Here is a 144,179-nt window from a genome sequence, read left to right on the forward strand (position 1 = left end):
AAAGAATCTACGCATGTCACATCAAGACCAATATATAAGCAAACTAAAGAACTATATGAATTGTTTAATATTACAAAACGTTCCTTAACTTCCACGTGCAACTCGTACCAACACTGGGCTCTTTGTAAACATCTTCGGAATAACGAATCGGGACAATGAGAAACAAGACGGGGGGCTGCTGTATTGCCGGGGAGACTGGCTATCCAGGTGTGTGACGCGTGCACGCTATGGGAGAGAAGCCTTCAATGATGATGAGTCCAGCTGTCCCTTCCCTTTCCTGGGTGCCTTCCCGTCTCAAAGCCTCCCTGCCCCGTGGAGCAGTGTCTGAGGGTGGCGGCAGAGGTGAGTGTCTTTGGTTTCACAGACACAGGACCAGAGACGTGGAGAGGTGTCTCCCTGGGCCTGAACAGTGTCGGTCATGAGAGCGGACGCTTAGTGCCATGTGCTGCACAATGCCACGGCTGAGTACCAGACACTGAGGGGCAGATCTGCTCATGATTTTTAATAAATGTTTTGTTTTACGTGTGTGTATTTTCTATTCGGAGCCACAAAAGTGAGGAGTTCAGGGGAGGGCTAACTCTGGCCAAGTCTAATGGTTAACTACAGGAGAGATTAAACAAGTAAACGAGCGAACGAACAAATGAATGAATGAACAACTCAAGTGGGATGATAAGGGGCTGCTGGCACTAGGGGGAGGAATCAGAGAGATGACAGGAAGTAGGAGAGACTGCGGTGGTCTGGGGACCCGAACTTAGTGTAAGAAAACGGTCACTATCGTGCCCTTAAACTATGACATGTAGGAAAGCGGACGCCACGTTGCTGGACTCTCTCATTTCTCAGAGAATGCCAAATTTGGGTTGTCATGTGAAAAAACTGATTTTGATAAATCATCCAAATTAAAAAAACTAAGCAGCACATTTGGAGGAGGGGGTCACATCCGTAGGCTAGATTGCTTCCCAAAGCCACTATGATCAGTCTTCTGGTCTACAGTGTTTTGTTATGTTTATGCTGATGTTCGAAGCATGCGTCGTTAGCATTCGCTAACTCCTCACGTCGAATAAATCCTAAAGCAATGATAGGGTCAAAAGTGTGTAAGAAGAAGAGGTACGTGATGCCGTTAGGAAAGAAAGTGAAAGTTACATTTGTGACGATGAGGACACAGGGGTTACATTCTGTCGCTTTGACTTGGCACGACGCGCACTCGGCAATTTCCCGTTTATGAGTAGAGTGGCCTCCATAACTGTACGCTAGCCTGTTTTTGGCTCTGCCACTAAGTTTAGATACGTTTTTAGAGATTTTCATTGCACTTCAACTTATTTTCGGCAACAGGAGACAGAAGGGTGAACAATGTGGGAATAGAGAGAGGATGAAGGTAGAGACCAGGACGTGTGATGATTCAGGACATGGTGGTACATCCGGTGGCCCCGGAAGGGCAAGCAGAGGACATGTGGCACGGGAGTGGGGAAGCGGGCAGGAAGAGGGGAAGGTAGCGAGTTCTGCTTCAGGCATTCTGGTGAGATGCCGACTGGGGGTGCTTAAGAGGTCAGACTGCCCCCGAGCGCAAAACCCAGTGTTAGTGCTTAGAAGGTGGAAAAGTTGCTTTTCCCTCTGAGCTTGTCTCCTCATTTCTAAGAGGGTGATAAGGGAGGCCTGCCTCAAAGGGCCGCGCTCAGCAGTAAGCGAGCTAACCGAAGTCAAGGTCTGGTATGGTCCTCAGAAAGTATTCAATACATCCTAGCTGTTATTAGTAGGAGAATGACTGGGGTTAGTGGTGGGAATTTGGGAATCGTCTACAGAAACGTGGGCAGCTGAAATCTGAAAAGAGCTCCTTGGAAGGCGGGGCACAAGTATTGGGGAGCATATGTACTTGCCAGAGAACAGTAGCGAGGAGGCAGAGAGAAAGAACAGTCAGGTAGGAGAAAGGCTGAGGCAGGCTTCATAAAAGGGCCCTGTGTGAAAATAGAGACCTTAATTTCAGAAGGGTACTAAGAGTGAAAGCGAATGAGAATGGCATTTTATGAGCCTTAAGGTACCGAGAATCACCTTGGAGAAGGGGGAGGGTAGATGTTTAAAATGCAGATTCCCAGAAAGTCTGAGTCTGTAGTTTTGGGCTTGGGGATCCCAACCGCAGATAGGCAACAAGCCACCCTTGGAGAACATGGTGTTAAGACTGAGCATGCAGCCGGGGGAAGGGACAGAGAAGGGACACCACCCTTTCAAGGTAGTTGGTTAGGGCTTACATGCATCTCGCCCTCCACTCCCCATGCATTGAAGAGATTATGTCTACAAGAGAAAATAAGTTGCTTTCAACAGGTTGCTCGGTGAGTCATAGAAGGGGTGGGGGCTGGTGCTGTTTATTTTTCCTGCATGTATATAATGGCCAAGGAGACTTAAAACATCTGTGACCCTGGGTTTAGATGGGTGAATTAAATCGGTTAATTTTCGGGTGTTAAACCAACTCTGCATTCCTAGAATAATGCAACTTGGTCGTGATGCGTAGTGAGAAAAAGACACATAGACCAGATCTCAGTCTCAGGCACCCCTTCCTCTTTCTAGGCTTCAGGACAAAGACAAGACTTTCCATCCAAACACTGCGAGAGTCCCATGAGACTTAGAAACAGGTAGCAGGTTTTCTAGAATGGTGATCTTCAAGCTGTTTTCGTCTTATACCCTCTAACGTAATTTTTAAAAAATGCACTCCCCTGCATGTTTTAAAATTGATATCTAAAATGTTTTCATTTATTTAAATAACTCAAAAGGATCCTGGGGTATAGCAATTATTTGTTACATCATTTGTTTACATGTATTCAAAGCAATCTGGATACTGTGTATTCTCGATCTCCACCGTCATCCATTTAAATACACAAATAACCTGATCTTTAACAGCTGAAAATTTATATCATTATTGAAGCAGATTTGCTCCTTAGGTTGGTCCTTTAATGCTAATTCCCCATGGAATTTTATATTCATGTAATAATTTGGGGGAGGCTTAGATGTCTTTTATTCATCGCCCTATCAAACTTCTTAGCAAGAAAATTTAAATGTAAGTGAAAAAGACTGTTTAACTTTCTTTGATCAGAACCGAGTCACTATGACAATTATTCTTTTTATGTCATTAGTGAAAACGAAGTAAATATACTACAAAATCAGAATGACGGAAGGTTGATAATTGTTGAAGCTGGGTCATGGACACGGAGAGGGTCATTATAATTCTCACTCCTGTGTATGTATTTGGAATTTTCCAGAACGAAAAGTTTAAAAACAAAATGAAGAAATTGGTAGGTCATAAATTCTGGTTAGAAATTCCTAGCAAACAAAAAAACCCCAAAAAAACAAAAAAAGTAAAATTCATTGGCGATAACCTTTTAAGAAGATGTGGCTTGAATGGTCCCTTTCTTTGATGCTGCTCAAGTAGCAACCCCTATTCTCCGATCTTTATGCATCTTTCCAGTGATTTTGGATGGATCTATGAACACTCATACTCTTTTTGATATACAAATGCCAGCACCTTGTGTGCACATTCTCTACCACACATTTTTGTGTATGTATCTTCACATATGACCATGCCCTGTTAATATATATGCATGCATACACATCCATACACTTGCTTTCTATTTCTAAAACGTCTTGAGAAAATTCCAAGCAATGAATGAGCTATCAGTTATTTGGTTTGATTCCTCCCTACTCGGGGGCACTGAAGTAGTTTCTAATTTTTTGCCTTTACAATTAGTGCTGCAATAAATAAACTTCACAAATATTGCTTTGCCCATCTCTGAGTTCATCTGGGAAAAAGCAACACGTGTTTTTAAGACCAGTTTTAATAGAAAATTGCCTCCTTTCAATCACTTAAGAAATGCCTTTCATAGACTCAAGAACTGATCAAAAGTGATTTTTTTTGTCTCACTCTCAGGTGGGAACTTTGTCCTTTTTCTGCTTTTCTAATTCAAATTGGCCGATCTCAACGACCTGATACAAATCTCATCTCTCCTTAATTATTTCCCAAATATTTATGTGCAGCCGATTGCTCCTTTTTCTGAAATGACAGAAAAGGGAAAGCCAGCCTTTACTGAGAATTTATGATGTGCAGGTACCACACTAGGAGCTGCGTTACATGACATGTTATCTCATGGAGACCTCACGACAACCTGATGAAGTGAACATTGTTTAAGAACAGAACACTGAGATTCTGAGAGGTTATGTCACTTGGCCAAAGTCACACAGCTGGTGAGTGGTGGGGACAGAGATTCGTTCTCAGATCTCATTTGAATTCAGGAATTCATTCATTGCTTTGGGACTCCTCCAATATATGTCCGACCATCTTTGCCAACAGAGTCCTGTGCCCTTTAAAAATACTTTTAGATTTTTGGAAATGTAGCAAAGGTAGCACTGAGAATTCTGTACGTGCTTCACCCAGCTTCTCTTAATGAACAAACTGAGACATTGACGTGGTACAACACTATTAACTAAACTAGAGATTTTACGTGTATTTCACCATTGTTTTCCTACTGATGTCCTTTCTTTGTGCTCTGGGATCCAATCCAAAATATCGCATTGCCTGTAGGATCTTCTATTACGTTTAGTTATTTCTTTCCAGTTATGTCTCATCTCTGCTACTTCATGAGAGCAGAAATATCACTGGACATTTCAAGTCTATCCTAGTGGCGTAGGGACAGTGCCAGGCCCACAACGTCAATCGTGTGACATGATTTATCTGGCTTGGCTGATTTATTAAGGCTCTGGCTGTAGAACAGTAGGTCCCAGGGCTCCAGAATATCAGGTGTGCTAATGAGCGTCCTGTAAAGCCAGGGAACACATCAGCTCCTTGTCACCTTGTCTGCCAGGCTCCAGAGGAAGTGGGAGATTTGTTCCTAACACCAGGTCATTTCCTCTCTTCCTGTCCTGACCTCCCAGCTCTTTCACCAACAGCCAGCAGAAAGCCATGGACAAGCCACTTAGTGACATCTTAAGGCGAGGCAAAGAACTGACTGAGCGTGACGGCTCTAAACTCAGAGGGGACCTGTCAAATGCAGAGTCCCCCTGCTTGGTGGGTTGCCACGCAGAAATAGGAGAAGTCTCGACATTGAATGGATATCAGAAAATACTTCATAAACAGAAAATTTTGCTACGCAATTTTACCTGATCCCCATGGTTATCTAGTACCTACTATCCATAATAAGGTTCTTTGAAATGTGTGAGGTTCATTCACTTACTTGCTTAATAAATATTGACTGAATAGCTACTATGTTCCAGGCTCTGTTTTAAAGGCTGGGTAAAAGCAATAAATGATAGAATCCTAACTCCTGCCCTAAAAGAGATTATATGGATACAGGAAACAAGTCGAGAATCAATCGGTACAGTGAACAGGCAAGTGAAATGTTTGCCAATTGTTTAGTAAGTGTTTTGAGCCAGGCATGGTGCCAAACTCTGGAGATGTGACAGGGAACAACACAGTCCCTTACCTTTGAGACTCCAAGAAAGATTCTAATAGGAGGGGAGGTGATTTTAAATAGGACGTGTCAGAGAAGGCCTCTGCAAGACAGTATCCTTTGTTCTGAGATCTAAGAGATAAAGAGTAAGTAAGCCTTGGGAAAGTGGCGGAAAGTGCCTTTTAAGCGAATGGGGCAGCATGTGCAAAGGTCCTGAGGTAGAAAAGAGGTTGGCAGGTTTGCAGATCTGAGACGGGAACCTCGTGGGGAGTGTAGAGCGAGCAAGGGGAGGAAAAGGCAGCCTTGGTAAGGAGTGAATTTTAGTCCGCCGTTAATGGAAGCCACTGGGCTAACCTGTCTGCTGCCATTTCCCAGAATCCCCTTCCCTGTGGGTTCCAGGTTAGAGACTGCTGAGTAGGGGGCACTAGTAAGAAAACTGGCAGGCAGAAGAAGAGAGGCTAGCTGGAGGCAGCTGCAGGCAGCAGGGCGCTGGAGGGTGGGGGTGAGCAATCTCTGCCTTGCAGGCCAAATCCAGCCCATCGCCTGTTTTTGTAAATAAAGCTGGACTGGAGTGTAGCCATGCTCATTTATCTGTATATTGTCTATGTCTGCTTCTGTGCCACAATGGCGGAGTTGAGTGGCCTGCAAAACTTAAAATAGTTTCTGGTCCTGCACGAGAAAAGTTCGCCAATACTGCACTAAGATGTGGCAGGTCAGGACTGTCAGAGGCTGGCCTTGACCCAGCTCCAATTCCCTCGTGCTCGAACCCACGAGTGAGTTCTGTTATCCTCATCTAACCCTGACACGCATTAAAGGTTTCATGCGAGGCAACAATATGGTCCAGTTAATGATTTAAGATTATTTTTTGTTGCTGCTTGAAGGATGGATTGGAGGAAGGTAAGACCAGAAGTAGGGGGACCCATAAAGAGGCAGTTAGCCAGACGAAACAGGATCCTGGTTTGCACCAGTGGGATGGCGGTGGCAATGGAGAGAGGAGGGAAGATGCAGGATGTGGTCTAGAGCCACCTAGTGTCCACACTGTGATTTCAGATACTATTCCCCAAGGAAAGGAACTGGGGCTCCTTTGAAAAATGGCCGGCTCCAGGGATGAGGCAGGAAATACATAGAATGTGCCCGGAACGTCTTGTGGTGCCAGAACGGAAGGAAGTGCTCAAAAAATTATGGGGGCATAACTTTTTAAGGGCACAGGAGCCAACCTGAAGAACAGCCCCATGGCCGAATCTGGAGCAGTTTGAGCAACCAAATAAGTAAAGAGAATTAAGAAATGATATGTCAATAACTGAACCAAAATGGAGGAGAAAGGAAAGTACTTCCTTATAGAAATTCTGTTTAGCAAATGAAATAATAGAAGGTGAAAAATCGCCATTTGGCACACAGCTCAGGATAACTGTTGCAGCCAAGAACCATCGATGGATGCTAAAACTGGTGGGCAGAAGAAGGGTGAGAAACGGGATATGTGCAGTCTCAAGGACTCTTCCCATAAGATACTTATTAAGGAGAAAGGGAAAAAGAGTAAGTTTACCATGGAAAAACCCCAAGGACACAGTCTTCACCACGTGACCACAGTCAGAAGCCTCAGTAATGAGATATACTGACTCCGGGTACCTGCCGCTATGATTCGATGCACTGAATAAAGCCATCGGTGGCACTCCTGAGAAAATGCATCATCTCAACCTACTCGAGGAACCACCGAAGGATACCAAATTGAGGAACATTCCACAAAATGACTCTTAAAAGTGTCACGGCCATGGAAGAAGACAAAGCAACCTCTGACTGAAGATCTGTCACAGAGGGGAGGAGATGAGGTCACGTAAATGCACGTGGGATTCTGAATCAATCCTAGACCAGGAAAGAGACCTGAGTAGGACAAGTGGCAGAAGACGAATATGGCCTGTAGAGCAGGTGACAGTATCACGGTATCGTAGCGAGGTTACTCTCTTTTGATCTGATCAACAGGATTATTGGTCAGCAGGTGTGTTGGGGAGGAAGAAAAGGGGGAAAATGTTACCCTCCGTTGCGCATTGTTATCAAGCAAGCTTAGATACAGACACATGTAGAAATGCTCTGAAGAAGATGAAATGCGTAATCATCCCTGAACAATCTGTGTAGCTCTGTCCACACAACCATTTACTTGTATATAGTAAAATCTATTTTATATGTCAAATATTATTGGGTATCATCTCATCCCTAAATTTTCAGAAGGGCTAAACATGGTAGAGAGCAGAAAAACCAGCCTTATTAATATACATCTTGATTTTGTCATCTGAAATTAGAACCTTTTGTGAATATTTGAGGCAAAATGCCAGAAGTGGCTAGTATTGATTTTGTGCCCATCATCGTAGGTACTGTCACAATTCATGAGGGATCAAATACAATGATCTTAATAAGAGCCATCATTAATCAAGCACCTACTATGTGTCAGGATTTGGACAAGGTGCAAAAGGTGACTTACCTTACTTAATCCTTCCTATGATCTGAGCCCACCATTTAGATGAGGATGCTGAACTTCCGGGAAATAAATGAACTTGCTCAAGATCTTACAGCAAGAGGATGATAGTGAAGGCATTTGGGGATACCTGCCCCGGGCCTCTCCGCTGGGCAGTGGCAGAGCTGGCCTGAGATGTGAGTCTACACGTCTAACCACAGTTGCGTAGCCTCTTTTTTGTCTTCTACTCTCCCCACAATTTGCAGAGGGTGGGACCACCCAGGAGTGCTTACTACAATGTTGAGTGTGCTTAAGACAGTACCAGAGCAAATCTGTATATTATGGAGACTGGACCTTCGTATTCCATATTTTATATTTTAGCCAACCTTGCCAACGCTTGATACCACCAACTGTGAAAAGTTTGCCAGTTTTACAGTTGGAAACTCTCTCACCTGTCTCAACAGGTCCATTTTCCCGGGTCAGGCTCAGTCTCGTCCCTTGCGTATGATACTAACCCCATGTCTGTCCTCTGTCGTCATCTGTCCACAGCCTTTGCCCACGTTTTCCCTTATTGGGTTGTCTTTTTCTTATTGAAGTTCTTGTGCATTCTGGATGTGAATCATTTCTTAATATAGGTGGCTAATATTTCGCCCAGCATCCTGCTTGTTTTTTAACTTTGCTATTGGTGCTTTGTTATTATTATTACTGGTGTTTTAAATCTGGAGCTGTCAAATCTCTTCTTTGATAATTTTTGCATCTTTTGAATAAAGTCATAAATGTATTTTTCCATATTGTTTTCCACAACTGTTAGTTTTTTTTTTTTACATTTAATCAATGGGATTTATTTTTTATAACTAGAGAACTTAAATTTACTTTTTTTCCAAGTCAATAGTCAATTTTCCCAGTCACACTGAGTTGTTGCCCATCTTCCTGCTTTTAAAATTATATGTTAACATTTAAATCTTTTATAAATAATCATGTATTACTTTTACAATAATAAAAGAAATACAATGACTTAAAAGAGATAAAATATATATTGATGTTTATCTCTCGTGTCTTGCACAATGCCAGGCATATAGTACGTGTTCAATAAATATTTCTGAACTGAAGGCATCAGCTATTCTTTTTCTACTTAACAGCATCACGGGCAATGCAATCTTCATGTTAGTTATGGCATCGTTACAGGCTTTTGGGGGTCAGGTAATACTAAAGGTTTCATTCTCTTAGTGCCAGTTTTTCAGTTAGAGTATGTAGAATCCCATTTTATGAATATAAAAACAGTAATGTTGGGTGCCAGGATTCTCTATTTTAAACATAAAATCAACCAACTGTATGTAACCTTCCAGCCCTCTTATGCCTTTTACCATTGCTAGATTATTCATATTATACGTTTTCACTTATTCTTAAACTAAGCTCCTTTGCAGCAACCCTGAATCTTTTCCTAAATAGTCAAGGAGGATAAAACAAAGACGGCACAATGAGTAGCCCTTAATAGCTTCTACGTAAGCATTTCTCTTTCTCTCCTTTTAAATATGTGAAGTTTTAAAGGAATCACTTCCTTCCACTTCCCTCCTGCCCCCGCCCTGGGTCCCATTCATCTTCTGACATAAGGAGCCTTGTCAACTGCTGCGCACTTCCACTTTTTAGGTTGCCCTCAGTTACTGAAAATCTGGCGAAGCTGTACATTAATTTTTTTGTGGCACTCACCCCCCCCGCCATACCATTTCCTTGATCGCTGCATTGTTCAACTATCAAGAATTACATTTAATTATAGGAGTAGAAGCGGTCTTTGAGGCTATTAGCGATGAAAGGTAATCAATTGGAAATCGTTTCCTGCTGGACAATTTTCAAGCAGAGTCATCACCAAAACCCAACCACGCTCACAGCTTTTGGTCATCCCGAACATCGATGTCCAATTAAAGTTGGAGCATTTGCTGAGTCCTGTGATTTTACATACAAGTGGCATTTAATATTGATTAAGCGCATCAAGGCATATGGGATAAATTCCCAACGTTCTTGGGGCAAAACTGCCAGGATTTTTAATAATTTTTGCTGGTTACTACGATACTTACGTGCTAAATAAAGTGGTGAAATTTCAAATGATTTTTTGTCTACATAGTGCTTACCATGCTGCTTGATTAAGGGGTCGGTAAATTTTATATTTGCATATTGATATCTGGTCATCAGGACACTCATAATCCTTGATTTTTTTTTTTTTGCCATTCTTTACTATACATCACTTAAAATATGCAAAAATATGACCTTGTATAGATTTTTAAAAGCTCCTCTACTAATGCCTTAAAAGTTACTAGTATAATAAAAAGCAACTGATCTAAATTAGTACGGTACTTAATTTTGGAGAAGCAGAAAGTAAACCTGGCCTTTCAGCATTGCTGATGAGTGTAAACTGGTACAACTTTTGTGCAAAGCAATGTGGCAATGTTTAGCAAGAGCCTTAAAAATGTTCATAACATTTGACCCAGTAATTCAATTTCTGGGAATCTATCTGAAGAAAATAATCCTACGTACGGAAAGAGCTGTATGCATTAAGATGACAAATGTAGTGTTATTTTTAATTATAAGTTAGAAAGAAACCCAAATGTCCACCAAGAGAGTAATGGTAACTAACTTATGTTTACAAGCAGCATATGACAATCTGCGGGAATGCCACACTAGGTTTCAAAAAAGGGAAAATAATTTCAAATTGTGCACACATTTTACATATACGTTAGACGATATAAAAATATACTCAGTAGAGCAAGACAAATAGAACCAAATATTAGCAACTGCTACCTATGGATTTGGGACTAGATAAGTAATTTTGTTTTTCTGTGTTATTTTGTATTTTCCAAATTTTCTACAAGCATGAATTTAACACATAATCAAAATGAGAGATTATCATGCAATAGCTTTTTGAAATTCAGTTAAGTATTTTCTTTTGGTGCGAAAATATCAATCATACGTTGTATTGTCCCCTAATACAATATTACCTGCCCTTAAGAGACGTGGTCGTGTTCTTTGGGAATATTTTATTAACAGAAAGCACAGGATTGGGAGGTAAGTTATAGATGGGCTGTGGGAATAGATCCGTTCCTATGACTTTATTTTTGGCAGAGATAAGGTCAGCTTCTGAAATGACTACTGCACTAATTGACTAAATTCCGATTTTTATCCCAAAGTCAGAATCTCAGAGAATGACAAAGAAACACACGAAAGCAATCGATTCTTCCAGGCTCCCATTTGGAAATAAGGTTCTGGGCAATTCACAAATTGCATTGTAAAGAACTTTCTATCCAGTTTGCTGTCCAAGTATTTTCCAGAGACTTGCAAAAATCGAGGTTAAAAGTGTCCAAAGGTGGAAGATAGTGAAACAGAGGGCAGAAGTGAAATGTGAGAAGGGAGATGTTCATAGAATTTTTAAATCCCCAGGATTTTATACATTAAGATTAACGTATTATATATATATTCGAAACATGGTTATCAAAGTGAATAGACAGGCGACGTGAATGAGAACCTGGCAGGTAAATTTAAAAGCGATTTTTATTATCTATTTAATACGTGCTTGTTGTGAAAAGCCAAACGGGGAGGTATTAAATAAAAGCTTCCCTCCCCTCCCAACACTGGCTCCACTTACCAGATGTAAACCACTCAGGTTATTTCATGTCCTTCGAGACGATATCCACGCATAGACCACCTTCTTTTTCAAAGCCGATGGGGACTGCATTGCAGAGTGCTCTGCAACTTGCTTTTTGTTCATTTAATAACTGACCTTCAATGACTCTCCATGTCAACACACATGGGTCAACTGAGCCTTTTGTGTTTTTCAAAAGATTTGTATGGTCACCCTCTATATTGGCTGTGTCATCATCTGAACAGCCCTGTACTCATGGAAATTTTGGTTTCGTCCTAACTGCTCTCAGACAATGCTGCTCTGAACATCCTTGTGTTCATTTACATCCATGGTCAAATTAATTCCATGGGAGAAATTTCTATAAATAGAATCACTGGGTCAAAGGGTATTTGCGTTTTGTATTTTGGTCCTATCGCTAAATTGCTCTCCAAAGAGTCTTCCCTCTAGCAAAACATAAGAGTTCTCTTCCCCAGTCCCTGGCTGTGGAATCAAATTTTGTTTATAATGAACAGATGATACCTATTCCATGGTGTTCACTTATTTCTATTATATCCATTTATTTTCAAAGTACACGCATTTTCACTTGACCAAAGAGGATAAAAGTTTGTCCTAAGATGTATGTAGGTCTGTCCTAATTGAAGTTTGAGCATCAGAAATTACTATTAACAAAGTAAATCCAATACAAAAATTATATAATTAATTCCATAGTCATGAATAAATTGACTTGGGGATTCAGGAAACTCCTGCACACCCTAGTTGGCACAGGCGATCGAGAATTGTTTGCAGTTATTAACTACTCACTTAAAAATACAAATTTGAATTAGCTAGCTCTTGGTCTGGGGCTTATTGTGTGCTGGGTGCTGTTTTAGCTTTTTACATAGATTATTTACTCTTCCTGATAATTCTGCAAGGTAGGCACTGTGATTATCTCCATTTTGTAGATTAGAAAAATGAGGCACAGAAGTCTTAAGAAATAGGACCAAAGCCACGTAGCAAATAAAATGATGGAGCCAGAATTAAACCAGGCATCCTGACTCTAGTCTTTGGGCTCTTAAGAACCCTGCTCCCTTCCAAGTTCATCTTCCGGAAATGCTGATGCCCACCACAGTTCCCCACAGAGCTGGTCACCGTAGCCTTCGTAACAGGGAAAAGTCCCTTACCTGCCCTTGGAGGTGCCCCCAAGCTCACGGTGTTGCAACGGCTTTTAATTTTTAATTTTTGTGTTGCTTTTCCTCCAGCGACGACATATTGCTTTTGTAATAAGAAAGCAAAGTTACTTTAAAATATTGACAGCTCTTAAGGACGAGAACATGGTGCATCTCCCAGATGTCTTATCCAACCTGCCAACTACCCATAGACACTATCAAGAGGGGTTCATTACTTCAAATCAAACACCATGTAGACACCGGAGGCAGTTTCAAAATTCCTGATCGTAACATCTATCACATTGGTGTCTCCCACAAATCTGGAAGAGACTGGGCCGTCCACAGAACTTAACACAGACTCGAGCATCACAGGGTGTGTGTCCTCAATGGAGTTCACCCCTGGAGGGGAGGGGCAAACCACAACAAAACGAACCTCACAGCGGAACTGAATGAGAGTTACTGTCTGCTTTGGGAAAGAAGAGAAAGTCGGTCTGGTGGACACACGGCAGGAGGTGGCATCTGAAACGGGCTTTTGTGGCCTTTCGAGAAATCTATCGCAGCGTGAGAGCGCGGTGCCCTCAGAACTTCAGAACTGCTTGGCAAACATACAATGTGTCTTCTATAGGCCAAAGTCCCTCAAACTAATGTGAGGACTGAGCCATTTTATGAGCAGTTTATCAGAAAAGGACCATACACAGGTATTACAAAGAGCTCTGTTTGGTGAATCCTTCCTAATTCAAGGTGTTTTTTTTGGTAGTGAGGGGTGGGGTAAGCTGGTGCTACTAGATCTGCTTATGATGGAATCAACTGCAAGTTCAAATTTTATCAAGAACACCAGACCCCAGACGTTCCTTTAGCATCGGAGGTGTTAACACTGGGTGAAGGGACCACGGATGGAATTTTGAGGCTCCAGGGACTTAGATGGGAAAGGAGATGGCTCTTATTTACTACTAGCTTCTGAAATCCAACACTTCTGTCGATTCTGGATGTGGGCATCAAACCACAGTACCCTTAGCAGCGTCTGTGATTTCGTCAACAAATTAGATATTTTCATATAACATAGGATTCTTGAAATACGATTTATGGTCATTGCTACTTTACAACAAGAGTAGTTACCCAGGTCTGCTGCTAGAGCTTGTTATTTACTGTGCAAATAAAATGCGTGTAATTAAAAAAACATTTTGATAACTACTTCAAAATAACTTTTCCTTTGCAAACCTATGCATTCCATTTTATTCTTTTAAACATCGCTTTGAGAAGTGACTCATAGACTTCATTAGGCTGACAAAGGTGTCTGTATGACTCAAAAACCAAGGAACTCTGGCCTTAAGACAGGTCTCTCACGCAGGGGGCATCGGGTCATTAGAAGGGGCTCCATCTGCAGGCCACAGACACGGGTTTGGATACGGACAAACTGCTTGACATGAGAGAGCTTTCTTCGCTTTCATTTTCTTCTGCATGAACACAGAAGCATCTCGAGGTGCACGTGGGGCGTAAACGAGATCCTGTCCTAAGTGTCTCCTGAAAGTGGCTGCACATAAACAAGCTCAGGTGGCCATTTCCACTCACGTGAGTTCAAGTGCAGTTGTCATAAAGATCGCTACTGAAGCAAAACTTTACTGTTTTGTAACCTGTGCTGGGGGCACGCAATGTTGGTCTTTTCTATAAGACACGCCCCAGCACGTGGCTGGGCAACCCAGGGGCATTTCCCCCATCATCTGACGATACCCCTATTTGAAGTGTTTTCCAATCTCACTACAGATCTCCCCATTCTTTCAAAAGACCCTGTCCTTTTTCTGCACCAACGCTTACAACTCAAAAGGCTCCACCCCTGATTCCCCGCCTCTGCCGGTGGGAGATGATCTAGACTAAGTAAGTGGACAGTCAACCCGCAAATAACACGCAGGCGCTGGAGTCCAGCACCCCACGCATTGGATTAACTGTACTAGCTGCGTTTAGCAAGTTAACCTTTCTAAGATCAGTGTTCCCTCGTAAGGATGAATGCGCGTGCCTTTCGTTGTGAGGTCTGAATGGAATCCCACAGGGAAATGCTTGAACGTTAGGGTTCAAGGTGCTGTCGCTTCCATCCAGAGCCCTGGCTGCCGAGTGCCGGCAAGGACTCCTGATTTCAGTGGTGGGCACCTTTTCTGCACCAGTGATGCAGACAGCCTTCTTTCTTAGCTGGGTTCTTTCCTTCACAGGACTGGCTACATAATTTTGCAGGGCCTGATGCAAAATGAAAACACAGAGCCCTTTATTCAAAACTTAAGAATTTCAAGATAGCGACAGCAGAGCATGCCACCAAGTGTGGGGCCCTTCGTGACGGCACGAGAGGTTCACGAAGACAGCCCTGCCCCTTCGACTGGAGCAGCTGATCCCACCTGGCTGCACATCAGTGTCATCTGCAGGACTTGAGAAAGTACCGATGCCCAGGCCTCTCACCCCAGAGATTCTAAAGAGCTAAGAGCTCTCCAGGTGACGGCAGCGCGTAGCCACATTTGAGACCCTTTGGACTAGAGTGACAGAGAACTTTGGAAGAGTGTTGTGGGCCAATATCCACAAAGAGCAGGCAGAAGCAGGCCCAACGCCTGCCAAAATAGGAACGCACGTGCACAGAACACCAGGGGCGTTCAGGACCTGTGCCAGGTGTTTCTCAGAAAAGTTACTCTCAACCTTTATGGGTCCATAGGGGCAGAGAACACTCCCGACCCAACATCTCCTTTTGGGTTTTAACTCCACACAGGCTGCTCCAGAAGCACCATTTCCCAGAGCCCTTTGCACTACCTATGACCAGCCAGGTAGCCGGGGGCAGCGACCAGTTTATATGCAATTTTCCGGTTCTGTTACGGGAGGGGACATGACCACCTTCTGTCTTGTTTAGAGCTTAAGCTGCCGCCACCTTGGACCACATGAAGATGTGGGGTGAGAGTTGGAAATAAGACAGAAGCCATGATCCCCAATGTCTTAAGGTCACAACAGTAGTTTCTGGTTATTTCCCACCCACCCTCTCCACAAACAAAACAAGAAATGAGAAAAGGCCATAGAGAAGCCAACACCACTTGATTTTATCATTAAGCCAAACACCTGAAACGGGACCATTCGACAGATGGGCAAACCGGGAATCTGAGGTGAGATCTCTGGCCAGATGTCACCAGACAGTATTTCCAGAGCCAGGGTTTTCTCAGCTCCTTCCTCCTCAGCCCCATTAGCTTATAACAAAAGGTGGCTTCTTTGGGACCGTTTCATCCACCGTGTTCAGATCGATTCATTACTCTAACAAAATATTTTTTCTTTATTAGACACCCAACCTAGCTCTGCAGTTAAAAAAGGTGGACTCTGGAGCTGCTCTGCCTGGGGCTGAAACCCAACGCCCATCCGGGAAGTTTCACCTTCATGTTTGTTTCTGGATCCAACGAGAGGAGGGTCTAGGGGAAGGGGAGTGAGGCAAGCCCCTCGGGGCGAATAGAAAGCGGTGCCAAAAGTCTCACGGACCAAGGTAGATAGTGTAATGCAATTTTCTAAAAACCAAACAGAATGCAAAAAAAAAAAAAATCCACAACGAAACATCAGAATTTTAAATAAAGATAGGATCCAACTCTGCCCTCACACACCCCTGCCCTAACTCCCAGGCCAAGTTCTAATACAACTTTATTTAGAAAAACAAAGTGGCTGACTTGTGGGTCATAGTTTTCCAATTAAAAAAAAATCCATTGGAATATTTTTTCGGTTACTGAGGTTTCGGTGCCCTGGGCGAGTAACTCACTTGCCTCACCCTAGTCCTAGGTCTGGGTGACACCTGAGAGAAACAGATGAGTGAACACAGGTAAAATTCTTAGTATAGGGCCTGGCTCAGAACAAGGACAAATGTCACCGATGGCAACAGAAATTAAGGCGCATCCTTTTTCTTTAAGAAATTAAATGCATGGACAAGTAATTCATGTTCTAGCAGGGGTCCCCAACCCCTGGTCCGTGGACTGGTACTGGTCCATGACCTGTTAGGAACCGGGCTGCACAGCAGGAGGTGAGCAGCGAAGCTTCATCTGTATTTGCAGCCGCTCCCCAGCGCTGGCATCACTGCCTGAGCTCCGCCTCAGTTCATCGGGCATTAGAATCTCTTAGGAGCACAGGTCCCTGGTGCCAAAAAGGCTGGGGACTGCTGTTCTACAGTATTTAGAAGGCAGCAAGAAATCTTAAAGAAAGGAAAGAGGATGTCACTTTGATTTTTGGACTCTTCGCTGGAGATTTTAAAGCTGATCTGGATAAAGATCCAAAGGAACCAGCTTTTCCCAGCACCCAGCCGGAACTCTGTTGCATGAAGCAGCACCTTCCTTGAAGGAATCCAAGGAAATTTAGTATTAGTAATTCTCCCCTGCATTTACCCATGACCAATTACCCTGCTACTTGCATTCAAATAGTCCAGCTCAGGAGTCAGTAAACCATGGCCCACCAAATCATGGCCTGCTTTTTTAAAGTTTTATTGCTACACAGCGGTGCCCATTTGCTTACTTACTACCTATGGCTGCTTTAGCTACAATGGCAGAGCTGAGTGATCCTGCTACAACTGTAGAGGTGAATGGCTGAGAGGTTTTGACGAGGGCCAGCAAAGCCCCAAATGCTTACTATCTGGCTCCTTACTGGAAAGTTCGCCCATCCCTGGTCCAAGTGAAGTCTAAGTTCAAACCTAATCATTAATCAATTTCCCCTTTCAGATCCACATTGACCTTGGACATGGATACAGAACGGACATGGATACAGAAACTTTGCCTTTCTGGTCTGTACCATGTCAGCGGTCCCTTAGCCATTACGGCTGTTTCCCAGTTTTATTTGGTGATAATCTGTATATTTTAAGTTTCACCCTAGCAGAGTTAGCCAGTTTGCTCTTCTGCTTCCTGAATTATTTGATAAAGCTTTATTGGAACACAGATACGTTCATTCACTTTCTGCTTCTGTGCGAAAATCATAGAGTTTGGGCACAAAAAAGACCTTGTGGCTCCACAATGCCTCAAATACTATCTGGTCGCCAAACGTTTTACTGACCTCTGCTCCGCTGGGAATCCAAATATGCTAAGCGATACCAGGGTAGGCCCGAGACCTCTGAAGTCCATACAGCTGTTAAAAAAAGCTTCCTAAAAAGGCTGCTGTCTTTCCTGTTTATCTTAAGAGGTATAACACAAGAAGTACGAGGAAAGTTTGTATGATTTTGATCTCTGGGTTCCCACTCGAAAGGTCAACAACCCTTCTGTTACTAGAGGAGAAACGTAGATAAGACTCATGACAAAGAGCAGAAAGGTGACAACGGAATCTGTACACTGCACCAGCACTCAGTAACCAAACGCTTTTCTGCACAATCGCAAACAATAGTCCCGGAGCAAAGCAACGATCGATTCCATCACGGGTCTCTCATTTTCATTTTTCCCCTTCCGACGAAGAGATTCAACAGCGCGTTATCACCGGCCCGAGGTCATACTTGAATCAGATCTGTTCCAACAAAATTCTTAAAATACACTACATACCTCTTGCTATTCCATCAGTGAAATATTCCCCTGTATACAATCTATAAAAACTGGTTTTCATGTCCTTTTGCCTAGTTTACCAAAAACAATGGATCGTTTTCATCTATTCTAAAAGCACAGATATTTAGCTTGATGAGGGCACACAAGAACTTATATTTGAGAGACTATATATGAGGATACCCAAATAGAACAAAGTAACTCTAGATCAATTCTATATCCACCGACGTCCCATAGTCTCCTAAGTAAAATGTCCATTTATGAGAGGTTTGGATTTTCACTTGTCTGTTGGCTTAGCAAACACCACGTGCTTACTGTGATGACAGATGCTAGTCTCAGGCTGTCCCCTGCATCATGTGTCCCAGAACCAAGCCCAGGGCCCAGTGGGCTCTTAGTCTTTTCTTTACGAATACAAGTACACAAATCTGGAATCTTACGAGACACCATGACAGGCTGAGCTAGAGTTAGCTTGATCTTTGCTGCCACCTACAGATCAAACTGCATTTCACATAGTGGCAGGGCTGACGCTGAGAAATCCTGGGTGCATTTATGATTACTGAATGGGGGGAGTGGGCAGGGAGAAACCCATAACATAACCTGTCTACAGAAGAAAAATGGCGTGTTTCTCTTACCTCATTCTGAGGATGAGTTTGCTTTTTATTATAAGACAACAGGTAAAAAGGAACCACACAAAAACATATAAGGCGGATACTCATAACCACCACCTGGGTTAAGAACTAGCCAGCTTCCCCAGACCTGCCACGTACCTATCCTCATCTTAACCTTCCCCACTATACAGATCAGGTTACTTTCAGTTTTCCATGTGGTCTAAAAGTTTAATGATTCCATCAGAGATGGATCAGTCTTGGAGTTGGAATCCATCGGGAAGGTATCCCTCTAGGATACAGCGATGCTCGTGCACCCCCACCTTGGAACGACCTTGAGAGTCAACTTGCTTCGCTGAGCCCTGGAGGAAAGAGCGCCGGGGAGAGGTGTCTGCACCGCACGGTGTCTGCCCTGGGACAGCCACCGCCTCTGAGGCCTATGGCGTTGGGAGCAGCCGTGCCGGGGCTGGTGACTGAAGTCTGGCTTGATGGCCTCCCTCAGGGGGCTGGGCTGCAGCATTCGCCTGGAGTTCTGGGCAGCTGACCGCCCTCTTTGCCTGAATTAGAGGCACAGGCTGGGCTCCAGGGGAGTCTCCAGCTGCCCCGAGGAGCCGCTTTCCGGCGGGAAGGTGACCAGGTCCGAGTCCTTGCTCTCGCTCTGCTCACTGTGCTGCTTCTTATGGCACCTCAGGGAGTCGTCCCTGACGAAGGCGGCACCGCAGGTCTCGCAGCGGAAGGCCCTCTGGGTCACTATTTTGGCCACGTGCTGGGAGCTGCCCTCTCGGGGCCCTTCCCTGCCTGGTGGGGCCCGGTTCTCTGTTTTGGCCTCGTCCCTGTGTACCTTGTCAATGTGCTTGGCCAGGCTGCTGGGCCGCTTAGTGTCAAAGCTGCAGAAGTCACACTTGAAGGGACGGTCCTTGCAGTGGACCCGGCTGTGCACGCGCAGGGCAGCCGCACTGGAGCAGGAGTAGCTGCACTCCGGGCACTTCTCGGGGTGGTCGGCCTGGTGCAGCCGGCTGTGCTCCAGGAGGTCAGCCCGGTCCCGGCCCTGGAAGGCGCAGTGCAGGCACTTGAAGGTGTGCTTGATGCGGATGTGCGACTTCAGGTTCGCCTTCATGGTGCAGCGGACGTCACAGAACTCGCACTTGAAAGGCTTCTCCCCCGAGTGCACGATCATGTGCCTTTTCAAGTCCGAGCTGATTTTGAACTTGGCGCTACAGAGCCAGCACTGGAAGGGAGTGTCCCCTAGCAACGGAAGGTGTGTTTCCATTAGAGCAGGCAGGCAACACAGAACTCCCCCCAAACATGCGTCAGAATACTTGGCCGCAAAGGGACAGTTGGGTCTTCTGAGCTCCAGCTACCTGTAGCCTCCTAATACCATTTACCATGTATATCGACTCACTTAATCCTCATGACAGTCCCGAGTGGGTACTATCTATCACGCCCATTTTCCAGATGGGGTAACTGAGGCTCAGCGAGGTCAAGTTCTCGATCTAAATAGTAGGGATTTGAACCCAGGCATCATGGCATCCAAGTCCACACTCTTTGTGAGAACACTTCAGTTTTGAATCTAAACTCTCACGTATCCTGGCATCCCAAAACTGAACATGGAAGAAGGAAGAGGTGCGTATAATATTACATACAACTGTTCCAAATCAAGCCAAGACTTATAACCATGCTGACTCTAGTGCTTAAGCTGCTTTATATCAGTTCATTGGCTTGCATTTACTAGTTAAAGTTTCAGTTTCACATCTACAGACCGAATTTTATGTATAAAAAAGTAACACATGAATATGGTGGCACGGGACAAGTAAGGGAAAAGCCTTAGCTGCTTCTGCACCCCTGGAGGTGCTGCTAAAGGTTTTTTCTTTTCTTGGAGGTCGTTACTTTTAAACATCATCATCTGTTGACTATAAGCAAAGAATCTCCCTTACCCTACACATGCCTCCTTTCCCACCAAAGTCCTGTGTTCTGATGGTTGTGATTTTTTACTTTTCCAGCGCTACCTTCTAAACTAATAGCTTTATTTGTACATTTATGTTCGATAACATTTACAGTCTGACCTGTGACTTCTCATGCTTTAACTAGTTGTTTTCAACTTTAGAGTAAGCTATACTAAGTCCTCACGTAACGTCGTCAATAGGTTCTGCAACTTTAAGCAAAATGACGTATAAAACCAATTTTATCATAGGCTAATTGATATAGTTACGGCATCTCATCGATGTTATAATGACGTTGAATGAAACAATGTTATTTGAGGACGTGCTATATCAGCAATTTATATTACGACTGGGCATGTGATATTCGTCAGAGCCAACTACGCCAGAATGACGTCCACCCCTTACAGGGCCACCGTCACACCTGGGCTAGTTGATATTGTTGCGAGCATTAAGGTCAAGTTGATCCTCTTTTCTTACATGCTTATTTTGGACCACATTGTATCATGCTTCTTGACTAGACTGTGTGTTTTTTGAGAAAAAAGAACCTCGCCATGGTCTCAAAGTCATCCAGTCTATTACGTAAACTTTTACATGGAATTTCTAATGGATTTTCTGAATTTCTGACTTACTGATTTTTTTTTCTCTTAACCTTCTATACAAGCATCACTTTGATATTTCCCTTTACTGCAACCCCTGTTAGCTATATTCAGATAGTCACATATCAAATATCTCATGTCAATTTTTTTTTTTTTCTCTTGTTTTGCTACAGTTTATCTTCTGTTACCTTCCACTAGGATGGTGACTGGGTATAAAGTCTGAGTCCTTGCATAGCTTTGTCTATTCTGCGTTCATTCTTGAGATAGTTTGGCTGGGTATAGAAGTCTATGTTCAAATTCATTCCCCAACTTTGAAGGCACTGTTTCACGGTCTCCTAGAAGCCACTATTACTGAGAAGTCTTTCTAGGTATGGATCACTGCAGCCGCTCCGCTGGCCCTGATTGACATCTTGGGAGCCCTTTCTTGGGAGCCATGTATCCTTAGAATCATGAAGTTCTTTTTCTCACTTGATTTTCTCAGTTCTATTTTCTTCCTAGACCTTGTCAGCAACCAGACTTCCAGCTTCTTATTCATTCTCAGTTCTCCAACTCAATTTCTTTTTCTAATCTTTGGGATTTTTCTTTAACTTTACGGCCAGCGGTCCTAGTTTTAATTTATACACCTCTTATGATCACTACCTTTTCACAGAACTCTTCTTGGATACAACATTCTTGCTATTGGGTAGATACTAACTAGAATTTTTAAAAGTCTTGTCTATTATTCAAGCACTCTGTTAACTTCAGGATTACTTATTTGTTAGACTTGGAGCATTTTACGCTGTCATTTTCCACAAATGACTCATAGTCCACAGTTGACACTTTATGTTTAGGAAGAATAAAGTGGTTTAAGGATTAGACATAGGTGCCATGGATTTTACTGTTTCTAGGTAGTTTGGGCCATTGTGCCAATAGGCTTGAGCTTCTCTGAGCCCTGTGGCCTTGGCCATCTACATGCCAGTTCCAAGCCCAGAACTCTCAGGGCAGCCAGACACTGGTGAGAACGAGTGGCTCCCAACTGTATGGCCACCTCCCACTCGTCTGTAGGGACAGGTTTCTCTACTCAGTTTTGGATGTTGGCATATTCCCGTCTGCTTGCCATCTTCCGTGAATTCATTGAAAATTCTCATTTTACTAACCTCTTTATGAGGCTTCCAGTCCCCATTTTTCTGTGCCATGATGGATTGGTTGGTTCAATTGATCGATCATTATTTCAATGGGGGTTTCACAAAGAAGGGAAGGAAAAGCTCTTTGCAAAGTCTAATTTCCAGAGCTAGAAGTCTGTGATTTGCAGTTAAACTCAACTAATTTTGCTACATGTTTTTGAATTAAGCTATACCATCGGAAGTTAATTTAAATGACTGAAACAGCTGGTTTATACATCGACTTTTATTTGAGATACAGCTTTACTTCTTGGCTGCTGTAGCGAGTACTCATCCCCAGCTGTGTTCTATGTAGTCAAGTGAGAAAACCCAGCTATCAGACGTTCATGGTTTACTAAAGCTATTGTCCTGGCGAACGAACAACCACAAGCTTCACAAATCGCCACAGAAATTCCAATTTTTTTTTTTTTACTTAGCCACCCAGTTATTTAAGTTGCTTGTGTTTCAGGTAAATGAAGGTTAAGACATAAGAGACCAAGTAAGGCACAGAGGTTTCCAGGCCAGGGACTTACCTGTGTGGGACCGGAGGTGGACAGTGAGCTGGCTGGAGTTGCGGCTGGCGTAGGGGCAGAGCTGGCATTTGTACGGCCGCTCGTCGGAGTGTATCCGCAGGTGCTTCTTGAGGCTGCTGCTGTCCACAGCGGCGTAGTCACACAGGTGACACTTGTGGGGCTTCACGCTGGTGTGGCACCGCATGTGCATGGTCAGGTTGTCCTTCCGGCTGAAGCACTTGTCACAGAACTCACACTTGTGTGGTTTGTCTCCTTCAAACACATAAAAAGAATCAAGGTTTTAAGGTTTTCCCTGTTAAGATGACTGCAAAAGGACTTGACTGACATGCTAGCCTGGGTATATGGGTCCACCTCTTCCTTCTGTCCAAATGCCCAGAGACAGAAACATACCAAAGTCTAGATAAGCACAATGAGAGATGAGAAGCTGTGCCATTTATTGATGGCTCAGAAATTTTAAAGACTCCTGCAGGCCAGATTAGATAAAATCAGATTGAAGGAGAAACTCATAGGCCAAACCGCATCTGGGAAAACGGGAGTGGTTATAGAAGTATTCAGGATCAGAGGTGGCAGGTGTAAGTGTCTTAGAATAGCGTTCTGGCTAACTGACAAACCACACAGAAGATGGTCGGGTAGACCACTTCCCCTACTTGTATCAAACAGCAAGCAGCAACAGTATCCACCTCCACCCCCGACTATTAGGGAGCGAGGGTACTTATACCAAAGAAATGATGCAAAGGCCCCAAGTAGCTAGAGAGACTCTGGAAAACAAAGAAGCCCATGCTCAGAACGTCTCCACCAACTAGAGCGTTCCTTTCCTTCCCTACAACCACTTCAGACTGATCATGTCCAGATAAAAATTAACCTGCCCATTAACCAAATGCTTGGAGAAGGCCAGAACCAGGAAGACACACCCGACTGAAGAACCTGAAGTTACAAAAGCAGTTTTCATTCCTATAATAATTTCCATTCTCTTATGATTGTCAGGATAAAACTTCCTGTAAGCAAGTTGAGTAGCAGAAGGGATGTCAAAAAATGACTAGAAGTAGAAGACAGAGCTAAAGAATCTCCCAGAAGACTGCCCAAAAGGACAACAGGGAAAGTATAAGAAGAGTTAAGACATGAAAACTAGTTCTAGATTGTCCAGGACAGAAGAGAGTAAATAATTATCTCTTAACACTAAAGACAGCCATGGGTCTTAAGATGCCCTAGCTATAGGCAGAGTGGCATAATTTCAGAAGCCCCAGAATGATGAGCTCTTAAAGCTTTCAGAAGGAAAAATGCTCAGATCAGCACACAACTCCTTAGGTGACACCGGAGGGTAGTGGAATGGGGATAATATCTGCAACATTCTATAGAAATTATTTAAATAGAATCCTATACTTGGATTAGCATTCAGTGGAAAGAGAAAATAAAGCCAGTTGACAGATGAGGGATGACTCAGGGTATCACACTTGAATGGTGTATACATCCTAAAGAAAGGAAGTGGAGATGTGGGATATGAGAAAGGAATGAAATGTAAAATATTGCTTCCAAACCACAAGAGAGAACTAACCATCAAAAAAGGCAAGAGCACACGAAATAAGGCAAAAATCGAACTAAATGTTGAGTACAACAAACAAATGGATTCAATTTCCCTGATAAAAATTTCAAAAAAAAAAAAAAGTCAGCTTAACATTCTTAAGATAAGTAAAATGAGAGTAGAAGAAAATAGTAGAAGAATAGTCTAGGAAAATGCTAAAGAAAAGCAGGACTATCCATTTTAATATTAGGCAAAATAGAAATCACGACGAATGCCACGAAAAGCTTCATATTAGAGCTAAAACTCACCAAGTAGATGTGAATCAAGCTTTTGTGAATCTAACGTGGTCTCCCAAAAGGTTTTTCTAAAAAGTCACCTTGAAAGTTGTAGAGTATATTTTAAAACAACTTTTTTGTTCAAGAATCCAAATCAGATTACAAACCTCCCAGACAGATGGGCGGCGAGAGCTTCCTGTATCAAAACCTACAGCCTATCGCTTTTCAGAAGAAAGACAAGTTCATTTTTAACGCCAAAAATGAAAGCAAGTGAACCATATGCAATTCAAGAAACTAGTCGAATGAATTTTAGAGCACTTGATGAAGAAAAACGAAAATTAGTTGCTAAAAAGGGAGATTTGCTCATAAAGAAATGATTCCACTAGACCAGAGTTTTCGGTCCTGGCGCTACTGCCATTTGGGACAGGTAATTCTTTGCTGCAGGCTGTCTTGTGTGTGATAGGATGTTTAGCAGCACCTCCCTCCCCATTGTGAGAGTTAAATGTTTTCAGCTATTGCCAGATGGCCCTTGTGGGGGGAGGGTGTAAAATTGTACCTGGCTGAGGACTATTCCAAGAGACACAGGAAAGAGAAAGGGTACTATGGACAGACGAAGTCATCTTTACCCTCAATATATTTAGAAGACTCAACAGAATGGATGACGGTCCAGGCAGACATAAAATTACAAAGTAAAACGGATCAATAATAATTTAAAAAATCGCTACATCAGAGGAAAGTTGTTTACTGTGTATTTGCTGTCCTTCTTCTCAGGAGAATTCTGCTTTCCTGTCTCGGTGACTGCAGGCTGGGGCATGTGACTTGCCCTGCCCATTGAAATATGACCAAATCAGATGAGTCAGTGTTAGTTAGGCAAATGCTTTTCCGAGCCAGTGGACAGTCTGCCACCACTCATTTCTCTTGCCCAAGACAACTTGTAATATTCCCGATTGGGGGTTCTTAATTTGGGGCTTGGAGATAAAATGTAGAGGATCCAAGACCTTGCATGGGAAACCATTACCTTCCTATTTCTACAGACTCTAACTGGAATCTGGTACTTCTGCCGGCTAAGAATGCAGTCCGGAGACCACTCTATGGATGGGACCTGAGACCTTCGGGAACAGACACGAGCCATGTTTGTATCACACCGCACTTTGCTGCGGTTCTCAGCATGACATTGACGTTCATCATGGCTTCAGTTAAGGTAGTTAGTTAGACCAGCCGTGAGATACCAATCTTAAGTGCAGACCTTCTTAGTGCCACAGTGCATACTGATCATAGTGGGTGGGAAAGGTATCATTAAAATAGACTTTTTTTTTTCAGATTTGAGATACAAGTGACATATAACACTGTGTAGGGTATACAATGATGATTTAATGTATTGAGGAATAATGAACAAATCTTATTGTGGTAATGCCTCTATCACTTCAGATAATTACCACTTTTGGGGGGAGGGGGTGAGAACATTTAAGATCTATTCTCTTAGCAAGCTTCAAGTATATAAAACCACATTGTTCACTACGGTCACCATGCTGTATGTTACATCCTCAGAACTTACTCATCTTATAACTGGAAGTGTGTACCCTTTGACAACCATCTTCCCAATTCCCAAGTCAAATTTACAGAAACAAAGTAAAATGCAGTTTCTCATTTAGTGGCTCTGGGTGGGGCTTGAGATTCTGCATTTCTAACAAGCTCCCAGGAGGGATGCTGACATTTCTGGTTTTTACCACCCTTTAGAGAGCAAGGGTTTAGTGTATTAACATACCACACACTTAACGCTTTGACAGCAAATGTACTGAAATACGGTTTTTAAATGTGACTTTGTTACATTTAAAAACATTATTCTGGGAAAGGCTCAAGATTGCCAGGAGTCCACAGCAAATAAAAGGTCAAGAATGCCTTTATCTGGTGAGTTCCAGACAGAGGCCGCTCTACCAGCTGGGTCCTGGAGAGAAGCCCACAAGCACAGAGCTGTGACTGACTTTGGGGACACTGGGATGAGCAGAGCAGTCTTCAGTTGCCACAGAGATTGATATTGTCATCCCATCCTAATCTACACCCCTTCTCCATTCTCTGGGAAAAAAAAAGTCATAAGCAGAGAAAGTATTGTGGGCATGTTCTATCAAATTATGTGAGTCTGCTCTATCAAATTATTTAGAAGCGTTTCCACATTCGATTAATAGCATAAAGATAAAAAATGCTGCAAGTCCCTTCATGATAGAGTAATTCAGATATCAATGGCGAATGAAGAAATACAAAGTAGGATTATAAAATACAAACATTATAAGTCAATGACCTTTATGAGGCTAGATAAATGCCACAGGACTATCTTGAAAAGGAGCAAAACATTTGAAATTCAACCATCATTCTCCATTTAATGCCCTCCCCCACCTCCACCCCTAAAAAACCAACCTCAGAAGGCTAGGAATAAGAAACTTCTTAAACATGATAAATAATCTCTAAGAGAAGTCTAGGGACTCAACCCACAAATGGTAACATCAAAGCACTCCTTTAGAGCAGGGGTCCCCAACCCTGGGGCCATGGACCATTACCGGCCCGTGGCCTGTCAGAAACAGGGCCTCACAGCAAGAGGTGAGTGGCGGGTGAGCAGGGGAAGCTTCATCTGTATTTGCAGCCGCTCCCCAGCGCTAGCATCACCGCCTCAGCTCCACCTCAGATCATCAGGCATTAGATTCTCATAGCAGCACCGGTCCCTGGTGCCGAAAAAGGTGGGGACCATTGCCTTAGAGGAAGGGAGGATAAGATATGGATGGTTTACTCTCACTGTTGTTACTCTGCCACTCTGACCTGCAGTCCCGGGCCAAGGCTCTCAAGATGAAGTAGAAAGACAGGAATGGAAAACATGTGCACACGATAGCCTACCTAGACAATCCAGAAGAATCAGCTTGAACTATCAGAATAAACGAGAGAACAGCAAGGGGCTTGGACAGAACACTCAACATTGATTTTTAAATAGCTTTGCTGCCATCAGCCCTCTATCCCATGGCCCTCTGCTCCCACATCCCCGATCCTAGTCCTGCCCCTAAAGATAACCACAGCCTCTCTGGATTGGGAGGCAGGGAAGAAGCGTGTGGTGATGGTTAAATTAAAGGCCAGGCAATATATGGGATTCTGAGAGTCAATATTTTAATACGGCACTTTCGGCTAGCCTAATGAAGAAAATGCAGAATATGTTTCATTTGTACTTTATGGCTTATTGGCTTTTCATGTGAATGTGGGTATCTATATTTCTTAGGGGGTTGCCTGTTTATATCCTTCTCCATTGGTTTATCTTTGATTTGTAGGAATCCCTGTGTGTCCTGAAGATTAATTCTGCCCTATGTTGCAAATTTCTTCTTGTGGGACATTTGTCTTTGTAGTGGTACCTTGTCATAAGTTTTAACTGTAGTCACATCGAATCCGATCTCTTTGTGGTCTCTGCTAATTGTTTGCCTGTCTACCCATACCATAAATTCGTCCTTGAACATTTTCTACTTATAGACTTTAATATTTAACTTAAGTTACTGTTATTTGGAATTTGTGAATGGTGAAGGGCTATCACCTTTGTTCTCAGAGACTGCTGATTGTCTTGGCCCCATATATCAGAGTTCACCCATCCCTCCGCTGACCTGAAATAGTGTTTATCAGGTGTTTAATCTGTATCTACACAAGTCTGTTTTTATACTCTGTTACATAGTTATTTATTCCAGTTCTAATATTCATACTATTTAAATCATAGCTTTATATTTTTAATTTCTGACAAAGCAAAATGCCTTGTGCAAAATTTTGGAGCTACTTTTGTGCCTTCTCTCTTCCAGATGAATTTTACTATCCAAAAAGCCGGTGGAATAGGGGTATGGAAGTAGAGGTGGCAAAAACAACAACAAACAAACCAACCAACCTCGTCCCGTCATTGTAAGCCTCTAAACAATACAGTTTATTCACCTTTTACTAGAATGATTAAAAAATTTGAAAATAAGAGCAAATATATATACATATACTCAATATATAAAATTCAGAAAATTGATGCTGTTTTTAAACCTATCCAGAAACGGTTACTGTTTACATTGATTTTTCTATCTTTTATTTTTGCTTAAGATTTTATATGGGGAAAAAATAAGAATAAAGCATTTTCTATCTCCCCTCTCCCCGCCACCCCACTTCGCACTGTTTCTATAGTGTGATTGAAAATTTAGTTTTTCTGTCCGAGGACAAACTTACATGTATGGGATATAGATATACATATACAAAAATCCTAACATAATTTTAGAACAAAGGTAATAAAAAGATTGAATCCAAGTTCAAGGCCTGACTTTCCAAGACTTCTCCAACGTGGTTACAGCCCAGCTTTCTAATTGACTTTCCCCAAACAAGCCCTTAGCAAGCCTGCATGCTAGGCACAGACACCTGTTCTTAGCCACACCTGTATTTACCTGTCCCATCCTCCCTCCGTGGTTCACAAAGTGCAGTCTGTGAGTGCCTGGGGGCCCATGAGACCCTCTAGTCAAATGTATTTTCGGACTACTAAAGCACCATCCGTCTTGTGCATTGCCGACGTGTACACACGGATGCCAGAGCAACGACGGGCAGAGCTGCTGGCAGCTTAGCAGACTGCCAGCTCCGCCCTCACCGATTCCTCACTGCCATGCCCACCCAGTGCGGCCGGAGCCCGTTTCACTTAGCTTTTGCTGCTCGCAAGGATGTCCTGTTGCTTTAAATCTCTCTCCCTATTTTTTTGTTTTAAACATTCTGTGTAATGAAATGGGAAGTACACATAACGTGCTTCTGCTGCAAACCAAAATACACTGGTTGTCTTGAGAACTAGCACTTGCGTGTGTGTGTCGGGGGGAATGGGGGAGGTTGCATTGCAAACCAGGTACTTTTTTCCACGCAGCACCATTTTGATTTGAAAGAACTGACAAAGTATGTTTTCGGTTTTTTTTTTCTTTTTCCAGCTTTGGGATTTGGCAGACATTTTCTTACAAATGGATTAAGGGAGTGTGTCATTTCAAGGAAGATTACCCACAATACTGCGGTGATGACGTTAGCGCTCTAAAACAAAAGTTAGGATTTTCTGTCTCTCTTACCCCGGGCTAGCAGCTTGTGCGTTCTTAGTTTTCTGAGGTGGTTGGTAATATTAACAGAAGTGATTTCCCCCTGTGGTATAATGACATGGCCAACATTTGGAAGAACTACGTAGCTGCCAGGGCACATGTCAAAAATCAAGCTTGGGTGAAACCTTCCAAAACAGAAAAGAGACCAGTAGATTTTCACTTTACAGCCTGAAAAGTTTATGGATATGGTGGCGGATTCCCCAACTCAGTGAACCCCGCAAAGGACTGGGCCTTGTCTCACACTTTCTGTCCCCCTACCGTGCTGTGCTATTCCAGTAAGACATTATTGATCTAGCCCCTGCCTCTCTGTCTCGGTTCACCTCGGCACTACTGACATTTGGGGCCTGATCATCCCTCGTTGCAGGTCCAGCCCTGTGCGTTGTAGGATTGTGGCAGCACCTTTGGCTCCCACCCAACAGATGGCAGTAGCATGGCCACAGCTGACCCGGCTCTGTGGAATGTGTCTAAACCCGCTACACTGGTGGGGGTCTCACCTCTGTTTAAACAGATCCTGCGATTTGCATGCTGCCACTGACATTATCCTGGCAGCCCTGTTCGTTCTAGCAGAGGATCGAACATTCCTCTCGCTTAGAGGCCTTTCGTGATCCACCCTGCCCAGGCCAAATGGAGCCTTCATTCTCTTCCGGCCACAGCACAATGGCCACTGCAGCAGAGACCACTCATTGTCCACAACGCTGTCCTAACAATGTTGCTGCAGAGTCTTACCTGGGCATGGGGCTGCCCTTCTTGGAACCATTTCCCAGTCCCCGCCCCCCCCATTGGTGCTCGATATGGCCATGACTAGGTTCTGCTCACATGCCACTAGTCACAAGGTTTGCCACTTCTGGGGCACGGCGCGAGGGAGGCGGGCTGTGAACCCCTTCCCCCGCTTCTGTTTTCCACCGGTTAAGAGATCTGGACCCAGAGATGAATGCATATGTTAAGGATGACAGAGCCATTCTACCAGCCGTGAACTTGCTTCTTAAATTGTACTTGAGAAAGAAACCTGATTACGTTTAAGACACTTAGTTTGGTTTCTGTAAGAGCAAAGAGACCAGCATCCTAACTCATCCGGCCTAACAGGCGGTCTACACTAGAGACCGAAGGTTGCAAATATTTTGTAAAGAGTCAGATAGGAAATGTCTCAGGTTTCGTGCAGCACAGTCTCTCTAGCGACTACTCAGTAACATCGGTGTGGGGCCACAGCTGGCTCAGGCAACAGGTGGACAAACGGGCATAGCAGAAGGCTGGGTTTGGCCCATGGGCTGTAGTGTGAGGCCCTGCCTGGTTCTAGAGCACAACATTCCTTGATCTCAGTACATCTTACTTGTGTTCTCAGCTCCTCTGAAGGCACCTTTGAGAAGCAACCTCATTGCGCTACAACCTCACTGTTACTATGGCCACAGGCCTTGAGCAGCCATCCCTCTGCCAACCTCCCCAACTGCATCTCAGACCCATTCAAAACCCCCAAATTATTATATCAATAAATTTCTGAGGATCAGAAGTCTATGAGTAGACTAGCTAGCTAGTTCTGGCTAAAGGTTTCTCATCGGGTTATAACCAAGGTGTTGGCTGGACCTATGAAACGTGAATGTGTGATAGTGCTGGAGGACCTGTGTTCAAGCTCCTGCATCATCTCACACCCAATTTTGCTCCTTCCAAGCCTTTGCACCTGCTGGTCCCCGTGCCTGGAAGGCTTCCTTCTCCCTCTTGGCTGGTTACTTAGCCATCTTCCATCTTCCATGTCAAGCGCCGCTTTAAAAGCCTTTCACGACCAGCCTAGAGCAAATCCCGCTCTGAAGGTTCTCCCACTCTTTGATCTTACCTCCATCACAGTTACCGTTTCTGCCTGTTTGTGTCTTGTTAGGTCACGGCCTCCCCCACTGGACTAAGTCTCATGCGGCAGAGACTGTGTCTGCCCTGCTCACCACTCATAGGCCCAAGCGCTTAGTTCATATCCATTTCCTCGAGGAATTTTTTGGTTTGCTTTTAACACTAAAGTTCTGAACCAACGAACAAACACCTACCCGTGTGGATTCTTAGATGACGGTCCAAATCTTTCATGCCATGAACAGTTTTGAAGTGGCAACCTAGACGAGAACGGGGCAAAGAAACAGCTTTTCTTAAAATACAACCTCAGAAAGGAGGCGACTATAAATCTGAACTTCTGGTGAGTCATGCTGAGCTCGGCTGCCACAGGATGCTTAGAACCCGCAGCGGATGCGTGTGAGTGTGCAAAGGGAGTGCAAGATGCAGCGAGGGATTCACGCGGAGCTCAGGTAACAGCGCCTGGCACGGAGACGGGCTCAGCGCGTTCAAGGTCATTCTCTACCTGGATAGCAGCAGTTGAACGTCCTCTCTCCGAGGGTCGCTGTTTGTTCCTTTGACTCAGAGGACAGAGCTATGACAGGGCCTTTCTGGGCGTCACCGAGGTCAGTGGAGGGACAAGTTGGTTTTGGAACATCATTATCTAGTTCTGAAGCTGAAATTGGAAAAAAAAAAAAGAGTGTTACTTAATTTCTCAAATGTAACCACCATGGCAAGTCTTATAATAGGGCAGGTTTGTGCTTATTGTACCTCCCTTCACCTCCACCTGCCCCACAAAAAAAAAAAAAAAACATTAAAAACTAAAGCCACATACACTCAGGTCTTAGAAAAGTTCTCCTCTTCTAAATACCAATTTCCAGGAAATACAGAGGACAAAAGAACATGGTACACGAGAGCGACACAAGTGGCAAGATCCAGACTGTAAACCTTTGCGACGCATCTCAAAGATCTAGTTTGTAAGATAATTTCCAATCCGTCACAGGCCGATACTTCATAAAATGCAATAAAGACAAATTATGAGAAAAGGGAAATAAAACAAAAAGAAAAGCCCAGATGTTATCAGCAGGTGTAACAGAAAGCTGGAGGTCACGGCAAAGTCGAGCTGTTTTTAAATGCTTACTCTCCACTTCTGAACTTGTTTGGTGTCCATTTGGTAACAAGTCACAGATCACACTGCTTCAGGCACCACTGCTCTCCAGGGCAAAATGCAGGGTTTCAACAATCCAACTGAAGGAAGAGGGAAGAACTAGAGACTGAAAGACTGGAGATGATGGTCTGTAACATCAGAACCTCATTTGGATCCTGTAACATCAGAACCTCATTTGGATCCTGATTTAAACACGTGGTTAAAACCATTTAAGGCAGTAAGATGATGAATGCTTAACTGAAACCTTTATAAGGGATATTTTTTTAAGGGTATGAAGGTGAAATTCGTTTTTAAAACATTCTCATAACTTAGGGGTGAATATTTATAGGTTGTACATGTGTCTGGTTTGCTTTAAAACAATCCAGGGCGGGGATATAGTTAGTACAGAAGCGATGAGATTGGCCGCATGTAATTAACTGCTGAAACTCAGGAACAGGTGCGGGGAGCTCGCCGCACCATTCTATATGTTCAGTAAGGTTGAAGCTTGTGACATCACCATTTCCATGGGCCGAAATGATCAGATAATTTCATGGGGTTTGATCTGAAAGGTAGTTTCAAAAAATTCTATAACAAAAACTACACACTGCTAAAAGACTATAAAGTGATTTCTCTCCAAATAGATTTAAGTTCAAGGAAAAAAGAGGTCCTGTCAATGTCTGAAGCCTTAAAAAGATATTGACTAGTTTATGAATTATAAGTCAAGGTCTAGGACATTTTGTCTGCCCCAGGTATAGAAGCTGGGTTCCATTTTTCTTGGGTTTCAAGGTAAATCTTCTATCCCCACGAGAAGCCGTACAGCACATTGCTGAGGGCTTCGGTGATAGGCTTAGGGTTTGCACAGCTGTAATGCTAGCTGTGTGACTATCGGCAACTTGCTTAACCTTTCTGAGCCTCAGTTTACTCATTGCAAAGAGATCGCTAACCTGCCCCAGGATTGCAGAGTTAAGAGATGATCAGCGTAAATTCTCAGTGCAGGGCGTGGTCTGAGCTGAGTAAATGCTATCACAGGGATTTGGTTAGAAAGGGCTGCAGCTCTCACATCCCAGTAGCTGTGGAGCTCGAAGCCCCTTAACAGAGTCTGTCTGAGCAAGTGACTCAGTCCTCAGGCTCTCAACTGGGGGTCATTTAGCCCCCAGAAAACATTCGGCAATGCCTGGGGACATTTTTGAATCCCGTGATTGTGAACGTACTTGTGCGTGATAGTAGCACCTAGTGGGTGTAGAAGCCAGGGATGTTGCTAAACATCCTACAATGCACAGGACGGCCCCCATGCCTGGATCAGAATCACCTGAATCACGGGTTAAGTGTACCTTACCAGGTGGGGTGGTTAGGGTAGATCCCAGGGACCCACATTTTAAAGCACTCCAAATGGCTGCCATACTATTCTAAACCAGCTGCTCCTCAAAGGGTGGTGGGCAGAGCACTAACATTAGCATAGCTGGGGCTTGCTAGAAATGCTCAGGCCCCACCCCACCTACAGAATCAACTCACACTTCAATAAGATCCGCCGCACGTTAAAATGGGAGAAACACAGCTCCAAGCCCACGATTCTCTAACACGGGTGCATCAGAACCACCTAGAGGGCTTGTTAAAATACAGGTGGCTTGGGCTCCGCCTCTAGAGTTCCTGATTCAGGAGGGCTGGAGTGGAGTCGGTTATTTTTCTAGCAAGTTCCCAGCTGATGCTTCTGGTCTGGGGACTGCACTCTGAGATCTGCTCCATCAAAAAGGAAGCTACCCTGGGAGTCGCTCAAGGTTGCACAGCTAGAAGCTTTCAGCTGATCAGAGCCCATACTTGCCAGAATGATGCCCGTCAAGAGGAAAACACAAACGAAACCTTGTACTACTTAGCAGTTCGCATTAGAAAAGAGAACCATCAAACTCTTGAGTGTTTTAATCCCACAGAAACCAAGTAAGTTTGAAAAGCGAAAATCGGAGAGGTTGTAAAGCACAGTGGTGTAGGGAACTGACTGGAAAGCCAGCTGGGTAAGTTTCAAATTCTAGTTCTATCGTTCACGACCTGTGTGGTCCTGGCTGAGTCACTGAACTTCCCCGTTTCTCAGCTTCCGCATCTGTAAAATGGGGATTCCAGCCCCTATCTCGTAGGTTTACATGAAGATTAAACTCTTTAGCATCCCTAAAAGAATCTCGGACATAAGTCGGCACTATCGAAATATTATTGGTTTTATTCATGGACGTGTGCCCGTGTGAGCCACCAGATTCTTGGAGAGGGGAATGCATTGTGTAATACTTGAAAATAGGGAGAAGGGAGATGGATGGGGTAAGGCCATCAGAAAACGGTGCCCAACGCAACTAAGTGTCACCAGGTGGAATGTGATGGAGAGGCGCCAGGGCCTTCCCAAGATTTCTTTCACCTTTAACCACCCAAGGAAGCTCACTCTCCTGGGAAAGGCACGGCCAGGACAGGGCCACTTCTAGCCTGACAGTGGGTGGGTAGAGAGGGGCTGGAGGTGGGAGGTTGGCCATACATTTGAAAGAACCCAGTTTAGCACGGGGGTCGTTCAACCCTATGAGAAACTGCTGATATTCGTTTTGTAAGGTTTCCCTTCCTCTCAGCACCCCCAACTGCCAGTGTTTTTTATTGGTGGTGATGAAAGTCTATCAAACGACCTGCTCCTTTATATTTCCTCCAAAAGCTACTTGAATGGCAAAGCCGCCTGCAAATTAATAAGAGTGGCCCAACCTTAAAAAAAAAAAAAGGCGGGCCTCCTGCTCTGCATCACAGACCTAAAATGCAGGTGAAGAAAACCATCCGTCGGAAGGCTGCTTTTTCTCCGTAGTCCTGGCTGGCGTTGAGGGGCGTAATTCTGTTTGTGCCCTGCTCCCACAGCGTGGGGGGTGGGTGACTGGACAGACACCCTTCTCAACTCCTCCAAACCCGGCAGCAGCTCCCGAACCTGCCCGTTTGCGGGAATAAAAAGTAGCCCGGAGCGGCACCTTGAACAACAGCCTGGGGCAATTCAGGAGCTGTTTTCTATAAGCATTCCCCCCAAAGACCCAACATCCCCAATAACCCCCCAATTCTTCTTGCAAAGGATCACTCAGGAGCTCTGACCGCACCCCAGAAAGACCCTCTTTTTCAACTGCCTGTCCCCATTCTACGCCTTGGGCACAAGGGAGTGGTGGGATTTTGGTTATGGTAGTTCCGCCCAGCCAAGGTCTGGTTTCAAGCACAAACCATTGTTTTAGAAGTGGCTTCGTGAAGGTTCTTCCCCTCCAGCACCTCCTCGCGAGGGTGCGGTCATCAAAGCCCACCTGCAGCTGCTGGGGGTCTGAGCCTCCTCAGAGAGGAGGCCCCTGTCCCTTTTCCTCCGCAGGAAATGGGGGAGTGGGGAGCAGGGCAGCAAGTACAGTTAAAACTCTGCCCGCTTCCCACTTAAGGTATCCGCTAACCACGGGAGGAGGAGATCAAGCTGGAACCCACGTTGTCTTAATCCGCGTGCCAAATAATCAGAAGGGAAAGCTTTATAAATGCAGACTCCCCGCCCCCCCAGATCCCTTGGGGTGTGTGTGGGGGTGGGAAGGGGGGTGCTGAGAGTAGCCGGAGAAATTTAACGAGTTAGCAAAGCTCCCTACCCGCAGGCGTCTCGGAAGAGTTGGCTCCACCGACCACGGGGTAAGAAACAGTGCCCTAAGGCCTTGGGGTAACCGAGGGTCTCTCGGCTTCGCCGGGACCCCCTCCAGCCACGTGGCAGCCGGGGTGAACCCGCTAAGTCCCGCGGTGGCGCTGCCCTGATCCACGCCGCTCCCCACAACGGCTCCACTTCTCACGGAGTCAAAGGCAAAGTCCTTTCCTGGAGCCCCGGGCGCCCGCGTCACCTCTCGATGTGCTCGGACACGCGCCAGACTCCAGCCCACTGACGTCCCAGCCGCTGCACTTGCTGCCCTCTGTGCCCCGAGTGCTCTCCCCCGCGGCCGTCTCCACCGCCCGCTCGCCCACACTCTTCAGATTTTTACTCAACGTTGCCCTCCTCTGCCAGGCCTTCCCTGGACAGCGCATCTGGAAGGACCCCTGCCCCAGCCCCAGCCCCAGGCCCCGGGTCTCCCTTCCCTGCCTTTATGACATTTCCTCCCAGCGTCCACCCCTCATGCTCTCCGCTTCACCGCCTCATCCCCTGTGCCATCTCTCTCCTCCCCACTGGGCCATGAGCTCCAGGACAGCCAGCATTTGGTCCTCCTTGCTCGCTGCTGTGTCCCTCTTTAGCATATAGCCCCAGGTCCCCGAAGCTCAGACATTTTTCCGATAGTTTCCACCCGCCCCCCCCCCCCCCCAGGGGCAGCGAGAGGCAGTCTCAACCTCCCACCGTCAGGTGCGCTGACTCAACCCGGCGCCAGAAGATCGGCGCTTTTACGAGTCGGCTTCGAGAAGGGTCTCAGAAACATCTCGCGGCATGTTTGGAGATGAACCACACACTGGCGCTTGGGGAAGGGGCGCCGTCATTTACTCAGGGTTATCGCAAGGTGGGGTGTGATTTGCAAAGGCAGGCGGGGGAGGGGTGGGGGGGCTCGGGGGGCGCAAAGGTTCGAGCGCGGGGACTCGAGTTGGAAGCTTTACCCGCCCTTCCACGCCCGGTGCCGGCACCTCGTACCCGCGCGAGTACCGGAACACCCCAGAAACAGCGTCGAGCCCCCGCAAGCTGGGCGTCCGCAGCGCTACTCACCCCATTTTCCCACCACCTCCGGGGCCGCCCTGGCCAACTCCTGGGGCGCAGGCTGCGGCTCCTCGTTGTGGAGGTGCTGGGGATTGGCCTGCTTGCGTCGCGACATGGCGTGAGGGTCGCGGCGAGTCCCCACGAGTGGCCTACTTCATACAACCCGGTCCCGGAGTTCGGAAATTACCGCCGCCCCCCCCGGCCGGAGCGCGCATGTCCCGGCAGCGCCGCGGCTCCGCTGAGCAGGCCGATTTATCACGAGCGCTGACAGCGGACGGGCCCCGAGCCAAGGCCTCGGGGTCCTGGGGAAGCGCGGTCGGTCCGCCGCCCCGCGGCCCGCACCCACCCGGAGCTCGTTAGAAATGCAGACTCTCGGGCTCCACCCCAGACCCGCTGCATCAGAATCTGCATTTTAACAAGCTCCCCGGGTGATTCGCAGGCACATTAAAGTTTGAGAAACCGTGTCTGCATTTTAACGAGGTCTCCAGGTGATTCGCGTGCCCATTAAAATGTCAGAAGCGCAGCTCTGCTCCAACTATAATGTGCGCACGAATCACTGGGGATCTCGTTAAAATGCAGATTCTGACTCCGTGGGTTTGGGGTGGGGCCTGAGCCTCTGGATTTCTAACGAGCTCGCGGGTGATGCCCTCGCGGCGGCGGCTGCAACCAGCCGCGCGTTTAGATTCTGACTTAATTGGTCTGGACTGAAAACGGCACTGGGGTTTTTGTTGTTTTTTTAAAGCTCCCCCAGGTTATTCTGGGAGGTAGCCAAGGTTGAGAAGCACGACCTCCACTCGTGGTTCTCAACCTTGGCTGTATCTTCGAATTAATTTAAAATTTAAATGAGGCCAGAGGGTCGCCAACTGCAGGGTGAACCGCTGCTCCTAGAGGAGCTGATTAAAAATACCGATGATTAAAAATACCGATTCCAAAAATGTTTTGGCTTCAGGCGGCGGAGCCCGGGAATCTGTATTTCTCCCCAGCGCCCCCACGCCGCCCCGCGTCTGGGACAGAAGCCTCGGGGCCAAGGAGCGCCGGCCCCGCCCAGCCGGTGACCGAGGCGTCGTCCTAGGGGGTTGAGCTAATTGGCTTCGTGCTCAGACTAGCTGGGACCTTGATGAGACCCGAGGCGGGGTGGGGTGAAGGGGAAGAGAACCCCCTCTTAGCATCCAACGAGGGAGCAAGAAAGACGCCTACACCTTCAGGTGTTTACTTCCTTCATATCGGGGTTGTTACTTAAAGCGGGACTGTGCCCTAAGCTTGCCCGAACCTGAGAATCACGTGGGGCCTTATTAAAAAAGACCCAAGTTCAGCTCTGAACCCGGGGCCGGCCTGGGAGCCTGGATTCTAACAGCGCCGCAGGCGAGTTTTTCCGCTGTGGCTTGAGAGATGGCCCGCTGGGGTTTCGCAGCGTCCTGTGACACGCCTGCTGTGAGGTTACCGTTAGCAAACCCTAGAGGTTTGAAATATATAAGAGCACTTATTTATTTCTCAAAAAACTCAGCTGGTTTCCTCAACCTTCCCATCGATTTCCAGCTGTGAGCTGATTCTAGGGATGGCTGTGTAAGGCCAGGTGAAGTCGCTTGGATTAAATTTTTGAGGCTTAAAATAAAAATCTTAAAGGACCTTTTAAAGTTTTCTTTGGGACGTGTGTGTAGCTACGTGTACACGTAAAGCCATGTGAAAACAGCCATATGTGCTTGGGTTTATCGTTTCTCCTTTTGGGATGTCTCAGAAGGATAGTGGATCACCTGGGGACACCTGGTCACCTGTGGGGAAGCTGAAAGGGGAAGAGCACCCAGTGGCTAGGATGGGAGACACCTGACACTCCTTTATACGGTGGCTTGAGGTGTGCAGTGTGCTTGTGTATTTCTCCCCTGAGCCCCTCTGTATTCTTCAGCTCAGATGCACAGGATTGGATTAACCAAGCCTTGCTACATGCATGACCCGTTGTCTTTCCTTATCCATTTGATCCATCGCTGGCCTATATTTGGTTGCTCCTCGGTTCCTTGGCTTATGATATAATAACTGCCTGGGAACCCACCCCAAACTAGGACCTTAACCATAACCCTCGATCCCCCAAATGAATAGCCATCAGCCTAAACTCTACATATTTCATTCCTTTGCTTTTTGTTAGCAAGTTTTTTGTTTTTTATTTGCACCTACATGCATTCTTAAAACTATATACAATTCACATTTTTAAAGAACCTCATAAAAAGGGCATAGAATCTTCCAGGAACGGCTCCTCTCCCCGCCCCCCGCTGGTCCCCTTGTATTATATTGCTAAGATCGCCCAAATTGCTGTTAAGGTCCTTTGTCCATTTTGACTGACATGCAATATTCTATGGTGTGAACTAACAGGATTCATTCATTCATTCGCTCTCCCATTGATGGGCACTTGGGTTGTTTCCTGATCTTGGCCATGTGTGGCTGTGATACATGGTCTTTCTAAAAAGTGGCAGTTTCTTAAGCGAGTGTACACATTGGTTAAATGGCCAGATAATGCCGAAGTCGTAGCACTGATTGACACTCGTCCGGCACTGTAAGAGATACCGTGCAGCCACGCCCTTTCTCACACTTGGTATTATGGGATGTCTTCATTTTTGCCAATCAAATTGATATACAATGATATGTCACTATGGTCTTGAGTTGCATTTCCCTCGCGTGTATAATTTCAACAAAAAACGAAGTAAAAATAATGTTTTCCACAAGTGACAGCAACCGATGAACTTTGTTTTGTCTTTTGAAGGCACTGTTTTAATATTTTACAATATATCCATTCAGAATTATGATCCTAAATTAAGTTTATCATCATGTTTGGTTGTAATGGCTTGATTTCAAGGGTCATACTTGAAAAACTGAAAAAAGTATACCTCACAGGATGTAGATCTAAATGAAAGCCAAGTGGCATTGGCTATACTTAATAACTTAATCTCCCTTTTCCATCCCATTCACCAATTATACAAACTGACTATTCATTTCTTTTTGAAACCCAGCTCATAAATTTTCATCTTCCCCAATAATCAACCTGGGGCTTTTGCAAATTCAGCTGAAGAGGGTGCATCATTATATCTTCAACGAATGGATTTCAAACCCACTGAAGCCATTTATTTGGAAGATGTTTAAACAGATTAAAAACTCCGTTGCTAAGTTTAAACATGCAGATAGAGGTTTTTATAAGTGACAACTTTTCACTGTTTTCAGCAGCAAAATCACTTAACAAGGGAATCATGGCCAAACATGCATTTAAAAATACTTCCTCCATAGGCTGTTTCTCTTGCAAACTGGTTATTTTCTCATTCTTTACATAACACCTTTATCCTGAATTTTTTCCAATGGTTGTTGGGTAGTCCCCTTTCATCATAGAGAAAGTCAATAACTTTGCAACCCGGTCACTTTGTAAAAGAAAAATGAAGACTATCCCGTCATTTTGATAACTCTTAAGTATTGAGCCAAGAGATGAACCGTGTACCTCTGAACCACACAAAGATTCTCCTGGTCACTCTGCCTCTCTTTACAAAGCATTACGAAGATTCCAGAGGCGGCGTGATGTAATAGCTAAGGGCACAGATGGAGCCGGCCTGAGTTAGAATCCTGGGTCTGTTACTGTGTGACCTTGAGAAAGCTGTTCTGTGCCCATTTTCTCAACGATAAAATGGCAATGCTAATAGCCAGGGTGGTTGTGAGGGTGAATAAATTCATGTGTAGAGGACACAGAACGGTGTACAGTACAGAGGTTGTACTCTCTGTGTTCAGATAATTCTCATTTATAAAGACAGTAAGAGTTAACAGTTATCTATAACAGTAGCTGACACTCGTCTAGAATTGGCGGTTCCGATGAACTAGGCACAGATTGTGTTTTACACAAAAATAAACTGGATGAAAACATTACTCAACCTTTCTGAGTTGCCAATTTCCTGGGTTTCAATATATATTAAATGAGTAATTTAATACTACTCACTTAATATTGCTCAAGTAATTGCTTTTTTTTTTTTTTAAAGAGAAATGGATAAAAATAAGTTATAATTGTTTCTCTGATTGTCCTGGGCCTCCTGTGGGTACGAGCTCCTTGCTTGGGTCATGTTCTCCTAAGCCACCTCGTCTGACTTCTGTCATGACAATTATTCTCCACTATAGACACAGGACTGAAGTAGTAAATGTTTATCTGGGTATAAATGATTCCCAAACATGCTATAAAGCTAGACCAAAGCAAATCTTATTTCTTCATCTGCCAGGAATTAATGTATTCATCTTATCACAATTTTTTTGAGCCCACGCAGGTGCCTGCTCTGTTCCAGGTGTTGGAATATTGAGCGATATGCAAGACATCAAGATCCAGCAGGGCAGTCAGGGAACTAATGAATGAACGAATGGATGGAGGTACAAGGTCATTTCAGATACTGATGGGCACCACCATCAAGATGAAAAGGGGTGGTGTGGTCGTGATTGACAGGGTGCTAGTGGTGGGGGTACCTGAGTTTGGCTAAAAGAGACCTTTGACCTAAAATGTGAATATAATAGGCAGCCATGGGAAGGACCAGGGAGATGACATTCCTGGGAGAGGAAATTACAGCAAAGGCTCACAGGAAATCAATTTTAGTGTGTTTCGAGCAAAATAAGAAGATTCAGTGAGCTGGTTCCCAGAAAAGAAAAATCTGGCTCATAAAAAATTGAAAAAAAAAATGTCCAAGCTCACTTATGATTAAATAAACATAAGTTAAAAAATAAAATGCAGTACTGTTTTATATCCTGTCTGAATAGAAAAGATTAAACACACACATATTATTAAGGGATCAGACGCTAGGATCCAGCTATTCCTCCTCCACAGGGCACTTGGCAAACTTACTGAGCGTGAGAGTCACCAGGGGACCTTGTTAAAATGCAGATTCTGCCTCCAGTGTGTCTCAAAATTTAACATGGATACAAATCACCTGGGGACCTTGTTAGGAAGCAGATTCTGATCTCAGTACTTCTCAAACTTCAATGTGCAGAAAAATGACCTGGAGATTTTGTTAAATGCAGATTCCGAGCAATAAACGTGTAAGAGGTGTTCAGCCTCACTAATTACAGGGGAATGAATATTAAATAACCATAAATTCCTCTCTCTCTTTTTTCCACCTACTAGATCAATAAAAATTAAGGAGGCTGATAACATCTACTTTTAGCAAGAGTGTAGGGAAATTGGTCTTCTAATGCATTGCTAGTGGGCGTGTGAATGTTTATAGCCACTTTGGAGGGCAATTTGGCAGTAAGTTTTTAAACGTGCCCTGCCAACGATCTAGCAATTCTCCTTTCCATCTCTTCTTCTCCAGAGAAACATCGTCACATGTGCACAAAGGAGCGTGTCCAAGGATATTTGCCGCGACACCATTGTCATAGCGAACAAACAAACAAACAAACAAAAAACAAAGATTGAGAAACAACCTAAATGCCCTAAAACAGAGGGATAGTTACATCGAGGGTCAGCCCTACCACGGAATGCTAGGCAGCTAATAAAAGGAATCAGCCAGGTTTATGTCTACAAGCACGGGTAGAGCCCCAGATATACGGGATTGAAGGAAAAAAAGCAAGTTCCACATAGATATAAACACATACTCAAAGCCATACGTATTTCCAATGGTGAAACATGAAAACCCAGAATAAAAAAATACTGGAAGGAAACACACTGGTTATGTGTTAAGCAAAGATGGGGCGGGAGGAAGGACTGAAGAGCCTAAATGCTCCTCGTGTGTGTAAGAGAACATTATCCTTAGTAATATTTCCTTTTTGAAAAAAAAAATGGGATGTATTCATATACTACTTCACGAGAAGTAATTTATTAAAAAGTAATAATTAAAGTAATTAACTAAATTATGGTTCTGTCACACAATGGAATAAATCCTGTACGACCATACAAGGAATGATGTATTTCTGTGTGCACTGATAAAGAATATTCTTCAAGATATATTAAGTAAAATATTCAGAGGACAGAAAAGTATACAAATTGTGCTCTTGTGGGCATATATAGATACATATGAAAATACATACATATCTAATGGCATCCTCTCTATAAAATTTAACATATAAATGTGTGTGTGTGTGTGTGTGTGTGTGCGCACATGCATGCGCACACACATACATGCACTTGTGAATGTGGAGGAGACAGGAAACTGGTCACAGACGTTTTCCCTGAGGACAGGACAGCAGTATCTGTGATGCAGTTGTCTGAGAAGCTGACATCTTGCTATATACATTTTTGCAATCTTTTAAGTTTCGAAACTTAAAATCATAAAATTTGGCACACATACAAGAGTGTATAAAACATAAATGTGCCATTTAAGGAATAAAACGAACGCCCATGTAACCACCAACTTTAGATCTAGAACATTCTTTGTACCGAAGAAACCCTTCACACGTTCCCATCCATTAGCTTCTCCTTCCTTCTGCCACTTGCTTCCACTATCGCTAATTCTGCGTAATGATTACTTAAAAATAGTTCTGTCGCCTAAGTAATCTGTTGCTTAGTTTGGCCACTTTTTGAAATGCATGAATAATTTTCCTTCACTTGCCTCTTTAGGTTTGTGAGACTCGACGTGTTGGTGCAGGCAGCTGGAGTTCGTTTTCGCTCTCGCGTAACCCCCATTGTGTGAACACACCACATTCTGCCTGCACTGCCACTGCCAATGGGCGGTTTCCAATTTGGTAATTACGAGCAACGTAACTATAAACATTCTTGCATAGGTTTTCTGATTCACGTGTGTAAGTTTCTCTACGCCCAGAATCTGCATTTAACAAGATTTCCCGGTCGTTTTTCTACCCATTAGAGTTTGAGAGCACTGAGATCGGAAGCTGCTTCCTAACGAGGCCCCCAGGTGACTGTATCTATGTTAACTTTTGAGACACACTGGAGGCAGAATCTGCATTTTAACAAGGTCCCTTGGTGATTCTCATGCTCAGTAGGTTTGAGAAGTACAGTAGGGGGAGAAATAGCTGGATTATCGTGTATGGCTTTCCTAGGAGATGCCAAACTCTTTTTCCAATGTGGCTACATCAGTTTACATTCCCATCAGCATATATAACTTCTCGAATTAAAATGAAAAGAAGAAACAAGTTAAAAATCACTAAGGCACAATCTTAGTTGAAAATGCAAATAATTGGCATACATATCCTCACTTCCTCCTTTTTCCTTTCTACTCCCACCCTCCACCCCTCCCCTTCATGGATTAGAATCTGAAATGATGAAATGAAATACTCGAGGGGGCTACTTTGTGGGCAACAAAATGGATTAGGACCTATATTTATAGAGAAAACAAACAGCCTCCAATTCACCTGCTGGCTCCTACAGGTGTGGAAGTTCTCGAAAGGTAAAGGAATGTTGTCCAAGAATAGGAATTTGAAGCTTCTAGTCCTGGGGCAGAGTGTGGCAGCCTGTGGAGGCCAGTTAACTATTCCTAAGAAAAATGAGTTTCTGATCTCTTTCTGGCAACATTGAAAGCACCCAAACCAATTGTCATTTTCAGGTTCTCTTAGTGTTTCCATGTCTTACGCCCTGCAGTCTACCTGACTTTGACTTCTATTAGGGTTTGTTCCAGAGCCATTCATTTATTTAACAAACATTAATTGGGCTCCATCTGGGTGTGAGGTGTTATGCTAACCTCTAGGAATATAGCAGCAAACCTTTAAGGAAGTCACAGAGTAATAAGGAGGAAAAATAAATGAACAGGCAGCTAGTTACCAGATAGAATGATAAAGGTTCACATGATGTTCAGGCAAAGCTTCCTGCAAGAGGCAGATTCATAGCCCCAGATGTGTAGAATGAGTAGGTCTTGGGCAGGCAAAGAAGTGAGGCAAAGAGGGTTCCAGGTGGAGGGGATAGCTTGTGCAAAGACCAGGAGGTAAAGAGATGGCACTCCTGAGGAACCTCAGTCTGGCTGGAGTTGGGTGGAGTGCTGAAGATAAGATGAAGGAAGTGGGTGGGGATAGAAGCAAGTAAGAGATGATTAAACCATTTCCTATTCCTCCTTCCCCTCTCTGGTAAACCTCAGATACAACCGGAGGCCGATTCCAGGCTAGTTTGAGAAGGTCACTTTACTTTTCTTCACCTGAGAAGCAACAATGGTGGTGGTAGTAGTGACTAGTGGACATTCACAGATGCTTGCCAGGGGCTAAGTACCATTTTAGAAGACATTTTATGTGTATTATCTCACCAGAGTCCAGCTTTTCACAGATGTGTGATTTTGAACAAGTTCTTAAACTTCTTGAGCCTCATTTTCCTCATATGTAAAACGAAGATAATAATTCCACCTACCTCAAATGGTTTTTCTGAATATTAAAAGGGAACACATGTAAAGGGATCGGCAAAGAGTAAATAATCAAGAATACTGGTTATTATTATTATTGGCAGCCATCTACCTACTACCCTTACACTATGGTAACTTTTAAAACTACTTAAAATATAATAACAATGATTGTAAATTTGTTGATGTTATTGAATACCTACATTGTGCCAGGTATGCTGGGGGTACGTCAATGAAAAAGACAGAGGGGTGTGTTTGGAACACTTAGTTCAGCTCTACTACATAGGCCCTCGTGTGATCCCATCTTTAGACTATTGCTTTGGGTTCTTTAACAGAGACCAAATAAAAGTGAAGGTTTTAAATAAAATAGAAGGTTTATTTCTACTGGATGATGCTCCAAGGGACCTATCTCCTAGCTTACTGCTTTACTATCCCCTGGAATGTTTTCCTTCAGGCAAAGATCCAAACCACTGATCCAGCCCACGGGAAGGAGCAAAGAGGAAGAGTAACTGCCTTGTACAGAGGTGACTGAGAGCATGCATCACTTCCTAGTGGTGTCTCATTGGCTAGAATTTCATCACATAGTCACATGTAGCTGCAAGGGAGTCTGGGGATATGGATTCTAGTAGAGTGGTTGTGTGCCCAACTAAAACTCGGAGGACTTCTGGGAATTTATCCTACAGACACACAGGCACACACGCAAACGACCCATCTACAAGAAAGATTATTCATTGTAGTACTTTTTAAAAGTGCGAAAGCCTGGAAACAACCCAAGTGTTTGTCAATAGCTTACTTGCTGAGTAAACTGCGGCAGAGCCATACATGGGAATACTCTGCAGCTAAAAGGCAAAAAAAAAAGGAAGAGTGAGAAAGCTCTTTATGTATTAATATGGTAAGATCTTCTGAATATTTAAGTGAAAAAAGCAAGGGATATAACCATATATAATATGCCTTTTTTTTTTTTTTTGCAAGGAAGGGGGTAATGGAAGAGTATATTCATATTTGCTTATGAATTTGCATAAAGAGACACTGGAAGGCTATACAGTATAGCAAATGTTGTGGGTGCTCCAATTGTCACCATCCTTGTCACCCTGGTACATGCTGGACTGACCTTCAACTGCCAGCACCTGCATTTCTTCTCCTGAGGGTTTTCTCTGGTTGGCAGCAGCAGCTAGAATGACCTGGGCTGTTAATCTCCTCCCATCACCTGGGGAGGAGCCCCCCATCAGGGAATGCTGGGATTGGTGGATAAATACCTCTGCTCCCTTGCCTCGTGGGTGGATAACTCTGAGGCACCAGTTCCTTCCTGTCTCCCAGGGGTTTCCGGCAGGAGTAAGTGCCAGTTGCCCACAGTGGCGACAGTGCTGTGAACGCACTGTGTATCTGTTCCTACTCTCCTCTGCCTCACTTCCCCTCCATGCCATCGCTGTTTCATGGGATCACTTTCCAAAATAATCTTCTTGCTCTCTAATCCTCGTCTCAGTGTTTGCTACTGGAGATACTCCAATAAGTCAAAAAATATCAATGAAAACAGTTACCCATAAGGACCAGGAAGAGAACACAGGGTAGGAAAGAGACATCTCAATGTATACCATCTTATATTGTTTTGCTCTTTGGACATTAGGAATGTATGAACTCTTCATGAAAGACCTCACAGAAATGTCAGTGGTTCTAGTCGTAAAAAAAAAGAGCACACTACTCATCAGGGTACGATTAACAGTCTTTGCCAGGGCACTCTGTTCCTGCTATGCTCATTTCTGCTTAATGTCAAATTGCTTGCCACGTTGCAAAGGCGTGAGTCCTCCCATCTCCTCTCTCTCTGTTCTGTTAGGGACACAAGTCCAAGGTTGCAAATAGAATAGGGGAGTTGAGTGTGATGGTGAATCTCGGCATTGCCTGTCTGGCGGTGAGCAGTGTGGACTGATGGAGCATTCAGAACTTTTGGGCCTCATTTCATCACCTGGGCATAATAAACACCCACTGGGCTTTCCCCTCAAAGTTGTAAGGAAAAGTCCCCTGCAATAATTTTGCGGGCCCGAGGAGCTTATGGGTTGCTAAATCGATAGATTGATTAATCAATCAATTAATCAATCAATATGGTAAATTGATATTTAACTTGAGGTGCTGGACTGATAAAGTTTCTACGAAGAAGTAAAATCCATGGGCTTTTCACCAAAGTGACACCCACTGAAAAGTAATGTAGCCAAAAATATATATTCAAAAATATATAAACTCTGACATAAGACAGAGCTGGTCAAGTCATAGCCCTACGGCTTGGAACAAATGTTTAACATTTCTGGGCCTTGGTTTTCTCACTGCATTACCTACTGTTTGGGCTTCCATGAGGGTGGAGGTTGTCATATACATAGGGCATTACTTGGCCCAGAAGGAGCAGTCAGTGAACAATGACCTTTTTCTACCAATTACTATTGATCTCCAAGGCTGCCTTTGACTCAATTTCTGTAAGGGAGTGTCTTTTAGTTGGGATTAGATGCTTGAAAGTAACAAACACCTGACTAATACTGCCTTAAGAAAAAAAAAAAAGAATTGGTGCCAAAAGACTGAAGGTGGGAGTGCATGTTCACTCCAACTCTGGCTTGATCCAGGGGCTCGCATGGAGTCGTGCTGGCTGGGTCTTCCTCCTCCCCTCTGAGCACAGCTCTGCTGGGTGCTGGTTCCCGCCCAGGCAGCTCCCTCACGGGGTAAGCGGCTTCTGACATGGCTCCTACACAGCCCCACCTCCCCAGATTCTTGCTCTTGGCTAGTTCTGTCCCCTAGAGGTTGGGCTGGACCCAGAGGCTCACTTCCAATGAACAGAATTTGGCAAAAGTGATGAAAGTCGCTTCTGAGATTAGATTACAAAAAGACTCTGGCTTCCTTTTTGCTCACCCTGTCTTGACCTCTCTCGCTTCTTCACTCTTAAGGAAGCCAGCAGCCATGTTGCGAGCTGTCCCATGGAGAGGCCCATGGCAAGATGCTGATGGCAGCCTCTGGCTAACAGCCAGGGAGAAAACGAGGCCTTCATCCCAATGGCCCAGAACCATATGAGTGAGTTTGGAATGTCCTCACTTGAGCCTTCAGATGAGACCCCAGCAGGGCCAATGACATGATTACAGCTTGGTGACAGACCTTGAGACAGAAGACCTGGCTAAGCTATGCTTGAATTCCTGACCCACTGAAACTCTGAAATAAGAAATATGTTGTTTTAAGCCACCAAATTTTGGGGTAATTTGTTACATAGCAATAGATAAATAATACATCTCTAGTCAGAAGTTTGGGCGGTGTCAGCTCCAAGGACAAAGATAAAGAAAGTGCCTTTTTCCTGATCGCTCAAACAAAAACCTTAGAATTAAGCCCTGGTTAGGCCTTATGGGCTTGTCTTGGGTCAGATCCCATCCTTTAGACCAGGAGTTGGCGAACTATGGCCTGTGGGCCAAATCTGGACCACTGCCTGTTTCTGCAAATAAGATTTTATAGTAACACAGCATCATTCATTTATGTGTATTGTCTACAGCTGCTTTTGTGCTAAAACTGCAGAGCTGAGTAGCTGCAACAAAGACTGGATGATCCTCTATGTCTAAAATATTTATTATCAGTGACATCTGTTGAAACCAGCAACCATTTCTGTCGCTTTAGAAGAAAATTTGCTGACCCTTGCTTTAGACTAATAACTTTGACCAAGGTCATGGGGTACAATGATTGGCCAACCATGGGACACATGCCCTCCCCTCGTGTAGGGGATGTGTCAGCCCCATTCGAAGCATTTGGGCTGAAAGTAGGGGTAGAGTAGCTCCCCAAGGATCTTTGAATGACAGTAGTTACTCATCTGCTCAGAGGCATTTGGGTGTGACTATGCCGTCTACACTGGATTAGGCTGAAAAATACCTAAGGGTTGTTGAGCCTTCGACATAACAATCTTTCAAATTAATCTTTACTCTGCTTATCTTTCTGAACACACATGGTGACTTAGAGTTAGCTCAAAATGAACAAGATCTGCTCTAGGAAGGTAAAAAGTCTCATAAAAGCTGAAGCATTTCCAGCATTTTATTCTTTTCATGCCCTTCCTCCTGGGAGGGGCTGAGTCTCAGAGCCAATGGAGAAAATGCTCCTTGTCCATAGAGATGCCCATATAGATACTAACGGGTCTTAGGTAGATTGGATGGGGATTCCTATTGGGTGGGTTTTCCTTCTCCCTCTTCCCCATGAGAGGGAACTGACCAGAAATTAAGGGGGAACAAAAAAGAAGGAAGGAAAAGAAAGGAAAATGAGGCAAGACCAGATGGGAAGAAGAGACTTGCAATATTTCCATCCAAATTTTACAAATGCTTTTCATCATACTTGTATTGAGAGTGCTTTTAAAGTAGGTTTGTAGGAGAGACATCATTTCATTCATTCACATAAATACTGAATGATAAATACGGCAACTCAGTAGGCAGGCGCATGTTGAGAATTTCGCTAATGGTCTCCTGTATTAGTCAGTTTTTGCTGTGTAACAACCTCAAGATCTCAGTGGCTTTCCACAAGAAACACTGATTTTCTTTTTTATGGATCTGCGAGTTCATCCTGGCTCTGCTGGCTTGGGCTGCAGGCTGCGGGCTGCGGGCTGGGTTGAAGTCAGATCCAAGTGTCTGGTCATTTTTTGTTGGGCCATCAGCCACACAGGGCATTTTCTTTTTGTGAAAGGTCACATGAGAACAAGAGGATGAGCCAAATCGTACAGGCACATTTAAAGTCCCTCTTCCCATTAGATCCGCCAGTATCCTGTTAGCCAAAGCTAATCATATGGCTTGGCCCAAAACCCATGCCAGTGGGTAAATATAATTCTGTACCAAGGAGTAAGTGCTAAGCTGGAAACAATAATCTCATCTACCACATTTACTAATGCTGAAAACAGGAATACAATCACATGGCTAAGAATCGACAGATGGATAAAGACTGATAGATATATTGATAGTTATAATAAATTTTTGTCCAAAGCCTTAGATGGAAAACCCAAATTTTGATCAGCTCTGTGGCATGTGACTTGTTATTTTTCTGGAAAACAGACTCACGAAATGTGAAAATCTAATTTTTGCCTTGTCGTACTATGTTGCTGCTTTGTACCACTAGGATGAAGGATTAGAATCTTATAGTTTCTGGGCTTGGCCTTTTATCAATCATAACGGCATAGTGGAAGCTGATTTACACCTGTTCTCCCAGTGTAATTATCAATAGGGCCACTTCACTCTCAGAGGTGTCCCAGTTTGGATGATGAACTATGATTACCTTATGTATACGGTATAAACGTAGTATTTTTTTCCTCCAAAAATAACCTTCTCAGGAGCCAACATTCCCCAAGGAGCACCAACCTTTTAACATTATTTTCCTTTCCCTTCCAGAAAAATGCTCCAATTATAAATGGCCTTGCTTCCTCCAGCCCTTTGTACGTTCTAGTCCACCTTAGCATGATCACCCCCATTTCTCTGTTCCTCGCTTTCAGCTGTGTAGCTCGTATTTCTCATGTTGACTTCCTGTGGGCAGCCTTCCCTGAGCCTTCTATATCTGGGCTTCCCTGTCGTGCTTCTACGTCACGCATTAGAGCATCTACGTGCTGTGACAAACGTTTATTCGCCTGTCTGCCTTATTAGACAGTAAACTCCCAGACAGCAAGGATCCTACCTGCCCGTGTCACCAATATCACATGCCCCTTTGGCAATTAGCATTTGCTGAACGAATGCAATTGTTATTATTGTTTTAATTATTATAAAATATGTAAGACACTGCAAAAAACGTACAGACGAATACTGCCGTCACCCCACTTTCTACTTCATCCTTTGCTGACCACACTAACCTCAAACGCCCAGGCGTGTTTCCTTTTTAGGGTTTTGGCACTGGCTGCTCCCTCTGCCTGGAGCTCTCTTTGACATCCACACGGCTCCTCCCACACTCATTCCAGTCTGGGTTCCAATCTTAACTTCTTGGGGACCTCCCTATTTAAAACCGCCATCCCCCTATTTAAAACCGCCATCCCCCTCCCCATACCAAATGTCCCCACTCGCCCTGCTCAAGCACTCAGCGCCTTCTAAGACACTGGGTAATGTACTTACGTGTTCTGTTTATTATGCATTGTCTGATTCCCCACACTGGAAGGTAGATGTCATAAGAACAAGAATCATTCTCTGTTTGCTCACTGATACCTCCTACCTTTCCAGAACCGCACCAGGCACATAGTAGGTGCTCAAGAAACACTTATTGACTGACTGACTGAATGAGTTCAATGAGTGTGAACTGAGCATTTTCGTTCAGGGGTTTGAGTGGTGAGACTCAAGCTCAGCCCTTGAGATCCACATAGGCAGGAAACGATGGCACACTAGACAATGAGATGCTCTAAAGCCGGACTGTACAATCTAGTGTCCTCCCAGCTCCGTGGGCCCTGTTGCAAGTTCCATTCACCTACCTGGAATGAATCCACCCATGAACTGACGCTATGGTAACAGCTGATGGCATCCAGAACATCTGCCCAGCAGTCTCCCATTTCCTAATAATTAAATATCACGCAGTTCTCTCTTCCAAATTCAGTGACACAACTTTCAAGGAAAGATAATACTGGAAAAGCACGACCCAAGATAAATCACTACCCTCATTGCTCAAGAACCACAAAATCGACGTTGAAAACTAAACTACTTCCTAAAGCAATTCTTTAACAATTTTTTAGCTAACATTGTGAAGAAATTTAAGAGGTTGGTTTAAGGAACAATAGTCAAAAGTACTATTTCACTTTTAATTTGTAAAATATCTTGGCCGGCTTAAGAAACCATGTTTTAAAAATATAGATAAATATATAATGAAACTATAAGACCCTATTCCAAGAAATTGAAAAGAAGATACAAAGATATTCCGTGTTCTTGGATTGGGAGAATCAGCACAGTTAAAATGATCCCATTACCTAAAGCATTATACTGATTTAATGCAATCCCCATCAAAATCCCATCGGCATTTTTAAAAGAAATAGAACAAAAAAATCATCACATTTGTAAGGAAGCACGAAAGACCCTGAATCGCCAAAGTCATCCTGAGAAAAAAGAACAAGGCTGGAGGCATCACTCTGCCCGACTTCAAATTATACTACAAAGTGACAGTAATCAAAACGGCATGGTATTGGCAGAAAAACAGACACGTAGACCAGTGGAATAGAATTGTGAGTCCTAAAGTAAACCCATATTTATATGGGCAAATAATTTTCAACAAAAGAGCTAAAAACATACCGTGGAGAAAGGAAAGCCTCTTCAATAAATGGTGCTAGGAAAACTAGAGAGCCACTTGCAAAAGAATTAAACTAGACTGTTGTTTATCACCACACACCAAAATTAACTCAAAATGGATTAAGGACCTGAATATAAGACCTGAAACAATAAAATGCATAGAAGAAAACATAGGAACTAAACTCATGGACCTTAGACTTAAAGAGTATTTTATGAATTTGACCTCGAAAGCAAGGGAAGTAAAAGCAAAAATAAATGAATGGGACTACATCAAACTAAAAAGCTTCTGCTCAGCAAAAGAAACCATCAACAAGGTAAAGAGAGAACCATCTGAATGAGAAAATATATTTGTAAGCAACACCTCTGATAAGGACCTAATATCCTGAATATACAAAGAACTCATATAACTCAATAACGACAACAAAAAAACCCAAATAATCCAATTAAAAAATGGGCAGAGGATCTGAACATAACACTTCTCCCAAGAAGACATACAAATGGCCAACAAACATATGAAAGGATGCTCAACATCCTAGCTATTAGGGAAATGCAAATCAAAACTACAATGAGATACCATCTCACACCTGTTAGAATAGCTGCTATCAACAGGACAAGTAATAACAAGTGTTGGAGAAGATGCAGAGAAATAGGAACCCTCGTACATCACTGGTAGGACTGCAAATTGGTACAGCCACTATGGAAAAGAGTATGGAGGTTCCTCAAAAAACTAAGAATTGATCTACCATATGATCCAGCAATCCTTCTACTGGGTATTTACCCCAAAGACTTGAAAACATATATCCAAAAAGATGTTTGCACACTGATGTTCACAGCAGCACTATTCACAATGGCCAGGACGTGAGCAACCAAAGTGACTTACAATAGACAACTGGATAAAGAAGCTGTGGTACATATATACAATGGAATATTTACTCAGCCATAAGAAGAGATGAAATCCTGCCATTTGCGACAACGTGGATGGACCTCGAGATAATCATGCTAAGTGAAATAAGCCAGACAGGAAATGTTGAAAACCACGTGATATCACTTAGATATGGGATATAAACCTAAAAGCAACAAACAAACAGGACAAACAGAGACTCATGGACATGGACAATGGACTAATGGTTACCACAGAGTGGGGGGTAGAGGGGAGGTAATTGGAGTAAAAAGGGTCAAATATATGGTGACAGAAAGAAATCTAACTATGGGTGGTGAACACACAATGCAATATATATATGCCATACTGTTGAACTGTATACCTCAAACTTACTGGATTTCATTAACCAATGCTACCATAATAAAAATGAAAATTAATTAGAAAAATACTCATAAATATATTTTTGTATGTTAAAAACAAAGGTCCACGTGACACGGGTACAAGGACGTACGTGCTCCCTGAGGACTGAGAGATGTCAGTGTAAGACTCCTGAGAACTCCCCCGGTCCACGCTCGGGTTTTGTGAGCTGGCGTGGGAGGCAGCAGCAGTTAAGTGCCCAGCGAGGACCTGGCCACAGGAAGTGCTGAGTAGACTTGAGCTTACTAAGAGAGCAGAGTAGCTCCCGGACCAGGCACCTCCACCGTTTCTACTCATCTGAGTGAAAAGTGTGTTATTTCCTTGCCATGCTCTACGATTTTCCTTTGTCGGCCACTGGACTTGAATCGGCTGCTTTGTCTTTGCATTCACACAAAGACGGATGAATGTGCCCTTTACTAGATTTCCGACGTGGGATTCTGGCTCCTGAACGAAACCTTAATCACTATAAGATTCATGTCAAATCAAGTAAACCAGCCGTGTGACTCAGAGCCAGCTGCTGACCTAATCCCATGGCCCGGCCTCATCAAGGTGGTGATAGTAATAACGGCTCCCAGGTGAGATGGTCCAGGTGAGAATTCCCAGGTGAGAATTCATGTGACTGGCACAGAGCAACAGCTCAACAGGTAGTGGGTATCATAATAAAAATCCATAAATAATTATAAACACGGAAATCTATTAATATGTTCAAGACGAGGGCCAATAGTGGGAACAACCCAAATTTCCATCAACTGACAAATGGATAAACAAATCGCAGTATAGCCATACCATGGAATATTAGTTGGCCATTAAAAGGAATGCAGTACTGATACAAGCCAAAACATGGATATACCTTGAAAACATTATGCTAAGTGAAAAACGTCAGACACAGAATAGCCCGTACCGTGTGATTCCAGTCATAGGAGAGGCTAAGAATAGGCAAATCCACAGAGACAGAAAGCATATTAGTGGAAAGAGGGGAGAATACAGAGTGACTACTAATGAGTATAAGGTTTCTTTTCGGGTTGATAAAAACATTCTGCAATTAGATGCTGGTAATGATTGAATATGCTGGTAACTCTGCGAATATACTGAAAAGTATCGAATTATGTATTTTAAGGAGAATTTTATCATATATGGTTCATGTCTCAATAAAGCTGCTATAAAAGAAAAAAGTAGGGCAAAACAAAGATAAATCATTATCTTTCTACCCACCTTATTTCTTCTCCCTGAAAAATAAAAACTTCTCTTACCTTCCTCATGCCTTGGTTATAACCTCCCAGCCTCCAAGGGCTGACTCTTCTATTAGGTACAGAGAGCATAATGCTTAAGGCCCACTAAAAGGGTATGTATGTATGTATGTATTTGGCGAGGCAACCCTTGGTTGACCTCACAGATTGCAAGGACCTTGTCAGTTTACAATCCCTTATTTTTTTTATTTTTATTTTTGATGCCTACAGCACCTGGTCTATCTAGGTGGTCTCTCATCCAAGTACTAACCAGGCTCAACCCTGCTTAGCTTTCGAAATCAGACGCGATTGGGCTTGCTCAGGGTGGCATGGTCGTAGACGAGGGCTTTCTTTTAAAATCAGAAACAAAAGGTCTTTTCAGAGCCTTTACTCTGTCCCTTTCACTCTGCCTCTGAGAGGGCACCACACTCTGTGGAGTGTCACCCTTTTTTAATAAACTTTCCTTTTGACTCTAAAAAAAATATAAAAAATAAAAATCAGGAAAAAAATTAATATAAGCACGCTGGATTATATTTATTCCCATGCAGTTGAAAAAATGAGTTTAAGCATACATAATTTTGCGTGTGTGTAAAGGGGGCCTATGCTGGCAAAAAATGCCCACGGCTCAGGGCGCCGTGTACCTGCTAGCCCCCAATAATTTGCTATTAAACTGTAACTTTTCTTGGAGCTTGTGTCTTCTGATGTGGGGACTTGTGGGAGGCCCTCTTTTGTCCTCTTGAGACCAAATGAAGTTGGAAGCACCAAATGAAATTAGAAAACTGAACCAAAAAAGCATGGAAAAAGTACCCTGGCCTCTGCTGGTTATCCACCAGCCAGATACTCAGCACTGGGGAAGGAGGTGTGACAGAGGCCAGGAGGTATGGACCTGGGCTCAAGTGCCTTTAAGCCAGTGACCAGCAGAGTGACCTTGGGAAAGTCATGTGACTTCCCTCTCTTGCCTCTGTTTTTCTATCTCACTGAAGTGCAGAAATAGGTCGGGGAAAGAGTATTTTAGTTTACGTGCTGTCAAAGTAAGCACAGGGAAAGTATTTTAAAGAGTGAAGGGTTTAAGCAAGAGTTCACTCTCTCTCCAGGCTGCCTTCATTGAACTTGAAGTTCACACCTTGAGATTAGGCAAGCCCTGCGAGGTGGAATCCAGTTCCTCAGACAACTTCAGATAACCTCTGACCTAAAGAAAGGGCCCTCACAGCAGCAAAGGAATCGGAGCAGCAGGGGAGAAAAGCTATTCTAGTTTTGACTCCAGATCCTCAACTGAAATCTTTCCAGGAGATCCACTTCTGGCTAAAGGATCAATGAGAAATTTCCGTTGCAAGCATTCGGTTTTTATTGCTCAGAGGAGAAATCTTCTGAAGCCAAAACAAAAAGGTCAAAGTTAAAAAAAAACAAACAAAAAAACGCTAAAAAGAAAAGAAAGGCAGAAGTAGCTAGGATCTATACAGTGCCTGCACTCCAAAACACAACCCTTGAATTCCTCTTTTTTTTAAAATTTATTTTTAATGAACATCCCTTGAATTCTTGGTCCCAGCAGAAGCATTGTGAAACTAGATGCTAGCAGGCTTGTACCAGCTCTCTAAGATCAAGCACCACAAATAATGCTGAACACAAAACTGAAAGATTTTGGTGTGGATAAGAAGCTCACAGCAAAGATAACTTCGAATTCCCCCAGTTACAGTTGTAAATCAAAGTGCAACAAAATAGGCCTGTCATTCACATCTGGGGGTGAGGGCCGGGGAGGCAGGCACAGCAGGAAGGCCCACCCTGTCCTACTTACTATTCCATGGAGATCCATGGGTGGGTCGGAGTAGAAGGGAAGGAAATTCCTGCAAACAAGCCCTGAGTTAGCAAGTTAACAAAAACATTCTGATTAGAAAGAGGGTAAGTGATTTGGGTATTGGTTCCACGTTTAAACCCGGTTGGGCTAGCAGCTGTGTGACCTTGGGCAGGTCTCTGGCCTTCTCTGAGCCTCTAAGGTTCTTTACCTTAGTATTCCCCATATTGCTCGGACCAAAAAAAAAAAAAAATATCTCCAGGAGTGCTAGATTTAAAATACAGATTCTCAGGCCCCCGCCCAGAATTTCCAGAGCCGGACCGTGGCTGTGGGCATTTTCAACAAAATTTCCAGGTGACTCTCTATACCAGGCAAGCTGGGAAACATCCTTCTCTGCGTAGTATGGGTGAGAACAGTACCGGCCTGGGGAGGGAGGGGGGGCTGCTGGGAGGATTATGTGGGATTATGTAAGGATTTTAGTGCTGTGTTGGCACCTCGTGAGTCAATAATAGCTTTCATCACTGAAACTCATAATAGCCATTCATTATTTTTAAAGTAATTTTAACATTTTTCAATGATAGTTGACATGGCTATTTATTATTTATTTAGTAAATATTATTATTTAATTAGTAAATATTTATTTTGTACCTACTATGTGTAGGGACCAGCTCGAGAGTTGGCAAACTATGGCCCAATACCTGTTTCTGTATGGTCCGTGAGCTAAGAATTGTCTTCACACTTTTTTAAAATTGTTGAAAGACACAAAAACAAACATTTAGGACACATGAAAATTATGCGAAATTCAGATCTCAATGTCCATAAATAAAGTTTCATTGGAACACCAACTCCTACAAAGCCATGGCCGTAGAAAGTCATCTCTGGCTATTTTCATGCCACAGTGGCAGAATTGTATAGTTGCCATAAAGACCAGGTGGCCCACAGAGCTAAAAATATTTTCTACCTGGCCTATTACAGAGAAAGTTTGCTGAACCCAGCTCTAGGTCAAGGGTCTTCGATTGGGGTTCCTGTATTTGGGGGGATACAGAAAGGTTTTTCAAGAGGTGTATGGGCATGATTAAGGCAAACAATGCTGAGATTTTCAACGTTTACGTGTACTCCTAAGATCATCCAGGAACACACCCAAAAGGTGTCTCATCTTGAATAATCCATAATGAATCAAGGTAGGAAGTAGTAAAATCTCTGAGACACTCACAAAAAAGAAAAAGAAATACAAAATGTTGGAATCATGGTACCGATGTGGAGAAAGTAAATACTACATGCCTGGGAAAGAAATATGCTGGGTGGTTTCAGTTCTTCTAGCAAAGCCGACCCAATTCATTACGTGATTTTTCTGGCATATCACTCAGAAGGAATTAAAATAATTGAGTATTGCTATAACAATACAATTCTTATTTCCATAGCCTTATTTATGTGAGACTTCTGAGTTTACATGAATAAAAATGAAAATTAGGAGTATAACTGAATATGATCTGTATCTCATTCTAGCAATTTATTAAAAAACCCCCAAATTTTAAGAAAGTAATATTTATTAGGGACATATAAGGTGATTAAAAACTAGGCCTTTCTATCTCATTAAGTTATACATTACCAGTAAATTTTTGCTTAAATCTAATAATTCTTTATCAAAATGTGTAATATATTTAAGTTTATAACACAACAAAAGATTATTTCTAATAATAATTTGATATAAAAGAAATGTTTAAAGCTTGGAGCCCTATGACCTTGGGGAATAAAAAAATGTAAATTTTACTTTACATAACCATAATTTTGTTGCCGAAAGAAGGATGAAATGAACAGAATATTTTCAAGACTAAGAACGTTTCCCACTTTCCAGCCCCTCCCTCTATCTGGAAGCTTCAGAGACTGGCTCTCTCAACCTGATTGGCTGAGGTGAGAGACCTCCCAACTTTTTTCCCTGGAAACACAGACATTTTGTCTCAACTTTGCTGGTCTGAGGCATCCAAGAATTGGATCATATCGGCATCAAACTTTTCATCTTTACTAGAACAAATCAAAAGATCACTTCAGAGAAAAGAAGCTTGTGTCCAAGGTGTCATTCATCTGCCAGAATAAAGGAAATGCCACGTGTGTGCCCTTTCTGAGGACATTATTCAAGAAAGTTCTTTTAACAGCATAAAGAGTAAAGATGTAAAGCAGGAAGAGTATCAGAAACTATGACAAAGAACGGTGTACTTGGTTAAATCTAAGTGCATGATATGGTCATTTGGGAATTATAAGGTAAGGGACACACTATAGGGCAAAACTTCACAAAAGCCTGGAAATAAAATCGTAAGCTGTCTCAGCAAAACTGAGGATCTGGGGAGGCTTGGTTACAGAAATAAATGAGTTCCAAAGGCTTCTCATGAGGGAAGAGACTTCTTAATAGAACGTTGGAGCCCGGTCAACATTTACATTTGATATAGCAATAGAGAAATTAATTTTTTTTTAAACGCCTACAGCACCTGGTCTTCCTAGGTGGTCTCCCATCCAAGTGCTAACCAGGCCTGATCCTGCTTAGCTTCTGAGATCAGACGAGATCAGGCACGTTCAGGGTGGCATGGCCATAGACTCGAGAAATTAATTTAAAAATAACTGTTAAAGTTTAGGAACTATTAGCAGAGTGGAGATATATATAAAAACTTTTAAAAGAAAAGAGAAAGGTAACAAAGGGAAAAGGAGAAAATTACCAAGTTTAATAAGTAGTAAATATTAAATAAGTGAATAATACTAAGCGTATGTTACTATGATAAATGCAAATGGTCTGAAATCTCCTATGAAAGACAAAGATAAGCTGATGAAGACAGAGATTAAACAACAGAATGAACAAAGATATACCAGGCAAATATGATAAAATATAAAATATTATGAGATAAAGTGTAATTTAAGGTCAAAAGCTGTTAAATTAAAAGAACAGGTATATAACAAAGGATAAAAGGTAAAGTTGGCAAAGAACATGTAATAGCCACAAATTTATATGTATCAAACAACATATGGCAAAATATAACAAAGCAGAACACCCTGGTAATATAAGAAAAGCTGCTACAAAAGATGTCTAAGTTTATCAAATAGACAAAAACCTAAGTGAGGATTAGAAGAACTGAATAAAAAAGTCGACATGCTTCATTCACAGATATCCACCAAACTTTTACAAAAATTGGTCATGTACATGGCCATAAAGAAAATTAATAAATTACAAAAAGGAAATTTATAGGTCACACTCTCTGATCAAACCCCAGTCATATCAGAAAACCCAAAATCAAAATACAGTCTCACAAATTGAAACTACTTGAAAAATAAGAAAGATACCTTTACATAACCCTCAGATTTGATCCTCCTGACTCACCAAACCAACCAACCCTAAAAAGGAAATAACAAAGTATCTAGAAATTCATGAAAGAGAGACACTTCCTGTCAAGATCTACAGGGATAGATATGTCATAAAAAATTTTGAAAGACCTTGAAATAAGCATAAAGATTTCTGAGTGGCTTGTCAGTTCTTAGCTCTGGGTTGTGTAATTCTATAGGGGTTAGTGCCTTTCACTGTTTTTGAGGTATTTTACAACTTCGTTATAGAAACATATAATAATGTAAACAACTCATCTACATGAATGCAAACAGACTATTTCCCTGGAGATGCTGACCAGTTTAGCATCTGTCTGTAAATTCATTTCAGCCTTCCTGATTGCCTACGTAAGCATGCATTTGTTGAATTTATTCTCCTCTGACTCTGCTGTCCCATCTTACTGATTCCCTAATTAATGAATGAATTAGATAAAATCTCTAACATGTTCATTTCATATCTGTATGGCAGTCATAATTTTAAGTTTTTAAAAAATTATCTTTTAACATAGGTGACATCAAATGGAAAATACATAGCTTTAAATGCTTTCATTATTAAAGAATGAAAAATAAATGAACCTAACATGGGAAATTAGTGTAACAAAATAAACTGAAAGGAAAGCAAAGGGAAGGAATAAAGATAAAAAAATAAAAGCTGAAATGAATAAAATGGAGGGAGGTAGAGAAAAGAAATAAAAGCAAAAGCTTTACTTTTACTTGAATACAAATGACAAAGTAAACAAACTCTTGGCAAACTAAGGAGAAAACTAAAAATACAAATCAAAAACAATAGAAATAAGAAAGCTGAAAGCAAAAAAATAAATAAATAAAGCCAAAGATTTTAAAATAATTTTAGAAGAATGTTAAATGGAATTATAGGGCTACAGATTTGAAAATTTACAGCAAAGTAAATGATTTTTTTTTCTTTTGCAAAATATAAATTACCTAAATTGAGCCAGATGAAACATAAAACCTGAATAGACCAGTAATTAAAGAAAAAAATTGGAAAGTTTGTTAAAGATGCATGTAGAAAAAAGGCATCAGCTCAGATAATAAACAGATAATTCCTGAGAGAGCCAAACAACTGCTCGTTACTGAAAAAGAAGGAAAGAGCCCCAATTTATTTTCAGAGTAGCATCACCTAAAACAAAGTAACAAACAAAAATCAGAGCACAAAAAAGAAAACTGGAGATCCACTGTACTTATGCATATCGCTGTAAAAATTTCAAGTAAAGTATTACCAAACAAAATCCAGCAATGCATTAGATGAAGAATCCACATGACCAGGAGGGTTTATTACAGAAAAGCAAGGTGATTCAAAACCAGGCTGTATCCTACACTAATTCACTATATCGACATATTTCAAGGCAGAACCCAAATATTTATGTCAAAATATACTGAAAAGAGATTTGATAATAGTAAGCAACCCACCCTGATAAAAACTCTAAGTGAAAGCTGGAGCAAAAGAAAATGCCCTAAGTACTATAAATACTGACACTCAAAGACACCACATATTTCATATTAAATCGTGAAGTTCTAAAGCCATTCAGGTTAAAGGTAGAGACGCAACAAGGATGCCAGCCGTATCGACATTGGAGGTTCTGGTTAATGTAATAGGACAAGAAAACAAAATAAGTAGTATAAACATTGTAAGGAAAAGGATTGAGAAAAACCTGGAAATGCGATGACTGTCCCATAACCAGCCTAAATCATACTTAGGGACCAAGAGTTTCTAATAAAATGGTAGATTAAGAATAATTAAATTAATAATTACTTATTAATTTTGCTAAGGTAGCTCAATATAGACATTTATCGAAAATCGCTTGTCTTTATGCTTGCAACAATTATTTCAAAATGAGACAATCCTATTTACAATTATAATAAAATTCAAATTAATGAGAAAATACTGGTCTATATAATAAAGCTGGACTGTATATAAAAAAACTATGTCAATTTATTGAATAATGTTTGCAACAGCATTTGAATAAAAGCTTTTGGGTGAAAGACATTTAAAAATGTCATTCTTTTCATGAGCTCATTAGTCACATTAATGCAATTCTAATCGAAATCCTCAAAATGTTTTCCTTTTCTGGGGTGGGGGGAGGTACCGGACAAAATGACAGTTCATTTGGAAATTGGAATATCTCAGACTGTCTAAGAAAATTTTGGAAAAGCATAGCTAGAGGGAAGCTTTGTAAGTCTAAAAGCTGTTAAGGCTTATCTTAATAATATAATCAAATATGTGATATTGGCAAACCAGAGAAGATATAAAGATCAGTGAGACAAAACAGATCCCAGAAATAGATCCGAGTCTACTGGGGAACTTCATCTAAAAGGGAAATTAAGATTTCAGTTCCAAGGAAAATAATAGTTTGTTTAACAAATGGTCCTGGTTATATGTGGGCAGCCAAACTCCTATAGGACACAATATAAATATGCATCTGGCTGCAATAAGATGCTAACTGAAAACAAACGAACAGCAAAAATATTAAAGAAAAAAAACCTCAGGAGAAGGGAGGACTTTTTTAGAAAATACAGGAGACACAAATTAAGCGACAGAAGAATCCGACTGCATAGAAAGACGGTTAATTTTAGACAGAAATAACACTGTAAGAAAAGTCAAAAGGAAGGGAGAAAACTCAGCAATATGCAACAGACATGGGGTTCATACCCCCCAGTTCCCAACAGCCCAAGGAGAAGAATGAGGAAGGATAAGTTTAAAGTTTATAGGAGAGAAAAATGGAAATGATCAACAAGTCTATGCAGAGATGTCACAGAAACGCAGGACGAAATACCAGGAGGGGAATCGCACAAAGACCAGATAACTCATCATCTTGATGAGACGGAGAACACCCAGGGTTGGTGACAATTGGGCCCGTACCAGAGCAGACTACGCTTGTGAAAAATACAAACTATGGAAACGTGTTGAAACTCCAAAAGTATAAATGAATATGAGGAATTGCATAGGATGTTTGCTGTGGCAGTTTGTAATGACAAACAAAAACAAAAATAAAAAACCCTAAAAATCTATGAGTTGGGAGACGGTTGAATAAAGCATGGTATAGTCATACTCTACCTTTTGCTTAAAAAATAAATTAGGGAGGGCTGTATGGACCCACAGTAATGTGAATAAATGAAAATAAGAGCAAGGTGCAGAGAAATGTACATAGTCTGATACAATTACTACAAAAACAGGAAAAATCCTTTGGTGTGTTATCTTTTGAGCCTTTGTGTGTTGGTATGAATACAAAGAAAACTTTACTTACCTTGGGTGGGGTGAGAAAGACCAGGGGCTGCAGATAATTGGCTCAATTTTTGGATAATTCTGTATATAGTAGTTAATTGCAAGGAGCATGTTTTACTGTAGTTTTAAAAAAATTCAAATGTGCATGTGTGTGTATGTATATGCAAGTATGTGTATGTCTATGCCTGTGTATTTATGAAGGGCGGCAGCTAGGTATAAAAAGAAATATAGTATATAAAAAGGAAATAGTATGCTCAATTCAACCCCAACTCTGTAACTGGAATAAAAACATACATATGTAATAAGCATAGAAAAGATTAGAAGTCCATTAAAATGGTCACAATTTTTACATCTGGGTAGTGTGATTATTAGTGACTTGAATTTTTCCTAAAAAAGACAATGTGTTTCCTATATTTTCTATCTTGAATACACATTACATTTGTCATCAAGAAAAAAATCTTTCAAAAGTTGAAAAAAGGGACACTCTGGGAAAAAAGTAGAAAAGACATTTTCCAGCTAAAATTAAATAGCTGAATCGCTTCCTAAAGAGCTGCAAGCTATAATTCTAAAGCAATGACATTAAAACACTAACACAGGACACTGCAAGCTTTTTCGATTTCTTGCCAAACCATAGTTAACGCAATCAGAATTACCATTGCTGATGTGAAAATAAGAAATTCTGGCAAAGAACACGGTGAGTTATCAGAATCGTGTTCAAATATTAAAGATGAAATAAAGAAAGGAGACCAACCCAGCACACATTCCATATCTATTTCCCGAGGGCGGCTGACTTTTCATTTCCAACACGCAAGGCTTCCAGCATCACCATGTTGAATATTTCCTTAGTTTCTTATATATCTTTTATGTAAGAGTGAGCCGAGCTGCATGAGAACTTTACTAAGTTTAGGGGTTAGGTAAATAAAAGCGTATGAAAGCTGGTAAAAATGTTATCTATGTGATCTCATAATATTTTAAATATACTTCTCTCACAAGAGTAACCTCCCCTTCTTACCAATCTTTGCTGACACTCTGTGAGAGCATGCTTCATTCATTCAATATTTTTTAAGAGCCCACCCTGAGTTGAAGATCATGCTAGAGGCTGGAAATCAGAGATACTAAGACCCTGGTTCTGGTCTTTGGGTATAAACACCGGTAATCCTAGCTTGCTCTCTGGCGCCACCTACTGATCAAACGGCACTTCCCGTTCAAAACGATAAAATTTGAATTTCTCACTTCCTCAGTATAGACAGTATGCTTTCAGAAAAACCTAGTTGTTTTTCCCGTCCCACTCGTCTGGTCCCTGGGACTGCACATGTATTAACATCTAAAACAATGTATCTTAGAAAACTCAGTCTTAAAGGTTAGTAGGAACTTGTATCATATTTGCATCTCAACAGGAATGTCTGGTTCCTCAGTCTAAAGTTTCAAAAATGAAAATGATAGGTCACTTTAAGCACCACACGTATTTCATATGACTGTTAAGGAACTAAGACATTTGTATAACATTTACGAGAGGACTAAAAACCTTTGCTTCTGTAAGTTCTCTTTAATTATATAATACACCCTTCAACCCCAAATTATACTAAAGAATCATCAACATTCAGTATATTTTAATCATGTATCAATTTATTAAGAAACCATTCCTTTTTTTCTCATTGGCATTAAACTTTTTTGGGGGTGGGTGTCAAATACCCACGTTAACAGTATGTAGAAAATGGTCCTTCATGCCTATAGATTCATATCCATGTACCAAAACACTCACGCCCCCAACTCTGGGGGTCTTTCAGAATGGGGATTAAGAGAGGCTGGCAAGTACCATCTACTACACAAATTTAACGAGACTGAAAAAATCCTTTATTAGAGTTGGGAAATCAAGCTGGAAACAAACAAATATATTTACTACTCGATGCATTTAATTCCAACCCTTGATCAGAATCATCTTGGTAACATGTAAGATTCTACAACAGTTACAGCCCGCTGATGATTCAGAGGTGGTCTCGGAGTTATCACAGCATTAAAAAATTAAAGTAAGCAGTAAAAAATTACAATTTATTATGGGGGTTGGTGGCGGTGGTGTGTTTCACGACAATCCTTAAAAACATCAGGGGCAAATCTCTTACAGAATTCTTTTGTTGACTTCTTTTTTTGTCACATTTCACCCCCTTTCTTGTTTTCCGAGCACTAATCCGGTATGGAATCGGCTGGACAGAGCAGAGCTGGGTGGGGCCCCCCTTGCATGATGGGGTACGCCTGCTTGGGTAATTCTTGCTGGGAAGAGGAAGAGAATATAGGTGTGGCCGTGGTGGCCACAGCGATGTTCTGGCCTCCGTCGCTCACCACAGTCACTTCGGCTGTCCCCTCCTGGATCAGGGCGTTAAGGCCTTCAAAGTCAGTGCAAGTGATACCCGAACTGGTGATAAAAGTCTGGTTTCCAGAACCTTCCTGGGGACCGCCGGGGGCAGTGGGGATGAGAGTCTGGTGCAGAGTGGCCCCGTCCGCCTGGTCGTGTGTGGTCAGCAGGACGGCCGGCTGGGCCATCGCGCCCGCCTCGCTGGGGCACCCCGAGGACTGAGGAGGGGCGATCAGATTGACCTGGCGCAAGATCTGCAGCCGACTGTTCCCGGGGAGCTCCTCTGCGTTCTGGGCCACCAAGGCGGGTGGCACGATGTTCACGGCGGCGGCCGCGGCCTGGACGATGGTGTTCGCCGGGGGCCCCTGATGCCCCACGATGATTTTGACTCTCCCCTCGCTGAACTGGGGCACTTGGCTGGGCTGCAGCGGCACCTGGAGGTGCCCCACCGTGAGGGGCGCGGCCGGCGGCTTGCCGGGGTCGATCTGAAACTGTAGGACGGTCACGTCCGAGTTCTTATTGTCCCCGTACTCGCTGTGCTGCCTCTTGTGGCTGCGGAGCGAGTCCTCCCGCATGAACGAGGCATCGCATATATCACAGTGGAAAGTCTTCTTGGCGTCCAGCTTGGCCACCTGCCGGCTGCTCTGGCGGCCCGAGTCTTTCCTCTCCGAGGCCTCGGTCTTGACCATGTCCCCGTGGAACTTCTTCATGTGCTTGCTGAGGTTGCTGGGCTGCTTGGTGTCGAAGCTGCAGTAACTGCACTTGAAGGGGCGGTCGGTGCAGTGGATGCGCTCGTGGATGCGCAGCGCCGCCTTGCTGGAGCAGGAGTAGCTGCACTCGGAGCACTTCTCGGGGTGCTCCGACTGGTGCACCCGGCTGTGCTTTCGGAGGGTGGCTTTGCTGTCACCCAGGAAGTCGCAGTGCGGACACTTGAAGTTATTCCCGCTGTGCTTGATGCGGATGTGCGACTTGAGGTTGCCCTTCATGGTGCAGCGGACATTGCAGAACTCGCACTTGAAAGGCTTCTCCCCCGAGTGCACGCGCATGTGCCTTTTCAAGTCCGAGCTGATTTTGAACTTGGCGCTACAGAGCCAGCACTGGAAGGGGGCGTCCCCTGTCAACACAAGGTGAGTTTCGATAAGAACAGGCAGGCAACAACCACAGCGGATCCCCCCGAAGCACACATCAGAAAATCGCTTACACCAAGGCGGCGGGTGGAGACCTTCTACCTGCAGCTCCCAGCAGCCCCTGGGAGAAAAAAAAAGGGGGTGGGGGTGGGCAGGGGTCGGGGGGCTTTCTTCTCCCCAAACCTAAACCACCACCGCATGCTTGGTACGCCACCACCTTTACAAAACCCAGAAGAAAAATGGAGATTGAAAAGAGCTTTTTAATTGTCCCAAATAAAATAAGACTTGTGCATATACTTAGCATATTCTTTAAAAACAATTACGCTATCGTTCATAGAGTTAATGCGACAACTCTGCTAGTTAATGGTTCACAGTTGTACGATTTTGCATAATCCATTGACTTTGATTGAGTTACGTGTTGTAACAGATTGAAGGACACATTTTCAAATCAGCCAGCTCCATGCTCACTCATCGGAATATTCTTTTTACAAGGATTGAAATGCCCAGTTTATACTTTATGCAGATTTTTATCAATGAAGATGTGTTTATTGCGCCAACTTTATTTATCCCACATTGCCAGCTGCGTTCTTTACTGGTGAAGTTACAAAATCCAGCTGCTTGATTTTTTTTTTTTAAATTTTTAAATTCATATTCGCTGAAAGATGAGCAGGGAAACTGAAATTGCAAACATCTGAATGGATGCGATAATCCAAATTTATTTCATCAACGCATGACAGGTCCAAATTATCTAAGGCACTGTGAATTCAAGCATATTGGGGACCCCGCCCGATTGGGTTCCCCGTAAACAAAATAACAGGAGCTAGCATTCTTCGGCGCTTCCAGGATGGCAGGCCCTCTGCCGAGCACTCCGCAAGAACAGCCTCGCTGGACGCTCCCCACGTCCCCAGGAGGAAGGCACTATTATTAATGTTATTCTTAACACTACTGTACAAATGAGGAGACTGAGGCCTAGACAGACCACGTGACTCATTCATGGCCACCCAGGGGCATGTGTGGTTGGGAGCATGTGGCTTGGACTTCAGCCCAGGCTGACTCCAAAGCTGGTATTCTTAGACGCTAGGTGATTATCTGTACACCTGATGGATGTTCGCTTTCTTGGGCCATCAGCTCGAAAGAGCAGGATCGTGTTCCAGCTTTTTGGTTTAAGGCCTAACACAGCACCATGAGCTGCTTCATACACGCAATTAACGATGATGGGGAGCAAATTTAACAAGCTTTGAGAAGACTGAGAAGCCCAAACCTAAACGATGTTCATTCAGTATGACTAAATACCACCAAGATCATGCACACTGAACTCTCGAACAAGGCTAGAGACCATGGGATAAGTCCAGCCCACAGCCTGTTTTTATAAATAAAGTTTTATGGACTATAGCCACGCCCATTTCTTTATGTGTTGTTTATGTCTGCTTTCAAGGCAGAGTGAGCAACTGTGACATAGACTGTATGGCCTACAAAGCCTAAACTATTTACTCTCTGGCCCTTTACAGAAAAAGTTTCCTGACTCCTGCCTTACAATGTTCTTTTTAACCTTTTTTATGTAAATCACCCTTTTTCTCCATGGACCCTTTCTCGGAATAATGTTTAAATACACAAAGTAAAGTAAACTAAAATTAAAATCAATAGGAATACAAAAGAAACTAATTATACTGAAAGGCATTAAAAAATTAAAACATTTGTGATATGACAATGTATGCACTTTATGAATACATTAACTAGTAAGAGCTAGCGGCGGGTCTAGTAACTACGATCGTTTCTAAATAGAGAAGATTGTAAAAGATATTTTGACCTATGTGCAACACCTGTTAGGAAAAGATCTGTGATTTCTACTGGAAACAAGTTCACACGCACTGTTATTGGACTGGTTGCCTATTTTCTTAAAGACACATCAAATTTCAGTACAGGTCAGTGAAAATGAAGATGTAAAATTTTTTCCCATCCAAGTTCACAGACCTCCTAAATTCTACTCAAGGACCCCTGGGTGGAGGTGTCTGTGGACTCAGTAAGACTCTCTGCTCCAGAACGTTCTATTAGGTTTTCCCGTTACCTCTCCGCCCAAATTAGTGACAATCTTTTGCCTTTTTTTTTTTTAAGCAGCCAGCAGAGGTGAAACCTAGAAAAAGCAAATAACCAAGCCTTATGGCTGAGCTGCAGAGCTGAACGACCCTATTGACATGGACGTAAAGGGGTTAAAATCCTTTTGTCATCTTTTTTCCCCTTTAACCACAGACTTGTTTCTTAAATGAAGTATACCGGTCAGTACCAGTCCCACTGGCCCAAAAGCCCCCCAATGCTAATGACTATGTTCGTTCCTGACCGCTACGTGGTCCCCAGGGTCCGGATGTAGTGGCGACTTGATGGATGTGGTTGAATGAGTCAGAAACTGACATATTTAAGAGGACAGATCTTTCTTGGGTTTAGGTTGCTACTAAGACAGTTGACAGCACAGTCGATCAAAGCGAAGAAAAGGTAAAAATAAAATCCTATTAATTTTACGATCTGTAAAATTTTTTAAGTGCTACTGATTGAAAAAGGGAGATGGTCATTCCACAGAGATACGTACGGCACAAATGGCACTCACTGAATTTTTTAGAAAATGCACCTTTTCTAGACCAGTTAAAGATGCTACTATAAGTGGTAAGTTTATCCTTTTAAGTCAAAATGATTCTGAACCGCTTTCCTAAATGAATCCTTCAGCTCCTCTAATGGGCTGTGGAGATTTCTGGAGAAAATCAGTTGGGCATCAGTTATGTCAAGGTCTTAACTTGCTGTAGTGGATTACAAAAATGTCCCCAAATCTCCCACCTCCCATTCCTCCTTAGAGCCATGGCTTCTGCATTGTATGTAATCATGCTCTCCAGACCGGGGCAGGATGACCTGTCGTGACCTTAGACAATAGGCTCAATCACGTCACTGGATTTAGCCAATGGCATGTAATAGCTTGAAACTGGAGTCTGCTCGCTTGCGCCTCTGCCATCCATGAGAAGGTCAAGCCTGACCTAGGCCGCTGGTCCCAGGAGAAGGGTGACAGATACGTGGAGCAGAGCTGGAGTACCGCAGCCAAGGCCAGTGGACAGCTGGCCCGCAGCCAGCAGATTCTCAGACTCCTGAACCCAGTCAAGGTCAGCAGACTTGCTCAGATGACACCCAGTTAATCCTCAACGTGTGAACGGAAACGGCATGTTGTTGTACCCACTGAGGTTTTGTTTTTTTGTTTGTTTGTTTGTTACACTGCATTACTGTGACAATAGGTAACTGATACAGATGTTGGTATTGAGAAGTGGAGAACTGCCATCACGGGAAACGAAACTATGCAGCGCTGGCTTTGGGACTGGGTAGCAGGTAGAGGCTGGCAAAGTAGCAAGGCACACTATGTCATGGAAAACGTTTGGTAAAACTGTCACCTGAGGTAACTCAGAAGATAGAAAATATACCTATTGGATATGGGCCTTGACCAAAGAGACTGATTCTACACAGAACAGTGAAAATGTCTTACCAGCTGCACAGGATAAGGTACCACAAGAAAGAGACAAACTCAAAAAAGAACTGGCTGTTTTCTAAATGGAATTTAGAGAGAATACAGAAAACCAAAGATGTGCTGGGTTAAAGTTCCTCATCTCCAACCAGCAGAAGGTTTGCAAAGTAAGACAGAAGCCTGGGGACAAAGGTCGCGTCCAGGGAAGTGATCCCAGGGGGAAGATTAAATGACAAATGATGGGTGTGAATGTGAGGCCTTCCTTAAAATCTCTGAAAGAAGGAAGTTGGTGCCAAGTAGGTTCTCACAGCTGGACAGGGACTTCCTAAAAGTCTCAAGGGATTCAACCCACAGAAGATTTTTGTGCCAAAAGTGCTTAAAATTGAGTTTAAAAGAAAGGCAAGTCCCCAAAAGAACTGTAGATGTAGCTTTTGGCACATTGATACACAGGAAACTAACAGTTTTTGAGGTAGCTCTACCAGCAAAGCTGTCGCCAACCTGGACTAAAATGAAATCTAAAAAGACCCCCACATTTTGGCGGACAGGAAGCCATGCTAAAAGCTGCCCAAAGGTGTATTTTCCACTCCTTTTTCTGAAGTGGGTACGGAAGGTGATGGAAAGGATGGTCCAGTGGACAGTCGAGAACCAGAGGCTGCTGAGCCAAGGCCTAATCCAAGAACCATTCCCTGTCCACAAGGGTGGGGGTGGGGGTAGGGGTGAGGGTGGAGGAGATCTGGGAACATCTGTCCAGAGGGGTTTCAGAAATTTGTGGATTAGTAACTGCCAAGTGCCTCCTGTCCGTCCCCTTTTGAACAGCAGGATTATTGTAATTATCCTGACTCTATTTCACCACTGTACACTGGGAGCGTGGGGACCGACAACTTGTCTTTTTACTTCAAAGGTCCCTAGGTCAACAGAAGCCATATCCAGACCTGATGGGAATCATAACAATCCTGGTCTTTAATTTAAGCCGGAGGCCGTGATTGGATGCAACTCGTGGGGGTCTTGGGAGGGTGTGAATGCATCTGCATGACAGAGACGTGAATCATGGTAGGGTGGACTGTTGTTGTTTGCAAAAATGACCCCAATTCTTTACCCTTCCTCATATCTCTAGCCCTTGTCATGTAACCTTGTGGTGATTTCCATTGTGGGTGAGCTCAGCCCTATCCCTTGACACCAGGCCCAAATTATAACTTGCTTTGGCCAACGGAATGCAAGCAGAGGCTTGAAATGGGCTTATTCACTGAGGCGTGTTTGTGTGTACCTCTGCCACTGTCGTAAGGACAAGCCTGGGGTGGCCACTGGTCCCAGAAGAAGAATGAGAGATGTGTGGGTCAGAGGCAGACTGCCCCAGCCAGGCGAGTGGACAGCCAAGTAGCCCACAGCCAGCAGACCCCCAGCCAAGGTCAGTGGATGCCCAGCCTTCACCACACATGCGGTTAAGCCCAGCCAAGATCAACAGAGTTGTCTAGACCAGGGGTCCCCCACCTTTTTGGCACCAAGGACCAGTGCTCCTGTGAGAATCTAATGCCTGATGATCTGAGGTGGAGCCGAGGCGGTGATGCTAGTGCTGGGCAACGGCTGTAAATACAGCTTCGCCTGCCCACTACTCACCTCCTGCTGTGCGGCCCGGTTCCTAACAGGCCATGGACCGGTGTGGGACCCTTGGTCTAGACAGCCCCTGCTGACCTGAAGTATATGAGCAATAAATACTTATAATACACCACTGAGGTTTTGTGGAGGTTGTTACACAGCATCGTTTTATCAACAGCTAATTGATACACTTGCCAAAAAGAAAATACACGTAATTTGTTAAGTTACCCACGCTGAACTATTCAGAGTATACTTAAAAATGAGTGAAATGCCTAACCAACTATCATGCAGAAATTTATTAAAAATGCATTGTTTATAGTTCTATTTCATTTAGCACATCTCTTCAATTAAATACTAATTAATAAGTTATAAAGTTACATAAAGATACACATATAGTTATAAACTTGATGTTTCCCCCTATTTTACTGAGAGAGGCATTTCTGGGCAGATGCTGCATACAACGAGATGGCCAAACATCCCCGATTCACTTACTTAACGCTGTGGCTAAGTACTTTAAGGTGCTTATGATAGAAGCAATAGGAAGTTAGGAGCACAGAGCGAGAACACGAGGGACTTACCTGTGTGGGATCGGAGGTGGACGGTGAGCTGGCTGGAGTTGCGGCTGGCGTAGGGGCAGATCTGGCATTTAAAGGGCCGCTCGTCGGAGTGTATCCGCAGGTGCTTGTTGAGGCTGCTGCTGTCCGCAGCAGCGTAGTCACACGTCTTACACTTGTAGGGCTTCACGCCTGTGTGGCACCGCATGTGGGTCTTGAGCTTATCCTTCCGGCTGAAGCACTTGCCACAGACTTCACACTTGTGGGGTTTGTCTCCTTCGAACACACACGCACACAGATGGCATCAGGAAACGACAGGCAAAAGAAAAAGGCTTATTTCCCAACTGCCTTACGGAAAGAGTAATACACAGTCCCCAAAGAGTGTTTAGAAAACCCCCAACAACTGGATGGATGATTGGCCGAGAGCTAACATCGTGAGGCGGAGGGTTTCTACTATTTTCTTTATTATCACGCTTTTATTGGTGTTTTCTAATTTTTCCTACACTGAATATGAATTCCTTATTAATTAAAAATAAAAGGCAACCGAAATAAATTTTTAACGTACAAACTAAGCAAAATAAACTGTTGTCTCTTGTATCTATTTTTTCTCTTTTCTCCTTTTCGTAACAAACATACCCTAAAATTCAGAACCCCAAAGTTTCAGGAACTAATGGCTGACCAGCTAAAGATGACATTTCTCGGCCTCACCTGCAGCAAGGTGTGATTCTGTGACGAAGTCCTCGTCAGCGAAACAGCAGAGAAGGTAAATGAGTCCCTTTTGTAAAAGGAAATTGCCTGCTTTATAACTGTTTCTCTTTCCCCTCCTTGTTGCCAGCGGTAACCAAGACAACACGGGGGTAAACTGGCAGGTGTGGGCAGGTGAGGGCAGCCCACCTGCAGCTGGTGGATAGTGTAATGTAACCTATTCTAAGGGCATAGAAGGAACTCGAATCCCTGCATGATCTCGTAGGACAGAGCCACCTCCCTGCCCTAGATCACCTGCTTACCTCCGGTCCGTTATGCGAGGGACAGAAAGCCCCACCTTGTCTGAGCTGGTGTCTGGGTTTTTCTGCTATAGCAGCTTAATATGTACTCATTATACACATGTCAACTTGTCACCCATGAATAACTACTCATTTCTTAATGTATGTTTTTCCAATCGTTTTTGTACCAGCATGTACGTGTACCTTTTTTGATTCAAAAAACCTCTTGGCTGAAGTCAATTTAAACACTTCCTTTCTGAAAGGCACTGTGCCCTTGAATGATTTTATTTGATTCTCTCAACTACTGTGATTAGAACTGAGGACTGTTGCTTTCTTAGCCAAATGCAACACTGCCTTCCCCATTGACGATTTTTTTTTGCACTTGAAATAATTTCGATCCTCTTCCCACATCATTAGCACCCATAATATGATTTTTAAGGCTAAAGCATGTCACTGTATAAATGTACCATAAATTATTGAACTGATTTCCTACTTGCCCATCAAAATGAAGTAGATATGAACTTCCTGATGTGGAAATGTGTCTAACAGTAAATGAAAACCATCCCTTTGCAGTGAGAGTGTATACAATATTAACTTAATAAGAGGTGGAAAAAGTCAAATGTGTGTGTTTTTAGGCTCTGTATAAACATACTAACATCTAAGAATGAGTCATGCTAGATTCTTAAGACTGGCTACTTTCGGGCATGAACTAAGAAGGACGTGGGATGTGAGTCAGGATTTTCACCTTTCACTATATGTGTATTTTGGCCAAATTCCAGTCAAGTGTTCTATCGTCAGCCAAAGCTGATCACTATCATCATAGAATAAACATCTGGCATTTAAGAATACATCTAAAAATCTATTAAATATTATAATTTTATTATTCAAAATGTTAGCAGTCAAGTTTTAAAATCCAGGAACAATAATCTCTCATTATTTGCAGAAATAGGAGGTCATTGCCTTCACTTACATTTTATAATGCTTCTCCACTCCTCACTAATAATTACAGCACTTTACTCCTGCGATGATGAATATGCTGTGCTTGATTGGGGGAATCTCGACATACGAAACTCACACAGGGAGATATGTTGTGTGTTACATCAAGAATGCCCACCAATATTCGAAACACGACAACATTCTGACCATGAGAATAAATCCAAGTGACATGACACTCTGAGGCTTGATTAGATAGGATAGCGATACAAGTATAATCAGTGGCCTTGGCCGAGGAATATCAGAATACTCCTGGATATTTCGTCTACCAAAGGCTGAGGCTGAAATGTAGAGTTTGGGCAATTAGTGACACACAAACCAAATTTCAGTGTGTCCCTACTGTGTATATACATGTACGCTCTCTAAATTTATACCTGTCTGTATCACGGAAATATGAGCATCTAATACTTTGTTAAAAATAGTCTAAAAACAATTCCTTCTCCATGTAGAAAATCTGAGAGACATAAAAAAATATATTAAAGAAAATCAAAATCACTAGAAATAATCACTTTTTTATGCTTCAATCTTTTTCTCTCCTTTTTAAAGTATTTATTTATTAAATTCTCCCTTCGAATTGCAAAAATAACACGCTCACTGTATCCAATGATACAATGTAAAGATATGTAAAAGAAAAGTTACTATTGTACCCCCTTATGCCTCTCTTTATCAATCATCTCTCTCTCACACACACACACACACACACACACGCACACACACACACAGGATCAAGGACAAGAACAGACATATTTAAATTGTAATTAATTCTGGCAGATTAATTTTCATAGTGGCTGTAGCAATTCATATTTCCACCAGCTGAGTTTGCTCATATCTGTTCTACCACTGAATTTTATTGCTTTAAACATTTCTGCCAAAATCATGTGTAGAAACGGCATCTTATTTTTATTTAATTTGTATCTCTAGTCCAGCGAGGTTCTATGACAACATGACAACATTCTGACCATGAGAATGTGTCTGACTTGCCTGGACCCCCAGCTCCTAGTGCTGCATGTGTTCAGGGTACATATGCCAAAGAAATGCTATTTACCTGTGTGAATTTTTAAATGACGCTCCATGTCCTTCATGCCATAGGCAGTCTTGAATTGGCAACCTTAAAAAGGCAAGGAAAGATTAATTACAAGGAGAAACATAGGAGAAACCTAGCAGAAACTTCCTTAACAAGTAAGGAAAGTCAACTCCACAGCAAGAGGACAAACAGACGTGACGTGCCCCCAGCACGATGCACCAAGGTCACAAGCCCGTGTCTGTGCTTCCCGCCCGAACCGCATGACCGAAATCTAACGGCGAGGAGACATCAGATAAACCTCGACTGCAGACCAGTTTACAGTTACTGGCCTGCACTCTGAGAAAACGTAAACGTCATGAAAGACAAAAGTCAAAGGAAACTAAAAGACACGTGAAAATTAAATGCAAAGTGTGGTCACGCATTAAAACCTGGACCAGGGAGAAAATGCTTTTCTTTTGAGATAGAGGATGTTAGTGAGCCAATCGGTAAAAATCTTAATAAGGCCAGTAATCTGGTAATAGTGTGCATAAATGTTGATGTCTTGATTTCGATGATTAGACTGTGGTTATGTAAAAGAACTTCCTTGTTTCTAGGAACTGCATATTATAGTATTTAGGGATAAAGGGACATCATGTCTGCAACTTACTCTAAAATGGTTTTGGGGAAAATAAATGTATATAGAGAAAGAATGATGAAGCAAATATAGTATGTTAACATTTGGGAAATCTAGATGAAGGGTATACAGAAATTTTTTGTACCATTTTTGCATCTTTTCTATAATTCTGAAATTATTTCTAAATAAAATTTATTATTATTTTTTTAAGTAAAGAAAGAAAAATCTTCCTGGATGTCTTCCTAAGCTCCGGCACAGAAATAAAAAAAAACTCGAGAGTAATCTGAAATTCTCACGAGTCCCATTTCAAAGTGATAGCTACGAAAGTCTTAGAAACTGTGCCAGGGACAGCGAGATAGGTCGTATGTGATGGTACAAATACCGAGGGGGTCTGTCTTCTCAGCCAGGCAGTTTGGGGGCACATCTGTGTCTAGCTGCCAAGAATTCACAAGCTTGTTAAATGTCACATGCATTACACAAGTAGGACACAATGCTGCCTTTACCTGGATAGCAACAGTTAAGCCTTTTCTGAGCAGGCGGGACCGTGGGCTTTTTGGCACGTGACTTGGCTGGGAGAGAGATGACAGTGGCTGTCTGGTTTTCGTTGCTTTCCGTAGGCAGATAAGTTTGATAGCCATGTTCGAAAACAAATTCTGGAGCTGAAACTAAAAGATATGATGATTATTAATTTTCATGATATGAATACCCAACAGCTATTCCTTTGGCCTACCTTCTTTAATAGGGAATAAACACCTAAGATTGCTTTCCCAGTCTCCCTGGCTGCTTAGCCATGATTGTGTGACCTTGTTCTAGCCGATGAGACGCTAGAGAACACCGACTGAGGGCTTCTGTAGAAGACTTTCTCCCTGATTCAAGGAAAAAACAAGTGTAGGAAGAAAAAGAGGCAGTTGAGGAAAGCTCATGCTTGCTGTCCCAGTTGCCTCACTTCCTGTCTTTGGACATGCTGGAGTGAGGATGTGATGCCTGGATCTGTGGCAGCCATTCTGTAACTATAAGGGGAGAGAAAAATCAGATGTTGAACCGGAACTCTGAAACCATCCAAATCTGGACTTATTAAATAAACAGGAAGTTTCCCTATTATTTATAGCAGCCAAATGCATTGATACTTTTATATGCTTTACCACAAAATCCTAACAAACAACTGGAAAGCAACTGATCGAAGGAATTCTGGGCAAAACTACAAGTACTCTCTAAAAGCACAAGTACTCTTTAAAACAAAGTACACCTAAAAAAAAAATATCCTTGTGCTCTCACTGAAGGTCTGAGGAAAAAAGAAGACAAAAGAGACCAAACATTTTTATCTTTATAATAGACAAAATAGGTAGCCTCAAATTTCCTTCTTTTTGCTTATAAAAGTTTTGCGACTACTTTGTTAACTAAGTTTATGGTTTGGGTTTTGGAAATATTTTCTTCCTTACTTACATGTAGTTTGTCACATGGAGATTTGGCTTCTAATGAAAAGTAAATATGACCAACAGGGGCTTGTTCATTGGGTGAACGTGTCAGGCCAAGAGGCCGTTAATGATGACTTTGAAAGCCACATTCTGTTTCCCGAATTTGTCACTATAGCACCACCTTTGACATTTTTGCCAGTATATATTACAGAATGTACTTATTTAAATCAATACAGACCTAATATCACTACCTATTATGGCCATGCCTAAAGTAATAATATCCATGCCACAGGTTTGAGGTGTTATATTTCTCGTAAAACAAACATCTTCCTTTGAATCTAAGATGTTATAGGTTGTAAGATGAACCGTTATTTTATGTCTGATAGATAAAAAGAAGCTGCCAAGTAAACACATCGTGATGCAATGTTTTCATATTTCTTAGATATTCTGTATATTGATATTCCTTAGAAATTTTATATTTACTGAATGAGTTCTTTGAGACTTCTTTGGACATTTGGACGTCCACCTTTGGGACACCGTTGGCATTGAATGACAGCATCATTCTGACACATGTCAAAGACCATTAGGGCTCTATCAGCATTTGGTATTTGCATAAACTCATGGTTTCAAAAGTTCTCTACGGAAGCACGCCAAGGGATACGACTGGCTTTTGTTTAAAGTGGCTGAAATATTCTCACAAGCTGATGTTTTGCCTTCATGCCAAGTCTCTCTGATGGATGAATCGACCACGTCTGCCTCTTATTGACATGTTTTCATCCACTCTGTGGGATTTGGTGACCGCTCCTGTTCCACTGCTCTGGCTGGTACTTGAAGCGTGGTCCCCACCCAGCAGCTTTGAACCTACCTAAGCACTTACTACAGAGGCATATTCTTGCCCCACCCCCCCGCCTCCTGACTCAGAAACTCTGGGGTGGACCCAGCAGTCTGTGTTCTAACAGTCTGCCCAGGTGATTCTGAGTTTGAGGACCAGTGGCGTAGACGATCCTTCTCCACACATCTCAGCAGTAACACCCAGCCCAGCTTTGCCTGACGGAGGGAATCATCTTTCTTCCTGTTGCTGCTTTGCACAAACAGCAGTTGTTCTTCCCACAAGAAACATTTGCTTCATCACTATCAAGTTGACCCTTGCCACTGTTTCCAGGTACTTCTGGGTACACGGTTACTTTACATCTTCAGCCTGAATCATCATGCAATATCTTGGAAGACGTTCTAAACAGTGATTAAAATCGATATACGTAGTTCCAAAAACTGCACGCGACTCTGCCAAAGTGACCAAAATGTGATCGACTACGACCCAGTTTGCTCACAGGCACACTGAGACAATTTTTTGTGTGTGTGACCGCCTGTTGGTTGACAGCAATCTCATCGATTCTAAGGTTGATCTCCATTCCAGATATCTTAACATGTATCTGTGAACTGATATGAAGCCGGGGTCATCACAGAGACCGCAGGCCAGCTGTGTAACTTCTTCGAGCTTTAGTTTCCTTGCCCGTAAGGAGAGATCACCACCGCGCCCACTTCATAAGGCTGTTGCAAAGTTTAATGAGAGAATCAGAAGTGTGGGATGAGACCATGCTTGAGTCTTAATAAACTTGAGCCACTACCGTTGAACTGAACTGGGCACTGCCACCAAACAAGAGTGATCAAGACCCAGAGTGACCAATCGTTCCTGTTTGCCTGGGACAGAGGATTACCCAGGACATCGGCCTTTCAGGGCAAACCTGAGATGGCTAGTCACGCTTCTATGACTTTGAAGTTGGAAAACTTTCTGCTTTACAACTTTTTGAACCAAGAGAAGGCTGCAAGGGATGGGGTGGGGGAGGTTTTGTGGGTGTGGTCAGGACCTTCCCACGGCACAGCTCCTAGAGTCCCCTCAGCCCTCCAGGGAGGTAAATGCTGGGCCCGGCATCGGCATTGTCCCGAGCCTGAGCCTTCCCGCCCTCCTGGGAGGCTGGCTGGGTTTCGTGTCCTAACTGCCTATCTGCCCCTCCACCACAAGCCTCGGCATCCTTTTCGTGGCAAGTCACAGCAGAGGGGACACGGGAGAATGGCGGACGCTAACCTGTTCCCAGCTACGTGGCTGCAACCGCCTTCTCCCACGCTGTAGGCTGCCTGTCATCCTGTCCATTCTTTCCTTTGATGTGCAGAATTTTCATGCAGTCTCATTTGTCCGTTTCTGCCGTTGTTGCCTGTGCTTTTGGTGTCTTGGGGAGGCAGCAGGAAGCAAAGGGGGTCAGGCCCTCAACCTCAGGGATCATTTTGGGGATGGGCTAATGATACACAAAATACGAATAGTCTCAAAGTCCATGCATCCTAGACTGGAAAGGGTTTGTCGAGAGGTTGGGCTCTTGAGTCTTATCTCCTTGAGCCTCAGCTTCCTCGCCTGGAGAATGGGGGCCATTACCTCCCAGAGCTGGTGTGAGGAATAGCGATTGAGCATGTAACGCTGTCATTGCTGCTGGCATTACTCACTGATTTATTCAGCAATTATTTATTAAGCACCTAGTGTGTACCAGGTACTGTTCTGGGCACTAGTCACATAGCAGTGAGCCAAACAGGCGAAACCTTCGCCTTCATGGAGCTGACGCTCTAGTTGGGAGTGTGCGGGAAATAATTTAAATATATACTATACAGCTAATATAAATATATAGTTCAATGATATGGAGAAAAATAAAGCAGGGACGGGGTACAGGGTGTGCTGGGGATCATGCAATTTTAAGTAAGGTGATCCAGGAAGGCCTCGGTGAGAAGGGGACATTTCGGTATAGAACATGGAAGCACATAATTATCAATAGCGTTCGGCTGCAAGTGTCTGGAATTGAACAGCCAACAAAGGGGTGCTGGGGCAGCCAGTTACCCAGTCTTGCTGGAGCCTGTTCTAGCAGACAACTGATAGGAGCTGGGCCAGTGTGATCTACTTGCCCTGGAATTCGGAATTGGGACTAAGATATTGCATTTTGGTATGGACTTTCCTTCTGGAAAAATAAAAAAATAAAAATAAGAAAGCAGAAAACTTGGAGCTGTCACGGGGACAGAATGCTTCTTCTCCAACTGTAACAGCACATAGAATCTCGGAATCTCTTTCAAATGCAGGTTCTGATTCAGGGGTTCTGGTGGGGCCGAGACTGGATTCCTAACAAGCTGCCGGGCAGTGTCGTGGGCCTCGGACCACCCTGTGAGCATCTACGGAGCCCTAATGTATTTTTAGTTTCTGGTGCCAATCTCTGAGAGATCCAGCTCCATCCCTGCCCTCAGTTCTCAGTTACTGCCAATATACTTCTAAATAAAAATCTCCCCTTTGGCTTAAACTATAACCAAAGTAGCGGTCTGTCAGAGGCAAAGCACAGTACAGTGCTCAGTAAAAGGAAATTAACCTGCACTATGCTGAGAATTAACCAAACAGGAAAAAACAAACAAAAAACCCCAAAGCCCACCCCCCTAAAACCATAAATGGAATGGAGCTTCCTTCCCATGCTCCTCTCCACCTTCCTCCCCACTCCCAGTGCTCAGCTCACTTATTCATTCAGATTTGCTGAGCACCTACTACGTGCCACACACTGAGAGCCAATGGATTTCATCCTTTCTCCTCTGCCAGTCTAGTGGTTCTCAGACTTGATCACAGACCAGAGATTGTGAAGCAGAGATGGGGGTCAAGTCTGGGTATCTTTATAGCTGTATTTCTAACAAGCTTTCTAGGTGATTCTTTGGCACACTAACTTTGAGAAGCCCCGCTCTAGTCCAGACTAACATGGCAGTGGCGGGAGTGTGGCTCTGCAGAGGGGTCCTAGGGACTGGATTCCACTGCCAAGCCCTCCTCCTTGTCCCTTGCTGGCCCAGTTGCCCCATGACAGTGGAACCGGGCATGGGTCCCATCCTGGGTCCCATCCTGGCCAACGGGATCTGGAGTTTTGGAGAAAGCACTTCCTTCCTGATAAAGAGAAGCTGTCTCTTTCCCATTTGTGGACATGGTCAAGTGAACACTTGAGGCATAAAGCAGCAGCAGCATCTCGCGGCCGTGAGGTGCATAAAGGACAAGGCCAAAGGACAAAGCCCACGGCCAAGGACAGCCAGAAGATGCAAGGAACTCACCAGCTCTGAGCTGTGGAACCTACCCTGGGTCTGTGCTGCCTGCTCCTGTCCTGAGAGATAATCAGTGTCTTACTGTCCAGCCCATCGTGGGTGTATGTCAAGAGCAATGAGAAGCATCTGAACTGACCCAAGCCCTCAGAGGCCGGTTCGGATTCTCAGGACCCTGCTCAGACCCCCCTCTCCCCAGGGGAGGGGTCTAGGTGACTGCATTTTTCACCGAAGGAGGCTCTTTTGGGAAACACTGCGATGAGTTCACTGAAGGACGATGTGGAGTGCTCAGGTGCACAGATCCTGCAGCCAGGTAGCCTGGGCTTGAGTCCCAGATCTGCCACTTGCTGGCTCTGTCATCTTGAATGAGTTATTTAACCCCTTTGTGCCTTAGTTCGTTATTGGTGAAGTGTGGATAATACTCCTCAGTATTTAATCTGTGGTTGTAAAAAGTATTTCACACAGAATACTTAGAAAAGTGACTGGCCCCTAACAAGCACGCCATAAGAATTAGCTATTATTACCGCTGTTGTTGCTGCTGGATGCTTCTGGCAAATCATGAATAGTTCGTCTTACTAAAATCACTCGCGTGCTCAACAGCCTTCAGCGGCTCCCCAGGTCCTTCAGAAAAAAGGTCAGAGATGAAGCACAGCTGCGACCACATACTCCCTGTGTCATCTGTGCCACTGTTATCAGACCTCGCCTCGAGCTGCCCCACCCCCGACCACCATTAGGAAGTGTCACCTTTTCACATCCTTCCTCCCAAAGGCAAGTGAGACTTACATGTTTGACCTCCCTCACGATGTTTTCTCTGGCTTTCCCCTTGGGGCCAATCTACGCCTTTAACTCTTTGTGCCACCCTGTACCCCTCACAGATGGCTGGGCTTGTATGTCTTCGAACCAAACCCTCCTCCCTGCCCCTGGGCTTGGAATTCTCCAAGGGCGAGCGTCACCATGATCTCGGCTCCAGCATCTGGCACGCAGCGGTCTCAAAGCTGCCCTCGCGGGTCCCTCGGGATGGGGCCGACGCCATGCCACATGCGTCACGCACATTAACGGACTTTGTCCTTACCGCTGCCCCTTCCCGTATGCATTCGGTACCTGTTTTATGGAGTGCCCACGCTGTGCCAGGCCTGGTGCTGGCCGGCAAGAGAACAAGCCTAGTTAGGTCCCTGCTTGCAGGGAGACTCAGTCTAGAAAATGAGACATTAAACCAATTATGGCCCACAGGCCAAACCGAGCCTTCAGATTCTTTTAAGGCTTTTAAAATCAATTAGGTGGGCTGGGTCTTCCCTGTGTCAATGTCCTCTGGCCACAGACCACCAGGGACACACCTGTAGTTGGGTAAGTTTACTATTCATTGCACTGGGGGACCCCTCACAGCGTGGGAACCGTGGAGTGTCTCAGTAACAGGGTGCTAGAAAGGAGTTATTACAGGTTTCGGGCTCACATTAAATAATTTTCTGGGAGAGTTCAGGAAAGCCTGCATTGGAAGCTATCAGGAAGCGCGGAGAAGTCCATGATTTGAGAGCTTAATAAATGTTACCGAGAAGCAGAGAAGGCTAAAACACTAATAGGTAGAGAAGCAGCCGGCACTCGGCTTAGCGGGGGAGGGGGCGTTTGCTATTTCGTGGCTCAGACATGATGATGGAGGTGTCTTGTTTTTCTTCTGTTCCCACGTGGTCACAGAGTGGCCCTGCCTGATGCTGATGTTCTGTGAAAGTGTTTATCTTCAGCAGGAGAACAGCGTGGCCCGCCTGTGAGAACCAGCCCACCTCCTAGCAACTGCAGGACATAGCTGCCGACCATGGTTCCTGCTGCCAGAGGCTGCTCCTTTCTGGCGGGTGGCCGCAGCCCCCTCCCACCCCACCCCGCCCCATCACACACCAGCTGCTGCCGTTTGTGTCACTGCCTGGCCCCAACAGCATCTGAATTCACTTCTCTGGCCAACTAAACATTGCTTGTCACCAAAACTTGATTAATGACCACTGTGATAAGTGCTAGGTGGGGAAGCAGTGAGAAACCTAACCTTGATGCTGTGGGGGGTGGGGGGAAATCACGGCTAGCTTCTAGATGGAGGTGACTTTTAACCTGGGACCGGAAGAGTCCTAGAAGAGGCAGGAAAGATCATTCTAGGTCAAGGGATCCTTTCAACCACGTTGGCTAGGGGATTGCCACGAGCCACACCCTGTGTCCACATCTCCCGTGTGCTGTGTCACGTACTTTTCACATCCCTGACTTAGTGACTGAGAGCGAACACTGGTGGCCCTGAATGTCCTCCAAGCAAGAGCCTCCAAAGCCTGGTGGGAGCTCTTTCCCGTCATGACCCCCATTTTCCAGGTGGGGAAATGGAGACCGTGTGGCTCTAAGTTACCTGCCCGAGGTTACCTGGTTGGCACGTGGTAACAGCTCAGAATTATTCCTTTCCCCACTTTATCAACGAGACACCAACAGTCCGTGGAAGTTGTGTGGCCACACGGCTGGCTCCGCAGGCCCTGTGCAGCCAAGACGCCAACTCGGGGGCCACGACTCCAAAGCCCCATGATTTTAAGCCATGAACTCAGAAAATGTAACTGAGAGGCTATATTTTTCCCACCAGCATCAATATCTAATTTTACTGCTTCTTTGAGAAAGTTTTTAAATCAAACGTGAAACATCAGGCCACTTTCAAAGCTGGCGGGCAAAGAATAACTTTTACTTTACATCTAACTATTACTGGACAGAGAGGGGACATAGATGAGCTGAGGGAAGGAGGGAAGGTTTGGCTTAATCGAGGCACAAAAAATGACAAATATATCTGGACAATGTCTGGGTGAAGGGATCTGGAGAAATCTGCCAGGGTCAGGGGTCGGACTGTGGCCTCGGGCAGTGAGTGACTCTCCAACTCCACCGAGACCTGGAATCTCCTGGGAGCTTGTTAAAAAAAAAAAAAAAAACAGATGCAGGAGCCTCAGCCCCAGAGATCCAGATTCGGGAGCTGCAGCCCAGGCACCCACATCCCTAACAAGCTCCCCGGGGATCCTGGTCATGGACGCACCTGGGAACTGCTGTTAGCGAAGCCCAGGCGTGGGAGGAGGTGGGCCCAGAACAGCAAACTAGTGTAGAAGGAAGGGAAAAAAGCAAGATTCTGCTCGTTGTGTGGCATCGAAGCAGGAATAATCAGGCAGGGCAGCAATCATGTCAATCCCGTCATCCCATTCATTAATCTCAACTTTCATAAAAGCGATCATTTATTGAGCCTGATTACTAACCCCCCAAGCCTTTCACATGGACTACTGAAGAGTCTTCACAATAACCCACTGATATTAGGGATCAGGCATCCCATCCCATTAGCTAGGAGCATTAGGTACTATTAAAGCTCCTTTTTACAGGTAAGGAATATCAACTAGAGAGAGTAAGCGACTTGCCCAGTCTAGGGCTGGGATGCAAGTCTGGTCGTCTGTCTCGGGAGCTCGCAGCATCTTTCAATAGAGGATGCCAGGCCTGGCCTGAACGTACAGAGCGGTCAGCAAAACTGAGTGACCGCAGGGCAGTGGACGTGCAGGGCGAACGCTGAGCAAAGAACCGGGGGGACAGAGGGCGCAGTTATGTGGTGTAGAGTCAGCTTCGCGGATGGATGTCAGATTTGGGCAGCTGTCCATCTGCTCAAGCAGGAATGAGCGCCTCTGTGCCTAGTGCCTTCTAGATCCCGGAGATCCAGGGGTGACCGTGAGGGTGCAGCCCCTGACCTCAGTGATGGGACACATCTGCGGTCTGTCCCGCAAAGAATCATTTCATTACTCATGACGGGGACTCGACATAGTCTGAGTGAACAGAGTGAGTGTGTGTGGTGTCACAGGAGGGGCTCTAGGGAAAAGCCTTTCAGCCCAGCTCTGATGTATGCATAAGAACTGTCAGTTCCAGGCAGAGGGAACAGCGTGTGCAAAGGCCCTGAGGCTATAGGAAATATACTCGGTTGGGAAAGAGAAAGGAGTTATCACTCGATTGAGAGGGGAGGGCAGTGTCCCCAGATCAAGCCAGATCCTGGTTGTAGAGTGTCGTGAACCTTCAGGTCCTGAGGTTGAGCTGGCATCCGCCAGGCAAAGGCAGGAAAGGTATTTCAGTAGAGGGAACAGCAGAGGTGAAGGCTCAGAATCTAGAAAGACGGAATGGTCACAAAGCGAGAGCCTTGAAGGCATCTCACACTGGGGCACTGTGTTATAGGCTTCACGCTCAGGCTGTGGGGTTACTGGGCATCCAGCTGTTTTTGAGGACAGGGGACAGGACACTAAGTCTTCACAGAGAAGATCACCCGGGTAAGCGCCAAAATATTTAAGTCCCAGGACTGTCCCGAACCTGTGTGGGGACCTTGGCCATGCCCTGTGCTCATCTGCAGCTTCACTTTGTCCGGCGGTAAAATGAGAAGGTTAAACCAGGCCTATCTCTAAGGTTTTTTAGTTTTAACATTTTTTGGTGACTTTCTCTACGATGACAATTAAGATAAACTCAGGAGAAAGTGAGAAGATGTCAAGGTACTTTCATTAAGGTTTGTGAGGTGGTAAGTTATAGTTCAACGTTTTAAAAACTCAGCAGAAACATTATTTCGGACACATCAGGAACACAACCACAGAACTTTGCTCACTGCCGAAAAAGCCACACGTCACACCCGTGTATGACTGATGAGGAGAGAGCTGGTGATGTCCTCCACTCCCCAGCTCCAGATCAACTATGTGGCAAACGCTGTCTGAGAATAAACTAGAAAAAGCTTCTGGGCTCAATCAGGCTCACAGATATATTTTGTTTGGCCAAAAAAGTTTTAAAATTTGGAAGATTTCACATTTTTCAGCTTCTCTGAAAAATCCAAATACCTACCCGATGGATCCAGAGAGCCACGTCCCAGCCCGCACCACGCCCTAATACCTATCACAGCGTAACCTTTCTTTCCTTAAAGCGACCTGCCTCGTTCCTGTTCTAGACGCTTTCCTTGAATATATAACTACATGTTATGCATACGTATGTTTTTCACACTTCCCTTGAGAATTTTTCTATGTTTGCAAAAGAGATCTAGCTTCCCTTTTCAGGGCTAAGCCATAATCCTCTGTCTGAATCCCTGATATTTATTTAATTTCCCCTTGACATATGCATACAAATGATACAAATGTTCCACGTTTTGTTTTGTTTTTTTTTTTTGTTTTTTGTTTTTTTACAGTATATACTGGAAATGAGTACTATTACATTTGTTTATCAAGTTTTATAGACTACCTGGAAGTGGACTTATTGGATAAATGTGTTTACGTACATTTTTAAATGTGAAAGATTTCGAATATAATATTTACAATTTGAAAGCTATCACAAAATCACCCATCTTACATGAATTTACATCCCCAGAAAAGGAAAGCGGTATCCTTGCCCTAAGCCCTCTCTGATGTGCATTTCTTTAATTACTAAGGCATTATTTTATGGCCTCTTATGTAACATCTGTTGCCCTTTGCTGACTTTTCCACTTGGTTCTTTTTTTCTACTTTCATTGATTACGTATGAGGAGCATCAGGCCTTAGTCCTAGATGCTGCAACTTTTTTTCCAGGCGTCTTTAGATTTTTTAATACATTGTCTTTGCTTTGGAAAAATTGCAACTTTATTTGCAACCACATGTGATTCTTTTTCTTTTTGGGGGGAGGTGTGGTGTGTGTCTACAATCTATATTCTTTGGTAGGCACAGTATTAATAAATATATATATTTTTTAATCTAAAAATTTGAATGTCTTTAGCTAAGGATACATTCTCCAATTCCCCATAGGATCTGACAGTGTCTATATTGTACTGTCTTATAAATGGGTTACTTCACAATTTCTAAAGTTGTCTGTCTGGTCCCTTAAAACAGATTATATAGGTATAAGTACAGGTGAATGTATTTGTGTTTATGTGCCCGTGTGTGTGTTGTGCGTGTGCATGTGATATTATTTACTCTAGGACTCTCATGGTTTCATTGTGCACACTTAAATGCGAGATCCATCTGTAATTTATTTTTCTTTAATTTTTAAACTTTAATTAATTTTTATTAAAAAATGCAATTTATTTTTGGTGGAGTAAGTGGACACAACGCAGAACCGGGGTGAACTTTTTGTCTTCCTAGCAGAGGAGGCAAGGCATCAAATGCCTTTTTGTAGATTTAAAAACAGAAACAAAACAAAACTCTGATTTTTTTTTGTATCTTTACACAAATAATGCAAATTCAGGGATCATATACATACTCCCATCACCCCAAATAATTGTCCTTTAAAAAAATTGCAATGTATTTCCTGCAAGTATTTTTTTTCTTAGTATATTATGTAGGTTTTTGTTTTAGAAACCTGTTTTTTTTTTTGCCTGTCTGTTTTGTTTAACATGTGACAACATTTATAACTGCTAACACTTAATGTTTTAACCCAGCAGTTCCCAAACCTGGCCAGGAAGCTGGTTTCCCAGTGGAGCTTGTTAAAAATAATGAATCAGCAACCCTAGCGGGTAGGCCCTGGGAATCTATATTTTTCACGAGCTCTATGGAGGTGTCTGGGACACAGCCAACTTAAACTGGCTCCCCATCCCCCAGTCATACCTGTGATCGTCTGGGTCTCAGAGGTGATGGTTCTGGTGGTGGTCTGAGTCTGGGTGGCAGGCACCGTTTCCTCTGATACAAACTGGACTGTGCTGGGGGTCGCCCCAGACGTGCTGGTCAGCTGGCAGCCACTCTGCTTGTGAGCTACAAAGGCGTCCAGGTTGTTAAACTGTTGCTTGCAGATGCCACAGATGTGGATGTCGGGAGTCAGCTCAACCAGCACCGTTGTGCCACCTGGAACTCCATGGGACGAAGAGAAAGTCACAGATTAATTCCAAACAGCTTGACATGACAATACAAACCAGATCCATAGTAAGAAAAAAGGGCCTGATGGCAGACGTGGCCACTTGCCGGCCCAATGTCCATTCCACTACCCTCTTCTTTGCAAACAGAATACCAATTCTTTCCCAGCAGCAACATAGCCAGATCCAAGTGACGGCTCGTAATGCACCTTTGTCCATAGGGGACACTAGGGGCACTATGCACCTTTGTCCATAGGGGACACTAGGGGCAAGAAAATTCTTTGATGTGCAGGGCTGCCCTGCACTTCTAAGGACCAGCAGCCATCTCCTATCCCAATTAAAAAGTTGCTGTACTTTCCAGTCATTATGAAAACCAACCCCTTCACATTTCCAAACCCTGCCCACCTCACCACTGTAAGAAACAGTAGTCTAAATAATCTTGGTCCCCTACATACTTGGGGACCACCCTCCCCCAGCACAATGCCAGAGGAACTTCTAGAGAAAGTTTGGCTTTCATGATGAAAAGGGAAGAGACATTCGCCTTGAATGCTGACGTGATGCCAGGGGCTTCTGCAGCCATGTTGTAACTATGAGGAAAATGCTAAGATCCCTACAGATGCCGGTCTTTACTTCACTGATCCCCTGAATTAACCACTTCCAGGCTTCTTGTTAGGCTGGAATAGTTCGCTTTTGTTACTTGTAGCCAAAATTCATTCCTAACTAATAGAAAAATTATTTCTTGATAGTAACAACACCAAGAGTTAATACTGTGTTAATACTTAGGAACATTATTTCTCGATAGTAACGATATCGAGAGTTAATATTGTGTTAATATTTACAAAGCACCCACCACAGTACCTGGCACTATATAAGAAAGTGCTATATAAATGTTTATTAAATAAAGAAATACCACTAATTAATAATTATGACCTTGATTTTTCTTTTTAAAAATTTCTTTGCCTTATAAGGAAACTCATGTTGCTAACAGAAAATTTGGAAAAAACAGGAGGAAATTGCTCACAATCTTTACTATATATGTACCATGAACATTATAAAATATTTTCTTCCACTCGTGTGCAATTAAAAATTGTCTTTTATAAAAATTGTTTAAGATGGCGATGTATTGTAGAATTAATCTTTCCCCCACAAAATATCCCATAAACATTGCACTACATCTCTAAAATATATTTATAAATATAATTACTTAATGATAACACATTATTTCATGTTATCCATGCGTCGTAATCTTCAGTTACCGTAAGTTCTTTCTATCATTTCCAACTTTCCCCAAGTCTAAATAAGCTGAGAACTACTCTGTGCATATACGGTTGGCATCCACGTATCAGAATTTTCTGAACATTTATAAAATATTTATCCCATGTTCAATTTTCCCCAAGTCTAACTAAGACAAGAAATCTCTGTGTGGAAATATAATCTGGTTGCCTCAGAGAGCTGCTGGGGGCTGAGCATGGTAATGTGTTACCAGCCCTCTCCAGCACCCTGTGCATTTAAGTACTTTGAAATCCGTGCATGGAAGGCACAGACCTTTCTCCCCTGGAACACCGCCTCCCTGTAGCTGCTGAGGTGCTCATGGGACTAAGAAGAAAACAAGGAATCTAGGGATGCAGTGACTTGCATCGCGGACGATTTCTCAATGACAGAGCAGGACTGAAACCCAGGATAAGATGGGGAGCAGTTTCTGCTTCACAGCACCGTTAGGAGGAGCAAATGAGATGGTGCTTGTACAAGCACCAGCAGCACAGGGGTCCCCACCCCCAGCATATCACCTGGTGGGTTTATTAGGGAGGTACCCTCTTTGAACTTGAAAGTATCCCCCTCTGAAAATTCGGAATGATGAAATACACCTACCTCTTGCGCTTGTAATGAGAATTAAACTGAGACCAAATAAAAAACACTGGGCACAGTTTGTGCTCACCACCAACAAAAAGAATTCTCCAAACCTGTGTCAGCATCACAAAAACCTGGGAGTAGGTGGGGAGGGATTAAACGTGGACACATCTGAGTCCCACTTGAGAGCTGAGTCATAAAGGAGGTGGAGGGAAGGGGTGCTGGGGTTTGGGGAAATCTGTGCTTTTCATACATTATGCAAGGAATACCCAGCCAAGTTTTGGAGTCAGTGTCTCCAAAGCTGTTAACAGTAACAGCCAACAGGCTAGGCGCTTACTATGTGCCAGGTGACTGCAAACTCTGTGTCAGGGGTTCTCAAACTTTCTGTGCGTCCGAATCGCCCAGGAAGGCCGGCAGATCCCTCTCCCGCCCATCTGCACCTCGCGCCGGGACCTGATGGGTGGGGCCCGAGAGCTTCGTTTATTTATTTATTTTTTTAAAATAAGCGCTCGCGCTCCAGGGAGGTTGGTTTGCGCTCGGTCCCTGGTCACTTTGGGAAACAATGCACCATCCGAAACCAGGGACTGCTGTCCTCATCAGGAAAATAGAAATGAACCCCAAAACTCAAAGACAACGACCGCGGCTCCGTTCCCCCATTCAAATCTCCACCTTTAATGTAGAAAAGGCTTTGCAGTGAGGCGGCAAGCCCGGCCGGCCAGACCTCGTGGGACCCTCCGATCCCTGGACTTCGAGGGTTAGGGGCCACCGAGCTATAAGTTTTCCCACCAGCGTTGCCACGGTTACCCCGAATCCCTCCCAAACTCCGCCGGAGATGGGGCGGGGAATGTCCCGAGGGGGTGGCGATTGTCCGAACGGCATGCCCTCCCCCACCGTTCCCAGCCTAGGGGTCTTGGGAAGCTGGAGAGCGCCCCCCGCCTTGCGCCGAGTGGGGCGCCCCCACCCCAAGCCCACTCCGGTGCCTACTGCACGGCACGCCCGCCGCGGTCCCCGAGACAGCGGCTCTCAGCCGTCACCCCGATTTCGGGGCCCCGGGCCTGCTCACTGCGTCGCAGACGTGCTTGGGCCCGGGCCCCGGAGCGCGCACTGCGCCCGGAAAAGCACTTACTTTGCACCGAGCCCGGGAAGGTCTCGCCCTCGCTGCTCGCGTTCATGGCCGCAGGCTGGGGGACCCCCGGCCGGCCGGAGTGCCAGGGTGCGGGGGGTGCTGGTCTACATGGTGCAAGGACTTTTCCTTTTATTTTTCCGCCCCCCCACCCCAGCCTTCCTTCTCCCAACTCTGCGAGGCAGGGAGGACGGATGTAAAGCAAGCTCCACTTCCGCTGCCTAGAGGGCGCTGGCCGGCCCGGCCGCACAGCCTAGCTTTGCATCAGCGGCTCCCGGGGGAAGCTGCGGGCCAATCCCGATGCCCGCGCCGCGCGGCCCCGGACTCGCGCCATCCCCGGGGACCTGGACGGCGCACACGCGTCCCCGAGGGCAGCGCGACCGCGGGCGGCGAGGGATGCGCCCCTCCCCGCCCGCACCCCTAAGTTCTTGGCCGACGCGTTTGGCCTCCCCGCCTCTGGTTCCTTTGCACCTGCCACCCTGGACGTCTGGGTCCCGCAGGCGGCCAGGCAACCGGGTCACCGGTGTATTTTGCAGAGAGGACCGCGCCGCGCTGCAGTTGGTGGGTGGGGGCGGGGTGGGCACTTGGGGTGCGGTGGGCTTGGGAGAAACCCCCGCTGAGCGTCAGCGCCCAGCAAATCAGCAGAACGCTGGGCGGATCTCCCCGCCTACCTAGTGAAATAAAGAGGATCGTGATCACGTGGATGATAAGAGTGACAACTGGAGCTGAACGCTGAAGGTCCCCGGCTCCAGGGGTCTACCAACTTTACTGCGCACGAAGTCACCTGGATCGTTGGAGCACAGAACGCTAACCCCGCTCCCGCCCCGCTAGAGTTTCTGATTCAGCAGATCCGGGGCGAGGCCCGAGAACGAGCATTTCTAAGTTCCCAGGTGAAGTCCCAGATATTGGTCGACCCTGCCCTCCCTGATGTGTCCCCACTGCCCCCCACCCCTGATCTCATCTCATGAGCCCCAAGATCTCTCCACTCTCAAGGCCTTTGCACTTACTGTCCCCTCTGTAACCACCTGCCAACCTCCCTAACGACTTCCCAGGTGATTCCAATTCACATTCTTAGCTTGCCCATTCTAATATTGAGGCCTCCCCTCTGCTTTATTTTCCTTCTTAGAACTTATTACATCTAACATTATCTATCTATGCAGAAGAATCATAATTTACTTGTGTATTACTTGTTTCCTCTTCCCCTTACAATCAATAAGTCCTCAGGCAAGTGGGATTTAAAAAAAAATCTCTGCTTCACTGATATATCTACTCCCAGTAACTTAGCTTCGTGCCTGGCACATAGCCGGCTCTACATAAATATGGCTTGTATAACTAAGGAATTGTCCTGTCGCTTCCGTTAAGAGTTTGCTCATTTCTCCAGCGACTATTTGTTTCTAAGCGTTTGCAATGTGCCAGGCACTGTGCTAGTCCCTGGAGGTACAAGGGTGATCCAAATGATGAGGGAACTTTACTGGAGGCTAGCAACGCACTGAACACTCATCAAACCAGCGGCATAACTTCCTGATGGTGGTAAGGTCTCAGAAGACGTAAAACAAGGTTGTGATAGTAGCCGCAGGCATGGTCAAGGAAGGCCTCTCCGAGCAGTAATATTTGAATGGGTGGGGGGCCTTTCTGGCCTGAGGAACCGGCAGGAGCAAGAACCCAGAGGCAGGAATGAGCGAGCCGAGACCTGGCTATCGCCCACCAGCCCCACTCATGGGATGCCCGGCTCCTCCTGCCTTGCTCAGGCCAGCTACACCTGCCTCCTTGCTGTTGCTCGAAGGTGCGCAGCTCTCCCGGCCCCTGGGGCTCTGCGTCTGCTCTTCCCTCTGCCAGGTTGCCTTCCCCTGGCTTCTTTCTATCATCCAGGGAGCCTTTTCCTGTCTCTTATTTAAAGCACTTACCTCGCTGGGCCTCTCTACTTTCTCACTTTCATGATACCCGTCCCTAGCTAACCTGATCCAGGAAGGCACTGCAGCTTAGGGCACTATTTGTTTTTTAATGCTTATAAATGTTTACATGTGCACATACCTGGGTAATCCCTACCTGATCAAGACACAGAACATTTCCAGCCTTGTGTCCCTTCCCTGTCAAGGCCACTCCAGCTCCCTGAACTACGTGTGTGTGTGTATGTATGTTGTATTCATATATTTCATAAAAATGTGATTCTAACTTACATGCTGCTTTAAATCTTTTTTTTTTTTGGTACACGTTATGATCATTATTTTTAAACATTACGCAAATAATACACGGCTCCCTGAGAGCTGACCACCCAGAGGTAATCAGTATTTACATCTTTATGTACTGTATGTCTTTCTAGGCTTTTTTCTCCATAGAATTATAATAGGATGAACCATATGGACTGCCAACATTTGTCTATTTTTTACTTATAAATGTTAATTTCATATGGTTCGAATCAATATGCACTCACCATATAATATTATACTTCTGGTAGAGATTGCTGTTTGTGTACCTAACATGGTTGTCTCAGATTTCCTTAGTTAGAATTTCCGATTTGCAGCTGAGCTTATGGCTCCCTGGAAGATTTTTCCCGACTTCCTTTACCGTTAGACATGGCTATATGGCTAAATTCTGTCAGTGTCAATGTAATGCTGTGATGTAACTTCTGGGAAATCTGAAAATAACAATCGACATATGTCATTCGCCCTTTTTTTTTCACTCCCTGCCATCATTGCCTGGAATGAGGATGTGACGACTGGAGCTCTAGCTGCTATTTTGGACTGTGAGAATGAGGCGATACTCTGAGTATGTTGGGGTGGTGAGTTGGACGTAGCCCAGGTCATTAGCTTCTTTATGAAGCTGTCAACTGGACTGTCTACTTCCGAGCTTCACTGACACAAGAAATGCACGTTTACGTTGTTTCAACTACTGTTACTTGTGTGTGTATATAGATGTGTGTGGGGAGGTGTTTCTTTCACATGCAGCTGAATCTAATCCTAATTAAATGCAATACTATACATACTGTTTCATAACTGGCTTTGATTTTGAAGTTTTCACCGTCGGGCTGGTGCATTAGAATCACCTGGGAAGTCGTTAAGTGTGCAGATGCCCCAGCTTCATTTGTGGGGACTGCCACAGAAAGACGGGTGTGAAGCCCGGGCTTCTGTGCGTTTGACAAGCTCTCTGGTTGTTACTGATGCACTTGGTGTTTGCAACCCTTAGTTTTAACGGTTGCATAATATTTCATTATAGATTTGTGTCATAATTTGATATGCTACTGAATGTTTTTAATAATGTTTTTTAGCTATAAGCAATAGACTGCAGTAGCTTTTTAATTGGCCGGTGTGAACACATTGTCTCTGAACAGAACTGCCAGAATAACTTGTTTCAACACCATTTGGAAGGGCTTTTTCTTTCTTTCTCTTTTCAGATCGTTTTCTCAATATGGCTTCCTTCCAGATGAATTTCTCAGTAAGAATTACATTTCTCAAAAAGTTAACAGCCTTTGTTTGACTAGAACGCCTATGGTTTCTTCTGTTCTTAAATTTTTGACCACGTCTCATTTAAAAGATAAAATATAATTTAGAAATGGCAAACTTCCTGTGGAGTATAGACCTATTATTGTCAATCCTATTTCATGTTTGGATCTAGAATCTAAAATAAATTGGAATCTGTTGCCAATGCTTAAAAGATGATAGATGTCTCCTAAAAATTAGGATTTATAGCTTTTTTAAAAAAGTGAAAAATCTTGTTAATCGGGGCTCGGATTATCATGTGGTAGCCCTTGGCTAGGTCAGAGAAGCTGCCTCTTTGTGCAAAGGCTGACCTCTGCAGTGCACCCCAAACCCCGCCCTCCCTGTCACTTCTGATGTCAGAACTGAGCATCGGTTTCCTTGTGCTGCATGTATTTGAATTTATCCAAAATTTCCAATATGTTCCTGGTAGAAAAAGGGCTTTATCCTTCCCTATAGTTTAAATATTTCTTTTGACTAAAAATCTCTAGCAAGGAATCACCCACATCACCTGGCCTATGTCGTTCAACCCTCTGAGCAACAGAAAGGTGGGCACTATTATCGCTGTTTTGTAGCTGTAGAAACTGAGTCTTGCAAAGGTTAAGTAAATTTCCTTCAATCAAAAGGCCAATCGAGGACGATCTCAGAATCTTTGAGGGCAAGTAACAGAAACTGTAGAAGGACAGAGATTTGCACAGTGTTTCCAAATCGATCTATTAGAATTATTTCTTTGCTTAAGTAATTTCTGAAAGGAGACTTCCAGATACTTCCTGACATGATTAAGAGAATACACTTTTTTTTATTCTTGTAACATTAATCATAAGAATAACAAGGTCATAGTCATTGGATTGTCATAAGTTTTGTGAGCAAAGATATCCTTCTCTTAACAAAATAGTTCATAATTTCAGGTGACCAAAGTTTGTTCTACAGTAATCATTCTAACAAATGTAGTTTCCTAGAGCAATCATGCAAAGTGCACCAAAGTGTAAGTTCTCAGGGCAGGTACTTTTGCTTATTTTATCCCTTGTATACTAGCATCTATAACAGTGTCTGATATATAAAAAGCGATGGATGGATGGATGGATGGATGGTATCAAGTTTCCTTTGGAAGATAACTGTTAAAGCAAACTTTGACTGTTACAGAAAAGCATCTTCCCCTTTTTAGTACGATATGATGACAACCCAGAAAAACTTATGGATTTCATTTAAATTGTGTGATAACTTGTATGCAAATAAATATATGTTTTTTTAACACCCACAGCACCTGGTCTTCCTAGGTGGTCTCCCATCCAAGTACTAACCGGGCCTGACCCTGCTTAGCTTCCCAGATCAGAAGAGATAGGGCACATTCAGGGTGGCATGGCCACAGGCTATATGCAAATATTTTTAAGCCTTCCTTATTTTTCTAGACAAAGGCTTACAAGGGTGGCTAACTGGGGGTTTTGCAATCTCAAAAGCACTGTGTCAGCAGCGGCTCCACTCAACGTTCTCAAAAATACTACAGAAAATTGTGGCCCGGGGTGTCAACTATCAATGTAACTGCAGCTGGTGGAATGGCCCTTAGTCTATTACCGTCTGATCTGTTCCTTGCCTCCCATGCTCAGCTCTGCACGTCAGGGCAGCTGCCTCCGTCTGTTTTCAGTCTTCTGGGGGCTTCTAGCTTCCTGTCGGGTTTGGCTAGTGGGTGGAAATGAGAAGCCAGACGATTTCTTCCCCTCCCTCCCTATATTGGTGGCAGTCTCTTTTATGGCTCCACATCCCAGTTGGGTGCACTGTGGCCTCACCTTTCGCCATATGGCTCTGGTTCCTTGTCTCTGAAAACATCATCTACTTCCTTTGTTCCCAGCTTCCTCCCTGGGGAGAAGGGGCCGGAGGCTTCCAGCTGTTTTTAATCTCTGGGTCGCCTAACCATTCCCATTTGGCTTCTCAGCTCTTTCGCCACCTGCATACCAATTCTCTGCATTAAATTTACTTCAATTCTTAGTGTTGTTTCTCTTTTTCTGGTCAGGCCCAGACTGACATAGCTGGATCAAGGTTTGTGGGGCTTATAATTTTATTCCTGCTTTTCTGGATACTGCAGGTGATTCTTAACTGGAGGGTGCCTTAGAGTCTCCCAGAGAACCTGCTGAGAACACCCATGCTCAGGCACCACCCAGCTGCACTGAAATAGAATCTCGGCAGGGCGTGTGGTCCAGGCACGCAGCAGGGAGACACGCCTTGGGTGACTCTAGTGAACACTCCTGACATCATCATTGACCTATTTCAAACCTTAGGAAGGAACCAGAGGGAAATTTATTCCAAAATTGATTTGCTAACATTATTTAACTGCCTGCGATCCTTACATAAACATGAAAGTCAAAGAAGAAACGCTTGAAAGTCAAAGTGAGTGCTAAAACCTTCTGTAATTGGAGATGATCAAGACTCAACCTGTTGGGCATTAGCCGGTGATTACACAACCAATTACTTGATGAGAGTTGGCTTTGAGTCGTGCCTGGCACCTCACTGCGGGTGGCACACCTGTATTTTAATAGTACGTTCACTCAGACAGATTCGTACGGGCAAGCATACGCAGGCCTGATTTCTTTTCACTCTTATGTAGTTAGTGCACGAACAGGAAAACAGTCTTAAAAAAAGGGCGTATAGTGAAAAGTGGGTGCCACTTCAACCTCCCCTGCTCCCCCAGTTTCTTTTCCAGGAAGCAACAATCGTGACCATATTCTTGTCCATTTCCCCCCCAAATTATATTATGATGCGAACAACATTTTACATACCTGGCTTTTTTTTTTTTTTTGCATCAGAATGTATCTTGGAAAATATTGCTTAGAAGTGCATCTAGATTTGCCTTATTGCTTTTGGAAGAGTTCAGTTTTCCACTGTATATGCTAAAATTTACTTAAATAATCCCTGTTAATGGACATTTAATTTGTTTCCAATTTTTTTGTTATTAAAAAGCCACAACGAATATCTATGTCTACATCTGTATCTATATCTGCACATGAGAGAATTTATCTGTAGAATAATTTCCTAAAATAGAATTACTAGGTCAAAGAGTATGTGCATTTAAAATCTTGAAGTACTCCAAGGGGTTGTAGCACTTAGAACGCCTGTCAATAACTTATAAGAACACCTGTTGCAACTAGAAATTGCATAAGAAAACGCAGGTACTGAGCTCACAGACCTTGGACTTAGAGAAGATTTCATGAACGTGACCTCAAAGGCAAGGGAAGTAAAAGTAAAAATAAATGGATGAGACTATGTCAAACTAAAAACCTTCTGGATAGCAAAAGAAACCATCAACAAGGCAAAGAGGGAACCACCCAAATAGGAGAATATATTTGCAAACGATACCTCTGATAAGGACCTAATATCCAAAACATATAAAGAACTCATACAACTCAATAAAAAACAAACAATTTAATTAAAAAAGTGGGCAGAGAACCTGAACAGACGTTTGTCCCAAGAAGATATACAAATGACCAACAGACACATGAAAAGATGCTCAACTTCACTAACTATTAGGGAAATGCAAATCAAAACCACAATGAGATACCATCTCACACCTGGTAGAATGGTCATCAATCGGACAAGTGTTGGAGAGGTCGTGGGGAGGAAAGAGCCCTCATCCCCTGCTGGTGGGACTGCGAATTGGTACAACCACTATGCAAAACAGTATGGAGGGTCTTTAAAAAACTAAAAATGGAATTACTGTATGATCCAGCAATCCCTCTCTGGCTATGTGCCTCCAAAACCCTGAAAACATTTATCCGCAAAGATATATGCAGCATGACGTTCATGGCAGCATTATTCACAGTGGCCAGGACATGGAAGCAACTGACGTGTCCTACGATAGATGATTGGATAAAGAAGCCGTGGTACATATATACAATGGAATATTACTCAGCCATAAGAGATGAGATACTGCATTTGTGACCACAGGGATGCATATTGAGATAATCATGCTAAGAGAAATAAGTCAGACAGAAAAAAAGTTGAAAATCATGTGATTTCACTCATATGTGGGGTATGAAACTGAAAGCAACAAGCATGACAAACAAACAGAGGCTCATGGACACGAACTATGGATTAGTGGTTACCAGAGGGGAGGGAGGAGGTAGATAGGGGTGAAAGGGGTCAAATATTTGGTGACAGAAGGAAATTTAACTTTGGTTGGTGAACACACAGTGCAATATATATTCAACATACTGTTGAATTGTGCACTTGAAACTTATTTGATTTTATTAATCAATATCACCTCAATAATTTTTAATTAAAAAAGTTAAAAGATAAAAGTTGTGTCTTCAAACTAAAAAAAAAAAAAAGGACACTTGTTTTCCACCTTCTTACTCAGGCAGTGTTATCAGGTTTCTGATCTTTGTCGATTTGATAGGTTAAAAATGCTCTGTGGTAGATTTAATTTGTATTTCTCTAATTATGATACAGGTCTGAATTTAAGCAAACAAAAGCAAATTCTTAACACCCATCTCTAACGAAGTAGAACAATGCAGTTGCGGTCTGTGTAATTATCGACTTGGAAGAGGTTCAAGTTTAACGCATAGATGACAAAGAAGACACTATTCCAATGTCGAAGGGGGAATCTGAAAGTACAAGTGAGCTTTCTGGGATTCCCAGTATGTTCAAAGTTAGCACGTCATACTTTTGCCTCTGTGTTTTCAAATGGTTTTGACAACATGTTAAAGATGAAAATGACCCTGTGGTTTGAAAACCGCTGACCTAGTCCTCATTTTACAGAAGGAGAAACTGAGGTCCGTCCCTTGTGGGAATCCCAAGCTTTTGGTGGAAATTAAAAAAAAAAAATTAAACTTTTTTTGAATACCTTTTTACACCCTTTTATTCTTAGATAGTTTAAGACTTACAAAAAAGTTGCAAAAAATACTACGGAGCATTCTCCTTCCCATGATAAAGTCATATTCTTTTTGAACTGCAAAAACTTAAAACACTCTTTACCTATCCAAATTCACAGCCAATTCAGAAGGTAGTCATATCATGATTGTACTGATGATAATCCAGATTCTCATTAGAATGTCCCTGGAAGTAGTTAACGGCCACACTTGGCACTGAAATAAATATTCCCCCCAAATACAAAGCTTCGAAATCCTAGAAACGTATTTCTCATTCTCAGCAGTTTTAGCTTCTAAAACCCCTAAGAATTTTCTAAATGTTGAGGACGATAAAGGCGTCTTTTGTTATGTTAATGAGGTGACTTTCGGAAAGACCCTAGGCAACCAAAGGAGCGGGCTGGTTTCCAGGGGAACCAAACCCTGGGCTACAGGGATGGAACTTTTCGTGTCACCCATCCCTCCCATTTCCTTCCCCTCTTCCACGGAGTGGGCTGGAAATTGAGTTTAATCAATCACGGTCAACGGTTTAATGAATCAAGCTCATGTAATGAAGTCTCCACCCAAAACAAGAAGGACAGCAGGTTTCAGGGAGCTTCCAGGTTGATGTTCCTGAGTCCTGTGAGCTGCTCTAGCAAATTAACTGAACCCAAGTGCGGGGGGGGGGGTCCTGGGACCTGCGATCTATAGACATTTTCAGATACACAGGTGACAACTGGCATGTGCTACTGGCTTCTGAAGTTGTGGGAGAGGGTAGTCTTGTAGGACGGAGCCCTTAACTTATGGGATTGATGCTATCTCCAAGTAGACACTGTTAGAATTGAGCAGAGTAGTAGGACACCTAGTTGGTGTTGGAGAATGGCTTGGTGTTGGAAAAAACACGCACACTGGAACGTGTGACCAAGGTCTATTCTGTAAGACATAGAGGAAATCTATCGGAGCTTTTGGAGAAAGATTTTCCATCTGGAAAAGAAAGAGGCATGTGAAAAGAAAGTCATTTCCTACCCTCACTCCCATTTTCATCTTCTTTGCTCTGGGTGTTGCCAGGAGTGGTTTCCGGGGCAGCAGCAGCCATCTTGTAAACAGAAGGTGGCAAGCTGGAGGTTGGGAGCCAGGATGCTGAGGGTGGAGGAGAGCCGAAATAAAAAGAACCTGTGTTCTTGCTGATATTACAGAGCCGTGAAAATTGTTCTGGAACTGCCCACCTTTTGACTTCTTATTAAATATAAAAATAAATGTCCTTACGATTTAAGCCAGTTCTCTCCAACTTATCCACATCAGGATGCACGATTAAAATTATAATAATTGTTCAGCACACTGGGGAAAATGGCAGAAAGTTTGAGACATTGATTTAGAGGCTGGTGAAAGAAATTAATCATATTTCTTCATTTCTTTAAAATGTAAAAAAAATAAGTAGAAAGTTTCAGAAAGTAAATATCACAATTTTACAAAACTTCTTGTTACAAACATCAGATTTTTACATAAGAAACTCGAGTTTGCTTTCACAGACAACTTTCATATGTCAGATTTTAAGCTTAAAGCAGCTACATGCAATTTCTTTTCAGGTAGCTACTATCAGTGAAAAGCTTTGTTAGCACAAAGTGGCTAAATCAAAATATAAAACTAGCTTTTAAAACAACTTTTCAGAAATTTCCAACGCCAACATTTTATTTAAAGGCTCTAATAGCAAGCATTTCCTTTCCGGTCATCAGTAAATCTTGGAATTCCTTGTGGTACTAAAAATGACATTCCAGTCCAATCTGACTCGTAGATGAAATAGTGTATGTTTCACAGGAATGACAAAACTCACTTCCGTCTCTCAGGGGCGTGGTTCTAGCAATCCCGTGCAGGTGGCCTGTGTCCACTAAAATGGCACGGCTGAGAAAGTAGAGAAGCAATCAAGATATCTAAAGACAGAGAACAGGACCACTACCTGTGAGAGGACTGGAGTCTCAGCCAAATCCCCCAACCACCCCCACGTTGCTTGGCTTGGGCACCATGTTCCTTGGGCATCTATCTGGAGCACAAACTCCTGCAAGCAGCTCCAGGGTGCGTGTGGCAGCCGTGACTCCCGAAATTGACATTCGGCTGGCGGCACCTCTTCTTGGTCATGTGCGGCACATCAAGCACCATCAGTGCTGCTCGTGGAGGACCCAAAGGAAGCCTGCCGGTGCTTTCTGGTGTTGAGAGTCCACAGGGCTGGTATTTGTCAAGGCGTTTTGTTTTCATTGGGTTGGTTGGTTTTGCTGCTGTTGTTCCTAATGAGAGAAATTTGAATTTAAACTGGCTTTAAGCAAAGAAAGGCGTTTGTGAGTCTGACTTCAAGGATGGCATTATTGGGAATGGCTTCCTCTCTCTCTCAGCTCTGATTTAGAAGAAAACGTATTTCCTCAGGTTAACTTTTTAAATTTAGTTTTAACTTGCATCTGTGTTATAAAGGCACATAGCTTAGAGGGTTAAATAATTCCACAGGGCCTGTTAGGAACAAGAGTGATCTCCATACTCTATTTCCCAGGCCCCAGAGGAATTATGTGTAGATAAATATTCAGTGTTTACGTTGTGTAAAATACTAGTTGCAGCCGAACCACAGTATATTCTGGTTACTTTTCCTGTTCTGCGCAACTTTTTATTTTCATTAGAGTTAAAAAATTTCCTGTTCTGGGTACTAATTCATCTGATAGTCACTGCTGGTTGTGTGAATCTCTTCTCAATGTATTTGAACACGTGGTGATTTCTAACTGTTTCAACTTGTGAAGTGAGTTCTTCCAGCCGGACTGAGGCAGCTGAGCAGCCACTGTTTCGGGATGCTGTCTTCACCATCATCCTGGGAATTTCTCATGTTCCTTCCTCAGGGAAGATCCCCTGGTTCTATAGATCTTTTGTCTGCACCTGCTTGGTTTTTCCCATTTGTGTGTGTGTGGTGTGTGTGTGTGTGTGTGTGTGTGTGTGTGTGTACCGTTCCTCTGACAAAGTATAAGGGGGGTATATTTAAAGATTTAATATGTATATCTTCATCCTTTATTGATAATCTGGGTTTAAAATTCAAGGCTGGGTAGAATATTACACTGAGCAATGAAAAGGAGCAAATTACTGATACCTGTAAAAACTTGAATGGGTATTTAAGGCATTATGTTGAGAGAAGCCTGTCTCCAAAGGTTACATATGTATGAATCCATGCATGTGACATTCTTTAAAAGACAAAATGATAGTGATAGAGAACAGATCAGTGGTTGCCAGGGTTTAAGGGGGAGGGGAGGGTTTGACTACAAAGGGGTGACATGAGGGAATATTTTGGAGCGAGGAAATGTCTTGTCTGTATCTTAGCTGTGGTGGTGGTCACCCCAATCTATACATGTGTTAAAATTCATAAAATTGTACACTGAAAGGAAAAAAATCTCACTGTATAATAAAATAAAATAAAAGAAAACACTCTAAGTTAAAATTATAGTCAATTCTTGTTATTCAGAATTGTGTTCTATAGTCACCATGACCATCGAATTAGGGGATACTGAACCCCGGCTCCTAGGTGAAGTACAGGATTGGGTTCCTTCCTACCTCTGGTCATGATATTTTTATCAATCCATTAGTCCATTACCTTATCTTATGTGTGTTTATGTTTAAAGACACCTTATTTAATACATATTGCCTATTGATTAGCATTGAGCTCTCTGCCAAGAGGACTGTTACTTATGTCTGAACGAAGCTTGCCTTCCATGCCACGTTCTCCGTAAGCATAACCAGGCTTCCGGCACTTGGGAGCACTAGACAGCCCCAACTCTGTCTGGAGGCCGTTGTAAGCAGTTAGAAATCACTAACAAAAAATACAAAAAATGCGAAAAATGTATCACTAAATAGACTGTGAAGAGGATACTTGCTTGGACTATAAGAGCTGGAACCAGAAGGCAGAGGGTCGCCTTGGTTGACCTCAGCTGGGCATATGTGCATGGCTCGAATTTTTCGGCACTCTGCACGTGTCCCTGAATGAACAGAAAAGCATCTCAAGTACTCATTTCCACGTTAAAAATGAATGTTAGTGAGCAGGTAAATTCCAAATACTGAAGCTGTGAATAGCAAGGATCAGCCGTAATTGTCCTCAGAAATTTGAAGGCATTATTTGATTGTCCTTGAGTTTCCCGTGTCCCGATGATATAAGTCTGATGCCATTTTTTTCATTGTTGTATTTTAGATGAAAACTTTGTGTGTTTTTTTTCCACCAGCTTTTAGCTACTTTTCCTTGTCCCTTAGTAACTTAAATTTAATGGCAACATTTATCGATTGGGCCTAATTCCACTCACTGCAAGGGATACTCAGATGATTCCCACCATTTAATACTCACCTCCTCTGACCTGAGTCTTGGGAAATTTCATGGAATTGTTTTCTTCCCTTCTGTTTTCTCTGTTCTCTTTCTAGAGCTCCCGATATTTGGAGTGGATACTCCTGCACATTTTCTTCTTTATCGTTTCTCTCTCAATTCTATGTCTTGGTCTTTCGATCTCCTTTCTGGGAGATTTCCTCAATTGTCTCTTGCAAGCATTCTACTTAGTTTTTGAAATTCGGCGCTCATTTTGAATTTCTCAGAACTTTCCCCCATTATCTGAATTTTTAAAAACGGCATCTGATTCCTTCCTCGTGAGGGCAGTATTTTCTTTTATCTGATCGCATTAATGCCACAGGGGGAAGGATTCCCTTTGTCCCTACAGTTTTGGTTTTCTGTGTGTGCCCTGCCTCTTTTCTGTTTGGTTGTTTTGGCCTTTGTCATTCAGGCTTCCTTGAAGGGCTTGCGCTCCTTGGCGTCCATGCTCATTCTAGAAAGAGGCACTAAAGAGCTGACTGGTCGGCTGAGGGCGTGGGGGTGGGGGGGTGCTGGCTGGCCAGACTCGAGCATCAGTGTAGGTGACCTGGCTGGGCTTTGTCGTTGCCCAGCCCCCCCAACTCCCTACACCTGCATACGAGTATCTTTAGGTTTCCTTTCTACACTGGGCACATTTTCCAGAGAGTACTTGCCCATGTGCCCGCTTGGAGGATGTCAGCCTTCTTGCCTGTGTGGTCTTGGAAGGTAGTAGAAGAGGAAGGTAGGAGCTGGGGTGGGAGTGGTCTCAGCAATCGGCACGGAACCCTTCCCCTGTCCCCTCAGTTTTCAGGTGAGTCCCATGCCTGAAGCTCTCGGTCCAGGGACCCTCTCTCTCATCCTCTCAAAAGCATAAATTTTGGTCCTTTGAACAGATTTGGAGAGAGTCGAATGCCCAGCACACGGCATGGGAGAGTGAGTCTGGGAATCTAATGCTGCCTACGATTTCCAAACACTCTATTTTCTGCCATACTCTCACCTCTATCTTGCAGAGATATCTGGTGCCACTAATTTCTGAACATCCCCAGGGCTCCGCAGGACACACAGGCTTCTTTTTGGCCTTTCTCACTGCTAGCTTAAGAGTCAGCTTTCCTAGTCTGCTCATTCAGTTACTGTTTGTTCACCTGCTTTGCAGCGTTGGAAGATAATATTCAAAAAAGGTAAGATCCTGGCTCTCATATGGATAGAAAAATGAACATTAACGAGTTTATTCAACTTATTAACAAGGAACTCGTGAGCCGTTAGATGCAGTTAAAAGGAGTCTCCAAAGAAAAGAGATATTTACGTGCCGGAAGTATTGAAATGAATATGCAAATAGACAGGTATTCGTTTCCTACTGCGTCTTTAACTAATTACCACAAACACAGTGTCTTGACACACTCAGTGGCTTATTATCTAAATAGTTCTGGAGGTCCAAAGTTCTACAATCGAGGTGGCGACAGGGTTGTTTCTTTCTGGAGCCAAGCTGGTTTCCTAGTTCCCATTTCCGCTCCTGTGGCAGTCAGAGCAATGCCCCCCACCTCCCAAGAGGTGACTTAGGTCATCGCCGTGTCCCGATTCCCGGGGAACGATGAACCTGTCCCCTTACATGGCAAAAGGGACTTTACAGATACAATTAAATGAAGGATCTTGAAATGGTGGGGGGAGGTTTTCTTGGACTGTCCGGCTGGGTCCGATGTGATCACAAGGGTCTTCATAGAAGGGGGGCAGGAGGGTCAGAGTAAGAGAAGACACGGTGACAGAAGAAGAGAGAGAGAGATTTGAAGATGCTGCTGGATTTGAAGATGGAGGAAGGGGCCGTGAGTCAAGGAACGCAGGCGGCCTCTAGGAGCTGGCGAAGGCCCGAAGAGCCTCGTGAAGGACCGCAGCCCTGCCCACGGCTTGGCTCTAGGACTTCCAACCTCAGGAATTAGAAGATAATAAGCCACTAAGTTTATGGCACTTAATTATAGCAGCAGTGGTCAACTGACACACTTCTATGTGCACGTTCGTTCCAATGTTCCTGGTCTGTGAATGCGTCTGTTCTTTGAATTCTCCTTCAAATTAGTTCGAACACCTCCACAAACAATCGGACGCCTTGAGGTTAGTACAGTGAGACTAAGTGTGAACTTTCGACCTTCAGGGAAGTAAGGTAATACATCTGCGTTGTTTCAAGCCACTAAGTTCGGGGTCTTTTAGTACAAGCAGCAAGAAGAAACTTCTCTGTATTTGGGGATGCAAAGAGAATTTTAGTGCCAGCGCCCAAGATGAGCAGGTTGGTGTGGAGAAGCGCTTGACTCACTCGCTCCCCTAATAAATGACCACAAGAAGCCTGAACTGAAAGTAAGCTTTCCTTGTATCGGGATCACTTATATGGGTTTTGAAATGTGTTCAAGTCCCCAAACTCCTACGAACGTAACAGAAATTTAGTGACAAGTGTGAGAAGCACAGACCCTGTCGGGTCAGCATTGGTGTCTGATCACAGTATAGAAAAGGTTCTGTCACCTCCCACAGTCGTAGGGAGCAAAGTTAGGGTCAAAGAGGCCATGGCCAGGAGGCGGCCGAGGCGGGGGAAAGTTAGGTGCCGATGTCACCCACCTCCATTTCTTTTCCCATGTTGCAAAGACGACTTCATGGCCGAAACATCACAATTCACTTCCTTTTCGATTTCTACCAGACTTCACCATTTCACCACTCGCTTCGTTTTTTTTTTTGTTGCAGACATATCTTCCCCCGCCTCAATCTTATTCGGCACTTCGGGGTGTCATTACTCTTTAGTCCCGTGTCCTAGCATATTTGGCTCAAGTTTTAAAAAAACGGAGGTGGGTGGGGGGGTGAGGTGGGGATGGCTTTGGTGTAGCCACCTGGCTGACCAGGTCTAGAGTGAAAAGGAAAACGAAAAGTGAACAGAATTGACCTAGAAGATTTCAGTGAGGTCTCAGAATGGCTCATTTCTGGCTTAAGTTCCACGTATTTATTTATTTTTCTCAGTGGCCTCCTACCTGGGAAATGGCTAAAGAGACACATGAATAATCTAGTGTAGGGACTGGCTTCTGCTGTGGTTTGAATTGTGTACGCCCAGAAAGATATGTTGAAATCCTAACCCCTGACACTTGTGATGGTGACTTTGTTTGTCAGTAGGGTCTTCGCAGAGGTAAGTGACAGTAAGATCGTGCTGGAGTAGGGTTGGCCCTTAATGCAATATGGCTGGTGTCCTTATAAGAAGAGAAGAGATGCAGACAGACAGACAGACAGACAGACGCATAAGGAGAATGCCGTATGAAGACAGGCAGAGATTGGAGCGATGCAACTGTAAGCCAAGGAGCACCAAGGATTGCCGGCAACACCAGCAGCTAAGCCAAAGGCACAAGACGAATTCTCCCCTAGAGCCCTCAGAGAGAACATGGCCCGGCTGACACCTTGATCTTGGACTTGTAGCCTCCAGAACGGTGAGGGGATACATTCTGCTGTTTTAAGTGACTAAGTTTGTGGTACTTAGTTACAGCAGCCCTAGGAGACTGATACGGTTTACCAGTTATCACCGTGTTGGCATTTGGGGCTGGCTCATTCTTTGCTGTGGGGGCTGTCCTGTGCATCATCAGGTGTTTAGGGGAACCGTGGTCTCTCCCCACTTGATGTCAAAAGCACCTGGCCGCTTGTGACAACCCCATGTATCTGCAGACATTGCCAAATGTCCCTTGGAGACCGAATCATCTCTGGTTGAGAGCCATTGGTTTGTAGATTAGGAGTCTTCTGTTCGTTGAAATTATGAAAGCGTAGCTAGAAGCACTGATTATCATTAACCTGTTCATTCTTTGACCAATAAACCACTTCTGGTTGCTGACTCCTCTTTGTGAAGTGTTTATTTTTCAAGCAGCATCCTCAGGTTCTGTACTTTCCCCTGGCATGTTTCTCCCCGAGGCGGTTGGTGGGTTTGGGTTCTGTTTCTCTCCTTGGGCCACACAGAAGGCCCCTAGGGGGTCATGCCTGAATGTTTAGGACATCCCCCGTCTCCGCGTGGCTGCAGACGGCTTGGCTCACACCATCGCAGGGGAACGACTTGGTAAAAATGCAGATTTTTGGGCCTAGAATATCGACTCCAAATATGTGAGGGTGGGACCCCAGAATATGTATTTTCACCAGCTTACCCCGGTGACTCTGATGCATGCTAAGTTTGAGAAGTATGGGCTTAGAAAATGGAAAACAATGTGAATTTAAATGTGCTTGTTTCTACTCTTTATATATATTGAAAAGGAACTTCTGGGTCACGATTATACTTTGAAGTCCTTTCAAACAGATTGTTTTTACATATTTGTCTGAGGTTTACCTAGCGGAGGCTAAAGGCTGGGAGAGAGGAATACCCACGTTAACAGCCGTCAGTCACTCTGAAACTATTCAAAGCCATTTATGCTCTTAGGAGTCATGTTGGCTTCAACTAGCGGAGAACTTGACTAATGATGTGGGAGAGGGAGAGAAAGAGGAGAGAGAGAGAGGGAGGAAAGGAGAGAAAGAGAGAGGGGGGAGAGAGCTAGAGAAGGAGAGGTGGAGGGAGAGAGAGAGGAAGAGAGAATGTCTCATATCTTTTCCTATAGGAAACTAATCCTGCCCGTGAGGGCTCCACCCCCAGGACCTAGGGATCCATGAAGGCCTTGAGAACAGACGGGGCTTCACTTCCAAATAGCATCACATTGGGAGTAGAATTTCAACATATGAATTTTGGGGGGGCACACACACCCAGTCCACTGCAGCTGTCTAGAACTGCTCTATTTACGATAGAACCACATGTGGCCACTGAGCCCTTAAAATGTGGCTCCTCCAAATGGTGGTGAAATCCGTTCTAAGTGTGAAATACACACCAGAATTTGAAGATTCAGTATAAAAAAAATGCCTAATATGAAAGATCTCATTAATGATTTTTAATATTGATTAGATGTTGAAATGATATATTCGACTAGAATGGGTTATATAAAATGTATCGTCAAAATTATTTCGCCTGGTTATTTTTGCTTTTGTAAAAGTGTAGCTAGCTACTAGAAAAATTTAAATGATGGGGTAGATGGAATTATACTTCTACTGGACAGAGCTGGTTTATTGCCTCGCACCCATCAGTCACTGGCTTTACCTGATCCCAGGCACAACTTCAGAAGCTTGAGGCGGAGAAACAGCCCAAAGCTTGGCTGTCTGGAGCAGGAGCACAGTGTGGGGTCTGTGTGCAGAAAAACGGGAGGAGGTTCACAAGGATATGGTGGTATACTTACATCATCTGCTACAATCTGTGTAATGCTTGTCCTATGACTTAGGTTTTCATTTATATGAACTTCTTTTGAAACAAAATTTCATCATGAGCAATAATATTTGTTCCTAAGATACATGAAGACAAACACAAAACTGTTCAAATAGAATCATATTTATCTCTTATCCCATTAATGGTACATATTTTGGAACATTCTGGCAGAAACCACTGTTTGCTAATTCTCAGCAAAGGAATTCTGTTAAAAGAATAGTCAATCATTCTCTGATATGTGTAATTAAGACTTTTCTTCTCTTTGATTTTATGAAGCCATTTGAATTTTTCCAATGTGTTACTTTGATACTTAATGCAATGTTTATGCAACAATCATAAAAATTAATTGTCTTCCTTCACGAAACTATTTAAAATCCCATCCTCGGCCTGCCTTATTGACATGTGCACGTTAAAGTACGACTATGTGACAATAATAATTTTATGACAATGAGTAAATGTCAAATGAATTGTTAAAATAGTAATTTGTCTGCTTCCTTTCTAATATATATAATTATTAAATTTTGGGAAGTGTACAAAAATTATTAAGTATATTGTCAGAGCTGAGGTTTGACCTCTGAAGTGATGTTTACTTTTTCTTCTGAAATGTGTTATTTGGGAGTTTCCTTTTTGTCAGGATCTGTTACTTGGTACTCAATAAGTTTTTGGGAAATTCCAGACTATGTCTTAGATTTCAAAACAGTGGCCAGGAGGTGCCAATAGCAACAAAATTTTCTGTTCGTGAAAACTTCGTGGGTTTCTTTTCGTGGTGGGGGGTTACTTCGTTTTTGGTCGTGGTAAAGATTGTACACCTTCTAACTCTGTTCGCCATGGCATCTATGCAGCTAAAACTAGGAAGCCCATGGGCTTCTTTTCATTCTTTAAATATTACCTTAAGTACATATCCTCAGACAATCCTCAATTTAAGCTTAACGTTTTTGGTAGCGTTCTCTGCCATCATCTTAGAGGGTAGAAAGAGGCGAACTCAATGTCTCTCTCTTTTGTAATTATACTTAATTTATAACTTTTACAAAAATAATTTTTCATTATTTTTAACGTGTATTTTCACGGTACTCCTTAATTGGCGATGAATTTGGTGAAAAGCATTGCAGCTGCCTAAGGGGCTTGTGGGTAGAAATGCAGACTCTGGCAGGTAGAGGTTTACCGCCCAGCTCCTTTCTGCTATAATATGGTAGTATCGCAAAATATCTTAGTACACATTACAGGGTGCGATGTTCTGCATGATTTTCCTGAAGGCCCAGGGGACGCAAGATGATCAGAGCTGTTCAGTGTGGCTGTTGGCAGAGCTCAGAGCCTCTCGTCTGTTCTCAAGGCCTTCATGGATCCTTAGATTGCCACCAAAACCCTAGGTGTGCTTTGGGCAAACCGCTCCTCTCTGCCAGGCTAGGACTTGCCACTGAGTTCTGAGCTGTCTTTCTCTCCCTTTTCTCTCTTTCCTTCCTCCTCCTCTTCCTCCCACACTTTCCCTTTCTAGAAGGCAGAGTTGGGATTAGGATTAGGGATTCACGCAAGTGGCTTATTTAAATTTTTGACCTTATTTCGATTTTTGACATTTGCTCATCATAGATTTTTTTTGCGTTAATTTTGATTTTAAAAAATATTGCATTGAAATATTATTTATTTTGATTACTGAGCGTTTTGGTGCCACCTTAAAATTTTCACTTGAGGTGTGAGCGCTTCACTTGTGTCTTCCTGACCCTGGCCCTGCTTCCAAATTCTTTCCTGATAAATTGAAATTAATGAGGCTTAGTCTTGACAAACCTTGACAATTATTGAATCTGTGTAATGAGTATATGGGGTGTCATACTGTGTCAAATTGTGTGTTTAAATTTTCTCCAATGAAAAATATTTACAAACACAATCCAAATACATATGTGTGTAGTAAAGAAAACTTTGTGGTATAGCTTTGTATGTTATATATAAAATCAGTGTTAATAATAACATTTTTCTTATGTTAAAAGGCTACATTTATATTGTAACTATTTGGAAAATATTTTTCCAAGTACTATAAAAAAGATTAGAGTTATTCTTAAATCTCATTTTTCAGAGAATCACTGATATTTTTATGTATTTCTGTTTTATCTTTTGCCTGGGTGTGTGTGAGAGAGAGATAGAGAGACAGACAGACAAACAGACAGAGACAAGACAGAGACAGAGACAGAGAGAGACAGACACCATTAACGAGAGGCAGATGAGGACATCAATTGGAAAGGCCCATTGGTATAGGATTTGAGACCTCAAAATTCGAGATCATATTTTATAGGATATGCAGTTGATATCTTCCACTTTTTGCTTACTATACTATGTCATTAAACATTCATAAAATGATTAAAAATAACTTCTTTTGTGTCTAATTCTGATTATAAAAGGAATATATGTTAGTTTTAGAAAATTGTGTTTGTGTGTGAATGTGCACTAGCAAAATACCGTCATACCATACATACTGTGTTGTATTATACATTTTTATGCAACAAGAAATCATGAATATTTTCCCATGTCAGTAATATTTCATGATCTTTAATGGTTGCCTTGTAATCCATCAAGTGGCTATAGATCAGCGAGCTGGTTGAGAACGCGGACTTTGACATCTTGACTGCTGGTCAGATCTCTGCTCTTCTCCTGAGTAGTCGTGGGTCATGGGCAAATTATTGGAACTATGCACGTCTCTGTTTTGTTACCTATAAAGATAGAAAGTAATGAATGTATCACATAGGCTGTTGCAAAGAGGACACTAGCTGATGTTTGTTAAGCCCTTGGAGCAATGCCTCGCATATCATAAGTAATCAATAAAGGTCGTCGTCGTCATCGTCGTCATCATCATCAGCATCATCACCTAATCCTCTCTGACTAGATATTTAGGCCATTTCCCACTCTGCTTAAGCGGGTGGTGGGAGCATCACCCTTTTCTTAGGCTGGACTCTTGGAAGTGGAAATTTTGGATTCAAGAACACAAATGTTTGTAAGGCTCACAAAATATAATGCAGACGTGCTCACTAGAAAGACTGAACCAATTTCCGTTTCCACCACTGGCCGAAATATTTTAAGTTTCCGTTTTGCCAAGTTAGATAACACCATCATCATCATCACTGTCATTATTATTTTACATTTCTTTCACTAGATGTTTGTCTTTTTCCTTTCCTAATCCCTGATAGTCACACTTCTTTTAATATTATCCTCTTATACTGTAATGACATGTAACATGTAAATGACAGTTTTTCATTCCTAGCTGAACAAGTGTATACACAAAAGTAAGTATTATTTAAAGTAAGATGGGGTCTTTTGTTTAAAAAGAGAAACAGAGACACAGGTGAAGAGAGAACGCGCTTTTGCTTACATCCTGCTCCCCAGAGTGGCTGTTAACAGGTTGTGTGGTATCCTTCTGGGCCCTTTAAATAATCATTTGAAAACAATATTGTGAGTTATCAAAATGCAAGCAATGTTCAAACATATCTATGAATACTTATTCATTTATAAATTATTCTTACTGAATACAGGATGCTTCTTTGCATTCAACACTGTGTCATGCATAACTGTTCACACTGGTGTATGCAGATCTGCTCAATTTTTCAAAATGGCTGCAAAGCATTCTACATCCTGATTATACGATTTGAATCAAAATTCAGCAGCCATTCCCTATTGATAGACAATTGTTTCCAATTTGTTAACATTATAATTTGGTGCAGTCAACATCTTTGTGCCTATATTTTTGCTTATTTGTATGTGGATAAATATCCCGAAGTTAGATTGTTGGGGTAATTCATTTAAAAATACTATTAAAAAAATAAAGATAGATAAAATTAAGATGTGAGACGATATAATTATAATATCTCCTCCCCCTCCATCCCCCATAGGTTGTCTGAGGTATCTCAGCATAAATCATAAATGAGCTTAATTAAAAACAAAAACTAACCAAATAAAAAATAAATACTCCAGCTTAAATTTCAGTTTTAAATTCTTATTTACAAACATTAATCGCATCCTGTTTTTCCTGCTTTTGCTGTGAACTTTAATTTTTAACTGTAGCCTAAACCACCTTTAAAACAAATCATTTATTCCAAAGGTTTGCTGTGTCATAATTGCCTGGTTATTTGGATGATGGATGTGTCATATCTGGAAACAAACTAGTTATCTTTTGAAATTTATTTCAACATGCATTATCTAAACCACCAAAGATGAGAACACTGCATGGATAAATAAGATAAAAATAAGATGGATTTAGAAGCACAGTGCTCAGGTTTCGTATTTAGTCATTTTTATTATATTGTTGGGTCAAAAACATTAAGGAAGAGCAGCAGACGTATTGCTAATGGGCATTGGAATTTTCGCCTGTTCTCCGGCCTGGGAAGAGAGTTAATTCTAGCCTAGAAGCTCTTGAAGGCTTTACAAGTGATAGAAACCAAGTGGGAAAGGCATGTTTTATATTTTAATGCTGACATCCTCCTAGGAAAAAAAAAAATTAAAGATTCAGAATACTTGGCTGTGATTCAGTATCTAAACACTTCCTGGTGTTTTTCAGAATTTCCAGGAGACCCATAAATGCTTCTGTGTTGGAGCTACCCACTGCCACTGCACACTTAGGCCGGTTTATCAAACTAACGAGCTCAAGAGTGATGCTATTTCTAGGTTCAGCTCCATGAAGGAGGGACAGAGAGAAAACAAAACCAAAATTCAGACAGAAGAGTAATCCTAAGAGCCAGCCTGACCAAAATTTATTAACTCATACACACCAAATCTTACCTAGAGTAATATTCTTTGTGGAGATTTGACTCTACAAATCTTATACTGGTTCCTCAAGTCTCAGCATAATAGATAAAACACTGGTTTTTACACTGGGTGATGTTTATTGATCTAGACTTAAAAAAAGTAAGACCGACTCCATCTTTTTCCATGAAAATAATATTTGCAAATAACTGTGGGAAGGATAGAATATATTTTTCTCTTGTTAGGTGCCTAATGTTTCTTTTAAATGAACAGAAGGGGAATGAGTTTCTAAACTTCATTGAGAGGTCGTTTTTCTTTGGAATTTGAATGATGGGTAAGGTTGGGGGAAAATGGGGAGTTTCTGTGTAATCCGTGTCATCAAAACAACCGCCGTATCAGACCATGAGATACAGTATCACTAGATAATGAGAAAAGAAAATGGAACTTATATACAAATGTGTATTTCTTAAAAGCTTTTGTTACCTATTATTTTCTGGCCGTGTAGGCGAAAATTAGAGACATGTTAGATATACTTATATTGACTGTAACATACCATATAATTTAAAATGGTAAGTCCATCTTACAGGCTTGCCTTATGCAATGCTGAATCATTTTGAAATTCAATTTAAACGGATTATTTAAATATTGTTGAGGAGATATCAAAAAAGTTCTCGGAGGTGACTCACTACATTTTGGTTTTACTATTTAAATACAACATAACCAAATATGAAATTCTGAGTTGTAAAGTTAATTTTGGGTTCTTGTTTTTCTTTTCCATTTTTTTCTTCTTCCTTCTTCCTCCTCCTCTTTGGGGCATATTTCCACACATAATTCAAATGAAGCATGAAAAAAAATAATTTGTTAGGCCTACACTTTTTTACTTGTTTTACAGTAGAAAAACTAAACTGCATAAACAAATAATCTGCTAATATTTCTTAACGTTTGTATTTGTGCCCAAGAGAAGACATTTTTTTCCTGGAATGGGATTTTTAAAAGAAAGTCAAATATTATGTATATAATTCTTGCATTCTTAGTTACATGTTTAAAACTTTAACGCATTATTATTTACATTAATGTTTGAAGTATTTCCTCTTGAGAAACTACTGTGTTTTCTGCGTAATGGCCTAGGTTTCAACAGCAACAGTTTGTAAATGATGATGGTAAAATTTATGTTCTTGGACCTTCAGGCTGTGATTTATTTTATTCTGAACGTAAACAAGAACATTCTTTCCTAACAGAATGGCCATGCCTCCCGTCTCTCCTAGCCACGTGATCTACTGTTTTTGCCTTAAAAAGGCACGATCATCTGACTGTTTCTATTATCAGCAATTTTATACGTGACTCATGAAGCCCACGGATTTCCTCACGCTCGATGCACACTTATTTATTTATATTTTTGCGATTCATGGTTGATACTTTGGGGAGAAGACTTTGGATCTAGCATAAATTGAAACTTAAACCCTAAGTTTGCAATTGTGTGTATGTGTGTGCGTGTGTGTGGGTGTGTCTGTGTGTATGTGTGTGTGTAATGGTGTGTGTGTTTATTTTGCTGTAATGCTGGAAACCGAGAGTGTAAAAATGCCCTTTAGGGAAGCGAATGCTGCTCTCGCCATCTTGCCTCCTTCTCACTTGTGATGGGTGGGGTAGGGCTTCCTGCTGAGGATAAGGACATCCTTCTAAGGATAAGGGAAATGGTGATGTTACTACTACTTTCCATTTGTGGGACCATTTACCTTCCCCTCTCCCCTCCTCCAGCATTTCACCTCTCTCTTCTAACAGTAGCTCGATTTCTTTTTCAGAAATTATATCTCCCCACTCCCTGCCCCCCATGAGCATGGTCAATCAAAGTGTTCTGACATCCCAGTAAAGAGGCCAAAGAGGTTCCTTCCAGAAACAACTTCTTATTCCATTGCAGCCAAGGTTGGGAAAGCGACCCGAGGTCAGCGAATCAGACTGTCTTACCCGGGACTTTAAACTGTGGGTGAAGTGACTCATGGACAAAAGGATGGCCCAAGGGCAGTGATGGATGATCTACATGAGGTCCCGCCTTGTTCCTGCCCTTCGTTCATGCCTGATTTTGCAGGCTTCCCATAAATCCTGGAGGCTCCCAAATATCCTTCCAGTGAATCCCTCTTTTGCTTTTGCTGGCCAATGCCAGTTTCTGTTGCTTGCCACCAAAGAACTCTGAAAGAGCATATGTTCCTTATTAACCATACTGGAATGGTGAGCAGGTATCACTATCTCCATTTTATAGATGGGGAACGGCGAGTTCAGAGAGGTTAGAGGATCTGCCCCAAATCTCACAACGTGTAAGTGACAGAGCCGTGATTTGTTGCCACAGTTTTGGCCTCTCCTTCAAAAGTATGTCTTCGAAGCTTATTTTGATTTCTTTTAGTGGCAGAGTGTGGCTTAAATACCAAACAGCCTTGTGTTCGCATTTCAGCCAATGGCTGAAACTCTCTGAGCTTTATTCCCTTGTTTATGAAAGAGGATAATAATGTCTCCTCTGAAGGACCGTTGTGAGATCATGATGCCGAAAGCACTCAGCCCAGTGCTTGGCATGCAATATGTGCTCAATAAATGTAGTTCTGAAATGTAGAGTTACAGATTAAATTCGGGATCTGTGGATGTTGTGTGAGCAAGTCCATTACAGTGTCTCAGCAGTAGGAAGGTCGGCGAGATGGACAAGGACCCTCCGAACAACAGCTCTTGCTGGATTTAACCAGGAGGCATAATCAGGTTGCTGGGCCAGTCCTACTCCAGCTGTCTGCTTCCCTTGACCTCTTCAGAAGCCACTGGGTGTTCACATCTGCTCGCTCTTACTCTGAAGGTCAAGGACAAGTTGGCACAGATGTTCCCCCACGAAGATTTTTGCAGTGGTCAACCAAGCTGTTGTTGGGTCATGCCTGTAAGCGGGGAGATTTATTGTGCTGTAAAGAATATAAAAACAATGCAATGGGGCGGACAGAGCTGGGGTCTCAGAGTTTGAATCCTGACCCCACTTTTTACTGAGTAAGTTTATTTTGCTTTTCCTCACTGTGGGCTCCTGACCTTGGCTGTCCAACAGAAGTTTTTGTGATGATAAACGTGGTCCATATCTGCACTGTCCAGTATGGTAGCCACTAGCTACATGGGCTATTGACTTAGTGTGACTAAGAAGCTGAATTTCTAATTTTATTTGATTTTAATTAATTATAATTTAAATGGCAATAGTCACACGTAGTTCGTGGCTACGATACTGGAAAGCTAAGGTCTAGAGGAAAAATAGGCCAGTTGTAGAAAACAAAGAAACTCTATTTAATATGAGCACTAGATTTTAAATTAGTGAACCAGTGACATGTGGGTGTGGTCTCTATTCCTGAGATGCCGGGGGAGGTGCGTATATTCAGATCATGGACCACGAGGCTGAGACAGAAATGGTGAGCAGAGAAGGATGGAGAACAACTCCAGGAATAAGAAAAGAAGGGCCACAGAAAATGATCCTCAGGATCTACTACGGACCGAATATTTGTGTTCCCCACAAATTCACATTTTGAAACCCTAATCTCCAATGCAATGGTATTTGGAGATGATGCCTTTGGGAGATACTGAGGTCATGAGGGTGGAGAACTCGTGCTGGGTTAGTGCCCTTAAAAGAGGAGACATGTTCTCATGTCTTGTGAGGACACATTGTGAAGACGTGTCCTAGCAAGCTAGGAAGCAGGTCTTCACCAGACGCTGGATCTGCCAGTGATCTTGAACTTAATGTTTCGCTAAATCCACCCAGTCTATCGTATTTTGTTATAGCAGCCAAACCGACTAAGTTATGGTCCCTTCCTGGGTTATTAATTTTTATAAGAACCAAACCTCTTAACAGAGAGGAAAGCTGATCTTAGCGAGAATATTGGAGAAAAGGCCCAGAGAAACACAACATTTATCCAAAAGAGAGAAAAGGTTACTTGAAAGATACTATTTTAATCCCCAAAGAGGCTGTATGTAAACCAGAAACGACAGAGACACCTTAATTGATGAAGTTAAAGTTCATCTCTGCACATCCATCTCATCTGCCCACTCCACTGACCCAGGGGGCCAAGAACAGGCTTAGATCAGTCACAGAAAATGAGGAGACATTTCCCCCCGCACATCCAAACACAACATGCTAAACATCCTTTTAACCTCGGTTGCAATAACTGCATATTTATTTGTGTAATTATTCAGTTCATGTCTGACTTGCCTTCTCGACTACAAACTCCCCCAGGGCAGGGTTGTGTTTGCTTTGCTCACGATGGACAGAGGGCCAGGCAGAGCATTTGGCACAAGGGCGCACTCTCCACATACATTTCCTGAATGAACAAGCGGATTGTCCAGTGACTGGCACCCGACTGTCGCTTAGCAGCTTAACCGCTCCGTTCTCACGTAGTAAGGTAGTTGAAACATGCTTTCTGTAATAGGCCACCCAGAAGTGCTTGTTGGATTCATAGAGATTGTGTGTGATCCTGAGAAAGAGGCATTCTTAACTTTAACAGGTTAAGAGAAATAGTTATTTAAGGACAAGCATTAGAAATTTACTTAACAGATTAAATTTAATTTACCTAAGAAGTTGTAAACATATGATTTCTATCTGTATAGATGAGTTTTCCCAAACTTCTTTAAGACTTTCTGCCCTGGATATGTAAAATGTGTACTATTATTTATTTATTTTTATTAAATGAATTCAGTTAAGAAAATACGTCTAAATGCCAATTTTTTGCATTTTTTTTGACATGAACGTCTATAATACCATAGATTTGCTGTGCTAACATTTCCCCAGTACACAGTAAAATGTATAACTAGTAGAGTGTAGAATTATTCTTTATGCCACATGAATATATACCACACTTTGGGGAACCCGGATGCCTCACTGTTGAAGGGATGTTTCATGGATTGTGTTATTTGTTAAGCACAGTGGGAGGTTGGGGTCTCTACATTTTGAACTGTGTAGCCCCTTCCACAGAGAACAGGCCTAGATAGCTAGAGTGACCAATGGGTCCTGGTTGGCCCAGGACTTTTATCACTGTGGGTCCCACCTCCTGGGGAACCCCTTAGTCCTGGGCAAACCAGGGTGATTGGTCACCCTGTAGCTGGTACACTCATCGCTTACAGTCACCATCTTTTCAGAGATGGCTCGGCTAGTTCGAAGATCTTGGCATAAGGTAGCCATGGCAAAAAAGGGACAAATAAAAACCATCCTAGATGTGGGGATAGGAAAATGGGATTTAAGAACTGACTCCCCTGCTCGTTTGCTACTTGTCTTAATTTGGGTTTCCTCAGGAGCAGACCCTGAGATGCAGATTTAAATGCAAGTAGATTATTTGGGAGGAGACCCCCATGAAACACCCATAAAGGAGTGAGGCGGTGACACTGGGAATGAGAACAGACTCTAAAAGCATTATTAAGCAAGTCACCGCTGGAGCCTCATCCCGTGTGGGAATTCTGGGGGCCAGTGTGGACCCGTGGGAGGGAGAGGAAGCTCGGGTACTCATACACAGATGCCCTTAGTCGTTGATTGAGAACTGGTCCTGGGGATGTTACTTCTCCAGGACTTGTGGCCTGTCCTGAGTGCAGGAGCAGAGTAAGAGTCCTCCGCTAGAAAGAGCCCCAGGCAAAGAGACGGGATGGTCAAGAGGGCAGTACAATGGAAATGCCTGAGGGGCTGTGGGCGGCACCGCCTGGTCCGCCACCACCTCTGCCACCAGCTCCGCCACCACCTCCGCCACCAGCTCCGCCACCAGCTCCGCCACCTCACCTCAGGCAAGGCATTTCCCTTTCTGAGTTTTATTTTCTCCAATCATTGGGAAGCTGGGTTTCCTAAACTGTGGACGTGGACCCCTGGCAATTGTGGGATGATTTTGGTGTTACGTGGACACTAGCTTCAGATAACACTGAATCACAGTGAAGAAGTGACGCCTGATCCTTGCTCTTCCAGAAACAGGATGTGCCCGTCCCCACTGGGTGCTACTTTCTCCTGCACGCCTCTCTCCTCTTGCAATCTCCCCTTTTTAACAAGAGAGAGTGGGCCTGGGCCTCGATGTAAACCGCAGTTTCTAGAATGTAATAATATGGTTTTCTTTTAATTTTATTAATTTTTATTGTTAGTTTCTATTTACAGTATGCAATCTTTGTCTTTCTTTACTAAACCAAAAGTCAAGCTAATTAAAGACAAACGTTAAGTAAATAACTGTGTAGATGGAATTTTAATATGGTAAAAACTGTGAAGATGAGATATTGAGTAAAATGAACTCTATACGCCCTCCTGCTTCAAAAGTTCACTGTTTCTGTGCTTCTTCGAGAATCTTGCTGTTTCGGTGAAACTCCTGTTGTTGACCTTTTTGATCATATGTTAAACCTTCTCACCGTGCTAGGGTTTTAAAATCTTTTCCCCTTCACTTGTGTGGCGTGTCATTTGGTGTACTAAACAGGGACAGACTGTGGTTAATGGTTGTGTAAAGATGGCCCATCCTGGGGACTTTTCTGAAATACACCATGGCAGGCTTCCCCAGCACCTCTCAATTCTGTCCAAAGAGGAATTTCAATTTTGGTCACTATCACACTGCATCGGGAGATTTGCATTGACGCCCAAAAGCAGAAAAAACTTTTAAGAGGGACAACTGTGTCCCCGTCTTATATTTATTTGGAGTCATGTCTGCGTTGAAAGTTTTCTAAACAAAGGAGGGTATTTTAAGGGGAAAAAATGGTTGCAAGCCTTGATGTGTTTGAAGAGAAAAAGGTATTTTAAAGACTAAGCAATTGCATGTTATTCAATAGTTGGAAAGAAACGTTTAAAAAATGCAATAGCTTTAACAAAGAATGTTGTTATTTGGAGTAATGTATTCTAAGCATGGTCTGTTTTATTGATATCAAGTCTGCATGCAGCATTTCCTGGAAATAGGTCAAGTTCTTTGTATTTTATATAAACACTATACCCCACTAGAGGGCGATCTTTAGTTGTATATTTGACATTCTCTTCCTTTTTTGTAAAAATAACAATAAAAAAAATGACTATAGGGCTATGAATTCTGATACAATGCTTGTTGAGCATGTTATGAAATTTTCTCCTAGACATTGTTTTATTTTCGGCTTATACGTGTGAAATTCCACTTTAAGAAATATAACAGGATCTTGAATCTTTCAATATGTATAAAATCCCCATGGTATTAGGGCACGATAGAAACAAAACACATAAGTTTAAATTATTGTAATCCCATAGGTCTTTTGACTATTGTTTCTCTCTATATGTTCCTGCGCAGAGAAAATTTATTGTAAATATTAATACCGTCTGCTTAGATCTTTTGCGAAAAGACAAAGGGAAACGGTGTGGTCTACGTGGGTGATTCTGCAGCGTTTTCCAGAGTGATTTTACAACTAAGGCAAGTTCCAGGATTTTTGTTTAATTTGTTTTTCAGGATTTTGGCTTGTATCGTCCGTTTAGCTTGTATCGTCTTAGCTCTAAGATTATAGTTCGATATTATATGGATGTAAGGCAGACATGCAAAACTTAGTTGCTTAAAGTATAATAAATTGATTTCCATAGTGTTCTACAAAAGTCTTCATCTAAACATGTTTGGGAATTCTAATGCCCTGAAATTATAGTTTTTTATTTTTATAATTAAAGATGATATAATATAGGAATATGCTTACACAAAAATTCAAACAAAACATTACTTTTAACATAAGGGTAAACATCGTTTCTCTTTATCCCTTCTTAAAAACCTTCTTCCTTCCCCAGAAGTAGTCACTGTTTACATATAGGCGTGCAGACTTCAGACGTTTCCTAGGTATATTTGTAGTGTAAAAGAAACTGTTAGTTTGTATTACTTTTACCTTTGTATTGATAGATGGCTTTTCCTAGTTAACAATGCGTCTCGGCCACTTTCCATTTCACTGCATGGAGATCTAGCTCATTCTTATAACTATGGAGAATAGTCCACAGTCTGTATCGTCCACTTGGATGTCCTTTCATTTACTGCATCGAGGTTAAACCCAATTTTTAAAATATTTCCAACCACCATGCAGGAGACATCTTTGCTTATTTATCTTTGGTGCCCATGCGGGAGGGGCTGTAGAATAGATTCCTAGGGGGTCTCTAGGTCACGGAGTAGGTTTATTTATTTATTTTGATTGTTAGCAATTCTACCCTCAGAAACGTATGCTCGCACTTCCCACCCCCAGGAATCACCTAATAAAACTCTGACCTGGGAGATGGCCACAGAAGTTTCTGAGCGGTTCACCTGAAGCTCGTGAGAACGTGAGGAAGCCTCTGAGCCTCCATGTGTGGATTTTGTGAAAAATCATGGCCTCTGGTTCCTCAAGGATGTGGCTGATTCAATTTTTCAGAGGCAAGTGGCATTTGAGACCATTATTCTTATAAGGTAAACTTTCCTTGGTTAGAGAAAAAAAAAAAATGAGAGTTCAAGTCTGTGAACATTCGTTGGATACCTAATCTGTGTCAGCTACTGTGCCAGTCATAGCTTGAAATAATAAAAAGAAAAAAGCTAAACAGAGCCTGTGCTCACAACGAGGGTAGCAGTTGCAGAGAGGGAGGGAGGGAGGGAGGGAGGGAAGGAGGGAGAGAGAATGAATGAACCAGTTACCCGGCTGCAGAGGATTAGGAAGAGCAGCTGAAAAAGGCCCATACCTGATGGATCCTGGAAGATGGGTGGACCTTCCACAGGTGACGAAGGGAGGGAGGAGGGGAGTTGCGGTAGATGGAACAGGATGAACTATTCTTTAAAAACAAAATGCATGCATATAGTAGAAATTTTAGAAAACACAAAACACTTAAAAAAAAATCCCATTTATTTGACCTCCCAAGGACAAGCACTGCTATAAGTTTGATAGATTTATTTGGGGTATTTCCCCCAATGCCTGTTATGTAAAAAGGATTCACTGGTCCCGGATTTGGGGTTCCATAGTGTGACTGGCTCACTGAGAAGAATGGGCACGGAAGCCCTTCCCCGCCCCACACTGAGAGCTACCTGCGAAGGGTCTGATCGCCTGTTTAAAAGATGCTCCGCTTTCTAACGTTACGAAACTGCATCCTCCCTTTTCAAGCTCGGTCTTTGGGATACGCAACTGGCTGATCACCCTTTCTGCAGGCACCAGAAATGGTGTAGCAAAGAGAAAGTCAAACACGTCGAATGTACCTATCAAAACACGATCACATCCTTCTGTACTTGTCAAGATGTCAATCAACACCAGTAGGCGATTTTTCTCCACAGGGTTCCATCATTCCGACGCAAGAATAATGGCAAGGGATGGTTGGAAGAATTCCAGGTTAAGAAAAAAGTTTCTCCTCATTCATTAAGCAAACATTTAAAAAATACATTGTAAGTGCCAGGAAGACAGGGACTGTCAGTTGTAGGATGATTGTCTTTCATCTTAGGGAAAGTTATCCTACCCACGAGAGTGGGCCAAATGTCTCCTTCTAAATGTAGTAAGACAATTGTCTGCAGGAGACAATTTCATTTTTTCTTATCAGAGACAGTTTGAAACTTCAGATGGTGCCATACAGCAGTCTCCCCCTTATCTGCTGGGGATACATTCCAAGACCCCCCGTGGATGCCTGAAACTGTGGATAGTACTGACTCCTACATATACTTTCCCCCCTGCTATCTATATATACCTGTGATAAAGTTTAATTTATAATTTAGGTGCAGGAAGAGATTACTAACAATAACTAATAATGAAATAGAACAATCATAATGATACACTCTAAGAAGTTGTGTGAATGGGTCTCGCTTAAAATACTTTATTGTCCTGTACTCACCCTTCTTGTAGTGATGTAAGATGATAAAAGGCCTTAATGAGTCGCGAACTTTCACCTTTTCACATAAAGGAAGCTCTTGGCTTCTCTTTGGCATGTCCGAATTGCCAGTCTCACTACTCTCGTGCTTTGGGGCCATTATTAGGCAAAATAAAGGTGACTTGAGCATAAGCACTGAGATACCACGACGGTCAGTTTGATAAGACCATAATGGAGAGGGTTACTATGGTGACTAACGGGCGGTGAGTACGGCAGCGTGTAACTACTGCGTGGGGTGCGTGGGGTGCGTGGGCAGCGTGGGCAGCGTGGGCAGCGTGGGCAGCGTGGGCAGCGACTACACCGTGGGCAGCGTCTGCTGCCTGAAGATGCCGGACAAAGAGATGACTCACATCCTGGGAGACACGGAGTGGGACTCTCGAGATTTCATCGCCCTACTCAGAATGGCAAGCAATTTAAAACGTATGAGATGTTTTTATCTGGAATTTTCCATTTAATGTTTTGGCATGTGGTTGACCGAGGGGAGCTGAAATTGTGGAAAACAAAACCATGGGTAAGGGAGGACTATTGTATATTTTATTTGATTAAAAAATTTTTATTTTATTATGGTGACATTGGTAAACCAAATCCAATAGTTTCGGCAGTACACTTTAACAGTAAGGCGCATATATATATTTACACTGTGTGTTCACCTCCCATAGTTAGATTTTCCGTCACCACATATTTGACCCCCCTTTACCTTGTCTACCTCCTCCCACCCCTCCCTCCCTCCCTCTCCCCTCTGGTAACTACTAGTCTATAGTCCGTGTGTCTCTGTTTGTCTTGTTCATTTGTTGCTTTTAGGTTTATATCCCGCATATAAGTGATACCATGTGATTTTCAACTTTTTCTGCCTGGCTTATTTCGCTTAGCATGATTATCTTGAGGTTCATCTATGTACTGTATATTTTAAGCATAATTTTTAACGGCAGGTAACCCGGACCAGCAGGGTTTTGACAGGCAGAAGTGGGAGATAACACCTCAGAGAGAGGTGTCAGCTGGTATAAAAGTGGATAATAGGTGTATTGGGGGGTGGGGAGGGGCTCTGAATTGCTTGACTTGGTGGAGCAGATGGAAGCTTCTGAAGATCCGAAGGCACCGTAACATGCGGATTGGTCCTCGAGAATTGTGGTGGACACTCGCCGTATCTTTTCACGGCTCAACTTCTTTTCTTGTCGTTCCTAGGCACGGAAGGTTCTCCGTGTTTTAAGTCCCTGTCGTTTACCAGAGAAGGTTCATCCTCCCAGCCTCCCTGGGGCTTGGGCACAGCTGTAGTCAGACACCTGCTGCAGATCTCGAGATTCCTGCTAATGAGGAGAAGCGAGCACCACGCAGAGTCCACGCAGGTGAGTCAAGCGGGGGCTCGTCCTGGTTCTGGGGGCAGCAGCTGCAGGGGCTTGACGGGCCCACTCGGCGATGCAGGTGGTGAAGCCGCAGGGTCTGAGTGTAGAGGGGGACACCGGTGTCCTTCGGGAGTGGTTCCTGCCATGCCATTGAGGGCATTCTTCCTCATCCAGGTGCCTCCAAGCTTGATTTTTGTTTCTCAGGAAGATTCTCTGATTACAAAATATTCTTTATTAAAATTCGTTTTCCACTCAAAAAAGCCAGAGGTGGATTCCGTTGCCATTCTGATCTGACTTTAGAATAAGGACATTGGAGGGGTAGCTGGAACAGCGGCTGGATGAGGTATTTGTGATGTAATTTGACACTGAGCAAATGTCTATTAGGACATTGGCTATGATAATAAAATTTAATTTCTTAGACAATTCATAAGACAATATAGTAAGAATCTTAAAAATGATGCAGCCTATGTAATAATAAAATTGCAAATAGAATCAGATATTATTTTTATTTCAGACAGATGGGAAGATTAAAAAGAAAATGCTCAGTGCTGATAAAGATGTGGAGAAGTAGACACTTGAGGTTCCACAGAATAACCTTTCTGGAAGGAAATTTGCCAGTAAGTTCCACGACTTGGTATGTCCGTGTGTCTTGATCCAGCAGTTTCATGTTTAGAAATTTGTCTAGGGAAATAATTGGTTAGGTACCTAGTAAAGCTGACAGATGGAGATAAAAACATCAGCTTTATTACCAAGGGAAGATTTTTGGATGATGTAGGGTGGGAAGTGCATCCACCTGGGTACAGCCCGCCCAGGGAAAAGTTACGCTTGTCAAAGAAAGATTGCATGGTTCTGAGGCAGAGAAGAACAGGAACAAATTGCGACTAGCCTTTTAATATGCTAACCTGCCCATTTCAGCAATGTGGTCCAACGGCCATCACTCATCCATCACTTAACTCATTCCTCTGAGGTGTCACTGTGATACTGGTTCCTGGACAGGGAACCACGCGGGATCAAGACTAAGTGTTCCCAGCCCCTCACATTATCATGCGATTTCATTTTTGTTTTAAAAATGTGTGTATGTTGTGTAAATAGATGTAAAAATAAGCCCGTGATGGGTGTGCAATGGCACTGTGAGGAGGATTCTCAGTTTTTCTTTATTGTTCGACTTTCAAAAAGGAACAATAATTATTTTTCATGAGAAAAAAATCTGAGGTTTCTGTTCGTCCTGCGTGTAATTCATACTTTATGTAAATGGCGTTTAATCATACTGTGAGTGTGTTTTACAGTTAGTTAAACATTGACAATCAACAGACACACGCTGAGCGGAATTGCTGGGCCTCTTCACATGTTGTCCGATGTCCTCTCGATGTTCAAGGCAAACCAAGGCCCCCCTCTGCTCTCTCTCAGATCTCTTTTCAAACCCTCATTATTAGAACCCGTTCCTCATATTTTCATTGTACCTCGAGTGAGGAGTCACTCTTAATATGCTAATGTACTGTGCAGAGACATGAGTTCCAGGTGGGTATCTGGTAAACCCGCATCCCAGGTTTTGCTGGGGATAGGGGGCTGTTTCAGATGCAGTTCAGCTACGTTAAAACAAAAACTAAAAAACAAAACAAAAAAAAAAAAAAAAAAAAAAAAAAAGAAAGAAAGAAAAAAGGCAAATAATTGGCCTAAAAGGAATGCTGCTTTCTTCGACTTCCGTTTTCATTTTCCCCTGTTCGATCACCTTGCATTTTGCATTTAAGACAAAAATAAACTGATGGAAACTCACACCTGAAAGATCAGCGAGCTTTAGGAGGTAATCACAAGCAGGACTGTATCTTTTGTGTTCAGAATTTTTACTGAAAAAAATCAAATCGTTTTTCTCTCTCCGCTGTCATCTCCCGAAGTCCTCCCACGTTCCAGGCACATGGAAGACGATGCTCATTGTCCACCCAATATCTGTTGCCTTTCCTTCCTCGCCGGCAGAACCCCAGCTTTGTTCAAGCAGTGTGTCTAGATAAAGTACGTGCTCTTCGCTCATCTCCCTTGCAAGCAGGGGTGGCCGTCTGGCACAGTTCCATCAGTAGGACTAAAGCTGACCGTTCTATAAAACTTCTATTTTCCTGATCCATGCACGGTCCCTTCCTACTTCCCCCTGTCGTCCCTCGCTGCCTTGCTCATTCCTTCCATCTGGAATACAGATGTGAGACCTGGAGGAGAAGTAGCTCTCCTGTGACCACGGGGATCAGTGCTTCATGCTAAGGGTGATGGAGCAGAGAGAAGGAAAGGTCTGAGTCCTTGGTGGCTTCATCGATCGGCTGTCCTGTCAACCTCTGGACTTCCTGTTGTAGGAGACAAACGAATCTCTACCTTTTAAGCCACCGGCTTAGGGTTTTCGTTATTTGCAACCAAAAGCATTGTTTATTTTTAAAAATTGAGGTGAAATTCACTTAACAGAAAACTAACCATTTTAAAGTCTGTTCGATTTAGTGACAGTTAGTGCATTCACAGTGTGGCGCAATAACCAACTCTATCTAGTCCAAAATATTTTTATTACCCGCCCCCTCGCCCCCAAACAAAAAGAATTCTTAACCGACGCAGGCGTTAGGTGGTCTTACCGAATTCTCTCAGCAGCCCTAATAAAGTGGGTGTTGGGACTGGACATGTTCTGTTCAGCATGCCTCCTTCCCTGTCCTGACAGCAGCATGTCAGCTCCGTCTGGAGAATGGCCTCTTCTCCACGGCCTAGCCCTGGGGTTTGGGTACCGCTGGCTCCATCAGGCTCCATCGTAATGTGTCCCCACCAGTGCATCGCTGACTCGGGTGGGTTTTGGGATGGGCACATGACACGATCTGAGCCATTTTTCGAGTGACTGGAGAAGGGTATTCTATTTTTCATTAGAAAAAATTGTAAGGCAGGAAGAGCTGGCCAGCATTCTGCCACCACGTGGAGCTGGTCAGCCCGAGGGTAGAGCCAGTGACGACACAGTAGAGCCAGGAAACAGAGATGCCAGGCCCTGATGAGATTTTTTGAGCTCCCAGACTAGGCTGCATTAGAAGCCAGCTCTTCAATAGTTTCAAATATTTGAGTCAGTTATTCTCTGTTTCCTTTTAAAAGCCCATTTGAATTGGATTTTCTGTCACTTACAATCAAAAGAGCCCCTCATTGTAGTAATATATTGTCCCCATTTCACCAACGTGGGACATGAGCTCCAGGATCAGATAATTTGCCCAAGACCACTCAGTTTTGAATTCGGGTCAATATCACCATTAAGAAATCATTACCCACTTCCGGTCCACCCTGGCTGTACCCAGAGATGGGCGTCAAGCTCCACCATCTTGTTAGTGAGTGTGGATCTGCAATTCCCTTGGACCCCGGCTGAAAACACTTGTTGGAGGTAGGCAGGAAGAAACATTTCTTTGAACAGATTAATTTTTGGACTTGGTGTTTATAATTAGCTACTTTCGAGTTAGCTTCAGCAACCTCTGTGGGTTATTTATTTGATCGCATATGGCTGAGAAGCAAAACAGCCTTGATTTGGTTTCTCAGTGGCCTAGATGACCCATGTCATTAGGCAGCTGGTAGAGGTCTTCCTAATTACAAGAAATAAAAGAGAAGATCTGAACATGCCTTCCCCCCGTACCCCGAAAAGCAATCTTTGCAAAACATGCTTTGCTAGGCTCTGGACTAGTTCGCGAAAATGTGTCACTAACAAAATATCGAAGAGGCAGAAGCGCTTGATGGAAACAGTTTTATCGAGTGCCTCTGTGACAAAAATATCTTCAAAGGGAGTTCTATCAATTTTATTAAGCTACATTGTGCACTTTTACATGACAAGCATATCAAGCACAATAGCATTTGAATTAGCAATCAAGTTTTAATAGTATTTGACACTTCCCCACCTTGTACTGGCAGAAGCTGTCTCTCTGAGGAGAGACGCCATGAGAGGGAAAGTCAGCCTCCGACAGAGAAATAGGTGGCGTCCGAAAGTTCTTTTGTGAGTTTGGTGGTTGTGGCTCAGAACACATTTTCCCTTGAAAAGAATGGTGTTCAGTGTCCTGTGCTATGTCACATAAAAGGCAATTTAGTCCATTTCATCGATTAAGGGGCTTTGGTTGCAAATACTAGAAACTAACTCGGGCTAATTTAAGCCAAAAGGAATCTACTGGAAGGATATGGGGAACTGCGAATCAGTGGGAAGGTTGAGGGACCAGACTTTCCAAGAGGCAGACCCAGAGTGCTACAAAGCAGGACCCACAGTAATAACCACCTCTGTAATGTCTCGTTACCCTGACTACCCAAATCCTGGTCCTTCCTGTGATTCTCCACTTGGGCAAATGGTACCTCCACTTGTCTGGATCCTCTGGCCAACGTGTTGGAATTATCCTCGACTCTACTGCTTCTCTCTCACTCCATGTCCAGTCCTTCAGCAAACCCGGTTAGCTCTACCTCCTTAATACATCTGCAATCTGACTGTTTCCCAAAGCCCACAGTTACAGGCTTGGTTCCAGGTGTATGATTTCTCATGTGAAATATTGCCATTGCGTCCTCACTGGTCTCCTGGCCTTCCCCCTCCTCCTTGGGTGGAGAGATGGTCTGTACTTCACTGAGCAGCCAGAGGGATTATGATAAAACCTAAGCCAGATCATGTCACCTCCTCCAAGAATGTCGCATGTCTTAGTAAATGGCTTGGTCTGTTTTGATTTGGCTCCTGCCTTCTCGCCAGCCACCACTCCCCTCCATCCTTCTGCTCCAGCCACGCTGACCTCCTTCTCACTGTCCTCAGATACCTACCGGTTCCTCAGATATACCTGCCTCAGGGCCTCTGCACTGTTCTTCCTTCTGCTTCTTGTCGAGTTTCGCCTTCTGCTCTCGTCAGAGCTTCTCTGCTCAAATATAGTTTCCTTAGCGAGGTCTTCTCTGACCTCCCTCTAAAGGCGAAGTCATTTTCCCCCCATTCCTGTCATACTCGTTTTCCTTCTCCCTACTTTATTTTTCTTTGTGGCCTTATCGCCACCCGATATTATATAAGACACTGATGTATCTGATAGTCTAACTCCCTCTCCTAGGGTTTAAGTACTTGAACTCGTTTCCTTCAATTCCATGTCCTTACGCTGGCACCTGTTAGGCGCTCACTAAATATTTTTTTGGCCTGAAGGAATGAGTGAATGCTTGGATGAATTTGGAACAGGTTCATGGTGGGGACAGTCTAATGAGTCATTCCTCTCCCAGTGGAAGGAATGAACCCCAATAATTTTTTCTTTTAATAATTAAATTTCAGGGAGAAGCTTCTGATGAGTATAGGTTGGCTAATAGGCCCATATCTCTGCTAAAGAAGAAAAAGACGAAAGCCCCACAAGCTTGCACCCAGAGGGAAGAGACACTTCCCAAAAGGGAAGCTGCTGCTTGTGTTCAACAAATAGTAACAGATCCTTGACTGAGAGGTGAGGGAGCTATACTCACCAACCTGTGAATTAGTGCATCGAAATGAAGTAACTTCCTGTCTCTGTTAGAGATCCTTGATGTTTCAGGGAACCAAAAGCTAATCATAGCTTAGACATACCAGGGTTTGTTTTCCATGCACACCAATCCCAGTCTGTGAGAAGGCAGTTGCTGTTATTTGTTCAGGAGCTCACCAGTATTAGAACTTGGGTGGCATTTCTGGCCTCCTCTAGGCCTTTCCCTCATGGTCACAATATGGCTGCCGTACATCCAGGCTTCCTGCCTTCACACATCCTTCAAAGGAAGAAAGGGGTGGAGAACAAGTGGCAGAGTGTTTTCTTCAAGTACATCTGTCTAATCACAGAAGGAAGCATCTTTTCTTGGAGCAATTCAAGACTTCCCATTTTCTCTTTTTGGCAAAACTGAAGGGCTTAGGATAATGCCCATTTGGTCTTTCCAGTCTCTAGGGAGTAAGAGTTGGGTAGTGAGAAGGGTGTTGGCCATGCTTTTGGGTCGTCAACCAATGGTGTCTGCTCAAGATCATACAGCTAGAGGGCAGAGGAATTAATCTGAGTTTTGTCTGATGCCAAAATCTATCTCTTAGACACTAACTTTCATTGCCTCTTGGAAGGAAGGCTTGGTTTTTCCTTTTCATTTTGCTTTGCATGTTTTTAGACACTGTTTGGGCAGCTAGACACAAAGGGCCATATATTGCATGATTCTGTTGATATGAAATACCCAGAATCTGGCAAATCTATAGAGATAGAAAAATTACTGGTTGCCAGGGGATTGTAGGGAATAAAGTGGTGGTGACTGCTAAGGGGTATGAGATTTTATTTTTGTATGTGAGGGGTGTGATGAAGATATTCTGAAATTTGATGATGATGATCACGTGACTATGAATATACTAAAGATCACTGGATTGTACACTTTGAAATAGTGAACTGTGTGTGAATTACGATAAAGCTGTCATTTTTTTTAAAAAGGCAAATGCTAGACATATTCTATAATTTTTGTAACCCCTTACATTTAAACATATACCAGGAGCTTCAAAAAAAGAGTCAGTGTCCCAGGCCTCCCTGTCCTCTCGGAAGTCTTGGGCACATGTACTCCTGATCAGCTTCCCGGGTCCAACCCGTCTATTAACTTCCCGTGCCCTCCCTTTGCAGATCGGCACTCATTTTCTCTCGTTTCTTTTAAGTCTCCTTTCTAGGTACTTTTCCATATGTACTCACATACGAAAAACAATTTATTTCCCGCGAACTCTCACGACCTCATTAAATTGCAAATTCCAAGACAGTACTTGACATGGTAGCTAATATTGTTTCTATGTAGTAGTTGCTCATGTGTTGCTAAGCGGAGAGCCTGGTTATAACAATATTTGAGGAGGAGAAGCTCCATGGCACTATGAGGCTGTCTGCTTCAGGGCAGAGGGTCTCAGCCCAGGCTGTGCTTTAGAAGCCCCGGGCAGCTTTTCCAGTGCTGATGCCTGGATCCCAAGCCCAGAGATTCTGATTCCACTGGGATGGAGTGAAGGCACTTGAGCTCCCTGGCAGATTCTAATATACAGCAAGAACTAGAACAGTGGTTTTCGACTGAGAGTGATCCTCCACTTCTCCAAGGCACATTGGGCAATGGCTGGAGACACTTTGGCTGTCAAAACTTGGGAAGAGGTGTGTGTGCTACTTGCATCTAGTGGGTAGAGACCAGAGATGCTGCTAAATATCCCTCAATGCCTAGGACAGCCCTTCACAATAAAGAATCACCTGGCCCCAAATGTCAGTAGTGCCGAGGTAGAGAAATCTTGGATTAGAGGAAGCAGAGAAGACCGGCCAACTGCATCTTCAGACTTTGTGGGCAGGTGGTGGCAGGCTGGAGGTAGATATGCATGTACTTTGTACCCAGCTGGCCAAGCGGGTCACCGGGAGTCACAGCTACGGTTCAACATGACCTTGAGTTTGATCTCCTCACGCGTTCCATGGATCTAGACCAGCTTTGTTGGTATGCTCATCTGCAAGCAAGACAGGAGTCAGTGTGTTAAAATCCTTGTTATCTTTACAGACGTTCCACAGCGAAAAGCCATCAACTGTCAGCCACGATGAGCAAATGCCTATTCATGTTCAAAATGAAAAACTTTTGACAATTACCATGTGTCTTTATTCCTTCTGCGTGCTTGCAGAATTATTGCTTTCATTATGGAGCAAAACTTGGACCACAGCGTCACACTCCAGAAAACAGCACACTGTTATTTGTGATAAGGACAGAATGGTAGATAAAAACAAACATGAATAAGCTCAGGAGAAAAGTCTTTGGGGGCTGGAGTGAACACCTGAATCAAGCGCAAGCCACCGAAGGGGCAAGCATCCTCCTATACATATACTTTGGGGCAAACGTTGCCTGGGTGGATTTTTGTTTGTTTGTTTAAAACCAGTCACTTGATATGTTCTCATAAGCTATGTGAGAGATCGGTATCATGGACAATAAAAACAAAATGACAGGCAGGTAAATTTAGTTGCTGTTTAAGAAATCTGGTAAGGTATTCTCAATAGTAGAATGGTAAGGGAATCGCATAACTGAAAGAGCTGAAAACAGCATTAGCACCATGTAAGAAGAGCATGTAAGGAGAGCAAGGAAATCAGCCATGGCACGAGGAATGGCGTTCACATAAGGCCAAGCTCCCTTCACGGAGTACGATCGTCCACTATAGAAGCCAGACGGTCTAGCCCAGTGGTTTTCGACCTAGGCTGCACGAGAGACTCCCCTGGACAACATTAAAGGCTACTGATGCCCAGGTGATACTCCAAACCAGTACGATCTGAATCTCTGGGGTTGGACCAGGTAGCAGTGTGTTTTAAAGCTTCCCAAAGGGTTCCAATGGACAGCCATGTGTGAGACCCACCCGTAAATACTTCCTGTCTCTTCCTATTGTGGTACAGGGGCGGCATCCTGGCTTGGCTCGTATCATGCTCTGTTGCACTTGAATCTTGAGGGCTATTGAGATACTTCATTTGGAATGTATTTGTGGACAGAGTTGTGAGCCCAATGGCAGCAAAGCCCGGTAGCCACGGTGGCCATGGTACTTAAGGGTAGTATCTTCATGAGAACATCCCTGTGAAGTGACCTTGAAGTGGTTCCTCTGACATGGCTCACTTGGTTTCTACTCTGTTTTCAGCCTTCTTCTCTCAGTTTAGGGGACTTCCTGATTTCCTGCCAATAAATTGTCTTTCTGCTGAGTTAACTAGACTTGGTTTCTGTTGCTTGCAGCCAAAGAACCTGATGGGTATATTTATTGAATGTTTTCTTTTTTTAATTGACAGATTAAAAACAATATGTTTTAGCTTCATCCCAAGTAATGATATCCATGAAATCCTTTTAACATGTTAGTTGTGTTTTTCTAAATATGCATTGAAATAAACACTAATTATTAAAGTAAAACATCCCTGTACTGCCCCAAACTGTCTTGCATCCACTGGCTCATGTATTGCCCTTTGGTAAAGGCTGAGTTACGATTCTTTTATTGCAGTTAATAGAAAGCAGATCTGAGTAGTTTAAGCCAAAATAAGAAATTTATTGGGGTTTCTCATAAAGTCAAGGAAGCAACCATGGGTATAGCAGCCCCTGGGCAGCTGGGGACTTAGGGTTCAACTCTTTTTTCTCAAGTGCTCCTGGTAATGGGGCTTAATTCCAACATCTGCAGTTGAAACTGGCAAATGTTTGGGAGAAAGAGGTTCAGCTGTGCCGAAAGGAAGGTTGTGAAATGTAGACATGCCAGGGGCCCTGGTCCATGTCTAGGGGCAGTCCCCAGGGTCGGGTCATGGATTTGAGCAAGAAAACCTCCGGAAAAGGTGCCTTTTATATTACAGGGAAATACTGATGAACTGGGATAGGCTATAAATCAGGCAGGATACATTCATTTGAAAGTGACAACACCGACCCCCCAAACTGACCTAAGCAAGAAAAGGGCTTTCTTGACTCAGGAAACTGGAATGAGAGCCAGCCTGAGTCATTGCTGGATCCAGGGCCCAAACGATGATGTCAGGACTTAGTCCCCCCACCCCCCACCCATGTTGGCATTGTTCTCAGACGGTTTTCTTCACCTGGCAGCCCAGCAGTTCTGGGGGCACTTGCCATCTTTAGAGAAAGTAGTTTCAGTGCCAGGACGAGCTCTCTTCAGTAGTTTCAGCAACAGTCCTAGGAGAGATTCCCAGTGGTCAGGCAGAAGTACTGTGCCCACCTATAAACCAATCAGTGTGGCCCTGGAGGCTTGAACTACACTGAGTGGCCAGGCTTGAGTCGAGTGCCCACCTTGGGTGGGGTCAATTCCTGTCACACCACACGAGCTGAGATCATGGGTGAGCTGGTAAGTATTTAATACCTGGCTCTGAGGATAGGGAGCAGGGGACATTTCCACGTGCAAATACTCCTACTATGGAAGATTTCAAATGACCTGCATAAAATAAGACAAGGGAGAGGTGGCTGAGAACAAGGGAGAGGTGATTCCTCAAAGAAAATCATTCTAGCACCAGCATCAGGGTAGTGGAAGACAGACATGGGGCAGGCAAAGCCAACAGATACCGCCTGCAGAACATGCAAAAGAACTTCAATTTATTTGGTTAAATACCTATCGAGTGTCTATTTCTTCAAAAGTGCTAGGAAGTAGGTTCTAGCCGAGAATTCACTGATCCTTCACCAAATATTTATTACCTACCAAGGACAGAGCCTGTCTCAATTGTGGGACACAGAGATGAACTCATTATCTAGTGTGGGAAGCTGATATAAGAGCTTGTAGAACATGTAGTAAGTGTTCTAATAGGGGAAAGATCTTAGGGAAGCAGGCAACTTAAGTTGGGAGGGGAGGACTAGGAAAAGTTTCACAGAGCAGGACTTAGATTTTGCACAGTCATGGGGGTGTAAGGTACCTCTTAAGGGGTTTCAAATGAAAGCAGGTGGTAGAGGGGAGGGAGGCAGTCTGGGGCTAGATTTTGCAGAATGGTAAAGATGTTGGATTTCATCCTGCTGGTATTGAGAGAGCAATTACAGTGTTTCGAGCAGGGAAAAGGGTCATGATCAGATTGGCATTTTACAATGGTCTCTCGGGCAGCTGTGTGGAGGACAGACTCTAGGGGAGGGAAATTGAAAGCAGGGAGAAAAGTAGGACCCCAAGCGAGAGAAGGTGGGAGAAGCAAGGAAGTGGAAAGCAATGAACATGGTGGCTGACAGCGTGGGAGGGCGAGGCGAATCCTCAAGGAGGCTCACCGTTCTGGTTTAAAAGTAGCTTCATCTGATTGGGAAGGACAGGCTTATACATAGGACAGAAACTTAAAACCAACATGCCAAGGCAACAAGGGCCTAGAAGTAAAAAGGGCCTCACTGCTTTAATACAAACACAAACAACTGGTGATCAAGAAGAGTGATTACTATTTGTTGGCACAATTTGAGAAAATCTCATGAAAGAGGTAGAACAGGGTGAGGTCTAACTAGGAGAGGTTGCATTTCCCAGAGTGCGATGCAGGTCACGTACTCCCTCCTCTAATGTCTGGGTCCAGGGCTCAAATGACAATGCCGAGATTCTGACTCTCCTCCCCTCCCTCCCTCTCTTTTTTCCTCTGTGTGGCTTCATTCCCAAACAGGCACAGACCTCCATTCTTTAGAGAGAAAAAAAACAAGTTCTCCTTTTTCTGGGGAAAAGAGATCTAAGATTTCAATTTTTGAGATTGTTGCAAGTTTGAAAATACATTTTTTCTAGTCTTCACATTTGAGAAATAATTTGGCTGGGTATGGAATTCTTGGTTGGAAAGAAACACATTAGTGTTTTGAAAAGATATCTTACCATTTCTAGCATAGCTGTTGTGATATGTGAGGATGCTTTCACATAGCTTTTTAAGAATCTCTGGAAAATATTTAGGATCTCAGATTTTATGAAGATATAACTTGGGGTGGAACTTTTTTCACTTACTGAGGTGGGGAAGTGATGAGTTCTTGAAGCTGGAATTCTTCAGTTTTGGGAAATTTTCTTGAATAATTTTTTTGTGTTATTTCCCCCTTTTTATTATTGTTATTTTCTAAAACTTCTATTATTTGATGTTGTATCTTTAATTTTCTTCTTAATATTTTCTCTCCATTGTTCATCTTTTTTCTTTTGTTCTATTTTCTGGGAGAGTTCTCGCCATCATCTTACCAACTAGCTTTTGAATTTTTAATGGCTGCACTATATCTTTTAATTCCAAAAACCTACTTATTTTTCCCTGACTTTCCTTTTTATGCATTTTATTTATAAATGCTACAGACCTCTCTCCAAAGATATTTCAATATTTTCGACGTTTTTTGTTGCATGCTACGTTCTTTGTTTCCTTGGTGTTCTTTTCCCCTCTGTTTTCATCTCTAAATTTTATCTTAGAGGTTTTGATCAAATAAGTGGTGATGTTCGGATATCCATTTGTATTCTGAAGTGAGGCACTAACAGTAGACTTAGTAATGTATGTTTGAGTTTGATTGTATTCACTGTTGGGCCTCTGAGTGGGGGCAATGGGCAATGACTTGCCTGTGTCATTGAAAGATCCCAAAATATCAATATCTGTAGGGTTTTTTTTTTTTTGCTCTTAGACAGACTAGTTTTTTTTTTGTTTTTGTTTGTTTGTTTTTTTCCAGAGAGAAAACAGTAAATCTTCCACTTGGGAAGGAGGTGAGTATTGATTGACTGGGTAGTCCAGACTGGGAGCTGAGCAGATAAAGAATGGGGAGGGTCTCCTTGTCAGTGTGCCTGCTCGTATAAGAAAGAGGCCTCACCCTCACCCTCACCCTGTCTTCTGTCTGGCATCCTCCAGTCCAGGGCCTTCGAACTCAAGCCCGCAGAAACTTTTCTTTCTGCAGGAGGAGGGTGGGGGAGGGAATCCTTAGAATTTTCCTGTCTTCATTGCAGTTCTGCATTCCTGACTTCAGGAGTAACTGGTACCCACTGGTTTTGAAGCTCTCCAGGGTCCTAGAGCTTGCATTGGCTTCGTTTGACTTCCCACCACCCAATCCTGGGATGATGGGAAAAGACTGGAACCTCAGTCACTGACCACTTGTTCATCCACATTCTATCCTTTCACATTTGGCTGACATTTCTCTCCTGTCGTTGCCTATTCTCCCATTCTCTTTGTCCTTGTGAATTTATAACCCTTTCATCCCTTTACTGTCATTACACTGGGGTTTTGAGAAGGAGTAAAGATAAATGGGTGAATTCAACCTACCTTTTTAAACCAGAATTCCTTTAACATACTTTCTATTCATTTTTAATGTGCCCACCCATCCCGTCTCTCTTTACCGCTTATCCGGACTGGTCAGACACCTTGACTGAGCTGTCCTTGATAACTTTCTTTGAGTCTTTTCCCGTAGAACATTCCATACGGTCAGAATTCATGAGCACTGAGGTCAGCCCTCCAATTGTACCCTAAGACCAGCTTTTGAAGAACAACTCGTTCCTTGTAACTGCTGCCTGTCATGTCCTCACCTCTCTCTTTTCGAATGAGAAGGAGGAAATGGGGCAAGATGGAAGGTACTGTGTAGATCTTTGCGACAAATTCTACAGTCTTCGAAAAAAATGCAAATAGGAGGCCAACATGGTTTTCCATTTCGTGATTTCATTATATATTTTGAAAGGCTTTTAATTTTTTTTCTGATGAAGCCTTTTGAAAAATACTCATTCTAAAAATTACCCTGACAGTGCAGAGGATCAACATAAACGTCCCAAGTCTCTCTCACTTCTAATCCTGTGCCTCACCTCTTAGAGATTTGGTGTGTATCCTGCTATACCTTTAAATCATGCTTGTACTAGCATGTGATCACCCATTCATTCATTTAACCAACCAATGGTTTTTGAGTCTCTGTTATGTGCCAGGTACTGATGTAGAGATGTAGGTAAACAAGACAGGCCAAATTATGTCCCTTATGGGGATATACATACTACAGGCTATGTAAAGCTTTAAACATTCAACACATGTGCACCCCACATCGACACACACATACTCACATGCTCACACTCACTGGCCATTTTATACACAATGCTCTGTAAGGTACTTTTCTTTTCACTTATTATCTAGTGTATCTTTCCATAGTAGTGTTGTGGATCTTCTTTACTATTTTTCATATAAAATAAAATGAATGGCATTTCATTATATGAATGCATCTCTTATCTATTCTTCTAATAATGATCATTTAGATTATTTCCAATATTCTGCTGTTACAGATAATGTATTAAGCATGGTTTGTTCAAATATTCTCCTATTTCTTGACCTTGAGATGTTTCCAGTTTTCTATTTAAAATTTTTTTGTTGTACAAACAACTTTGCAAAATCAATTTAGTACATTTAACTTTGTCTTCCTGTGCAAGAATATAATATATATGTTCCTATAAGGATAATATTGAGGTCAAACGAAATGGCATTGTATGTTTTGAAAGCTATCGCCAAATTGCCCTAAAAAAAAAAAAAATTTGAAGTTATACTCCTACCAGCCATGAAGGAATGTGCTTGCTTCTGAAAAAGGTGTTTTTGATGTGTACTCTGATTTTTAAAAAAATCTTTCCATATTGCATTTCTTTAGTTAATTGAAATTTGACTGTCGCAGGATAGTTACTTTCCGATGCTGCTCGATTTACACCATCTGAAATTTCTTCTCTCATGGCACTTACTATTCTCTTAAAGCAATGTGGACTTTGAAAACTTATTTCTCCCCCCTAGATCTTAAACAAACAAGCTAAAGAATTTTGGTCTCAGACTTATATTTGAGGTAGTCATTTAATGAAAAAAAAATTAAGAAAATCTTCAAACTATACACCTATGTATTGTCCCAACCGGGACAATTTTAATCGGTAACAAGACATTATCCTTCAGTCCATATTTAAAAAAGCAAAGCATATCTTATGTATAAAGTCATCTCTATCCACTATCTCCATAAGCCTTTTCAAAGAATCCTAGGCAGGTTGCGGCGTGATTTGATTATAAATGAATGGGCATCACTGGACATGAAAACCGGAGACATCTATTTCTGATGAGTAGGATAGGCGATGTCCAACATCATGATGTTAATGACGGTCACTTACGGTGACTTCCAGAAGTTATCCCCAATTACCTACCTTCATTTCGGATAAGATATTTTCTGTAGGATTGCTCCAATTGCATCCTTGCTCCTTTAATCTATTTCTCTCTAAGCGCATGCAAATTGTGCTTGACTTAACCAAGCAGCTCTACTTTAATTTGTTGGCTCGATGTGATGCGTAACCAAAATGGATTTTTTTTAGGCTCATCAAATGTCTATGCTATATGGTTCAAAAGCAGAGTGACCTTTACAACTTGCACCGTGCATGGCAAATCTAAAATTTGAGCCCAAGATTGGAAATTCTCACAGTATTTTCCTTTCGTTAGAGGAGAAAACAATTCAGCTGGACACATGCACTAAAATTAGATTCTTAAATAAACAGCCCAGGTCTTAATAATTCATGCAAAGACACAGGGAAAAAAATGAGGAAAATAATTGAGCAATGGCAGGCAAATATCATGTCATTGTGCATTGCCTAGAACTAATCATCAGTACTGTATATCTCTAATATACAGGTTTATTAATGAAACAAAAAGGCATCTACTATGGATAAATAATACATCATATGGAACTCACACATTCTATGGATAATAGAGATCAGTGACACCTATCAATTCATTTTAAATCAGGCCGTGCGTATTTTGCTCAGTCTGCAGTTTGTCAATCTCCGCTTTCTACTTAATAGATGTCGTGGTCTGCTGGTTTTTTTTTTTTTTTTAATGCACCAGTCAGGAACTAGGTGAAATATAAAAGTAATTACAAAACATCAGCAAGACTAACTCTGCCTCATAAAGGCAGCCTAAACAGTGCTATATTTGTACACTTATCAGAACTAACATGGGCTCAGCTTAGAGATTTAGTGAAAGAATTCAGCCCTGCCATTAAAGAATGAAGACATTTTGCAAATTTCCTTTTTAAAAAAAAGAATTCTACAAACCTATTAGGATATTTATGACTGCGGATGAAGAAAAATTCATACCATCAGCACGAAGGGTTGTCAGGGAAGTTACGGGAAGCCAGGGGTCGGGGCGGGGGCAGGAAAGAAAGACATGATCCGAACTGCAAAACTGGATTGAAACTGGATTGAGTAGAGGTTTCTAAAAAAAAAAACAAAACAAAAAATAATTAGTGGTGTAACACAGACGTCATTAGCTTTAGTAATGTCTATGACAAATAAATAACAGTTGAAAACAATAAAACTCCTGGTAATGTACTGTGTTGTAATATTGATGGCAGCATGTGGGGAGCCTCTGACAGCTGTTTAACAGATGTGGCAATTAGCAAACCTTATGGTCACGCCTGTAAAATTATTATGCAACACGTTCTCCAGCAAAATTAGATGGCTTCCTCCTTTGTGTGGCTTTATCCTCATGGAGAGTTAGTCAGTCGAATGCTCCGTTTGAGCTATGTCATTAGCTGCTATTGCCTAAGCCACATGTGTGTGTGTGTGTGTGTGTGTGTGTGTGTGTGTGTGTGTGTGTGTGTGTGTGCATATATACACAGATACATTTTTTGATATCTTCTGAAAGATTTAGAGAAATTCAGAATTTAAACAAGAACAATATCAATTCAGCTATGTAGCAGATACTTCAATTATAATCGCTAATGGACAAATTGAGAGATAAAAAGACTTTTCTATCATGTTGAAATTCAATGAACAGTTTTCAATTAGGCTTAGGATATAAAAGGAAAAAAGAAAGCGACTTTTCCTTGATGTTAACATTGCTGAGAAAGATGAGAGGAACTTTGCTTTTTCATTATACTGAAGAGATGCATATAATGCCGCATATTTAAATTATAAATCAGGTCGCTATCTGCCAACTGAAAGCAATATCAATTAGAACTTAGGTGGATTAAGCTTTAAAATGCCTTATATTTAATGACAAAAGTATGACTGTTAATCTCTGCAGCCATCAAAGGGATAATTTAAGGCAGCAAGAAATCAGAGAATGATGTCACAAAAATAGGCCCTTGCAGCTTTTTGGGATAGTATTATCGTAATTAATGTACTTCGAATGACTTTTTTGTGGGTTATGGGCTTTCACAAAAGCATTTATTGCGGGCATAAAATATAAAACTCTAAAGAGTGGGTTTGACTAAGGTTGACTGGAGGGTCCTTACCCTTTCTGCTACAGTAATTCCTGTAAAATAATAGTTTCATTTACAGGCGCAATTTATAATGTTGAATTTATGCCAGTTCATCTGATATAAATCATGGTAATAGCATGATCTATTGTATGTCACTTGAGCGAATGCAAATTAAATATCGTTAAATTAAAGAAAAACTGTTAAAATAACATTAGGTTGTAACTATAGCTGCTGGAATAAAGGAAATGTGGGGTTAAGGATGAAGTTTCACTACTGTAGATCTTGATCCGATACTGGAATATGCAAATATACATACGCGAATGAATAAATATACATACGCAAATGAATAAATTAGAAAATGGGGCCGTGGAGTTAGGGACAAAGTCACGAATACACTCCAGCATTTATTTTAATTTCTAACACCAACTATAAAAATTAAACAGTTGTTTTTTTGTTGGGGTTTGCTTCTTGCCATTCTTTAATGTCTCAGTCGGCAATTGGGAAAGAAGTTTCTTTTTAAATTACTCGGTGATTTTTTTTTTCTTTTGATTCATGGTTTTTTTTTTTTTTTCCTTTTCCAGGAACACTTTCAACAAAGCTATTGTTTATTTACTTCTCCAGATCCCAGCACCTCCCTGCCAACGGGCCTAGAGAGCAAAGTGGGGTTAGTTGGTTAGACAGTTTCTGTTGATTCTTTTCATTGCTTCTACAGTGATACGTTGTGAGACCAAATTAGCAGAGTTGATTACAGCTTCAGTTCTTGAAAGTGGTTCTGGAAAGCCTGGGTCATTAATAAATGGGAGTCATTAAAATGCATCTATCAGATCTGCAAATCTCCTTCTTCCCCACAAATCAGAATTCTCTTTATTGCATTTCAGAAGTTGATTACAACTCATTTTCAAAACCAACCAGAGCCGTTGTGCTAAGATAAATGGGGAGAGGAAGATGGAGGGGAGGAGAGAGGGAAGGGGGCTAAGACAGAACAGGGGTACAGGCAACAATATTTCTCTTTATATAGAAAAAAATATACGTATAAATCGTACCAACAGTGGATCATACTTGGTAACGAATAAGTTGGGATTTTGGCGTGTGTGCGTGTGTGTGTGTGTGTGCGTGTGTGCGTGGTGTGCTCTATTTCACGTGGAACCTATCACATTGTCAGAACTCAATAAATGTTGATGGATGACAGGGTGACATAGCCATTATAACATCAATTAATTTGCTGTCAAGAAAAAGTGGGCCCTTCAAATTATCCAGCCATAATTGCCTTGGCTTTGCTAACTTTTTCCTTCCATAACAGGTTATGTGAATAGTTATCAACACGTATGCCTCAGAACTATTCAATAAAAGGCTGCAATTTTTTTCCCCTACATGCCATGATGAGAAAGGAAAAAGATATAATTTATCGTGGTGACTGGTTATCTGCTAAGATGTGAATATGTGGTTATTCTGATTGACCAAGGAAGCAGTGTGGAGGATGTAAGAAAGGATCCTTGCCATGGTGATGGATAAACTGCATTTGAAGATGAGCTATAAAGCTGACATTTATTAAGCACGTGGCTTATTATGTGCCAGGCATGTACTAACTGGGGCCAAGGAGTTGAGGCCCTCACTATTGGAGCAAAATTAGGGGAGAACACCTCCAAAAACTCAGTAATCAAGATAACTTATATTTTAAGGCAGCATTAAAAAAAATTAACATAAATATCCATAATGAACAAAATATCAAAATTTTAAATAAAGACAGGATCATTAACAGTGTCTTATGAAGTCCTGTT

General features: G+C 43.0%; 1 protein-coding gene and 2 pseudogenes across 4 annotated transcripts; all 3 read right to left on the reverse strand.

Annotated features, from left to right (window-relative positions):
• Window positions 1-18,778: 18,778 nt before the first annotated feature.
• On the reverse strand, window positions 18,779-92,540 carry ZFP64 (ZFP64 zinc finger protein). 4 transcript variants are annotated; one of them, XM_039864645.1, is made up of 9 exons: window positions 91,993-92,540; window positions 88,777-89,016; window positions 77,192-77,353; window positions 76,097-76,159; window positions 73,100-73,351; window positions 32,212-32,361; window positions 31,907-31,969; window positions 22,972-23,223; window positions 18,779-20,008 (listed from the first exon to the last, which is right to left on the reverse strand). In XM_039864645.1, the coding sequence occupies exons 1-9, from the start codon at window positions 92,036-92,038 to the stop codon at window positions 19,326-19,328; spliced, it is 1,911 nt and encodes a 636-aa protein (XP_039720579.1). In that variant the 5' UTR covers window positions 92,039-92,540; the 3' UTR covers window positions 18,779-19,325. The 4 variants fall into 4 exon arrangements, with proteins under 4 accessions (XP_039720579.1, XP_039720580.1, XP_039720578.1 ...); XM_039864644.1 differs by lacking the exons at window positions 18,779-20,008; window positions 22,972-23,223; window positions 31,907-31,969; window positions 32,212-32,361 and adding an exon at window positions 65,563-67,422 and having other exon boundaries at window positions 88,777-89,010; window positions 91,993-92,530; XM_039864643.1 differs by lacking the exons at window positions 18,779-20,008; window positions 22,972-23,223; window positions 31,907-31,969; window positions 32,212-32,361 and adding an exon at window positions 65,563-67,422 and having other exon boundaries at window positions 91,993-92,528.
• Window positions 59,826-59,944, reverse strand: LOC120604023 (uncharacterized; annotated as a pseudogene).
• A 4,174-nt stretch (window positions 92,541-96,714) lies between the features above and the next one.
• Window positions 96,715-96,833, reverse strand: LOC120604033 (uncharacterized; annotated as a pseudogene).
• Window positions 96,834-144,179: the final 47,346 nt, after the last annotated feature.

Source organism: Pteropus medius, unplaced genomic scaffold (assembly GCF_902729225.1).
Source record: "Pteropus medius unplaced genomic scaffold, Ma_sr-lr_union100, whole genome shotgun sequence".
NCBI lineage: Eukaryota > Metazoa > Chordata > Mammalia > Chiroptera > Pteropodidae > Pteropus > Pteropus medius.

Bases quoted from the DNA above. Each gene is read 5' to 3' on its own strand.
- ZFP64 (XM_039864643.1), bottom strand. From the start codon at position 92,038: ATGAACGCGAGCAGCGAGGGCGAGACCTTCCCGGGCTCGGTGCAAA. The intron at 89,017-91,992 runs GTAAGTGCTTTT...CGTCCCATGGAG, and splicing joins CTTCCCGGGCTCGGTGCAAA to TTCCAGGTGGCACAACGGTG. The intron at 76,160-77,191 runs GTAAAGGCAGCA...TGCCTTTTTAAG, and splicing joins GCTTAACTGTTGCTATCCAG to GTTGCCAATTCAAGACTGCC.